Source organism: Oncorhynchus mykiss, chromosome 5 (assembly GCF_057628025.1).
Source record: "Oncorhynchus mykiss isolate SJ-2025 chromosome 5, ASM5762802v1, whole genome shotgun sequence".
NCBI classification, from domain to species: Eukaryota; Metazoa; Chordata; class Actinopteri; order Salmoniformes; family Salmonidae; genus Oncorhynchus; species Oncorhynchus mykiss.
In genome coordinates, this window is record NC_143026.1 from 17,429,590 (window position 1) to 17,533,451 (window position 103,862).

Consider the following 103,862-nt stretch of genomic DNA (forward strand, 5'->3'; position numbering starts at 1 on the left):
CTAATAACCGGAAGGTTTCAAGTTCAAACCCCCGAGCTGACAAGGTCGAGCTGACACAGCTGTCGTTCTACCCCTGAACAGGCAGTTTAACCGTCATTTAGGCCGTCATTGAAAATAAGAATTTGTTCTTAACTGACTTGCCTAGTAAAACAAAAGTTAGCAAGCTAACTTTGATTAAGCAACCAGAAATAACAACAGATTTTATGGTACACAAAAAAAAGCTACATTTAGATATGTATTTTTTTTAATACATCTTATTTCACCTTTATTTAACCAGGTAGGCAATCATACCATGCCCATTTCCATCCTATATCAGAATACTTAGGCATGATCCTGCTTTGTAGTATACCCCTCAGGTCTGACATGGGAACAGATGGAGAAGGGAGGTGGAGGGGTCATTAAACTCAGCCCCATATGTCACTCTCTACTCAGTGGTAACCCTTAGGCCGCCTAGCCTACCACGATCCCTATATAATCCCCTCTGGCCTTACACAAAGGACCCTAAGCTCTGCTACTGCACCCCCAGCTGTACATTCTCTCTTGGCCTTTATGGAGGTCATGCTCCAGCCATTGGATCCCATTTACAAGTAAAATTCATATCATATTGACTGAACAACATTTTCACATCCCCGCTATCTAAATGAAGGGTCAGTTTGTGTGACACCAGTAGTCAAACAGGTCATATGGATCAAATCGGCAAAAAAAGGGATAACCCTTCCTATGCATTGTTCCCCAATGAGAGGTTTGGTTGATTGTGTATTCTTGGTACAAAATCTGAATATTCAGACACACAAATAGCACTACACTGATCTCCAAATTCTAATTGGAATAAAATCCCCATCACATAGCTATCATGTATATATAAAAAATAATTTTCTGAGTCAAGCCATGACATATTCGTAGAATACTGTGTGTAGGCTACGATGTAATGCAAAGTGACATCTCAGTAGTCCTTTGAATATTGAATAACCTAGTATTTTACCAACAGTAAACAACATGGAATAACCTAGTATTTTACCATTCATTTCAAGGACTTACTTATTGGTCCTTACCAATGGTACTCACTTCCATGCACATTCCTTTGTGATTTCTGCTGGGAGAGGGCCCTCTGGTGGTCAGGTGTGTACACTACAATCACATTTGTGATTTCAACTGCACAAACTAAAGGCTAGTCAAATATGCAAACACCTCCTTCAGAGCTGCATAAAATACCAGCACAGAACAATTTAATTTATTTTGTAGGCTAGTAAAATATTAGCAATTCTTCTTCTGCTCACCAATGACAAGAGGACTAGCCGTGGAAATTAGCATACAGCTGTGGTGGTGCCCTAAGGATGAGCAGAAGGGCTCCAGGGTTGAGGTTACGACAGGCAGATTGCACAGCTCCGGTCTCTCCACATGTCCTCCTAGCAGCCGGTGCCTCTTTGCCTTACCTTTGACCCTGTCCCTTTGTGGGTGAGGGGTCGTATTGTTCATGGAGAGAGGGATTTGTCTAGACAGCCTGGCCGAAGGCCAGAAAGGAACAATGAGTGATCAGCGGAACCTCAACCCCCATAACTTCTCGTGGTAACAGACACGCACACACATTATCATGCATACTCTTCTACACACGTGTTGCACATTGATAGATTAACACCTTTTCCATATGCACAAAGTTGGTATTGACATGCTCACAAGCCCATGCCAATGTCCTCACAGGCACCGGTCATGTACGGCACAAATGAGTGTCAAAGAGAGAGAGATGGGTCAGCACACAAGCATTTTAGGATGAATATCGGTAGTCACTAATAAGACATTAATCAATTTTCCCCCAACAAACAAATCATCTAGTCAAACTGGGTTAAGAGAACGTGATAAGGGAGCAAACCAATTCGGTAAAAAAAATTATTCAAAGTACTTAAATAATACTCCATTTATTTCGTTTTAAAATTGTTTCCTTTTAGTTCTACAGACATATAATTTCAAGGAAGTCAGGGACTTGCAGATGAAATAAAATATTAACACTAATTTCTTGTTAATTTAAAATACTGACAGTAAAATAAACAAAAATAAACAGAATAAAATAGTTAAATTACTGAGAACGGGTTGAAACAATGTTTTACTTGACAAAAAAAGAAATGGTATGTGCAACCCTACTTGAGCATCCCTGCCCTAGTTTCATACAGAAAGCAATCCACTAAGCCTAAAGGCATAAGCAATGTCTTACTTTACTGACATTTAACATAAATCATAATGAAGAGCTAGCTAGACAACAAGAATGGGCTTAGAAGTGCTGCATGCAAGAGGTTTGGAATAAAAGCGTATTTTTCAGTGCTATCTGCATACAGTGGAGAAAACTGGCCAGTTAAGAGTCAAGGTGATACTGAAATTTTGATAAAATTATGACGTCTTCATCTAATTTCTACGGCTTTTTGCTCTGGGAGGAGAGTGATTTATTCAAGTTGAACTCAACTCATCAAGAATAAATTCAGAGCTCAAAATAATTTCATAGGTGCTAAGGAAAATAAGTTGTCAAAAGCTTAAATATCACAAGTCTCTAAGGTTAAGTATTTAGTTCCATTAGACTTTGGTTCAGTTCCTGGTGTCGAGTAGGATTTTCCCCTTTCTGTGACCAGCAGGAGTGAATTAAATGCTTCAATATAACCCTCTCATGAGGGAGACCAGGGAGGTTCATGCAGTTCAAATGGATCTGATGTGTCATATTGGACCATTGGTAAAAACTAACCAGGCCTGCAGTACTGCATGAGTACAATAAACACAAGAACCACAGGGAGTCCTGAGGAATCAGGGTTAAAACCATTCATACATTAAATAGGTCTCTCTATAAAGCCCCCAAATGGACACAAACTCACCTGCACTTTGCTTCTTAATATCTATGTAGTAAATTCACATCTATTATTAAAATATCGTTTTTTGTAGAGACAGCAAAAATCTGCCATGCTTTAAGATAAAAGAATATACATGATTCTGAAAGAAAATAGTGCACATTCCAAGGCATTCAGGCCACCTTTGCTTTGCAATGTTCAATGGAAGATACATTTCCTCAGTTGTAAAAAGGGGGTCCCGAGAGGTTAGGAGGAGAGATATCTCATTCACACTGATATACACACAATCCATATAAATGCAACCAGTCAGCCCTGCATGGTCATACATTCACTGACTACCAGAACGACAACTGGGACACTATCAGACTGTTCTCCATAGCAACAGCTTGGCTCAACAGACAGTAGACCTGTCTTACAGTAATAGTAGCGTACATAGCCTGCACTGCCAGAGGACTGCAGCAACTGCCTGAGTACTGTATGTCTGACCACTTGCTACCCAGAGAGGAGAAAGAAGAGAACTGAACAGACCAGTGTTGTGGTTTGTTTCCTTGAATAAGACAAAACAAAAAGTTGATCTAGCTAGCTTAGAACTTGATTCAGTTACTATCTTAAACACATATGCTCCAATCATTGAAAGGAAAATGATCAATAGTACAAATTAAATATATTATATATATATTTTTTTTTACTAATCACGTTCTTTAAGCACAATAGGGTAAACAACATAATCAATGTAGTTTGACCAGTGAGGTTAGAGCCAGTGTTAAAATCTTAACATATACCTAAGTGACATCTCTACTGGAGTACGGAGCAGGTCAGGTCAAGCCACCAAAGCTCTGTCACATGCCGGCGTATCATGCTGCAGACAGTGTACCAGCTGCCGTTAAGTATCGACTGTAAGCCCAATCCAGTCAGTTGGAGAATAGGACACCAGTCTGTAGTGCAGCAGATTTGAGCTACTGATACTGCCCTACCCTCATGCAGCACCTTCAAGTCTTATGTTACAGCTAGCGGACAGACAGAACACAGTGCCTACCTACGTACGGACAACAGTCCTCAAAATCAATGAGGTCCAGGACAGGGAGAATATTGCTATGTGTTTTACTGTAACACCTCTGTATGGTTCAATCTGCACTAGTGTCTTGCCCTCTTGATTATGTATTTTAAATCCATGATCAGGGAATCATCTTTGTTAAAATGGCTTTGATATAAGGTTCTACAGTAGGTTAATAACATCAGAGGAAGTCCATGAGGCTGCGTCTCTAATTACACTATACTCCCTATATAGCTCACTCCATTTGACCAGAGCCCTATGAGGTATAGAGAATAGTGCGCTTTATAGGGAATAAGGTGTCATTTGAGATGCAACCCATGAGTCACAGGTGGTGGCTGTACCACTCAGGAAGGGCCTAGGCCGTGGTAGGGAGAGGCTGGAGGGGGAGGAGAGGGGAGTAAGGAATTCTTCAGTGCACGAGTTGCTCAGAGTAGGTATCTGTGTCTGGTGTCCTCGTCCAAAGTGAGGTCCACTACCTCCGGAGGGGACACCCAGTTGGGCTGGGGGGACACGGTAGTCCAGAGCTGGGAGGATTGCCTCGTGCTGTTGTTGAGCTGCTCCAGTGAGTTGGGCTTCCAGGCAGAGGACAGGCTCTGAATTACCCCACCCCGAGGATGGGCACATCTGTTAAGAGAAAGGGCACAATAACACAACATGGACATTAGAGCAATGTTAGAGAAACATTAGGGTAACAACATTATACTGACGACTTGGTAACGAAAACAGTTTGTTCATTGCAGTGCACCAGTTCCATGACAGTCCCAAGCAACCATTGCCTTTATGAGCTGGTGTTGGTGTTACACAGTAAAACTATATTGACCGTTTTGTTGCGGCAATAAAACATGACTGCATGACCATACCTCTTAAAGTAACATGTTGTAGAACAACACCATATAAGGATTACAGTTTTGTAGTGGTTGTAGCGCAGGTAAATCTGCCCTCGACGTGTGTTCCAAGTTATGCTTTCTGAACTCACCTTGTGTTTTCTTGCACTCCTACTATTTCTACCTCACTGTCTGAGGAGGGGATGTTGATGTGGCCCTTGTGCTGAGGGGGTTCCCTGTGGGCAAGCTCTGCCTCCATGTGACCTGCAACACAAGACATTTTAGAACGTACAGGGACATGTAGAATAGCAGTACACCTCACAGACACAGACATTAACAAAAACAAAAGTCTTTGAAAAATGATTCAATCCACACCTTTTCTGGTAGTTTGATGGACACAAATATCTGGTTTACTCTTCATTGCAGCAGATATATATGTACATTTACATCTATGTCAATTGACCAAGACAAAAAATAAAAGGCAAACAGAAAAAACACATTTGCAGCACCTGAAAGGAAAACACCTGTACTGTAGACAGCCTGTATCATTTCTGCTTCGAACTCCTAAGATCCCCCTTTTCAACCGTGGAGCACAGTACAAAACGTATGTTTTATTCAACTGATCTTCCACCATGTTTTCATCTCTGAGATGTTGGTTCCTAGTACCTAGGCTACAGGTTGCACTAACATTATCCCTGTTAAACAATCTCCTTGCGCCTGTCAAACTGTTAGCGGATTATACAGTAAGTCTTCCCAGAGAGAGTAGACATTTTCAGTGTGATACACCGGGTTTGTAACTGACCTGCTGAGAGAGAGCACAGATCCTGTACTCTTACTGCCCCAGAGTTTGCTGCCATAGCCTGGTCCCTGTGTGTTTTTAGTCTTTCATGTGTTATCACGGTGGTCCGGCGCACTCGCTCCGCAGTCACACTTAAGTTCTCCTGGTTAGAATCAGTGTCTGAAATATCATAGTGGCACACTACGGGAGTCCCGTCTGTAGAAACAGAAAACACTTCATTATTCAAACCACGTCGTCTCTCAGGTTAGCGAACTTCAGTGCTCACAGTAGAAAGTAGCTACCTCCATTAGCAATAATTGCATTGCTAGTATAGCAGCTCATGATAGGATTTCAGCCTTGGTATCTGAGTGGATCGGAGACATACATACCCTCACCCTACAACTTCCAATATCTTAATTGATATTCCCGATTGCTAAATGCCACCTGCCATTCATGATGAATGAAAAAAAAACATTTCAGCTGTAAATATATTTGTTGCCAGACAATTAACAAGTTAGGTTGAATAATAATAATTTAACTAATTGCCCCATAAAGCATTAGCATATAGCAAATATGCCTATATAACTGCTTTGTTTTGCTCAACTGTAAATGTTTGAATACAACATCTAGGCTATGAGCCTTATTCAAAATGTCAAGATGACTGATGTCAAACTGAAGATGTTCATAATTCATAGAATGTGTATAATCTGTGCACAGAGTTAAATGTGTAATTGGTACATTTGATGTGCAACTATAGCCTATTCTGTGTGTTCTATGCATGACCTGATATATATTCTGCAATTAACTCATAAACAGATTACATAATTTATTTTGGGTATCATTTTTAATGCTTTTCAAACAGCCATTCACAAAAAAAAAAAAAAAAAACTACCAACGGATGCAATCATTACAAACAACTAAAAAACGTAAATGTTCTTTATACAGTTCAAAACGTTTAATTATCATGTGTATGCAATAACGCAAGTAAACAATTTAGCAGCAGTTTGACCAGTTATCAAAAACAAAAAAGCTGCTCCAAAAAAATGTGATCAAATGTAACAAATGGTTAACTTAGTTATGTTGTAGAAAAACCCTGGTAGAGTATTGGGGGACACGCATTGGTTGAGTGTCTGCTCTGTTCTACCCTGTAAGACAAGTCAGTTACACATAGCCTAAGCCACATGCCCGAGGGTCATCTAGACCAGGGTTTCCCAACCTCGGTCCTGGGCACCTTGCTGTGTAGTGCTAGGGCAAAAACCTGCACCCAGAGGGACCCCCAGGACCAGGTTGGGGAAACTCTGATCTAGACAGCATACTTTGAGAGCGCAGACAGTGCAGTATGGGAGTCAAGTCAAGAGCAAAATGGGCACCAGTGTTACAGTGGATGCCAGGCACAAGTCTAATACAGCCACAAAGTCATGACCAAACACCCTTTTCTAAAATTGATCTTAAACCTAACCTTAACCCCAACTTTAACCACACTGCTAACCTTTTCCAGGCTGGTCAGGATTAGGAACAACTCCTGTTCCTCATAACTAGTGAAGATAAAAGGAGCTCCAAAAGTATTGGGACAGTGACATGTTTTTGCTTCTGTACTCCAGCACTTTGGATTTGAAATGATGCCTCTGCAGGTTAAAGTACAGACTGTCAGCTTTAATTTGAGGGCATATATCTGTATCGGGTGAACCGTTTACAAAGTCACATTACCTTTTTGTACATGGTCCACTAAAGTTGGGGGACTAAATGTATTGGGACAATTCACTTGTATTAAAGTAGTCAAAGGTTTAGTATTTGGTCACATATTCCTAGCACACAATTACATGAAGCTTGTGACAATACAAACTTGGATGCATTTGCTGATTGTTTGGGTTTCAAATGACTTTGTGCCCAATAGAAATGGTAAATAATGTATTGTGTTATTTTGGAGTCACTTTTATTAGAAATAAGAAGTGTCTAAACATGTCTACATTAATGACAAAAAAGTGCTGTAATTTCTAGACAGTTCAGCCTATACGGATGAAAATACACACATTATAGCTGACAGTCTGCAGTTTAACCTCAGTCATTATAAATCCAAATACAGAGCACCCCCCCCCCCCCCAAAAGAAAAAGTGTCACTGTCCCAATACTTTGAGCTCACTGTAAACCAAGATTCTCTCTTTGGTAAACAATCTTGTGTGTTGTATAGCTTTATTTAACTCTGCATCATTGGAAAAGAGCTTGCAAGTAAACATTTCACTATAAGGGCTACTACACCTGTTGTACTCGGCGCATGTGACAAATACAATATGAATTTAATACCGGTCCCCAATGGAAAATGAAGGTATTTGATGCACTTGTAAAAATCAGGCTCTTTTCAGCAAGCTGCTGACATGATACAATACTGTGGTAAACAAATGGAAGACCATTTACAGTACTGGGATCCAAACAGGACAAGGCGGCAACTAAATATGTCAGATGAACTGTGCATCATGAATTTGAAGGCAGGAGACGAGAGCTGGACCAAGTCCTGTTAACATAAAACCAAAAGGAAGTTGTCACTCACTACAATTCATGAGCATACGAGCAAAGGTTTACCTTGCACACACAGGCTAATCAAATTATTCTTTGACATATACATGAAGGGAAGTTCACATGCAAACAGTAAAACTTTATGCAGATTAAACAGTGTGGAATTGAGAACGGTGTAGCTATATTGTATATGCAGTACAATTTCATGTGCAAATTACAATCCTCCAAAAGACCACGGCCCTATTGAATATGCTTCCAGCTATGTTCCTTTAGCTATGTCCTGGATGTGTAGGTAGTGTTTGAAGTCCTTCTTGTTTTTATAAGTAGCTGGAGAAGGTTATTCAGACTCAAAAAGGCTGCATTGTCACCTGTATGTTATGTAGGCCTATGTAGAAACCAGTAATCATTAACATGCGCTATACTTTTCTGGAGCCCAAACTAATATATATATATATATATATATATATATATATATATATATATATAGTGATAGTGTGAAACCTGGTTTCAGTTTGATAAAAGTCATATCAATACAACTACTATTAAAAAAAAAAAAAAAAAAAAAGGCCAAATTTGCTTTAAGCACAGGCCAGATTGGCAGAAACTATTTTAAGGATATCCACAGACATGAAGCTCTTGATGTGTTAGCTCCTATTCAGCACAAAAGATCCCACACCCACGATATCCACAAAAAAAAAAAAAGTCTCTCTCCACTGCCATCATAGTATTAGGCCTAACCTTTCACAGTCAGTGCACCCACAACAGAAGTTCAGGTCAAATTTAAAAAATATATACTTCTCTACCTACATATAAAAAAGTTGAAACAATGTTCTGATTTGGACATCCAATTTCAAGGAATCGTATGGGGCAGAATTTATTGTGTTAAGAATGTAATGCTCTCTAGAATGTTTACTGTTAGTAAAGCTATGCCACTAAAATAAAAGGCTGTGAAAACATTGACAAGTATTTAAATCAATTACTAACCCAGTGCCCAGCGGATGTGGCCTTTAAGTAAAACGGCACTATAACAACGTTCTTATTCCTAGCATTCTGTATGACAAGGCACATGCCATGAAGCAGCCCCCTGCACAAGTGACTGTCTGGGGTTCTGTAACGCACATTATTGTATGAACTGACACAGTATGTTAGCTGGTAAACATGTATACTCTTGGAATAGGCATACTGAAAGCAATACAATGAGAGCCCTGACTTGACAGTCGGTCGATAAAATATGCATTGTCCGTGTCAATGATGCAATTTTTTCTACAAGTTGCAGTTAAAGTAAATTGGCTCCAGGAACCAATTGGATATTAAAAAACGCATTCAAAAGACTTAGATCTCACAGTGATTCAGCACCCACAGCTGCCATGAGCCAAAGCTCACGGAGGACTTGAGTGTCACAGTCAAGGCCATGCTTACCATGTTAATTATGTAATAACACACATATAAGGGACTTCCAGTAAAATTGGAGAGTTGGTGATTAAACCCCCCCCCAAAAAGTGGAAATCAGATAAGCACATTTGCCATCATCACCGTATGTGTGATGGTAGTGAAACTTTATCCATTTGGAAAATACAGCACTAAACCACTCCACAAGTCCAACAAGGGAATCTAAACGTTCAAGAGGCCGGGGTCTGGAACGTCCAGATTTCCATTTTGGGTAGCCACAGGCACTACATCAGGCAGGATGTTGTTGTTGAGGGGGTCGGGGGCCATGCTGCTCATGGTGACGTTTGCGTTCTCCCGGGCCAACATGTACGCCGCCATTGTCTCCTGCGACTCCGAGGAGGGCAGGAAGGAGCTGGACGGACGCGGCGCCCTGTGGCGGTGCCGATGGTGCCGCCCGGGGGCGTCGCTCGAGTGGATGGACGAGTCGACGCTGTCGTCCGAGTCGAGGCGCGTCAGCTTCTCCATCCAGACGCGGAAGCGCTCTTCTGTCTGCCGCTGCATCACAGCGAAGCGAGTCATGGCCTCCTCCAGCACGCTGCCAATGCTGTTCCTGTCCCACGAGCCACCGCCGTCCAGCAGGCCCTGCATCTGAGCGCTCACTCCGGATCCCTCCGCAGCTTTAAAGACATTGAGGCCAAGCCATAAGAAACACAGTAGCACTTCATGTTCGCTGGTGGACTGTTTGTTTTATTTATAGTTATTAAAAAAATAGAAAAATGACAAGTTTCGTTGACGTGCAGATCGACTTTTTCATGCTGATGGACTACGTTCATGCAGTTGTAGCAGTCAGGTCTGTGTACGGAATGCAGTAATGGTTGATAAAATGGAGTCCTATAGGTCCACTATAGACAGAAATTGGTGTTAAGAGATTTAGTTGCTGTAACTCATTGTAGCAAGTGTACTGAAGATTTACCGTGCATAGTTTGTGATAAGATAAACTTTGTGGTTGTCTAACTTTGTACGCAAATACAGCGTAAGAAATAACCCATATAGACACAGCACCAAGCACCATGGTTTTGACATTTCTCCTTGGACATCAAATGTACAGCTAGACATGACTTATTTGAACTAGCAACAATTTCAAAATGCAATTCACATAAAATATGTCTACCTACGCAGATCTAGACGAGTTATGTAGTTGTGGTAATCAAGGAAAGCGTGAAGGGGGAAAATGTCAGTTACAGCTGACTATTGCCATGTTCACTACAAATTTCTTACAAACTACAATATCCCTGCTTGAGTGCAGGCAGAGCAATGCACCACCAACTCCATGTTATGGCAGTGATTTAACCCAGTCTAAATTAGAACAACGCTACCTCAAACTAATATCAATGTTGTCACCGCAATGCCAAGATGCAATGTCAAAACTAACTTTATCAAACCAGATAGCAACATCATTGAAATACCAATGGAATACCACGTCTTAGAAAGAGGAAATGACTCAATATAAAGTCACAAGTTTAAAGCAATATAGATCATTTTATCTACAGTACTAACTAGTCTTACTGTATTTGAGCCATTGTACTCATTGAAGTTGAGCAACACATCCTTAATGTAAATCAAATCTTTCCCTCCAATTATCAAGAAATCAAGTCACAGGAAGTCAAAAACAAGGGCCACCAATAAAACAATGTACAATTAACACAAAAACACAAGATAAGATTAATTAAGTGTTGTCAAATATATCCTAGCCTATGATTGATTTTTTGCTAACTTCGACAAGATGCTGTGGATAACTAATGCATTTTAAAATGAGGACATCCTAAAATGGACACGACATTCCCAAACACAGCAGGTGAATCAGGTGCCTATTACACTTGAAGCATCTGTTTAACAGTAATCCAGAGCCTTGACTAACAACTACATCAAGACCTACTGCGCTGAAAACAGGCACTGGAGCCTAGGGGAATCTCAAAGGGCCACATTCAAATAATTCAACAGAAGTTCTCAACTGAACCAGCACGATAAGGTGCTACGTGGCAAAGGTATGGTGAATTAATGGAAGGCTCTGGGGATGGAGACATCTCATTCCATTAATCCTCAATCTCTATTTTGACCAAGGACAGGAAGAAGTCAATCACATTACAATGGACAGTGGAGCCGTCGATGTGAATCACAGATTTACTACTATGTTTATGTCACAGCTTTGAGATACTCCTGTATGTTTATCACAAGGTTACTACCACACAGTGAGGTCATATACTGTTGTAAAAAACAGCTCGCTATGGCAGTACAGACTGGAAAAGTAGAAATAAAAAACAATGACCCATTGTAACACTCAGTAAATGGTATCTACATTCCACACAACATGCAAACAATGACCGAGTTTAAAAAGAACACTTCCTACGGGTGGATTACGTGGTGAAGACGTGATGGGTTGTAACCTTCAAAATGCATGGTGAATGGAGACAAATGAACAGTTATTAAAACAATTAACATTCAGTGATGCCTGTGCTAGAAGCCATTGAAGATTAGCAAACATTCATAAACAGAAGCGTCAGTGTGTTTGCATTGGCCGGGGATGCTATGGTTACTCGACATATCTGGTAAACGTATGTGAAATGATTCATGTGAGATGTCTGTTGCAACTGTTTACGAGAAATTGTCAAAATTACCTGTGATGTCTGTAGTAAATTGTGATTATTACCTTGCGGTGCACTAAATGTGGGTTACTTGGAATCCCTGTAGTACATGGGTCTTTCTATAGACTAGGGTCCCAGGATTTCCTATGCTGGAAAACTTGTTACAGCTGTTAAGTAATTGATAAGCCATTTTTTTCATGTCATTACATTAAGGGGGGAAAATACAGTAGCCATTTAACATAAAATTCACGAGTTGATTTAAAACCTGTTTATCCCTTTCTCATGATTGGCATCTTGACGGATGTCCAAAAATCAGGTGACAAAACATTACTTTTCTGTCCTTGCATTTGTGGCAGTGTAAGTTGTCCTGATATCATATATTTTTCATGAATTAGTTCAATTAGACATTGAACCCTGTAGTTGTTCTGTTTCGAGATTCCAGAACTGCAATGTAACTACTTAAAAATGTTGTGTCTCCTTGTGTAATGGGGTGATAACAGTTTATGGGCACACAAATCTCCCAGAAATGTATGTGATTGCAGAATCGAATGCTTCTAACAGAGTCACCGTACCTTGATACTGAAAATCTAAAGCTTGAGTCATTAACGTGGTTCTTCAATAATTATGCATAATACATGTTGGATGCGTATTTGGTGTCGAGCTGTTTAATTATATACTGTGATATTTTCACACATCTGATTCAGGAAGGAATTTTCTGAATGACGAACAGCTGTTGTGAAAGCACGTGATGAAACAGCCCAGGTGCTGGAAAAAGGTGTCCGCAAAAGAAATGCCCAAAATATTTAGGATCTCTCATTCCTTATGCTGGTGAAGACCGTTGTGCCTGGATCTACATTGGATCTAATATACATGGATAATTGATGTTGATAATCTGTCTGTTAGAGAAGGGTCTCATTAGATTTAACAGAAAGTGTCAGAGTAATGAGTATGTTTTTGTGCCTTGGATTGGAAGAGTCTGTTTGCAATTGCGTAGGATAGACAATTGTGCAACACCCAACTCTGTTCATTATTCTGGATATAATGACAAATGATAAGGCCTAATAGGCATCTTCACAATATGATCTGGTAATTAAATAACATGACAAATACATGTTAGTTTCCATGATACACCTGCAATTTTAAGCAATACAATGCACTTGAAGCAGCCTACCTAAACTTGAAGAACAGATATTCAAGTACTAGAATATGCCTACCGTGAAAAATCTGACATCTACTAGAATTTGGTGCTTGAAAAGTCCTTGTAAATGATTGTAGCCAGTTTATAAGTTCTCCTGCTCCCTGATAATGTGTGATTTCCTTTTGGATCCATTTTGTGAGAGATGTGGCCACTTCCGTTTCTTTCCAACCACTTCAATTGAGGGTGTTGCTAGTCTGATGCGGAAAAAACAACGTAAAGTGATTATGACGACGACAAGATCGAATGCTGGCATCAACTTGGCTTTAAATACAAATCCTTCCATTATAAAAGGAACTGGGGTTTTAGCCACTCATGACACAAAATCAGCCTGGCTTTATTATGTGTGCCTGCGTCGGGCCACATAGGACAGAGAAAAACCATACATTCATCCACTTCATTTGCCTAGTTAAATCAAGGTGAATTTATTTGATTTACTTCAATATATATATTTTTTTAATAATAGTCAGACATGTCCACAGTATTCTCACATTTTAGAATGTCATTTTAATATCAATGCCAAATTCTTAGTGGTAATGGCCTAGTTTGACAGTTCTATATTGTGCCCTATATGTTCAATTACATAAATGAAACAATTGTATAACACTGAGATCCTTGAAAAGTACAAAAAAGGGCTTGAAAACATCTCTGAAAGACCTTGAATATGACTTGCCAATGTCTGTATAAACCCTGCTTTAAGAATGTATAGTCCTGTTGTAGTATACATGTAGAGTTATGGGGCAATTGGCATATTCATCCAAGTACATGTGGAACTGAATAAAACTTATTTAAATGTTTATTCCAACGTCACACATTGGCCCCATTATTTATAGAAAGACCCAAATGCATTAAACATGGGATACAGTGTCTCCGGAAAGTAGTCGGACCCCTTTACTTTTTCTACATTTTGTTATGTTAAAGCCTCATTACAAAATTGATTAAAATTGCCCCCCCCCCCCCCTCAATCTACACACAATATCCCATAATGACAAAGCAAAGAGTACTTTTTTTATGATTGAAAATGCATTAAGAATAAAAAGTGAAATCTCACATAAGTATTCAGACCCTTTACTCAGTGCTTTGTTGAAGCACCTTTGGCAGCGATTATAGCATTGAGTGTTCTTGGGTATGATGCTACCAAGCTTGGCACACCTGTATTTGGGGAATTTCTCCAATTCTTCTCTGCAGATCCTCTCAAGCTCTGAAGTTGGATGGGGAGTTGTTGCACAGCTATTTTCAGGTCTCTCTAGAGATGTTCGATCTGGTTCAAGTCCGGGCCCTGGTTGGACCACTCAAGGACATTCAGAGACTTGTCCCGAAGCCACTCCTGTGTTGTCTTGGCTGTGTGTGTAGGGTTGTTGTCCTGTTGGAAGGTAAACCTTGGCCCCAGTCTGGGGTCCTGAGCACTATGGAACAGGTTTTCTTCAAGGATCTCTCTGTACTTTGCGCCGTTCATCTTTCCCTCGATCCTGACTAGTCTCCAAGTCTCTGCCGCTGAAAAAAAAAAAAACATTGCCACAGCATGATGCTGCCACCACGCTTCACCATAGGGATGGTGCTGGGTTTCCTCCAGACGTGACGCTTGGCATTCAGACCAAAGAGTTCAATATTGGTTTCATCAGACCAGATAATCTTGTTGTTCATGGCTTCCGTCTGGCCACTCTACCATAAAGGCCTAATTGGTGGAGTGCTGCAGATGTGTTTGTCCTTCTGGAAGGTTCACCCACACCCACAGAGGGACTCGAGCTCTGTCAGTGACCATCGGGTTCTTCGTCACCTCCCTGACCAAAGCCCTTCCCCCCCAATTGTTCAGCTTGGCCTGATCTTTGAGGTTTTAGTGGTTTCAAACTTCTTACATTTAAGAATGACGGAGGCCACTGCGTTGTTGGAGACCTTCAATCCTGCAGACATTTTTTGGTATACTTCCCCAAATCTGTGCCTCGACACAATCCTGTCTTCTAGCTTAACAAACAATTCCTTTGACCGTTAGGCTTGGTTTTTGCTCTGACATGCACTGTCAACTGTGGGACCTTATATAGACAGGTGTGTGCCTTTTCAAATCATGTCCAATCAATTGAATTGACCGCAGGTGGACTCCAATCAAGTTGCAGAAACATCTTAAGGATGATCAATGGAAACAGGATGCACCTGAGCGCAATCTCGAGTCTCACAGCAAATGGTCTGAATACTTATGTACATAAGGTCTTTGATTATTTTTTTATACATTTGCAAACACTTCAAAAAACCTGCTTTTGCTTTGTCAGTATGGGGTACTGTGTGTAGATAGATGAGGATATATATATGTTTTTAATCCATTTTAGAATAAGGCTGTAACGTAACAAAATGTGGAAAAAGGGAAGGGGTCTGAATACGTTCTGAATGCACCGTATGTGTGGTGAATATTACCCCGTGGGGGTTGGGTTTGGTTAAATGTGTCTGGTGGTGATTGTTACCTGGGATGTCTGTGGTGATTGTTACCTGGGATGTCTGTGGTGATTGTTACCTGGGATGTCTGTGGTGATTGTTACCTGGGATGTCTGTGGTGATTGTTACCTGGGATGTCTGTGGTGATTGTTACCTGGGATGTCTGTGGTGATTGTTACCTGGGATGTCTGTGGTGATTGTTACCTGGGATGTCTGTGGTGATTGTTACCTGGGATGTCTGTGGTGATTGTTACCTGGGATGTCTGTGGTGATTGTTACCTGGGATGTCTGTGGTGATTGTTACCTGGGATGTCTGTGGTGATTGTTACCTGGGATGTCTGTGGTGATTGTTACCTGGGATGTCTGTGGTGATTGTTACCTGGGATGTCTGTGGTGATTGTTACCTGGGATGTCTGTGGTGATTGTTACCTGGGATGTCTGTGGTGATTGTTACCTGGGATGTCTGTGGTGATTGTTACCTGGGATGTCTGTGGTGATTGTTACCTGGGATGTCTGTGGTGATTGTTACCTGGGATGTCTGTGGTGATTATTACCTGGGATGTCTGTGGTGATTGTCTTGCCGCCTGATGTCTCGTCGTCGTCTTCAGAGGAGCTGGTGCTGGAGTCACAGGTGAGGTCGCTGTCGCTCGTACTACTGTCCTGCAGCAGGTTGTATTTCTTCCTTGCCGCCGCCTCACGCTTCTGCCTAAGCAGCCGAATACGCTCCTTGTGCTTTTGGCTCCGGTGACCTTTGACTTTAGCCAGCCGGCCGTTGGTCTGCTTCTCGACGCCTGCTCCTCCCACCACAGCGGGCTGGCAGCGGTTTTTCTTGGCTGCCATTGTGTTGGTTGACATCTCGCTTTCAGAACGTAAACGACGGGACTTTCGCCCACTTGATGCAGATGTTTGACCCCCCGCTGCAAGTCTGGTGTCGGTCCCGGGCTCTGCTGTGGAGCCCCCCTCCACTGTCGTACGTGAGGCGGATCCCTCCTCACCAGAGGAGAGTGTGTCCGAGTCGGCCAGGTGGCCACTGGAGGAGGGCGAGAGCATGCAGGGGTTGGAGGAGTCACTCTCGTAGGCACGGCCCGAGGTGGGCTTGTCGCTGCCGGTGGAGGCGTGCGGAGACTCAGGGGAGTTCCTTCTCAGCTCCATCATGAGGCAGGGCATGGAGAGAAGGCTAGGCTCACCCTCAGTCTGCAGGGGGCTGTCCTCCTCCTTTTCTCCTGGAGGAGAGCTGGTGGTCTCTGTTTTAAGGGGCTCGTCCTGCTCCCCCCTGACAGCAGCAGCTGACCCCCCCTGCACGGGACGCTCTGGGAAGATCTCAGCATTGACAAACTCCTCTGTCTTCTCAGTGTCTGCCATCTTCCTGCTAGTTGAGCGTAGGGCCCCGTGGTCTGACTGTTTTAAAACAGGTGGGCCAGGACAGGAACTCACCTGGAACAACAACATACGATATCATAGAGACTTAACTTTGGTTCAAAAAGACCTACTCTTGCACCCACTATAATATTGATATATCTTTAAGACTAAACACATTAGAAATTAATCATCCTCTTGCAGGATCTTTAAAATGACGCAGCACAACAGACCGATTTATGAAAGGTATAACTCAGTGTTTCCCAACTCTGGTCCTCAAGTACCTCCAACAACACACATTTGTCTTGTAGCCCTAAACAAACATACCTGATTCAACTTATTGAGGGCCTGATGATTAGTTGACAAGTTGAATCAGGCATGTTTTACAGGGTAAACAATAAAAATGTGTACCTTTTAGAGGTAGATGAGGACAGGAGATGGGAACCACTGAAAACGTTTCAATTAAGTACCAGTAGCCTACAACAGTAGCAAAAGGCAATTTAGCACTAATTAATCTGGCTGCATTTACAGCTGTAGTGGGGTGTGTTTACATTTTAGTCATTTGGCATACGTTCTTGTGCAGCGCGACTTACTGGACCAAAGCTCTTAACCACCACGTTATCTGCCGCTCAAAAACCAATAATGAATCAAAAGGGTAACATGGGTTTTTGGTAGCATTCTCACATAAGGAAGGTTATCACCTAGATGCTGGCAACATCTATTCTACTGGTTTAGCTTTGAACCCCCACATGTGGTCAGCTTACAAATATCAGCTGGTTCCAAACATATGTTACCATTGTGTGGAATGTTGGTCACATACCTGTAGGGAGAAGACACCTACAAATAGTGAGCCTCTTCTTTCAAACTGTACAATGAACTCTTCATTGCTCATATTCACAGCATTCCACCAAAATACACCTAAACTTAAGATAGATGGGGCCCAGCTGGTAGACTGTCGTTGAATATATTACCCAAAGTTGTGCTATGGTGCTTTCAAGAAAACTGGGAACTTGGGGGGAAACAGTCTTATCATGACGTCAGAGATATTCAGGTCGGAGCTCTAGAAAGATGCCAGAGTTCACGACTTGGAATTCCGAGTTGGATGACCGTTCAAAAAGTTCCCAGTTGGAGCTGGTTTTTGTCCGAATTCCCAGTTAATTTCAATGCACTGAAGTAGGATATTTCAGAGTACCCCAGTTGTTATGAACGCAGCATTACAACAGTAGTTATGTGGCTATATATAATGATGTCATAACACCACTGTGTGGGCAACAACGAAACTCAAGTCCGGGGTTCTTTGCGCCACACCTTCCAGTAGCCCAGGAAAAGAGCAAGCTCAGACAGAGCTATCAAGTATGAATAACATCACTGACCGTTTTAACACAAAAAAACGAAATGTTGACCTACGTAGCTACCTGGATTGCTAGCTCGACAACATAACAATTAAACGCCACTATCAACTGGCTGGCTAGCAAGCAAAACATATGAAGCTAACGTCAACTACGCTAAACATAAACCAGTATCGCGGAAGCTGGCTTCCTTCATCCTTTACTAGTGTTAGCTATCTAGCTTGATGGTAGCTTACCCGTCTGGCTAGGTAGCTAGCTAACAGGGAAATTATTTAGGCAATCTATGGTGAGGGCTTCGTTGGCTATCGAGCTATGACTAACGACGCTAGTTTACTAAGCAAGTTTCCCATAAAACGAGTTTGAGTTGCTAGGGGGATTTCTAAACATAGTCCACCACCCATGCATGCATTTGTGATACCGCTAGCACGAACTCGATAGGCAGCTAGTTAGCTACCTAAAATGGAAGCGACGTATGCTAACGACGATTCCATTTTAACCCAGCCCAGCAGCTAGCCAGCCAGTTCGCACTGACGGCGTAGCTAATTTGCTAGCTAAACTAGCAACTTACTTGTGTATTACGTTATACGCTTGTTTCTTCAGTGTCCGACTTCTGTGACATCTTCATTAATTTGAACGTATCACGCATGCGAGACATACAACTAATAAAGTAAATGTGGCTTGTAAAGTGAACCTTGGTCCACTAACGGATACCAGCTAGCTACTTATTTCAAAATGTCCCCATCAGCCGTTGTTCACATACAAATGTGTGCGTCACTTCCATGCGTGAGTGACATAGAAAAATAATTAGCGCCTCCGTGAGTCTTGGGAGAGGTATGCCACGTTTAGGACAACTGGGAACTCGGAAAATAAACGAACTTCACTGGTAAAAATCGTTTAACGGTCACTCCGAATTCAAAATCGGAAACTCAGGCATCTTTCTAAAGCTCCGACTTGAAAATCACGTATGACATTATTAGAACTAGTTTTTATAAAATGTATTTAAAAAAAAAAAAAAAAAAACGCCAAAATGAGCTTCAATGCCCTACAACACTCCTTCCATGGACTCCAACTTATTTTAAATGCTAGTAAAACTAAGTGCATGCTCTTCAACCGATTGCTGCCCGCATCTGCCCGCCGACTAGCATCACTACTCTGGACGGTTCTGACTTAGAATATGTGGACTACAAATAACTAGGTGTCTGGTTAGACTGTAAACTCTCCTTCCAGACTCACATTAAGCATCTCCAATCCAAAATTAAATCTAGAATCAGCTTCCTATTTCGCAACAAAGCCTCCTTCACTCATGTTTCCAAACATACCCTCGTAAAACTGACTATCCTACCGATCCTTGACTTTGGCGATGTAATTTACAAAATAGCCTCCAACACTCTACTCAGCAAACTGGATGTAGTCTCACAGTGCCATCCGTTTTGTCAACAAAGCCCCATATACTACCCACCACTGCGACCTGTATGCTCTTGTTGGCTGGCCCTCACTACAATATTCGTTGCCAAACCCACAGGCCCCAGGTCATATAAAATTCTTTGCTGGGTAAGCCCCACCTTATCTCAGTTCATCGGTCACCATAGCAACACCCACCCGTAGCACACGCTCCAGCAGGTATATTTCACTGGTCATCCCCAAAGCCAACACTTCCTTTGGCCACTTTCCTTCCAGTTCTCTGCTGCCAATGACTGGAACGAATTGCACAAATCACTGAAGCTGGAGTCTTATATCTCCCTCTCTAACTTTAAGCATCAGCTGTCAGAGCAACTTAATGTACCTGTACATAGCCAATCTGTAAATAGCACACCCAACTACTTCATCCCCATATTGTTATTTATCCTCTTGCTCTTTTGCACCCCAGTATCTCTACTTGCACATCATCATCTGCACATCTATCACTCCAGTGTTAATGCTAAATTGTAATTATTTTGCCTCTATGGCCTATTTAGGCCCTAGTGGCTCCGACATGGAGTACCACAGGGGGCAGTGTGCATTGTCCAAGCAAACAGGTCCAGCTGCACCCTCCCGAACTTGTCCCACAGGTGCTGCACCACCTGGGGATGTAAGCTCCAGTTCGAAGGTGGCGGGCCGTCCCTCGAGAGCATATGCGCTGCCACATTCAGGATGCCAGGTATGTGAATGTGGCAGGATGACGGTGTCGCTTCGGGTGCAACCGGAGGGAGTTGAACCACCGTTGAAGAGGCTGGAGATGGAGCAGGCCCAGGGGAATCAGCAACGAGGCCGCCGTCAGCAAACCCAACAGGCGTTGGCAGGTCAGGGCAGATACAACACACCCCTGCCGAAAGTGGTCGAGGCAAGATAAGATCGCCTAAACCCTTCTGGTGAGCTCACATGAGGACTAAGTCCAGTTCCATGCCAATAAAGGCCATCCTCTGGGTGGGAGTCAGATTACTTTCTTGTCATTACAGTAATGCCCAGTCTGCCAATGTGGGTCAGGAACATGTCTCTGTCTGACAGGACCTGGGTCCTGGTCGGGGAACAAATCAGCCAATTGTCCAGGTAATTGAGGATCAACAATCCTCGGGGTGTGAGAGGTGCCAGGACAGCGTCCATGCACTTTGTGAAAGTGTGGGGTGCCAAGGAGAGGCCAAAGGGAAGCGAATCGGAGGTACTGCCAATGAGCTGGGTGAACAGGAACATGGAAGTACGCATCCCTCAGGTCCAGCGTCACAAACCTCTGGTTCCTGGACACGGCTTGCAACACGCGGGCTGGGGACAGCACGTGGAACCTCAGTACCTTCTAGTACCCATTGAGGTTGCGGAGGTCCAGAATTGGTCAAAACCCTCCGTCTCTTTTTGGGACCACAAAATAAGTAGAGTAGAACCCATCTAGCCTTTCTGATGTCTCGACCCTGCAGAGGGCACCCTTGTCCAGGAGTGAGGAGATCTCCAGCCGCAGGATTTTCTTCAGGGGGAAGGCCATTGCATACACGAGGTATGCGGATCCCCAGGGGGGAAGCCTCCCTCACACCTGTCACAAAGGGAAGCCATAAGCTCAGGCAAGCCAACAATGCCACGGAGCAGGTGCCGAAGCCCTGGGGGAGCTTATGTTGTGACCCGATTGGAGGAATAGGAACCTGGTGAGGGAAGAATTACCCAGTAACTCTGCAAAAAAATGGGGAAGACCCGTGTGGGAAAAGCAGGCAGACAAAAAAACAGCAACCAGCTAATGGATTTGATTTATTTGTTTTACACCAACTGCAATATTACATAACCGGTTTAATATCCAAGCAGTAAAAACAGCACCATATGATGATGGAGTAACTCCGTTAAGGAACTCCAAAGTTATTGTCTCAACGTAGTGGAAAGCCCACCACGATACTCTTACACTCTGCAGGGGAAAGAACAAGAAAAAAAGCCACAGGGCAGCATGTTAAAGCAATTCACAACACACATATAGAACAAGCCAGTCGGCAAGTTGTGTAAGGTAAATTACAGTTTGTGGCAGCAAGAGCCATAGTTATGGATGCACACGGAGTTGTAGTGTAAAGCTAACGAAACACAAGTATGACAAACCACGGGCGGAAGATACAGATCAACCAAGCGCAGCAGGTGGAGCACTCAAGAGGGGCTGGCCATGTGGCCAACTGCTCCAGGCTGCAAACAGCCAGTGACTTACCAAGCGAACTTCAGAAAGTCTGTACCTGATCAAATCAAATTTATTTATATAGCCCTTCGTACATCAGCTGATATCTCAAAGTGCTGTACAGAAACCCAGCAGAAACCCTAAACAGCAAGCAATGCAGGTGTAGAAGCACGGTGGCTAGGAAAAACTCCCTAGAAAGGCAAAAACCTAGGAAGAAACCTAGAGAGGAACCAGGCTATGAGGGGTGGCCAGTCCTCTTCTGGCTGTGCCGGTTGGAGATTATAACAGAACATGGCCAAGATGTTCAAATGTTCATAAATTACCAGCATGGTCAAATAATAATAATCACAGTAGTTGTCGAGGGTGCAGAAAGTCAGTACCTCAGGTGCTGAACAGTTGAAACTGGAGCAGCAGCACGGCCAGGTGGACTGGGGACAGCAAGGAGTCCTCATGCCAGGTAGTCCTGAGGCATAGGGCTCAGGTCCTCCGAGAGAGAGAAAGAAAGAGAGAAAGAGAGAATTAGAAAGAGCATACTTAAATTCACACAGGACACCGGATAAGACAGGAGAAGTACTCCCGATATAACAAACTGACCCTAGCCCCCCGACACAAACTACTGCAGCATAAATACTGGAGGCTGAGACAGGAGGGGTCAGGAGACACTGTGGCCCCATCCGATGATACCCCTGGACAGGGCCAAACAGGAAGGATATAACCCCACCTACTTTGCCAAAGCACAGACACCACACCACTAGAGGGATATCTTCAACCACCAACTTACCATCCTGAGACAAGGCCGAGTATAGCCCACAAAGATCTCCGCCACGGCACAACCCAAGGGGGGGGGGGGGGGGGGGGGGGCAACCCAGACAGGAAGATCACATCAGTCACTCAACCCACTCAAATGACGCACCCCTCCTAGGGACGGCATGAAAGAGCACCAGTAAGCCGAGTCTGCGTCTCTCACATGGGTAGGCAGACCATTCCATAAAAATGGAGCTCTATAGGAGAAAACCCTGCCTCCAGCTGTTTGCTTAGAAATTCTAGGGACAATTAGGAGGCCTTCGTCTTGTGACCGTTGAGTATGTGTAGGTATGTACGGCAGGACCAAATCAGAGAGATAGGTAGGAGCAAGCCCATGTAATGCTTTGTAGGTTAGCAGTAAAACCTTGAAATCATCCCTTGCCTTAACAGGAAGCCAGTGTAGGGAGGCTAGTACTGTAGTAATATGATCAATTTTTTTGGTTATAGTCAGGATTGTAGCAGCCATATTTAGCACTAACTGAAGTTTATTTAGTGCTTTATCCGGGTCGCCGGAAAGTAGAGCATTGCAGTAGTCTAACCTAGAAGTAACAAAAGCATGGATACATTTTTCTGCATCATCAAGTTTCGGATTTTTGCAATGTTACGTAGATGGAAAAAATCTGTCCTTGAAACAGTCTTGATATGTTCGTCAAAAGAGAGATCAGGGCCTGGAGTAACGCAGAGGTCCTTCACAATTTTATTTGAGACGACTGTGCAACCATTAAGAATAATTGTCAGATTTAACAGAAGATCTTTTTGTTTCTTGGGACCAAGAACAAGCATCTCTGTTTTGTCCGAGTTTAAAAGTAGAAAGTTTGCAGCCATCCACTTCCTTATGTCTGGAACACAGACTTCTAGCAAGGGCAATTTTGGGGCTTCACCATGTTTCATTGAAATGTACTGCTGTGTGTCATCCGCATAGCAGTGAAAGTTAACATGTTTTCAAATGACATCCCCAAGAGGTAAAATATATAGTGAAAAACAATAGTGGTCCTAAAACGGAACCTTGAGGAACACCGAAATTTACAGTTGATTTGTCAGAGGACAAACCATTCACAGAGACAAACTGATATATTTCCGACAGATAAGATCTAAAACAGGCCAGAACATGTCCGTGTAGACCAATTTGGGTTTCCAATCTCTCCAAAAGAATGTGGTGACGGATGGTATCAAAAGCAGCACTAAGGTCTAGGAGCACGAGGACAGATGCAGAGCCTCGGTCTGATGCCATTAAAAGGTCACTTACCACCTTCACAAATGCAGTCTCAGTGCTATGATGGGATCTAAAACCAGACTGAAGCATTTCGTATACATTGTTTGTCTTCAGGAAGGCAGTGAGTTGCTGCGCGTTCCAATTTTCTGGAAGCTTGCTTCAGGGCTCGGGTATTTTCTGTATACCAGGGAGCTAGTTTCTTATGAGAAATGCTTTTTGTTTTTAGGGGTGCAACTGCATCTAGGGTATTGCGCAAGGTTAAATTGAGTTCCTCAGTTAGGTGGTTAACTGATTTTTGTCCTCTGACATCCTTGGATAGGCAGAGGGAGTCTGGAAGGGCATCAAGGAATCTTTGTGTTGTCTGTGAATTTATAGCACGGCTTTTGATGCTCCTTGGTTGGGGTCTGAGCAGATTATTTGTTGCAATTGCAAACGTAATAAAATGGTGATTATGATCAGTTCATTGACTATAACTGCTTTTGAAGTAAGGGATCTAACATTACGTAGCCCTATTTTGAGATGTGAGGTATCACGATCTCTTTCAATAATGGCAGGAATGGAGGAGGTCATTATCCTAGGGAGATTGCTAAGGCAAACACCGCCATGTTTAGTTTTGCCCAACCTAGGTCTCAATGGGGATAGCTAAACTGACTACACTGACTGTGCTAGTGGCAGACTCCACTAAGCTGGCAGGCTGGCTAACAGCCTGCTGCCTGGCCTGCACCTTATTTCATTGTGGAGTTAGAGCCCTGTCCCTGTCTATGTTGGTAGATAAGATGAGAGCACCCCTCCAGCTAGGATGGAGTACGTCATTCTTCAGCAGGCCAGGCTTGGTCCTGTTTGTGGGTGAGTCCCAGAAAGAGGGACACTTTTCGACAAATTCTATCTTTTGGGAGGGGCAGAAAACAGTTTAACCAGCGATTGAGTTGTGAGACTGTTGTAGAGCTCATCACTCCCCCTAACTGGGAGGGGGCCAGAGACAATTACTCGATGCCGACACACCTTTCTAGCTGATTTACACGCTGAAGCTATGTTGCTCTTGGTGACTTCTGACTGTTTCATCCTAACATCGTTGGTGCCGACGTGGATAACAATATCTCTCTCTATACACTCGCCAGTTTTAGCTTTAGCCAGCACCATCTTCAGATTGGCCTTAACATCGGTAGCCCTGCCCCCAGGTAAACAGTGAATGAACGCTGGATGATTAGTTTTAAGTCTAATACTGCGGGCAATGGAGTTGCCAATGATTAGGGTTTTCAATTTGTCAGAGCTAATGGTGGGAAGTTTTGGCGTCTCCGACTCGCTGCTTAATGGGGAAAACCGGTTGAAAGTTTCTGTCGGCTGAATGAGCATTCATACAGCATTTCCCTCCAGAAACCATGATAAAGTTGTCCGGCTGCGGGGACCGTGCGAGGGGATTTGAAGCAGGGCTTGCAGGGCTTGCAGCACAGCTATCCTCGCCGTAAGGCGATCGTTCTCCTGTATATTATGAGTACAGCGACCGCAATTAGAAGGCATCATGTTAATGTTACTACTTGGCTTCGGCTGTTGGAGGTCCTGACGAACCACGTCCAGATAACGCGTTCGGAGTGAAAAAGTTGAATGAAAAAAGGTTGAGTGAGGGAAAAACTAAAAATATAAACGGTAATTAAAAAGTAAAAACCGTGAAGTTGTCAGGTAGCAAAGTAAGGTTGGCAACAAAACGCACAGCAACACGTAAACAAGTCTGCAAGTTGTGACCGGAAATATTGGAGTGATCCAATATAGTGAAACAACATAATCAGTACTACTTGTTGTAGGTGCACACAATCGTGACTTTACATTAAAACGGCGATATGTGAATTCTACCATAGTAGCCGTTATACCTTGGCTAGTAAGAAAGGGTCTAAAGTATTTTTTAAACTAAGCTGTTCTTGCAAATATACGTTTTCTTCCGAATGGAGGGGCAAAAAAGTATCTTATGTCTGTGTTCAGTTTCATATGGTTCTCCAAAAACCAGAGAATATGCCTTTTGCATGCGTGTCGATCTCACAGAAAGCTGCTGAGGGGAGGACAGCACATAATGGCTAGAAGTGAGCAAATGGCATTGCATGGACACCATGTGTGTATTTGATACCATTCCACCAACTCTGCTCCAGCCATTACGACGAACCCCATCCTCCCCAATTAAGGTGCCAACAACCTCCTGTGGTAGGTCTTTGTTTTGGTCGGACTGTGTGATGTGCTACCAGGCCAGCGCATCACACAGAGCGAACAAAACAAAGATCTACACACATCCAAGAGGCATTTCTCACTATGAATATTATGGGTTTTTTGGCTAACAATCTGCAACTTTAGGTATAACGGCCTCAATGGAAGAATTCACTATTTCCGTTTTAGTGTATAGCTAACACCATCTATGATGCACACTGTATTTTGGTTTAAACATATCACTAATTTAAGAAAACTACACTGAGTGTACAAAACATTAAGAATACCTGCTCTTTCCATAACAAACTGACCAGGTAAATGCAGGTGAAAGCTATGATCCCTTATGATGGTAACTTAAATCCACGTCATTCGGTGTAGATGAAAGGTTAAATAAAAATGTTTAAGCCTTGCGAAATGTGTATGCCATTCAGAGGGTGAATGGGCATGGTAAATAAGAATGTGTTCCTAAATGACTTGCAGTTAAAGGTTAAATAAAAAGCAGGGTATGGTAGTAGGTGCCAGGCACACCTGTTTGAGTGTGTCAAGAACTGCAACACTGCTGAGTTTTTCACACTTATTAGTTTCCTGTGTGTATCAGGAATGGTCCACCGCCCAAAGGTCATCCAGCCAACTTGAAACAACTGTGGGAAGCAATGGAGTCAACATGGGTCAGCATCCCTGTGGAATGCTTTTGACACTTTGTAGAGCCATGCCCTGACTAATTGAAGGCTATTCTGAAGGCAAAAATGGGTGCTCCTAATGTTTAGCAAACTCAATGTAAAAGGCACTGTGCACCTAATGTTTTGTACAGTGGAAAAGGCACGGTATGGTCAATCCGTCATCTGCCGTGCAGCATTTACGGTGATACGGCCTTTGCAGACGTCATGGCATTCATACAACTTGCACTTCACAGAGCAGTGGTGTAGAGCTGTTGTCAAGGAATTGAGTTTGCATTTATACAGGACCTCCTGCCCCCACCTACTGTCAAACAATCATGTAAATGCAGAGATATATGGAGCTCTACGCATTGTTACAACATTTGGGATGCACAGTGATATGGAGCTCAATTTGGACCCTGCATGCCCCCGGAAGCTCTGTGATTGCGTCACACCCTCCAAAACGGAGCCTCCAACCACATTTTAGATCTCGTAAGACAAATAAGTTCCCCGTTTAGTTAACACATTTTGAAAAAATATATAGCCCAAGCAGCCCATGACAAGTTGGATGAAAAACATTACGATTTTCATTGACATTTATTATCATTACATATACTTTCTACAATTACAATCCCCCAAATTCATGTGTCATTTTAAAGGCCGCCCTTTAGGCAAGGAGGAATTCATGAAGTCCACCTTCATCTCCAGTTCAGCATCAACTGCAGCCTTAAACAAGGAGAAAACAGTTCAATTCAAATATAATTGACAATGTACAGTAACATCACAATATTCCTGTTGTATTGTAGAATGGCAAAACTCACCAATTCTCGCTTTGCCTCTTCAATTTTCACTTGAGCAAGAGATGGACTCTAGGGAACAACGATATCATTAAGCAGAGCATATCACCAAAATAAAAGGAAAATAAAAATTAAATGTCAGTTAAATAAAACATTTCTTAACTGGGCTCAAATCTCTGTAGGGTTCGAGTTTCTTTGACAAAGGTAGAATTTCTTGTTTCAACGTGTAGACTTGCTGCAAAGGGAAGATCAGAAACTCATTGCAATACATTTCACAGCAAAGCAGAACAGCCAACACTTCCATCATAACATGAGGATACCTCACATAGCTCCATCAGAGCTTGGTGGGAGATTCGATTCTCCATGTGTCTGGATGTTAGCTGGTCCTGAGGATGAGAGAATGAAAATGCATTGCTTATGACAAAAGATTAACATAAATGCATTTCTACCAGTCAAAAAGCCCTAACCACCTGACAATGTTTCCAAGGTTGACTTTTGACTTCCCAGCTCAATAAATCAAAAGCTACCCCAATCCAACATCTCAAAACCGGAAGCAAACCAGAAAGGATATCTTGACCTGTGAAGAAAAAGAGAGTAAACATTAACAGCACATAAGATGACAGAAGTCAAAGGCACTGACCTCTGCCTTCTTGTTTCGGTATGAGAGGTCTTTGGATTTTGCTTTGACAAAGTCCATATTCAACAGTCTTTCTTCTGCTTTGGCACTCTCCACCTCTTGAGCTTTCATTGTTTTCTTGATGTCCCTGTAATCAGATGATTACGTAGATTAATTAACTCTAGAGCTTTACAGATGTGAGCATTTAAAATAATTTAACATTTCAGGTTCATGACTGTGTGATCCTCTTACTCTTGGAAGGTTTTCCGTAGAACAAGAACGGACCCAAGTTTAGTTCTGAGGGCATTAAGCTCCCTATCAAGTCTCCTATCCGTCTTTTCAGATTCCAGAAGCTCATTGGTCAAGTTATTCACTGCTGGCACAAAGCTAAACAAACAGCATGGATGAAAGATTATATTCTTGCAAGTTCATCATGAGAATCCATCTTGTATGGCTTTCTGTGAGTGCCATTGTGTGTACTTCTTTCAATAGGCAGCATTGTACATCAGTGCATTACCTGCTCAGAGAGGTGTCTCGGACACCAAGTACCTTAGCGTTTGCCACCAATGCTGACAGGTAGTCTGATGCAGGTTTTGACAAGCTTCCAGAGGATAAGCCCACTCCTTGTAAAACAACATTCTGGAGATGAACACCTAGAAAGATTGATTTAAAATCAAAGGAACAACATTACAGTGCAAAAAAGAAAGACCCTGTGCACAGCTGTGTCTAGACAACATTACTGTATTGACATGTCAGCCAGAGTGGGGCTTGAAGTTGAAACAGTGACACATAATATTCCCCAAGTGTCTCAATCATTCAGGTTACCACTTAAGATTCATTTAACAGTACATGCAATGTTCACTTTACCATCAGCCTGATACTCAGAAGTTTTCTGTTTCTGATCCTCAATAAGCAGGGAAGTCTCATTGCATCGAACTTCACTTGCTTCTGCAAGCTGGTACAGTATGTCGACAGTCCGTGTGTTAACTTCATATTCTGGAATAGTTTGATCTCCAAAGACTGTGCTGAGCCACTTGCTCACCTGAAAAGTGTAAACAAACACCAAGTTTACAGCTAACTCACTAGCTTGTTAGCATAGATTTACAGCCCTGAGAGATGGTTTAAAAAAACAGAAATGTATCAAAATAAGAGCACAATCAACATCTCTGCTATTAACACTACCTTCTTGTTCTTTTCACACATATCAACGGGCAGCCCAGACAAACAATATAGTAAAAGACTGACTCTCGGCTGAGAGTAGCTTTCTGAAAGTAATGGGAATCCTGACTGAACCGAAACGTTTCCCGCGCACCGTTCATTCAACAGCTTCCGGTTTGAGATGTATTTGATTGGATGTTTGAAATAGACCAGCCAATGAGAAAAAAAAACCCTCTTTATTTAAAACGGAAGTAGTGTTTGGTCTGCCCATGAGTGTTCAAATAGATTGACATAAACAAGATTGTATCCGAGTTTATGATGACAATATTCATATCCAATAATCGAATCTAATAATAAATGCAGTTGATAGCATTAATTAAACAATTATTTCATATGATTTTGCAAATATTTCCGGTTCACAGTATCATTTTTTACCCTGTCCTCCATCTTCTTTACGTGATTTAACCAGTAGGTGTAGTTGGACAAATCCGCGTAGAAACATTAATAGCTATGCTGTCAGTTCGCGTTGCCGCGGCCCTTGTCCGCACCCGGGCTGGATTTGTAAGATTTTTTTGTGTTGTCTGAGTTGTGTTTTTATACTTTTTGAAATAGTTATTCCCGCGTTCATGTTCTAGTCGGAAACTGGAAAACTCTGAAATGTCAGACGTAATAACCGGATGTAGTTATACACATGCCGTGTTCAACGAATCAGCAAGGGTTAGTGCTATCCGGGGTCCTACCTTAATCGTAAACCCGACCCTTTTTTAAATGGTAACTTCAATGGGGGTATGGACGTCCCAAGGATCCCGGATTGCATGGACAAATGAACAAATCGGACATTTCCGAGTTTCCTAGTTCCGATTAGCAAGTGAACACGTCATCTATGTGTTCGAAAATAGGGAAATTACGAGTCCGTGCATGCAGACCGCCATCTTGGACTGTTTACACAAGCTATCTCCACCTAACGTTAGATACATATAATTGTAAAAGTCTATACCGGGTTTGGCCGCAACGTTAATTGTAAATAATAATTTGTTTTTAACTGACTTGCCAAATTAAATAAAGGTTACAAACGTCATTCCTTATGACGAGGTGGGGTTAGTAAACGAGCTCTAATTGTGACAAATATTTTTGAACAGTCATCCAACTCGGAATTCCAAGTCGGAATCTTTCTAGAGCCCCGGCCTTAAGATCACTGATGTCATGTTTTTACCCTTTTCCGGAGTCCCCACTTTTCTTTAAAGCACCCAATTTATTTTTATTTTTTACCTCCGATGACCAGATCAAAATGACAGTAGTTCACCCAAAGGCGTTACACTATAGTTAATGTTGTAATGTTATGTATCTTGTCAGCCAAGTGGCACAACTTAATTGTTTGTTATACATGCTCAGTGCATTTGGTTGATCGTTTGCGAATTAATGATGCCTATAAACATCGCAACTCATCCACTGAGAGTTGACAGTGAGAAGAAGCAAGAGAAATAGGAGGCACAGTTTAATGGCAGGGCAATTTTAAACATGTATGGTAAACTAGTAACACTGTATCATTACTCTATTCAAAATATGAATATATGATGCAGATTTGAGGGTCACTATTTTGCATTTAAAAGATTTCAATTGTAACATGATCTCAACCACTGTCCTTGCAGGTTTCCAAAAATGTTTATGCTGCTGCATGTGTAGGAGCCAGGCACCTGCACACCACAAAGCCATGGATGGCCAAGACGGGTCAGAGTTCTTGACTGATACATGTTGCCAAACTTTGTAGTAGCAAAGTCCCTTGAGAAAGTGGATTGTACTAAGACATTTTTTATAGCTTGGGGGTAGGAACAACCGTTATTGTCTTGAGCAGCCCATGTTGCCATTCAAAATGTATTCTCGGTAAAAGTAGCATCTTTATCTTCATGGCATCTTCTCAGTTTCCCCAAAGTCTGATTACTTGGTTAACTCTCAAATGTCATGCATGTGTACTGCAGGAACAGCAGAGGTCTCGTCCATTCTGGAGGAGAAGATCCTGGGGGCTGACACTAGCGCTGACCTGGAGGAGACTGGTCGCGTGCTGTCCATCGGTGATGGTATTGCCAGAGTGTATGGTCTCAGGAACGTGCAGGCTGAGGAGATGGTGGAGTTCTCCTCCGGGCTTAAGGTGAGGCCGTCAGTGGGGTGTGATGACTTGCAAGCTGATGATGATATATACTGCAGTTGTACCATTGAGCAAGTGCCATGCTCAACAGTGATGTCTGTCAACATGCCTAGTAGATTATTGAATGAAAAGTAAATCCCTGAGGTGGATAGCTGAGAGTTTTCCATTCTGTTTATTTCTTTCTACTATTCTCGCATAACGCTATCCAGTGACGTGTTGTTGTCTGCTGGTCTATTCTACCGAAACTCTGAACTCTTGAGTAACAGTGTTCTCTAATCTCATCCAGGGCATGTCTCTGAACTTGGAGCCTGACAATGTCGGTGTTGTGGTGTTCGGTAATGACAAGCTCATCAAGGAGGGCGATATTGTCAAGAGAACCGGAGCCATCGTGGACGTGCCAGTCGGTGAACAGCTGCTGGGTCGTGTGGTGGACGCTCTGGGAAATGCCATCGACGGCAAGGTCAGGATTTGCCCTGAGGTCTACTCGTAGGTTATGATAAGCAATAGGATTTACAGCGTTAAACTGAGCCTCAGTGTTATGAGGTTGCCATGACCAGCAGGGTGAACCAAAGGCATTGCAGATGAGTGCAATGCATGATGATGCACTCACATAGGATCAGCACATGTGCATGCGTATGCTTCTCACTCCTGCTATGCTGTGTGATGACTGCAGAGAAGATTAGCCTCTTGCTTCTTGCTCTTTGTTGATGTCAGCACTATACTGCAGTTTATGTTGTGCATTACTGCGTCTACTTTTGAGAATATTCTGGGCCTAGATCAGTGTTTTTCAACCTATTGTCTGCTGACATCTGGTGGCCCGCGGGGGTACTGCAGTTTGAATGTTTTATTTATTTTTATAAATAAGTTGGGACTATAATGTTAAAATGTTTATATTACTTATCACAATGCATATGTTTAGCAAAATCCATATGTAATAATAGGCCTTTAATCTGTTAGTTGCTGATTAAATGTATTCCAAATCTGACCGCTAAGATATTTTAAGTAAAAAAAAAGATATCTGCAACTCCGCGGATGGTGGTCCTCAAACTTTTGACAGTGATTTGGTGGTACCCGGAAAGGAAACGGTACCGCTGGCCTAGATAACTGATAGTGATGGGTGTAAAGTAATATTTTCTTTGCTACTGCTTCTTTGTAGGGTCCCCTTGGGTCCAGCATCCGTAGGCGTGTGGGTCTTAAGGCCCCTGGCATTATCCCCCGTATTTCTGTGAGAGAGCCCATGCAGACTGGCATCAAGGCCGTGGACAGCCTGGTGCCCATTGGCCGAGGTCAGCGTGAGCTGATCATCGGTGACAGGCAGACTGGGTAAGTCTATAGCCCTACAGGTGTGAATAGTTTAGTGACTGGCTAGGCTCGGTATTCAATTCCTAGACCATGTGAACTTGAGTTGTATTAGTTGCTAATGGAAAAAATTGGAGGGGAAAAATTAAGGAATGTCTGTCTTATCCACTTATGTCTTATTCCTAAACCAGCAGTTCATCCTGTTATTGAGGACAATGGTCAAGTAAAGACCTGTTAATCAGCTCCTTGTGTTTTTCATGGTAGACATGTCATGTCGACTTACATGTGTAGTGGATGCGGAAATCACCTGTAGCAAATTGGCTGGAGTACATTGGTGACCTCACACCTTCCCTAAGATCTAAAGGCAAGTGTCGCTCAGAGTGACAGACTTGTCACTTGGTGTGTTGGCTAAGACGGTTGGCTTTGAGTTGTGTGTGTTGTGCAGAAGGTTGCTTGTTCGTTCCCCACTTGGAGCAGAACAGAATGCACTGCTGTTACACATGCATGTTTTGTCATTCACTTGAGTTTTTATAAATTATACAATCTTCATTCCAGTGTCTTTCCTTCGTAGCAAAACCGCCATTGCCATCGACACCATTATCAACCAGAAGCGCTTCAACGATGGCACTGATGAGAAGAAGAAGCTGTACTGCATCTACGTCGCCATTGGTCAGAAGAGATCCACCGTGGCCCAGCTAGTGAAGAGGCTGACTGACGCCGACGCCATGAGGTACACCATTGTGGTGTCCGCCACAGCCTCCGATGCCGCTCCCCTGCAGTACCTGGCCCCTTACTCTGGCTGCTCCATGGGAGAGTTCTTCAGAGACAATGGCAAGCACGCGCTCATCATCTACGACGATTTGTCCAAGCAGGTCAGTTCAAGCGATGGGGCTCGGAGGTCGAAATGTGATTAAGGTTGATCTTAAATAACTCTATTCCTCAGTTAATACACTACTTCCAGCAGCCCTATGTGACTCTGACAATGCAGTAAAACACGATGGGGTATAGGGTGGCACTTTATTCTATGCTCAACCTTCATGTGACGCAAACCTTGCTTCCCACCTCTCACAGGCTGTGGCTTACCGTCAGATGTCCCTGCTGCTACGTCGTCCCCCCGGTCGTGAGGCCTACCCCGGGGATGTGTTCTACCTCCATTCTCGTTTGCTAGAGAGAGCAGCCAAGATGAACGAAAACTTCGGAGGCGGCTCCCTCACCGCCTTGCCCGTCATTGAGACCCAGGCCGGTGATGTTTCCGCCTACATTCCAACCAATGTCATCTCCATCACAGACGGACAGGTGTGCTAAAAGATGGATTTCATAATTAATCAGGAGCTGAAAATATAACTCTAACGATCTGATTTAAATGGAGCTACCTCAAACCTATCCTCGCATTTATTCCTGATTTGCCATTTTTGGTAATGGCACTTTGTCATTTTAGGATTGATTGACTGTTTCGGTGTTTACTCTATTGAAACACTGAACCCATGACTCCACTCATGCTTCTTTCCTCTCTCAGATATTCTTGGAGACTGAGTTGTTCTACAAAGGTATTCGACCAGCCATCAACGTAGGTCTGTCTGTGTCACGTGTCGGCTCTGCCGCCCAGACCAAAGCCATGAAGCAGGTGGGCTACTCATTTCTTTCCCCAGTATTTGTCATTTGGCTTTAGGCACCTGCCTTAGAAACTCACACGAAGGGGAAAGCGTCCCACTTTTGACTTCCGAGTGGCGCAGCAGTCTAAGGCACTGCATCTCAGTGCAAGAGGCGTCAATACAGTCACTGGTTTGAATCCAGGCTGTATCATATCCGGCTGTGATTGGGAGTCCCATAGTGCGGCGCACAATTGGCCCAGTGTCGTCCAGGTTTGGCCGGGGTAGACCGTCATTGTAAATAAGAACTTGTTCTTTACTGACTTGCCTAGTTAAATAAAAAAATGACTGATCCTGTTTCCTCCCTGGTAAGGTGGCTGGTACCATGAAGCTGGAGCTGGCCCAGTACCGTGAGGTGGCTGCCTTCGCACAGTTTGGTTCTGACTTGGACGCTGCCACCCAGCAGCTTCTGAACCGTGGTGTTCGCCTTACTGAGCTCCTCAAGCAGGGGCAGTACTGTGAGTATCTCATAGGATGTGATGTTCTAGTCACATTTGTATGATTTTACTCAACTGAAATGTTGATTAATGTGTGCACGGTCCCTGTTAAATAAATTGCTTGTGTAGATGAAACTGAGCTCCAGCTGGTCATCCTTGGTAAAGTTTGCTCTGTTTACTGCTGTGCTTCATTTAGTCCCTTGCCTATGTGACTGACTGCATTCTTTTTGACCTGCAGGCCCCATGGCCATTGAGGAGCAGGTTACAGTCATCTATGCTGGTGTGAGGGGACACTTGGACAAAATGGACCCAACCAAGATCACAAAGTTTGAGAAGGCTTTTCTTCAACATGTTCTCAGCCAGCACCAGGACCTCCTAGCACAAATTAGGTAAATGAAATCAACTACCACCACGTTTTTGCCAGCTTTCGCTTTATGTTCAGTATTGTTATTGGACTCCTTTTGTACGTTATCGTACCATGGCGTGAACATATTTTAACACCTTTTGTTTCTGCTTGCAGAGCTGATGGCAAAATCTCAGAAACCGCAGATGCCCAGCTTAAGCAGATCGTCTTGACCTTCCTGGCAAGCTTTGAGTAGTCTTATTTTTGGTCAACTATTTTGTCAATGTTTGCATAGTGCGGATGTTAAACTTTAAAAACAAATCTGAAAATAAAGTGCCATTTGATATTACTGTACAGATGTCTCCTAACAGAGAATAAAGTCTTTCTACTCCAGGACCCATGGATCTTTTTTCGACTGGCTCTCGTCCTCTCTCTTCCAAAAGTACATTTTGGCCATTTAGCAGACTTACCGTGTCCAAAGTGACTTACAATCAGTGCATTCAACCTGGAAAGGTGATGAAGAGTAGCCTGGCTGATGTGGCCCACGTGACTACACAGAGCTGGTGTCAGCCAGACAAGATGAGGGTCAGGTACCAAGATAATCCAGTAAACACTTCTTCAAATGAGTTGAGCACAAATTAAGTGTTCACTTTCACTTTTTACTGCAAAATGCTGGATATTGCACTGACTCACTTTTTCCCAAGTTGGCCTACTGACTGAAAGGCCCTCAAAAGCATTATTTAAAAAAAACAACCTTTGGCCAGAAAAAGCAAATGTTTGTTTCCCAGACATCAATGATGGATAGTCATATACTAGTGTTTTTAATAAGAATCTCTATCTGGGTTGTGCTTCACAATCACAAAGCATTATCAACAATAACTTTGAAGTCTCATCTGAATTTGGAACTATGTCACCTATGGCATAATGTCAACCGCAGCGCCAATCAGAGGGTGCGTTCGTAAATTCACTCTGGCTATCTACTCCCATTTCAGAGCACTCGTCTGTGTGCCAGAGCGCAGAATAACTGATGAATTTACGAACACACTTAGCGCTCGCTGGCTCTCCAGAGTGAATTTACGAACGCACCCAGAGTTAGGTGTTGGTGTTGCACTCACTGAAGAGAAACACACGAGAAGAGGAAGAAATCAGGTTTTATTTGTTGGACATACCAAGCGGAGCACCATGGCTTCAGGAGGAGAGTAAGTTGGTGTTGCTAACTAATGTTGGTTTGATCTTTTCCTAGATAGAATCCGGTAACCAATAATGTTCGCTTTGTTAGCTGGCTAAAGTTAGCTAGCTTTCGGGTTCTAGTACAAATAACTAGCTAGCTACCTTTTAGGTAATATCGGTATGCGTTTTCTATGGATGTAGCTAGGCATATAACTAGTAGAAGAGAATACATGCAAATAATATTGTTCCAGAGTTATATGGCCGCAAGATTATACCAGTGCCGGTTAGCAAGCTAACCTTAGCCATGTCAAAGATAAAAGCCAGCCATCTACCAAACTGTTAGCTAGCAGCTTAGGTAGATAACGTTAGCTAGCTACGTAGCTAACTGACAGCGACATGAATTTGTGTTTGTCATGTTGTGCCAACATTTGCTAAGTGATGTGTATGTATCTAGCTAATTTGACAGCGAATTTGCTACAATTAGGTAGTCAACTAGCTACCTAAATGAGCAAACTCGTGCTAATGACTGTCCACTAGCTCTCGCAGTTTTTCTTGCTGTGTCATGTGGGGCCTGCACAACACCGTTAGCTAGCTAGATGCACAGCTGAATGATGTAAACGTTTAGCAAAATATTAGCATTTTGTACAGTAAACATCAGTGATGCGCCCTTTTTTTTTCCGTTCAAGAGTAAATATACATCTTATGTAGTTAGTTATATGGTACCTAACAGCTACTACTCCTCTCCTGTAGGATATTGCTGAATTTATATTTAATGTCTTTAAGGAGGCAATTGATTTAGGGGTCCTGCCCATTTCTATGAACAGGCCTAATTTCTTTAATCCACAAACCAAACAAAGATCCTATAATTATAGAACATTGGAGACCAATCACATTAATGAACAATGATGGAAAACTACTTGCATCCATCTTTGCAGAAAGACTTAAAAAGGGTATTGATCAAATCATTGATGATACCCAGTCTGGTTTTATGAAGGGCAGACATATGTAATAATATCCGACTAGTTTTGGACTTGATAGATTACAATGAGCACCTTATGGCTTTATTTTATTTGTAGAATTTACAAGGCTTTTGATACAGTTGAACACTTATTTTTGAGATTATTTTTTTTGGTTTTGGTCAATGTTTTCAATATGACACTTTATAGTAATAGTAACAGCTCTTAAATTATCCCATGGAACCTCTGCGATTTGATATTAGAAGCAGAATTAAATAAGGATGCCCAATTTCTCCTTATTTGTATTGGTCACAAGTTATTGCACTTAATATCAATAAGGATAGTTTTAGGGGTATTCAGATACAAGATAAAGAGAATGTTAACAATTGTTTCAGGACACCACTTTTTTTGTCAAATAAGATCATAATGAAGTCAGGACAGCGATTGAGTGTATTAATGCCTTCTCACATGTATCTGGTTTATCTCTGAATATTAGGAAATGTGAATTATTTGCGTTGAAAACATGTGACTTAAACTCTGTAATATCCATGTAAAAGATGTGATCACATATCTTGGTATTGAAGTTTGCAAAGATCAGAAAGGGCCAACTTAAATGTCTCTCCTATTGTAGAGAAAATTGGAAAAATATTTAACTCCTGGTTAAGTGATCTTTATCTAGATGTTTACTTTCGTCAAAATCTGAAGGTTTGTCCAAATTAGTTTATACCTCCCTTGCCTTGGATGTTCGTCTGTCAGTAACTAAAATGGTTGATCCTAAATTCTTCAACTTCATATGGAGGAATTAACCTTATTAAGAAAAGCTGTAATATGTAGCACCCAAAGTGAGGGAGGGTTGACTGCTCAGGATTTTAAAACCTCAAATATAATCTTTAAGATCAAATGCATACAAAACAATATAAGAAATAAGGATTGCATTTGGAATTTAATCCCTAATTTAATATTACAACAGATTGGTGGTCTAGAGTTCTTACTCAAATGCAGCCTTGATGTGGCTAAGATCCCTATTAAGCTTGCTAACTTTCATAAACAAGTACTTCTAACTTGAAACCTTATGTACAAATAACTTTTCCCCACATAGTAGATATACAAGCTGTGATAATAAAGACATACAAAAGCAAGTCTTTCTTTTTCCAGAACTAGTTTGACAACCGCATTATCTGGGTTAAACAGTTATCAAATAATGATGGACTACCATATGATTATCCAGAATTCATGAGCACACACATTGTTACATTCACTCCTGAGGAGTTTCAAATAGTTACGGTGCTGTTCTTCTTTCAGGAGAATATAACGATACTCAAAGTGCAACTGCTGAGGATTTTGTAGCCTCAATTCAGCTAGAAGGAATTTACATTTTCCACACACACACAGTGCATTCGGAAAATATTCAGCCACCTTCACTTTTTCCACATTGGTACATTACAGCCTGATTCTAAAATGGATTTAATTGTTTTTTCCCTCAATCTACACACAATACCCCATAATAACAAAGCAAAAACATGTTTTTAGAAATGTTTGTAAATGTATTGAAAATAAAAAAACATTTACATAAGTATTCAGACCCTTTACTCAGTACTTTGTTGAAGCACCTTTGGCAGAGATTACTGACTCGAGTCTTGTTGGGTATGACTCAAGCGCTGTCAGGTTGGATGGGGAGCATCGCTGCACAGCTATTTTCAGGTCTCTCCAGAGATGTTAGATCGGGTTCAAGTCCGGGTTCTGACTGGGCCACTCAAGGACATTCAGAGACTTGTCCCGAAGCTGCTCTTGAGTTGTCTAGGCTGTGTGCTTAGGGTCGTTGTCCTGTTGGAAGGCAAACCTTCTCCCCAGTCTGAGGTCCTGAGTGCTCTGGTGCAAGTATTCATCAAGGATCTCTCTGAACTTTGCTCTATCTTTCCCTCGATCCTGCCTAGTCTCCCAGTCCCTGCTGCTGAAAAACATCCCCACATGATGATGCTGCCACAACCATTCTTCACTGTAGGGATGGTGCCAGGTTTCCTCTAGACGTGACGCTTAGCATTCAGGCCAAATAGTTCAATCTTGGTTTCATCAGACGAGAGAATCTTGTTTCTCATGGTCAGAGTCCTTTAGGTGCTTTTTGGCAAACTCCAATCGGGCTCTCATGTGCCTTTTACTGAGGAGTGTCTTCCCATCTGGCCACTCTACCATAAAGGCCTGATGGTTGTCTTTCTGGAAGGTTCTCCCATCCCCACAGAGGAACTCTGGAGCTCTGTCAGAGTGACCATCGAGTTCCTGACCAAGGCCCTTCTCCCCCGATTGCTCAGTTTAGCCTGGCGGCCAGCTCTAGGAAGAGTCTTGGTGGTTCCAAACTTCTTCCATTTCAGAATGATGGAGGCCACAGTGTTCTTGGTGACCTTCAATGCTACAGAAATTGTTTGGTACCCTTCCCCTGATCTGTGCCTTGACACAATCCTGTCTCGGAGCGCTACGGACAATTCCTTCAACCTCATGGCTTGGTTTTTGCTCTGACCTGCATTGTCAACTGTGGGTCCTTTTTATATAGACAGGTATGCCTTTCCAAATCATGTCCAGTCAATTGAATTGACCACAGGTGGACTCCAATCAAGTTGTAGAAACATCTCAAGGATGATCAATGGAAACAGGATGTACCTGAGTTCAATTTCGAGTCTCATAGCAAATGGTTTGAATACTTAATTAAACAAGGTATGTTTTATTGTTAATACATTTCCAAAAATGTCCAAACCTGTTTTCACTTTGTCATTATGGGGTATTGTGTGTAGATGAGGGAAAATATTTTTTTAGCATAACAAAATGTCAAAGGGTCTGAATACTTTCCGAAGGCACTGTGTAATGAAATCTCTGTCAAGATGTTACTATTCCCTCTGCTGGAATATACTGGAATGTAGCCCTAGGATAAGTGAACTGGAACAAAGTCTTGTTGTTGTCTGGGAAATATTGTATATCTAAAAGGTGAAAGAAGTATCATACAAACTCATTCATAGAATCTAAGACCTTTTATTGTACACAGATTAAAAATGGCTATTGATAACAAATGTGCATTCTTTTAGTTGTCCCAGAGACTCTTTTGGGACCGTTCTTATTTCAGAAGATTGTAGTGAGTTAGAAGATTTTCTTTTAAAATAAACTACTATTAATGTAAATTTGAAATACTTTTATTTTGATCCAAATTATATGGACCCCGATTTGAACTTTCATTGTTAATGTTTATTTTTCATGGAAGATTCTTTATCCATAAAATGAAGTGGGCGGAGAACAAACCTGTCTTCACATTGTTTAAGATAGAATTGAAACATTAGTTTGAAATGATCAGTAAGTTTAAAATCAAAAAAGCAATACGTAACATTATACTTTTTGACAAATTGAAAATGTATCTCGACATTTAATACCCCTGTCTGTTTGTTTACTGTTTGTATATTTCTGTTTTTCTATTTGTTTTGTTTTTCATAAAAATAATAATACTCTTCTTTCCTGTTAATTCTGCTAACTAGCTAACAGTGTGGCAAATTACATTTCAAAACCCATCAAAATAGAATGCCCATTCTAGTAGTTAGTTTCACTAGTGTATAATTAGAAACTGAAAGCAACTGGCCAATAGTTATTCTAAGTTTCTATCTCTAGTCAGTAGGGACACTTTACTTTTCACCCAAAGAGACTACAGTTGATTTGAGCTCATTACATCACACTAAGGGTTAAAGGAAACCCTTTTATCGCTTAGCATAACTTTCCTACAGTCAACTAGCTTGTCAGTATGTACTCCCAGGTTTAATGATCAAGTATGTTACATCTTGCCAGCTGATATATTTAGCATCTCTTTGATTTTCCCTCAGATCGAAAAATGATGATCTATCCACAGCGATTTTAAAGCAAAAGACCAGGCCTAACCGGTTGGTTGTGGATGAATCTCTCAATGAGGACAACAGTGTGGTCTCGCTGTCTCAGGTGAGGCATTGGTGAGATGAATGAATGGGACTGGGACATTTTAGTGAACCCCCAGTCTGCACTGAGTGATACATATTTGTTTCACCAGTAACTCATTCATTCCAGTTTTGCGGGCTGTGTTAGACTGTTACATCTTCACTGTGGGAGGTTCTATGTTAAATCAATAGGATTTAGTGTCTGACTGATTTCTCTGTCCCGCCCTAGGCCAAGATGGACGAGTTGCAGCTGTTCAGGGGAGACACAGTGCTGATGAAAGGAAAGAAGAGACGGGAGACGGTCTGCATCGTGCTCTCTGATGACACCTGCTCCGACGAGAAGGTCCGCATGAACAGAGTGGTCCGCAACAACCTAAGAGTCCGCCTGGGAGATGTTATCAGGTGAGATGGAACTGGATAACTTTGGCATCAATGAAGCATCATGTGTAAAACCAGACCTCTGCTCCTCCAATGTACAGTAAAGCCCAGACATAATTCATTATTTTGGTGGTCCCACAGTATTCAGCCATGCCCAGATGTGAAGTACGGGAAGCGGATCCACGTTCTGCCCATTGATGACACTGTGGAGGGGATCACAGGAAACCTGTTTGAGGTCTACCTCAAGCCCTACTTCCTGGAGGCCTACAGGCCCATCAGGAAAGGTAACAGTGATCCAAACTCGGTCCTGTGGCCCCCCCTGCATGTTTTGTTTTTTTGTCCTAGCACCACACAGCTAATTTAAATAATCAAAGCTTGATGATCAGTTGGGTATTTTAATCAGCTATGTAGTGCTAGGGCAAAAACCAAAACATACAACCAGGATGGGCCCAGGACCGAGTTTGGGAAACTGTGATCCAAAGGACAACCTGGGGTGTGTTAAGGCAGGCACAATAAACGTTTTGAAACTGAGGAGGTACTTCCTCCACTTGAACATGACCCTGTACTCCAGAATATGTTCAGGGTCATGTTCATTAAGGCATGATTTCTTAATGGAAAACAAGTATTTTTTTATTTGATAAGTACAGATGGTCCCTCCCTGTTTCACTTCGATTCAGAGTGTTCTTTCGATTTGTGTACGAACAACCCTTGTTTGCCGGCACAGCCAGTGTGTCTCACAATATGATTATGAAAAACGCCAAGGACAGAGGATTAGGCATGTGGGTCAATGCTTAATCTCTGTTTGTAGGGGACATCTTCCTGGTGAGGGGAGGCATGCGAGCTGTGGAGTTCAAGGTAGTGGAGACAGACCCCAACCCCTACTGCATTGTGGCCCCAGACACAGTCATCCACTGTGAGGGGGAGCCCATCAAACGAGAGGTACAGGGACATATTCAGTACCAGCACTGCTGCAGATTTCTATAGAGCAGCAAGTCTCTGTTACTACATCTTCAGTTGGATCTTGTGCATGAGAGCAAGTTAACATCAAAGCTGGAGTTTTCAGAGATGGGATTTTTCTTGATTATTCAGGAATTCCTGATTTTTCTGATCGTAGAAAACAATTTCTTACATTTGTATGCTATCTGTAGCCTTTTGCCCTAGTTTCTTATGCTTTACTAACCACATCTATTTCTGTGTTCAGGATGAAGAGGAGTCTCTGAATGAGGTTGGCTATGATGACATTGGTGGTGTGAGGAAGCAGCTGGCCCAGATTAAGGAGATGGTGGAGCTGCCCCTGAGACACCCAGCACTGTTCAAGGCCATCGGCGTCAAGGTGAGCTAAATACACCTCTCATCCTTCACGTCAAACCTTGTGTACAATTATTAGATACAGTGCCTTGCGAAAGTATTCGGCAACCTTGAACTTTGCGACCTTTTGCCACATTTCAGGCTTCAAACATAAATATATAAAACTGTATTTTGTTTGTGAAGAATCAACAACAAGTGGGACACAATCATGAAGTGGAACGACATTTATTGGATATTTCAAACTTTTTTAACAAATCAAAAACTGAAAAATTGGGCTTGCAAAATTATTCAGCCCCTTTACTTTCAGTGCAGCAAACTCTCTCCAGAAGTTCAGTGAGGATCTCTGAATGATCCAATGTTGACCTAAATGACTAATGATGATAAATACAATCCACCTGTGTGTAATCAAGTCTCCGTATAAATGCACCTGCACTGTGATAGTCTCAGAGGTCCGTTAAAAGCGCAGAGAGCATCATGAAGAACAAGGAACACACCAGGCAGGTCCGAGATACTGTTGTGAAGAAGTTTAAAGCCGGATTTGGATACAAAAAGATTGCCCAAGCTTTAAACATCCCAAGGAGCACAGTGCAAGCGATAATATTGAAATGGAAGGAGTATCAGACCACTGCAAATCTACCAAGACCTGGCCGTCCCTTTAAACTTTCAGCTCATACAAGGAGAAGACTGATCAGAGATGCAGCCAAGAGGCCCATGATCACTCTGGATGAAGTGCAGAGATCTACAGCTGAGGTGGAAGACTCTGTCCATAGGACAACAATCAGTCGTATATTGCACAAATCTGGCCTTTATGGAAGAGTGGCAAGAAGAAAGCCATTTCTTAAAGATATCCATAAAAAGTGTTGTTTAAAGTTTGCCACAAGCCACCTGGGAGACACACCAAACATGTGGAAGAAGGTGCTCTGGTCAGATGAAACCAAAATTGAACTTTTTGGCAACAATGCAAAACTTTATGTTTGGCGTAAAAGCAACACAGCTGAACACACCATCCCCACTGTCAAACATGGTGGTGGCAGCATCATGGTTTGGGCCTGCTTTTCTTCAGCAGGGACAGGGAAGATGGTTAAAATGGATAGGAAGATGGATGGAGCCAAATACAGGACTATTCTGGAAGACCTGATGGAGTCTGCAAAAGACCTGAGACTGGGACGGAGATTTGTCTTCCAACAAGACAATGATCCAAAACATAAAGCAAAATCTACAATGGAATGGTTCAAAAATAAACATATCCAGGTGTTAGAATGGCCAAGTCAAAGTCCAGACCTGAATCCAATCGAGAATCTGTGGGAAGAACTGAAAACTGCTGTTCACAAATGCTCTCCATCCAACCTCACTGAGCTCGAGCTGTTTTGCAAGGAGGAATGGGAAAAAATGTCAGTCTCTCGATGTGCAAAACTGATAGAGACATACCCCAAGCGACTTACAGCTGTAATCGCAGCAAAAGGTGGCGCTACAAAGTATTAACTTAAGGGGGCTGAATAATTTTGCACGCCCAATTTTTCAGTTTTTGATTTGTTAAAAAAGTTTGAAATATCCAATAAATGTCGTTCCACTTCATGATTGTGTCCCACTTGTTGTTGATTCTTCACAAAAAATACAGTTTTATATATTTATGTTTGAAGCCTGAAATGTGGCAAAAGGTGGCAAAGTTCTTTCGCAAGGCACTGTACATGCCTAAAACTGGTTTCTTGTTTTAACCATACATTTTGATTTGGTTTGTTTATGCAGGTGAATGACTTGCTGTTGAATTACATTTTCATGTAAAACATTTTTTATCACTTCTAATTTTCATTCAGCCTCCAAGGGGAATCCTGCTGTACGGACCCCCTGGAACAGGAAAGACTCTGATCGCCCGTGCTGTGGCGAATGAGACTGGAGCCTTCTTTTTCCTTATCAATGGTGAGAGACTGAAGGACAAAAGCTTTTGTTATTTTTCATCAGCATTTCGTTAAATTCCATTTCAATTCAGTCAATGCATGAAGTGGATTGAAATTGCATTAAAAATACTTAAATGTTTTTAGTTGGAATTTCAATGCAACTGACTGAATTTTTAATTTATTGACCCTAAATCTGTTGTTCATTGATGGTCAGAATTACACATTCAGTGTGTTTGTTGTCAGGACGTTTCCGAGTAGTTGAACTTGTGCCTGCTAAATGTTTCAGGGCCTGAGATCATGAGTAAACTGGCCGGAGAGTCTGAGAGTAACCTGAGGAAGGCCTTCGAGGAGGCTGAGAAGAATGCCCCTGCCATCATCTTCATTGATGAGCTGGACGCCATTGCACCAAAAAGAGAAAAGGTGGGTTCACATCTTCTGATACAGTTTCCTTCTCATCCAAAAGACCAATGTTCTTCAAACCTGTCCCAAGTCATGTTCGTTAGGGAGAAAGTTTTGAAACTGAGTGAAACGGGAAGGCACTACCTGAACTCAAGTTTTGCTACAATGTGTCCTACTGAACACAACCCTGGAGGCTCACAGGGTGTGCAGGCTTTTTTTCAAGCCCAGCTCAAACACTTTTAAAAAAAGTTGAATCAGGTGTGGTAGCACAGGGCTAGAACAAAAGCCTGCACGCCCAGTTTGTGATACTGTGATACTAAAATGTTTATTCTCCTGAGCCATTTACTGTGTTCGTATTCGTATCTTTTATTATTTCTGAATGTTGCATTGTTTTTTAAATTTTTTTTATTTATTTTTTGTTGTTGAATTTTTACCCCTTTTTCTCCCCAATTTCGTGGTATCCAATTGTTGTAGTAGCTACTATCTTGTCTCATCGCTACAACTCCCGTACGGGCTCGGGAGAGACGAAGGTTGAAAGTCATGCGTCCTCCGATACACAACCCAACCAGCCGCACTGCTTCTTAACACAGCGCGCATCCAACCCGGAAGCCAGCTGCACCAATGTGTCGGAGGCCACACCGTGCACCTGGCAACCTTGGTTAGCGCGCACTGCGCCCGGCCCGCCACAGGAGTCGCTGGTGCGCGATGAGACAAGGACATCCCTACCGACCAAGCCCTCCCTAACCCGGACGACGCTAGGCCAATTGTGCGTCGCCCCACGGACCTCCCGGTCGCGGCCGGTTACGACAGAGCCTGGGCGCGAACCCAGGGACTCTGATGGCACAGCTGGCGCTGCAGTACCCGGGAGGCCAATGTTGCATTGTTGAGAAGGAACCTGCAAGTAGTAGTGGAGAGTCGCATGTGCGTACCGATAGGATGCATGGGGTGTGAGTAGCTCCGTTTTGTACCGATAAAACTGGTTATATGTAGAAGCCAGACAACAAAGTTTTTAAATCAAGCCTCTAAAAATCGATAGATCAATATATCCCCAAGCAACTGGGAGAGAGTGAGAAGTCAGTTATGTACAACAGCGACCCAATCAGTTGGTTAAGCGAACGCGACGGCACTAATTGAACAAGCCATGGCTTCCCCCAGAGGAAAAGACAAGGAGCAACTTGGAGATGCAAACAATGGTAATAAACAGCTAAAGGATATCCAGGAAAACATAGCTAAAATACTCTCAATGCCCATCAAAACAAACAAACTGCTACAAGCTGTTGTTAAAAAAGTAGTCTATCATGTCATACATGCACATACAAGGCGTGTGCATGAATGAACAAGACTACAAAATTAGCCTTCTGGTAACAAAGTTGCAAACTTTAGATTAATTGGATCAGCAAGAAATCAGAATGAGACCAAACAACAGGAGAATATTGTCCTGCCAGAAGACGAGGAAAAGGGAGACGTTTCCAGCTACCTGGTCAAATTGATAAAAGGAACTTGACGTGAATATATCACCAGAGGATCTGGAACGATAGCATAGGATGGCGTGAAACAGAAGAACGCTAAATACCCTCGCATGGTAATCGTCAAGCTGTGGAACTATCAGACCAAAGTCAACATGCTGACTGCACAGGGGTGAAAGGAGATCAAAATCCATGGCCAGTCCATTCGATTCATCCAGGACCTGTCTGCTAGGCTGAGAAAAAACCTGCACGGATTACATTTCCATCAATCACTGGAAGAAATTGGAATCAAATCTCAATTTAGCTTCCCGGCAGTGCTATGGGTATGGAAGAGAACGCAAAGGATGGAATTCACAAGCACTGATGAAGTCCTAAACAAGCTACAAGAAACCTTTCCCGTTGAAGGAGAGCCACCTGCCCTGAGGAGAGGAAGGATCAGGAAAAAGTGATAAGCACACTAGGCTACATACCTGGTCTAGGCTACATACCTGGTCTTGGGCGTCACATACAATATTCTTTCCCCCTCCCCCAATACCATATTATACTTTGCTCAAGTAACTGCTGTTCTCTAGGAAGTAACGATAGCAGTAGCTGATGCCAATGGGTTACATGGACACTGAAAAGAAAATACAAAAAAGGAAATATAGCATGTATGTCAATAACTATTCTGTGGGTGGGTGGATGTTTGCCTGTGCATATAAACAAAAACATCAACGCAACATGTAAAGTGTTGGTCTCATGTTCCATACGCACAAAAAGCTTCTCAAATTTGGTCCACAAATTTGTTTACATCCATGTTAGTGAGCATTTCTTCTTTGCCAAGATAAACCATGATTTTTACACAGGTGCACCTTGTACTGGGGACAATAAAATCCCACTAAAATGTGAAGTTCTCACACAACACAATGCCACAGATATCTCAAGTTTTGAGGGAGCGTGCAATTGGCATGCTGACTGCAGGTATGACCTCCAGAGCGGTTGGCAGAGAATTTAATGTTAATTTCTTTACCATAAGCCGTCTCCAAACATCAATTGAGAGAATTTGGCAGTAAGTCCAACCGGCTTCACAACCGCAGTATGGTGTCGTGTGGGCAAGCGGTTTGCTGATGTCAATGTTGTGAAGAGTGCACTGCGTGGTGTTATGGTATAGGCAGGCATAAGCTACAAGCAACGAACACAATTGTCTTTTATCGATGGTAATTTGAATGCCCAGAGATACAAGGATGAGATTCTGAGGCCCACTGTTGTGCCATTCACCCGCTTCAGCATGATAATACACACCCATGTCACAAGGATCTGTACACAATTCCTGGAAGCTGAAATTGTCCCAGTTCTCCCATGGCCTGCGTACTCACCAGACATGTCACCCATTAAGCATGTGTGGGATGCTCTGGATCGATGTCCACGACAGCGTGTTCCAGAACCCGCCAATATCCAGCAACTTCGCACAGCTATTGAAGAGGAGTGGGACAACATTCCACAGGTCACAATCAAAAGCCTGATCAACTCTATGCGAAGGAGATGCGTCACGCTGCATGAAGCAAATGGTGCTCACACCAGATACTTCTCATCCACGCCCATACCTGTTTTTTTGAGGTATCTGTGACCAACAGATGCATGTCTATATTACCAGTCATGTGAAATCCATAGATTAGGGCCCAATGAATTTCAATTGACTGATTTCCTTTACATGAACTGTAACTCAGTAAAATCTTTGAAATTATTGCATGTTGTGTTTATTTTTGGTTCAGTAATAATCAAACTCACAGGAACTATTTTAGCAGGTAACCTAAATCATGCATTCAGCTAGTGAGACAGACATGGAAATAAAAACAAATAAAAAGGCATTCAAGGAACCTCCAAAGAGGCTGAAAAACAATCTCTACAGGACACCTGGAGATTATTATTCCCAACTACAAAAGACAAAAAAAATAACAAAAGCTCGAATAGCTTTTTCAAGAAATGCACTCAACATTATACTGGGAGCTAAAATCTATAATATAGTGATATCGGATCATTCTCCTGTATCATGCTTTTACACCAACAGAAAATACACCAACAGAAAATACACTTAGTGACAGAATATGGAGAATGAACAGCGCATCTTCAAGACCCTACATTTTATTATATATGTAAACAAAAAATGACCTTTACAAATGTGGACAAAGAAAAGCAGACCCCCAACATCATTTGGGATGTTTTTAAGGTGTACATTATCAATCTCCTAATTATCAATCTCCTAATCTCATACTCTGCAAAAGTAAAATCTTGAGTTAGAAATGTAAATTTAAAGAAATAAATCTTTGAAAAAGCCCATAATTTCTTTTTTTTTTTTACAAGGTAAAGAAGGAAATACGATTTCTGAATTTTAAGCAGGAATTTACTCCTTGACGAGAGCCAAAACTACAGGTTAAACTCAAAGCATACTATTTAATGGGAAACAAACCTGGTAAACACCTCGCAGCCCTCACAAAATTAATACGCAAAACCAGTTAGTTTAAAAAAAGGATAAGGATACAAACGCTTTAAAATCAGAAACAATGCTATTAATAATTTTAAAAGCTTTATTAAAATAACCTTTGGACTGATCCTATCCTTAGACTCAACAACCTTCACGCAACTATCAGCAGAAAAAATGACTAAAAATGGAAATCATCCAGCAATAAATATATTAGACAATTAAAACATTCACGGAGAAAAGCACCAGGGATGGATGGCTTTCCTATAACATTTTATTTGATATTCTGGGACAAAGTAGCACCCCTATTTATTCAAATGACAACACGCATCACTAAATTCAGTGCTTCTGAGTTCCATGTATCAAACTGTTATTTCAGTTATATTAAAACCAGGAAAATCTTGAGTCTGTAAAATAAAAAAAAATCTTAAACAACGGTATGGCAGAAGTATTACCAGACTTGACACACAAACAGGGTTTGTTAAAAATAGACACTTACAAACAAAGACATGTTTTAGTATAATACAATGTGCTAAGAAACAAGATGGCGATTCATCAATAATGACTATTGATGCCGAAAAGGCTTTCGACGGTCTTGAATGGCCTTTTCTATTAACTTTTTGAAGCATTCAACTTTCCAGCTGATCGTACATTTCGCAAAAATATATACAAATGATACATTATCTGATGAAATTGCTGTAGAAAGGGGTACGAGACAGTACTGTCTCCACCCTCCTGTTTTGGACTGGCAATGGAACCGCTTGCAAAAATAAACAGGACCTAAACATAACAGGTATTAGTAAACATGAGTATAAACTAAACTTATTTAACGACAATCTCCTGATAGACCTGAATAATATTAAACTCAATGCCTCCTTGTTAAAAATATTCTCAGAATATTCTAAGATCTCAGGATATAAAATTTACGTGGAAAAAAAACGGAAAAGGCAATAGGAAAAATAACTGGTGGACCACAAAAAAATATTAAACGTAGGATGCTTAAGTGACAACACATTCTAATATTGAGACTCTTTGCTACAAAACTCGAAATTGAACTCCGGTGCATCCTGTTTCCATTGGTCATCCTTGATGTTTCTACAACTGGATTGGAATCCACCTGTGGTAAATTCAATTGATTGGACATGATTTGGAACGGCGCACACCTGTCTAAATAAGGTCCCACAGTTGACCGTGTATGTCAGAGCAAAAACCAAGCCATGAGATCGAAAGAGTTGTCCGTATCGCTCCGAGACCAGATTGTGTCGAGGTACAGATCTGGGGAAGGGTAGCAAAAAAATGTCTACAGCAACAAGGTCCCCAAGAACACAGTGGCCTCCATAATCCTTACATGGAAGAAGTTTGGAACCACCAAGACTTCCAAGAGCTGTCCGCCTGGCAAAACTTAGCAATTGGGGGAGAAGGGCCTTGGTCAGGAACACGATGGGCACTCCGACAGAGCTCCAGAGTTCCTCTATGGGGATGGGAGAACCTTCCAGAAAGAGGATGTTTTTCAGCGACAGGGATTGGGAGACTAGTCAAGATCGAGGCAAAGATGAACGGAGCAAAGTACAGAGATCCTCGATGAAAACCTGCTCAAGGGTGCTCAAGTCCTCAAACTGGGACGAAGGTTCACCTTCCAACAGGATAACGACCCTAAGCACACAGCCAAGACAACGCAGGAGTCTGAATGTCCTTGAGTGGCCCAGCCAGAGCCCGGACTTGAACATCTCTGAAGAGACCTGAAAATAGTTGTGCAGCGACACTCCCCAGCCAATCTGACAGAGCTTGAGAGGATCTGCAGAGAAGAATGGGAGAAACTCCCCCAAATACAGGTGTGCCAAGCTTGTAGTGTCATACCTAAGAAGACTTTAGGTTGTAATACTTAGGTAAATGTGATCAGTTTACTTCATTTTTTAGTAAAAAATTTAAATGAACCTGTTTTTGCTTTGTCATTATGGGGTATTGTGTGTCGATTGAGGGGAAAACGGTTTAATCTATTTTGGAATATGGCTGTAACGTAACGAAGGGGTCTGAATACTTTCTGACTGCATTGGAGGTTTATAACATCGAATTGTAATACATATAGAATCGCGGGAATCGCAGTACATATTGTATCGGCACCTAAGTATCGTGATATTGCATCATAAGGTCCCTATCAATTCCCAGCCCTACCTGCAAGTCAGCATTTTGTTGGACGGTGTACATCATGTGTGTCCTGTACATGCAACTAATACAACTTAAAACATGGGTCTCTAGGACCAGGGTTGAATGACACTACAGTAAATTCTCTATAAGATGAAACTCTTATACCCTCTACCATAAACTTGACCTCCTTGGGGTCAACAGAAAAAGTAATTAACCTTCTGTATTGTCCTGTGTAGACACACGGTGAGGTGGAGAGGCGTATCGTGTCCCAGCTCCTCACACTCATGGACGGCCTTAAGCAGCGTGCTCACGTCATCGTCATGGCAGCCACCAACAGACCCAACAGCATTGACGCCGCCCTCAGGCGATTTGGTAAGATCCGCCAGTGCACTTGTAGACCTAGGATGTAACAGGTTCGCTTCTTAAATCAAGTTCTTAGTTTTGCCAGAAGTCTCTTGTATTTGACTAATATCTTCATCCTTTTTTTAAATTCTTTGTCATTACTGCTTGTGAATCAGCAGGGTTGGTGGTAACATAGAAATAAATTGGAATTGAATCTATTTATATGCTGGTTAGTGAGGCTGACCTTAACTGTGTGATGTTTCTCCTCAGGGCGTTTTGACAGGGAGGTGGACATTGGGATTCCTGACGCAACAGGCAGACTGGAGATCCTTCAGATCCATACCAAGAACATGAAACTGTCCGACGATGTTGACCTCGAGCAGGTGTGTGTGTATATAACACTACTGTAATTTACAGAGTGAGGTTGTTGTTACGAGAATTTTGTTCTCAATGTTCTTAAACTGAATTTCAATTAAACTACTCAGTCTGCAACCCAGAGTTTGTAAGATTCTGGTTGAATGAAACAGACAGAGTCCCAGCTTGCAATAGTCAGAATGTTTACTCACGAGAGCGCTCTGAAGTCCATTATACACAAAGACATCCATTTTATAACTTACGCACATAAGTCCACACAAACAGTAGATATCCTACGCACATACATACACGCGAACAGTAGGTGAGTTGTATCCTTTTCTCACCACTGTTTATCACTACCCAGCCAACAGTTCCATTCCCCCGAGATTAGAGGAACCTTGAGAAGGACTCCCTGTCCTATCATAAGTTTCTCAGAGTTCTAGCCAGGTCGGGTCAACCACAGCTGAATTGTTCTCTGTATTTTCTTAGGCACACACTGTCTCGCCTATACACTGTCTCGCCTATAAGTCTTAACTTGTCCTATACACACACATTAAATAATTCTAGTCTTATGATTCAAATACATTTCACTCCATTATACAGTGACAGGGTAGAATACTTTTAGTCATTATCTTAACATTACCTTATACATATAAATCATTTAGTTACTTACCATTACCGTAAACATATAAATCACATGAATTTCTATTATATCAGTTGTCAATGAAACATTTTGTGTATGTAAGGTAGAATGAAAAGTTGAGAGTGGGTTTAAGTGAAGTCCCTGCCATGTTGATACTGTATGTGTGACCATGTCTGTCTGTGTCCTCCAGGTTGCCAATCAGACTCACGGCCACGTGGGTGCTGACCTGGCTGCTCTGTGCTCTGAAGCCGCCCTGCAGGCCATCAGGAAGAAGATGGATCTCATCGACCTTGAGGACGAGACCATCGACGCAGAGGTCATGAACTCCCTTGCCGTCACCATGGACGACTTCAGAGTAATGAACTGGATTATTTTCTCCAACACACACAGCACTCAAAGTAGCTTCTACTGTACTGAGAACTTTATTCACCCTTCGGTTTTTCATCACTATGCAAATCTGCTGCATCCAGTATTTGTCTTTTTGCTAATGGTCTGAGGACAGCTGTAACTATTGAGCATTAGAACCAGTCGTAGCAGAGAATCGTTAAGCCAGCTGCACTAACCAGTTGTATGTGGGTTGTGTTTCAGTGGGCTCTGAGCCAGAGCAACCCATCTGCCCTGAGAGAGACTGTGGTGGAGGTGCCCAACATCAGCTGGGAGGACATCGGTGGTCTGGAGGATGTCAAGAGGGAACTCCAGGAGCTTGTACAGGTAGGCCATGTTCTAGTCGTGGGGTATGTTACTGATGAGATGCAGATTTATATACCACAAAATCTAATGTCATTTGTTGATTTTGTATCATTCATTGAAAGAGTGAGGAGTCTGAATGATGAATCCCTTTACAGGTGTTATCATTCTACAGTGGTCCCCTGCAGCGTACGTTCAAACCTGTGATTAGAACGCTTATTTAGAACGTCCAGTTTTGATGACGCAACAGTCAGCATTTGAGCTAGCCACACTTTTTTTCCCTCACAGAAACATTTGTCACAAACAGTCCTTAAAAAGTTATGTCCTGAACGTGACCAGTTTATTGTAATTTTCAGACATTCACAGAAGTAGCGATAGCATACACAATAATCCAAACTGGAAAATGTTGCCTACATTAGTCCTAGTGCTAACTGAGGAAAGACTGAGGAAACCACAATATGAATTAGCTAATAGCAATTACTATTCATAATTCATCACATCACGGGTGAGCTCACGATTGATCTAAATAATTGAGTAAATCACTTTCTAGAAATCGTAAGTAATCAGACCATGGGTAGTTTGTGCGTGCCGCCATGTTTGTTTTTTCTCGTCAACCAAAGATACGAGGACTTTGGTCTGTTTACAGTATGCATCATGAAGAGGGTGTGTCGTCTACGATAATTCACTTCCCTTCATTCACTTCTGGAAGTTTACCCTTCACTTCATAATATCTTTTGTCTGACAGACATTTACTTGACACCCAGAATGCATTGTATGATGTCAACAAACATGGCTCCACACATAGCTGGCAAATAGCTTAGCATTAGCTCATTATAATCAGTAGAACATTCAAAAAGTATTTTACACACATCATAGGTATCCATTACAATCTATGCAATAATCAGAATGCATTATTTATCACCAGTACTTGAAAACATGTGAATAAAACTGTAAATACATTATGCTCCATACATACCTACTGTATGCTACAGTAGAAACAACAACACGATATACAGGATATAAGACACTAACTTTGATAGGAACGCACACGTCTAAAGTTATTATTTGTAAGGAAAACAACAAGCAAGGCAGTGCAAGCACCAAACAGAATTTCCCAATTTGTGCAAGTCTGCACAAATGTCTGCATACTTGATCTGCAGAAACATTGGTGAAGTGCTTGGGCTCTCCTCGAAGAGAGAAGTTTGTCTTGGTCAGTAAAGCCTCAGACATAAATTGTCCTCAACACTGAAATGTGTTACTTCTATGTGAATTAATGAGGAGGTGGAACAGACCACAATTCAAACTGTTGTTAAAAAAATATTACTTGTTAGAAATAATTTTAAATTGTCAAGTGGAAAAATAGCCTTCAGATAATTAGCAGGCAGCGCGTGTTAACTGTCCTGTTGCCAAACAATCCCATTTTGGAACAGTGAGTGCATTCTGACATCACGTGCATAAAACAACTCCTGCCGGGGAGACTGTTAGAGATTATTTGGAACTCACATGAAAAGCTTAATTAATGGTTTGTCTAACCTTCACGATCTTCTTCTCTTCAGTACCCAGTGGAGCACCCAGACAAGTTCTTGAAGTTCGGCATGACCCCATCCAAGGGCGTGCTGTTCTACGGACCCCCAGGTTGCGGTAAGACCCTGCTGGCCAAGGCCATCGCCAACGAGTGCCAGGCCAACTTCATCTCCATCAAAGGGCCCGAGTTGCTCACCATGTGGTTCGGCGAGTCTGAGGCCAATGTCCGAGAGATCTTTGACAAGGTAAGGCTAAACCGATTTATCGAGATCCCTCTAACCTCATATTTACCTGTATTTTATGTTGTAGTTGTATATTTTTTTTAATCAATTGTATGACATCTAATTTGTGTGTTACACATGCACAAAAGATGGTTAATAAATGTGAGACACTTATTTTCTTTTTCCATTGCAAAACGTTTTCTGTTGTGTGCCCCAATGAACCTATATCGTACCCTCCTAAACCCTCGATCTTCCAGGCTCGCCAGGCCGCCCCCTGCGTGCTCTTCTTTGACGAGCTGGACTCCATCGCCAAGGCGCGTGGCGGCAACGCGGGTGATGGTGGCGGAGCAGCCGACCGTGTCATCAACCAGATCCTGACGGAGATGGACGGCATGTCCAGCAAGAAGAACGTCTTCATCATCGGCGCCACCAACAGGTTGGCCATCATCACCTCAAAGAAGAGCACTCTGCTTCACTGTTAATTTGAGTTTAAAAAACATTTCTAGCACTAGGCTTGCTGCTCTACACAATATTTTATGGTTTTACTTGCAATGATGATATGTGGTAGTCTTCCCGACCTCAGTTGATTGCACTTTGTTCTTAGGTGGACAATAAGGTACTGTAAAATGAGATAGAAATGTAGGTTAAGCTAAATGACTAAACTGTGTGCCGTACTAGGCCTGATATCATCGACCCGGCCATCCTGAGGCCCGGCAGACTGGACCAGCTCATCTACATCCCCCTGCCAGATGAGAAGTCCCGCATCAACATCCTCGGAGCCAACCTCAGGAAGTCACCCATCGCCAAGGCAAGCCTATTTATGTGTATCTGACCATGCGCTGACATTGTGCTGACTGAACTGTTTTTCCCACCTCGGTCAGCATGTTCTGATTTGAGGGGTTGGGGCTCATTAAATGTCTTCATTCCAGGCTGGGCTACAAGTAATGGGTAGAAAATGGATTTGTGGGAAAAGTTGTTCATATGTAAATTGCTGTGTGTGTGAAACAAATGTATTTTATAATCCCATTTACTGTTTGATCTTTGTCTGGAAGTACTCCCTCTACCCCTGTATGATTAAAGGATGTGGACCTGGATTTCTTGGCCAAGATGACCAATGGTTTCTCTGGAGCTGACCTGACAGAGATCTGCCAGAGGGCCTGTAAGATGGCCATCAGGGAGTCCATCGAGAACGAGATCAGGAGGGAAAGGGAGAGGCAGACCAACCCCTCAGCCATGGTGAGTTTAGTCACTAATGAATCTATATTTGTTCAATGACGCAGTCTAGACTATAGCTAACTTTGTGCATGTGAAGCCTGGATAATGTAGGATCTGGGCAAATCACCAGCAGATTTAATTTCAGGAAGACACAAAACAACATTTCTGTATTCAATATTAAATGACTGAGTAAATCAACTGGGACATTTATTTGATTTCTATGCATTATGTATACACAGAAAGTTTTTATTTTACAAGGGAGAAGGGATGATGCATTTAACCTTAAACTGATTTACACACATACCGGAGGAAGAGAAGGCGTGATTGTATTTTATAGATAAGTTCTTTAACCCCCCCTTCACCTCTTTCTATCCCTCTTGAACCCACAGGAGGTGGAGGAGGACGACCCTGTCCCAGAGATCCGTAAGGACCATTTTGAGGAGGCCATGCGTTTCGCCCGCCGCTCCGTCAGCGACAACGACATCCGCAAATACGAGATGTTCGCCCAGACGTTACAGCAGAGCAGAGGCTTCGGAAGTTTCCGGTAAGCAAAACGCACATAATACATAGCGGATGATGGTGTTGAATAATACTGTTACCTATCTCCGCTCCCATATATCCTAGATACACCACCACTGGGGATTTTCATTCAACTTTTCTTACAAAATACATCTAACAAGCCATGTGTTTTACATAAGGAATGTACTGACAATGCCAAGCTGGCTCCACCTGATATTTACTGTAATGAGCAAAACAATTCCTGTCCTCGTCTCAGGTTCCCCACTAACTCTGCGCCAGGGGCCGGGCCCAGCCAGGGCTCTGCTGGTGGCAGCGGTGGCACAGTCTTCAACGAGGACAACGACGACGACCTCTATGGTTAAACCACACCATGACCCACAGTGGACCAAAACACAACCACTCTGTGGACCAAAGTTTCCTCATATACATTCTGGCAAATCTGTACAATGCCGCACAATATACACAAAAAAATCCCATTATTTACCAACCTTTCTCATCCCCCTTTAATAGTTAGACAGCATGTTGCAGCTTGTCTGTGTTCTGGCACTGCAGGACTTTTTCAAATCTTGTATGGATTTAAGGAGGGGGGGCAGAAGCCTGTGTGAGTACTTCTGACTTCATATGTGCAACTAATGAAGGATATAAAACTAGCCTGTTATAGAGGGAGGGGAATTGCTTATGACTTGTAATGTATGAATATATAGGGTTTAAAACATTTAAATTGAATTGTACGAAATTAAAACAATAAATTAACTGGTGAATAGTGGGTGTCAGTTTGCAATTTGTACAGATCTTTGAAAAGGGAATAAACTTCAACCATGAAACCAATCAATTAGTTTGAGGAAATATGTATTGCTTGCAATACAATCTTTATTGACAACTTTAGTAGTGGATGAAATAAAATGTAAGCAATTTTAGTGCATATAATAAATGTGCATATTCAAGTGTAACAAACAATGTGAATAGTAGAAGTGTCTTGGACAATGAATATACATAGTTTAATGAGAATAAATGTGTGATTTACAAAAGTGAGTGCAGTTTTTTACAAAACTGGTGTGTGTGTGTGTGTGGGGGGGGGGGGGGGGCGTTTCGTTTGGCTAATTGGAAATAGTGATAATCTGTGTTAGTGCGCTTTTTAGAATTAAATATTTTGAGAAAAATGTAGCCTAATAATAAATAAATATTAAAATATGTAATGTTCTCTGGCATCATACCCAATAATGCTTGGTATGCAATGCAGGCATGTGATGTTTCTGTTTGGGTATGTTTTTCTCCCTCACATAGCACGGGTCGTAATAGTCCCATTCCATTCCGGAGTCCCACACACCGTTGTTGAGACCGTCGCTGTCCGCGGATAAAATCCGGAGCGAGACACCTGGAGAAGCGTTTGCGTAATTAGCTTGGCAGTGATGTAAAAAGTATCCAATTGTCATACATGAGTAAAAGTAATGATACCTTAATAGAAAATGACTAGTAAAAGACACCAAGTAAAATACTTGAGTAAAAGTATTTGGTTTTAAATATACTTAAGCGTCAAAAGTATAAATAATTTAAAATGCTTTAAAATTATGCAAACCGGATGGCACTTTCCCCCCTTATTACAGGGATAGCAAGGGGCACACCAACACTCAGACATAATTTACAAACGAAACGTGTTTAGCGAGTCCGTCTGAGGCAGGGATGACAGGGATGTTCTCTTGATACATTAAGTGCGTGAATTGGACCATCTTCGTGTCGTGTTAAGCGTTCAAAATGTAAGGAGTAGCCTACTTTTGGGTGTCAGGGAAAATGTATGGAGTAGAAAGTACACTTATTTAGAAATGTAGTTAAGTAAAAGTCAAATAGCCCCAAAAACGACTTAAGTAGCACTTTAAAGTATTTGTACACCACTGTAGATAGAAAGCGATGGCCTATCACAGCCTAATGGTGGAGAACATTTGATATTCATACTTCATGTAAATGTAAAACCGCTATGTTCTAGTAGGCCTAATGATGGCTCACCGGCGCTTGCTCCAAAGTCGCTGTCCAATCCAGGGCCCATGGTGGAATAGTTGTCAGATACAACAAAGCATGACATCTCTTGAGGTATGTTACTGGTATATTCACATTCGAAGTCAACCATATCAAACTGGTGTTCTATGTTGTTCAATAGCTCCATGGTGCTGCACCGACGCATGGGCCTCTGGTCAGATGTTACCTGCGTGCGTAAAAACAGTCATTCATCACATGTATCCAAGACAGACTTCAAGGGTTACAAACTAATTTTGGGCTAGAAACCACGAACTAACCGTTGAGTGTGGATTATTTAGCGTAGGCGAGTTGGGTGGTACAAGGTTAGGCCGTTCTACCTCTGAATCACTTGACTGCGGTAGGACAGGGGCGCTTCTGCGCCAGTTCATTTTGTTCCTGCTGTACATTCGTGACCTACGCGTCTGGTCGACCCTGGAGGTGGCCAATATGGTGCTCTGCGTCCTCAGAGACTCCAAGCCACCGCCTGTGGCCCCGTCTGGCCGGATGAATCGGATTCTCTGGTCCACTGCTGCCCTCTCCTTTGACGAAGTTCTTGAAGAGTTCGAGGGCTGTGTCCGAATTGTCTCTGCAACCGAGATGTAAGCCCTTTTCCCATCTTGATTTGGCAACAATGGCGTCTCGGATATTCTGGTCATTCTCTGGCGCATCGACAGAGTAGACTGTAACATACTATCGTAGTCCTCTCGTTGTCTTTTTCTGTTCTTCTTTGAACAAATGTGTAACTTGTAACCCAGAAACAAACAGTTCAACAACAACAGAAGAACCACACACGGTAAGAGTAGAATAATAAGTAGCGTTAAACTGGTAATTGGCAAACCATCGCTCCGATTTGAGGGTGGTGTTGATGGGCCTATTTGCGACATTTCATAACATAGTTTATAGGATCCAATTCCAGAACACAAGATTTGTGAGTTTGTTCAAAATTACTTATCCTAATTGGTTATTTTCTGTGAGCACGCAGGTGTTTTGTGGCACCAATCAATTTCACTATCCTGCGTTTGAACTCTGCACAATGAGTGCTTGGATTTTGTGCTTGGCAAACCCTGTGTCCATGGTCTCTTAGATTTTCTGCTTCAAGATCTATCCAATTTGTTTGTCACCACAATACATCTCTGCATTTAAAGGAGCATATTTTACTCCCAAAATTAACCATTTACCCACAGTCAAATATATAGACATATAGACAATATATATACATATAGTCTATACATATAGACAACCGAATGGAGGCCTACTCGAAAATGTTTGAGACAATCAGTTGTGTTGTGACAAGGTGGTATACAGAATATAGCCCATTTGGTAAAAGACCAAGTTCATATTATGGAAAGAACAGCTCAAATAAGCAAAGAGAAACAACAGCCCATCATTACTTTAAGACATGAAGGTCAGTCAATTATGAAAATTGAAAGAACTTTTAAAGTTTCTTCAAGTGCAGTTTCAGAAACCATTTCAGAACTATGATGAAACTGGCTCTCATGAGGACTGCCACAAGAAAAGAAGACCCAGAGTTAACTCTGCTGCAGAGGATAAATTCATTCGTTACCAGCCTGAGAAATTGCAGCCCAAATAAATGCTTCAGAGTTCAAGTAACAGACACATCTCACCATCAACTGTTCAGAGGAGACTGTGCAAATCAGTCCTTCATGGTTGAATTGCTGCAAAGAAACCACTACTTAAGGACACCAATAAGAAGGGACTTGCTTGGGCCAAGAAATATGAACAATGGACATTAGACCAGTGGAAATCTGTCCTTTGGCCTGATGAGTCCAAATTTGAGATTTTTGGTTCCAACTGCTGTGTCTTTCTGAGATGCAGAGTAGAGTGATATTTGCATGTGTGGTTTGCACTGTGAAGCATGGGGGAGGAGGTGTGGTAACACTGTCAGTGATTTATTTAAAATTCAAGGCACACTTAACCAGCATGACTACCACAGCATTCTGCAGCAATACGCCATCCCATCTGGTTTGCGCTTAGTGAGACTATCATTTGTTTTTCAACAGGACAATGACCCATCACACCTCCAGGCTGTGTAGGGGCTATTTGACCAAGGAGAGTGATGGTGCTGCATCAGATGACCTGGCCTCCACAATCACCTGACCTCAACCCATTTGAGATGAGTTGGGATGAGTTGGACATTAGAGTGAAGGAAAAGCAGCCAACAAGTGCTCAGCATATGTGAGAACTCCTCCAAGACTTTTGGAAACCCTATTACGGGGGCTGAGTCGCTGGCTTACTGGTGCTCTTCCATGCCATCCCTAGGAGGGGTGTGTCACTTGAGTGGGTTGAGTCACTGATGTGATCTTCCTGTCCGGGTTGGCGCCCACCTCTGGTTCATGCCATGGGGGAGATCTTCATGGGCTATACTCGGCCTTGTCTCAGGGTAGTAAGTTGGTAGTTGAAGATATCCCTCTAGTGGTGTGGTGTCTGTGCTTTGGCAAAGTGGGTGGGGTTATATCCTGCCTGTTTGGCCCTGTCCGGGGGTATCGTCGGATGGGGCCACAGTGTCTCCCAACCCATCATGTCTCAGCCTCCAGTATTTATGCTGCAATAGTTTGTGTTGGGGGGCTAGGGTCAGTCTGTTATATATGGAGTATTTATCCTGTCTTATCCAGTGTCCTGTGTGAACTTTAAGTATGCTCCCTCTAATTTTCTATTTTTTTATCTTTCTCTCGGAGGACCTGAGCCCTAGGACCATGCCTCAAAACTACCTGGCCTGATGACTCATTGCTGTCCTCAGTCCCCTTGCTGTCCTCAAGTCCACCTGGTAGTGCTGCTGCTCCAGTTTCAACTTATTATTATCTGACCCTGCTGGTCGTCTATGAACGTTTGAACATCTTGGCCATGTACTGTTATTATCTCCACCTGGCACAGCCAGAAGAGGTCTGGCCACCCCTCAGAGCCTGGTTCCTCTCTAGGTTTCTTCCTAGGTTCCAGACTTTCTAGGGAGTTTTTTCTAGCCACTGTGCTGTTTGAGGTTTTAGGCCCGGTTTCCGTACAGCACTTTATGACATTGGCTGATGTAAAAAGGGCTTTATAAATAAATTGATTGATTCCAGGTGAAGCTGGTTGAGTGAATGCCAAGTGTGTGCAAAGCTGCCATCAAGGCAAAGGGTGGCTACTTTGAAGAATCTAAAATATATTTTGATTTGTTTAACACTTTTGGTTATTACATGATTCCATGCGTTATTTATTTGTTTTCATGCCTTCACTATTCTACAATGTAGAAAATACTAAAAATCAAGAAAAACCCTTGACTTACTAGGTGTTTACAATAGTTTATTTCACATTTTTAATGAGACAAGGGCATCCCTGCCGGCCTAACCCTGATGATGCTGGGCCAACTGGTCGGTATTCAGCCATGGCTAGACTAACTACCATTAAAATATATATGTGGTTAATTGTTAGCTAATTGAGTGACCTCCCTAACAAGAGAGGAACTGCTGATGCACATCCACATGACTAAAATCACACCAGTTGTAATTTACTATTCTTACTCTCAGTAAGTTGAGACTGAGTTCCTAAAAAATACATTTGATTCAATTTTAGCGATAAACATTGTGAAGTTTTGCAGTACAGTACTGCTCAAAACCTACTGCAACCACTGAGGATCTGCAACAGTTTACCACAGTAATCCTTTCTAGCACGATATACACTTATCCCAGAAAGCACACCAGATATACCCTGGCGTTATGTGGCTGAGCGATGAGGAGAAACATATGTTTTTTGCAGAATATTTAGATAAAGCCTGGAATAAAATAAAAAGGGCTACCTATAATTAAATTGTACAAATATTTAGCTTCTATGTGGTAAATGGCACGTGTGTATATAGATGGTGTATAGGCTTGTCTCCCATATGAATCTTCTATGTGGTAAATGACACGTGTGTTTATAGATGGTGTATAGGCTTGTCTCCCATATGAATCTTCTATGTGGTAAATGACACGTGTGTTTATAGATGGTGTATAGGCTTGTCTCCCATATGAATCTTCTCTTTGTTCCAGACTTGGTTCAAATGCCTTCTGTTTATTTTTTTCTGTTTTTATCTGTATGTATGTATGTATATCCTTTTACTGCTCTAGGGATATAATTATTATTTGGATATCCTTTATTTACTATTATGTATAGATTTTTAACTTACATTTCTTCACTCTATGCAATGCGCAATGCAGAGAACACTGGATGAAGAATTGACATTTAATTACCACAGTGAATTATTGTAATGTTTGTTTGTGTCAGTTAATTCCATAAGGGATGGATTGCCAATTGGTGATTTAACACGAAAATGAAATTTCATTAATTCATTCACTTTTTATTTTTGGGTCAACCGCTTGATCTGCACTTGGATGTAGTCAGATAGCTCTCAGGCCTCATTGGTCTTCCATGATTTTGTGGGAGGAGACTTTGTCTTGCTCCAACTTCTGCATCCATATTCAGATTGTTTGTGTTCAGCATTGCCTGTGGCAATATGGACATGCTCTGCATGAATTGTCATTCATGACCGCTGCTGCACATTTTATACGATAATCAAACACCAACCCCATGAGTTAAAATTCTGCTATTTTCATTTATTTAACATGCTTTTCTTTGTGTCCATTTGTCAATTTCCAATAATACATTAACATCTGGTATAAGTTAAAGCACATATATACACAAACATTTCAAATGATTCAGTTGAACATTTGACAGAGGAATCTCTTTTAGAGACAAAGTTATAAATATTTTTGTACACAAGTACACTCTTGTACACAAGTACATATTTGTTATTGTAATAAATCAATGTAAAGGTGCAGTCATATGAAAACCATACAACCATAGCCTACAAGTGGTAGAATCATTTTGTCACGTGACTATCAACTACCTCAGGTTTCTGTAATAAGTCAAATGACTCGATTGGAATACCAAGTTCCTGATATAGGCAAGCAGTATACACAGTAACAGTACCTATTCCCTTTTCATTCAAGAGAAAGTCAGTAGATGTGCCCAGACACTCAGGAGTCCATTTGCCAGTTAAACTGTAAACCTTTCTACTTGTGGCATTGTATCTGTTAAATATGCTTATGAAAAGTGCCTATAATCAAAAAAGCTTCCATCTGACCCTCTCCGGTGCCCTCTGCCATTGTCTCTAAACCGAGCACAGGGAGAAGCTGTGCTGGATTGTCACAGCACCTGGCAAGGCTGTGATTTTATTGGCTCAAACAGTAGGTCGTTAGCACAATAGCATGCTAGGACGTTAGCCCATTAGCACCCAGCGAGGCTGTGTTTGATGATCTCTTTGGACTGGGGAGGGATCCTGTCAGGGAAGGCCACCTGGAATTCCACCACCAGGTCGCCACGTGTGGACGGGGTCTTGGCGTGGGGCAGGCCCTCGCCCCTCAGCCGCCGGATGCCGCCGGGCTTGATGACATCACTGCACGGCAGCGGCATCGTCCTGTTGTCCAGGGTGGGGACGTTGACTGTGCATCCACATAGAGCCTGGAAGGAAACAGAGAGGAAGATCGAATTTGTTAGTTTTCCGGTTCCTTGTTTTATGTTGAGAGCCTTTGGTTACATAATACAGTACATGCAGCAGACGCCATACCAAAATTAGCTGCAGTTGGAACTTCTGAATGAATGTATGAAACTCTTACCTAACCATGGCAATTTTCCAAGTGAATGTGTTATATCACAGAATTGAATGTAGAGCATTTACCCCCTAAAGACAATGCTTTGCACTGTTATGCAATGATAAGTGTTACAAATATCATACCGGTAATCTTCTCTGTATTCTGGCTGTGCGTGTGGGTGTCGGTACTCAACAGAGTGACTGAGTGGGGCCATGGGAAGATGGAGAGGAGCTCTTTGAAGAGGCTGCCATGTCTGTGAACGCTCTCATACTAATCTGAGGAGTGTAGGACGTGGGAGTGAGTGACTGCGAGCCAGAGAGAGAGGGCGAGAGGAAGCTAAAGGCTGGCAGAGGAGTCAGTGAGGGAGCGAAGTGAAAGAAGTGTGAGGGGGCGGCCGACACAGAGGCTATATTTAGCTACAGCTGCTGCTCTCTGCAGGGTGCACTGCACTGTGTGTTCGTGGGGGTCTGTGAGCTGAGCTAAGGACAAGGTTGGAGCAGTGGTGGGTTAGCTGAGGGGGGCTCTGAATAGAACAGTGTTTTATCTATTCTACAGCTACCAATTTGAGCCATTGTCCAAAGTATGGAAGTGGCACACTTCAGCCGTGCCTTGAATCTTCATGTAATCCTACCTAAACTAAAAGTATGGCAGTGCTGTAATTCTGCTAAGACTTACTGTGTTATACACCCAAATAAATGTAGGGTTGACACACAAACACAAACTTACTTCTTTGAGGGTGATCTTGGCTGTATACACAATGTGGGACCCATCCCTCTTGTAGTGGGGGTGTTTCTTGTCCTTGAGAACGAAGGCCACGTCGGCGGGTATGTTGTTGGGCGTCTCATCGCCCTCTCTGGGGAAGGTGATCTTGGTACCTTCCTTCCACCCCTTCTTTACCACCACGTTCAGGACCTTGTCCTCGGTGCGCAGGCTGCGGCCGTCCGGGTTGAGACGGCGCCGAGTGATCTTCATGTGCTTGGTGCAGCCATGGAACACCTCTTCCAGGGTCACCAGGAGGTCGTGCACCACCGCCATGCCTTGCAGACGCCGACGTCCGCGCCGAAGCTTCTCGCCAGTGGGGCCATAGTTACTGTGGTAGCCACCGACGTGGCTGAAGGTGAAGCGGCTGAAGGGGTTGAAGAGCTCCTCCTCGCCGTCGGGCCCGAAGAAGATGTCGAAGTGGTCGGAGCCTTGGAAGAAGGAGGAGAATGTGGCATGGGCGTCACCGTGGTAACTGTACTGATGGGTGTTGTTCTCCTTGCCTGCCATGGACACTCCGCCTCCGTTCTTAAGACCTGAGACACAAAAGGAAAAAAGACAGTTAGTACAGTTTACTCAGGCAGAAGATGTGTGATCTTCCATCTTGTCCAATCTTCTATTCTACTTATCACTCTGAGACAAAGTTCTTACTCATGTATATTTGGTTTAACACTTCTAGAGAGCTTACAAAATGTACATTTGGCAATTTTTTAAGTTTGCAGAAACATTTTCTTGGTGGATGGCTGAATAATTTATCAGCCTGCAGTTGTCTCCACCACACATGGCTGGCTCTCTGGTGGACCAGGTTCTGCAGATTTTTTGCTAGATGCAACAGCAATTGGCAAAGGTACTGCTGCTTACCATCAACCATTCAACAATGCATCTGCCTGTGCTATAGTAACTACTTCTACTCAACTGACAAAGGCAAAGAGCCCTACTAGGCTACTGCTGGTTGAATGACAAGGGAAGGAAGGAAAGGCTCTCACCTTCTTCTCCAAACTGATCATAGATGACTCTCTTCTTGGGGTCGGTCAGAATCTCGTAAGCTTCTGCGATCTCCTTGAACTTGTCTGCGGCGTCAGCGGCGCTGTTCTTGTCGGGGTGAAACTTTAGGGCCATCTTCCTGTATCCCTTCTTGATCTCATCTTCGTTGGAGTCTGTCTCCACGCCCAGGACCTTGTAGAAATCCTTCCCCATAGGCTTGATGGACATAACAGGCACCTCTTGGTCCTTTTGGTTCTCCTGGAGAAACAGGATGAGAGAAGAAACACATTAGATCTCTATAGCCTACAGATGTCAACCCCCTTATAAAAGGACAAATGCCTGACTGAATTACGCCCACCAATAGATTCACTTTGTCCTTTGTCTAAAAGTCAGATTCGAACTGTGCCTCAATGAAAAGATATGAAACCAGAGTTGGATAAGATGTGGTAGAAAGATAACTAATTCCCTGGCCTGTGGGTTCTAAACCGTCCTTATAGTGCTCTCGTTGCCATGCCCATGATAATGCATTGCTAAGCATCCGTCACCTTTATGACACCCAGCAGGTGTGACATTTAACAGTTGATTGAGAATGACCAAGACAAATAGCACAGAGTCACCAATGATTATCAGGAAAGCCTACTGTGCTAGTTTGCACCAATATCAGAAGATGCATACTTGGAAATGTCAGTGTTATGAATACAAATGACCACAATATCAATGTATTATTCAATATTGCATTCAGCCAATGAAAACAGTGTTATGTTAAAACTAGCCCATGGCAAATGCAATTATGTCCATTTCAGTCTTACCAACTAAAATTCAGATATTTATCTGCTCACCTATAATACAGATAATGTGAATATGGGGGGGAGCTCATGTGTATGAGCATGGTGAAGCAGACTGCAGCTCCTACCACAGATCCTGGATGCACCCTGATTGTCTCAACTAGGCTACACTGTCTGCAGGATACTGGGGAACCCATTGCTCCCATACAAGTTGAACAGGCTATAGTTCGAAAAGAGCATTCAATATTTGACATAAATCACTATGCTTAATCTCAAAGACTATTCTCAGCAATTAGCTAAATCTTTGAACTCAGTCTTTTTAACGACACAACCATAAGGCACAATTAATGACTATATGCGTAAAATGAGCATTGATATAATTCATTACAATCAGTAAATTACTGAAATTAATACAATTGTAAAAATATAACTTACCCCTGATGAAGAGCCCGAGCTGTCATTCCTGTTCATAACGCGGACCTTGCACTTGACATTTTTGGTTTTCACTCCAAACTGTGTCCAGATCAGAACCATAGTGTTCTCTTATTGAGGAGCTGTCCGCTGTTCTGTGGTGCTGAACGTTTCTTAGCTGTTTTAGCTGTGCTTGAGCTGTTGGTTGACTGAACCGCTGACTGCAGACTGTGCTATATACCGCCGCCGCAGCCCTTTACTATACACTCACCACCCACGCAGCGTGACTGAGCTTTCCCAAAACCCGCCCATTTTCATACGCACAAGAGGGAATACCGTGCCTACCGATTTCTCCTAGAGACCATTGGTGTTCGCAGCATTATCACGCGGATGTAACAGCCTCCTTCTCCTTCTTGAGGCTCGTTTCCGGAATTCTGAGCAGAAGCTCATGGAACAGTCACGACCAGTGAGGTGAATCCTCAGAGCTGTCGACGGTTGTCGACTGAAGACTGACTGACAGATAGACATCCCTAGAGGCTATTTAATCCCCCTGACATGGACCATTGGATTGAACAATCCCTTGAGGCTATATGATCAGAGAAATTAATCGTTATTGTTTTCTAGTCAAGTACTAATTCATATGACTATATATACTCTGAAGCTCAGTTGGTAGAGGATTGCGCTTGCAACGCCAGGATAGTGGGTTCGATTCCCAGGACCCCGCTTATTTAAAATGTGTGCATGCATGACTGTAAATCCATTCAGATAAAAGTGTCTGCTTACTGGTTTATATTATTATATTTAATAGGGGAACAGGACATACGATACCAGTATGGTGACATCATGCATTCTCAATCTACTTCATAACAACAAAGTGTTTATTTTAGGTTCTGTAGGATGCTCATCAGGTTGTTAGATATCTGGTTAGATTAGATGTGCTTCATATGAACAAAGTATAGAATAGAAATGGACTGATGATCGATTCAAAGAAACCATTTGAGTATCCTGCAAGACTTATTTGGTGTTGTTTTGTCTAGCAGTATGAATTGTATAAGTGGCCATCCAGTACAGTTGAAGTAAGGACCTGTGTTGTTGTGTACAGCAGTTTATGGTTATGGAACAAAAAGTGGACATACATGGCCATGTTTCCTCTTCTATGATGCTCACCACAGCCAATGGGAGAGATGGATTCTCCATCGTTCAGTGGAGTCTCCCATTCACTCCAACAGGAAATGGAGACAAATTTGGTCTGAACATGGGGAGTCAGGAGCGTCACTGGCTCTGGCTGGAGTGGGGCTCTTCTACAGCAGAGAGAGGGATGGTTCTAGAATGCAACGAATTAGGACATTCTGTTCTATTCACAGTATTCTCACTCTCCCATCTGCCCACGGGAACATTGGGACTGGTGGAAATCAGAGCTCGCTGTCTCTCTCGCCTTTTTTTCTCTCCTCGAATAGGAAATCACAGTTATTAATGTGTCGTGTCACACTGAGACTATGGCTGGAGGGGGCGGCAGGGGGGACGGCTCACGTGCCAAAGTGTACCAATAATACACACAGACAAGCATGCAGAATGGGCGCACTCGCATGCGGTCTGTCACACTTCAGTACTTTATTTGAATCTAATTAAGCATTGTCATTGTCACATGCTAGGGGCTGTATTGTCACTGGTCTATTTATGGACTATGGAGCCGACTACAAAAGCTATCACACACAAAAATACATAGTTGTACAATACAGAATTGTTGTACACCTTTATTCTTGTCTATGTGATTTGCCTGAGGGCTGATACACTACATGTCCAAAAGTATGTGGACAACCATTAAAATTAGTGGATTCTGCTATTTCAGCCACACCCGTTGCTGACAGGAGTAGAAAATTGAGCATACAGCTATACAATTTCCATAAACAAACATTGGCTGTAGAATAGCCTTACTGAAGAGCTCAGTGACTTTCAACTTGGCACAGACATAGGAATGCTACCTTTCCAACAAGTCAGTTGGTCACATTTCTGCCATGCTAGAGTTGCCACGGTCAACTGTAAGTGCTGTTATTGTCAAGTGTAAACGTCTAGGAGCAACAACGGCTCAGTCGCGAAGTGGTAGGCCACACAAGCTCAGAGAATGGGACCGCGAGCGCTGAAGATCCTAAAAATTGTCTCTCCTCGGTTGCAACACTATCGAGTTCCAAACTGCCTCTGGATCAACATCAGCACAATAAATGTTTGTTGGGAGCTTCATGAAATGGGTTTCCATGGCAGAGCAGTCTCACACAAGCCTAAGATCACCATGCACAATGCCAAGCATTGGCTGGAGTGGTGTAAAGCTCACCGCATTTGGACTCTAGAGCAGTGGAAACGCGTTCTCTGGAGTGATGAATCATGCTTCACCATCTGGCAGTCAGACAGACGAATCTGAGTTTGGAGGATGCCAGGAAAATGCTATCTGCCTGAATGCATAGTGCCAACTGTAAAGTTTAGTGGAGGAGGAATAATAGTCTGGGGCTGTTTTTCATGGTTTGGGCTAGGACCCTTAGTTCCAGAGATGGGAAATCTTAACGCTACAGCAGACAATGACATTCTAGACAATTCTGTGCTTCCAACTTTGTGGCAACAGTTTGGGGAAGGCCCTTTTCTGTTTCAGCATGACAATGCCCCTGTGCACAAATGAGGTCCATAAAGAAATGGTTTGTCGAGATCGGTGTGGAAGAACTTGACTGGCCTGCACAGAGCCCTCACCTCAACCCCATCGAAACATTTGGGATGAATTGGAACACCGACTGTGAGCCAGGCCTAATCTCCCAACATCAGTGCCCAACCTCACTAATGTTCTTGTCTGAATGGAAGTAAGTCCCCGGCAGCAATGTTCCAACATCTAGTGGAAAGCCTTCCCAGAAGAGTGGAGGCTGTTATAGCAGAAAAGTGGGGACCAACTCCCTATTAATGAAAATGAGTTTGGAATGAAATGTTCGACAAGTAGCTGTCCACATACTTTACTACTGCCTTGCCTCAGTAGTATTTGAACACAATATACACCATGTGGTGTATATTGTGTTCAAATACTACTGAGGCAAGGCACCTGTGAGCAGTTTCAAAGAATCACTATTTTCAGATTCAGTCTCTTATATTTACAGTTCAAAATGTTTAACAATTGTAATCAATATGACTAAATAGTCAAGCATGGGGTTGATGCTCTTCAGGGTTTTTGCTTCCTGTGTAGGCCTCCTCTTGCATAAATGTTTTTTCCCAGTGATTTCAGCTTAATTTGACTTGACCACTGTGGTGCTGAAATCTCAGATTGCTGCTATTTGCCTGTTGTTTACATTAGAGTTGTTGTGGACTGAGTCACTACAGCACTCTTTGCTGTGGCCCCAAAAATTATATGTATCACTCCTATTACATTTTTCTAAAATGTCTAACTTATACAGTGCCTTCAGAAAGTACTCAGACCCCTTCACATTTTCCACATTTTGTTACATTACAGCCTTATTCTAAAATTGATGAAATCATTTTTTTCTCATCAATCTACACACAATACCCCATAATGATAAAGCAAAAACAGTTTTATTTTTAAACATTTAGCAAATTTAAATAAAAAATGTATATATATATATATATATATATATATATATATATATATATATATATATATATATATATATATATATATATATAAAAACAACTGAATTATTACATTTACATAAGTGTTCAAACTTTGCTGTGTGCTTAGGGATGTTGTCCTGTCGGAAGGTGAACCTTCGCCCCAGTCTGAGGCCATGAGCGCTCTGGAGCAGGCTTTCATCAAGTATCTCTCTGTACTTAGCTCTGTTCATCTTTGCCCTGATCCTGACTAGTCTCCCAGTCCCTCCCGCTGAAAAACATCCCCACAGTATGATGCTGCCACCAGGCAAACTCCAAGTGGGCTGTCATGTGTCTTTTACTGATGAGTGGCTTCTGCCTGACCACTCTACCATAAAGGCCTGATTGGTGGAGTGCTGCAGAGATGCTTGTCCTTCTGGAAGCTTCTCCCATCTCCACAGAGGAACTCTAGAGCTCTGTCAGAGTGACCATCAGGTTCTTGGTCACCTCCCTGACCAAGGCCCTTCTCACCTGATTGTTCAGCATCTTCAATGCTGCACACATTTTTTGGTACCCTTCCCCAGACCTGTGCCTCGACACAATCCTGTCTCAGAGCGCTACAGACAACTCCTGTAGCGCTCAATTCCTGTCAACTGTGGGACATTATATAGACAGGTGTGTGCCTTTCCAAATCATGTCCAATCATTTGAATTCACCACAGGTGTTTATTTTTAACCACCGGTTTTTATTTTAAATACATTTTCTAAAAATAAAAAATAAACTGTTTTTGCTTTGTCATTATGTGGTATAGATTGCTGAGGATTTAATTTTTAAAATACATTTTAGAATAAGGCTGTAATGTAACAATGTGGAAAAAGTCAAGGGGTCTGAATACTTTCTAAAGGCACTGTATATCATGACCCATGGCTAATGAGAAACTGAAAGCATGAATATGAATGACAATATCCCATGAGTTAATCGTTCTTCCTCTGATCAAAGTGTTTGACCTATGACAGATTAACAGATTATGGTGGGTGGCAGTGTGTGTGGTAAGTGCGATCCTTCACAGTCCAGTCCACCACCTTCCCCTATGTGGGAGTAGTAGGTGCTGCTGAGTCACATTGTGCTCTCAGCATTCACAAAGGACAGTGCATTCCCAAAGTAAGTGACACTAACCCACCTCATCCCTCTTCGTCCCACTCACACACTGCCTGTCACAGTCTATTCAGTCACTGAAAGGTTACAGAGCCCAGTGTAATTTAGTGTAGATCAGTAGTGTGTTGATCTGAATAGAGCAGGGTTAGACAACTCTAATCCTGAAGTACCTGTTCATCAGTTAATTTCACTGGGTTTGTTTATCCTAGCCTGTAATCTGTAAAGCACTTTGTGACAACTGCTCATGTAAAACATTTAAATAAAAGGGCTTTCTAAAATACATTTGATTTGTAGATTGAGTGCAGAGAGTTTGTCTGGTTTTCCGAATCTAAATCAGTCGCTGAGGTTGGCACACGTGTGAGAAGTTAAAGCAAAAATCCCTGAGGAATTCAATCAGAATCACCCATCGCTAGAGCGATGGTGTGTTTGGAATAGTCCCCAGGGTTGTCACTAGTTACCACAGCCTCAAATTCTAAATCGGTGGACTCCAATCAAGTTGTAGAAACATCACAAGGATGATCAATGGAAACAGGATGCATCTGAGCTCAATATCAAGTCTCATCACAAAGGGTCTGAATACTTATGTAAATAATGTGTTTCTGTTTTTTCTAAAAAAACTTTTTGGCTTTGTCATTATGGGGTATTGTGTGTAGATTGCTGAGGAAAAAATATATATTTTATCCATTTTAGAATGTCTGTAACTTAACAAAATGTGGAAAACAGTCATGTGGTCTGAATACTTTCCAAAGGCACTGTAGTAGAAATTCATGAGAAAAAAGGGCCTCGTTTTTTGGTCTTAATTTAAGGTTAAGCATAAAGTTAGCAGTGTGGTTAAGGTTAGATTTAAAATCAGATTTTAAGAAGAGAAATTGTAGAAATAGGCGATGGTTATGACTATGTGGCTGTGGTTTTAATGAGAGTGGAGGATGTGAGGAAGTGGACTATCAAGAACGTGATTCAGTTCATTTTTAGTTGAGTAATCCTTTTTTTCAATCTCCTCGCCCAACCCCTCATCTTGTTTCTGCTCCATTCCCCTCCCTCTCTCCTGTCTGCTTTTACTCTCACGTGCCTGGGAGTGTGACTGCCACTGCAGCTGGACCGTGTGAACTTGTGTCACGGTTTAACACAGACACACGAGAAAATATATACAGATATACATATGTACCCATGCAAACACACACACAGTATAATTTATGCAGTTACTTCCCACCTGATGTTGGGAGTAGACTGGTGAAACAAAGAAGATCGTGGACACGTTTCAGAGAATATCTCTCACAAATGTGTCTTCTTCACATCCATCACTGTCCTCTCCAATAATATGACTACCTCGGAGTGCAGACGAGGCGAGGTCGTGATGTACAGTACCGGTCTGAAAATAGCCTGGTTTTTCTGGAAGAGAACTTAATGAGAGCGCCCTTTAACAACTCACTGGCTGAACTGCTGTGATGATCTACTGCACTGTAAATTCCTCTCTACATCCAAAGAGAAGAAATGTATTTCTGTCCGGGTGTATCCCCCCTCACCTCTCTACTAATCGAATAAATAGAATAAGTAAATTTGTAACAGAAATTGTTTCATATAAACAGTGCTTATTTTGAGCTTCCAAAAATGACTCCTTCAGACACGGCAGTAGCATCGGCTTCCTTTGGTGAGTGCTGCCCTCTACTGAGCAATACAGTTATTACAAATTAGTGGTGCAGCCTGAATCAAAGCCCATACGTAAAAAGGTGTACTTGCAAAACACGACTATAAATTCTACAATAAAATATTGAGTCCAATGTAAGGATGCTAAACTTGTTGTAGTCCAGAGACTATTAGGCTCATTGCAAAAGTATTTGTAGAATATAGTGAAACTCCAGCCCGGAATCATATTCAGTGTGGATTCCAGGATAGAAAAACTGTGCTTTTCAAAACAGTAGAGGAAGATGAAATTAAATCAAAGGTTTCTTTGACTGTAAGACAATAGCTATTGACATCCTAGCCAATATGTTTTCAATGTCTCTAACTCCAGCGTTGACTTTACTATAATTTGCTAACATTTTCCTATAATTTTTCCATGGGCTACCAGCATTCACGGAGAGATGGGCTATTCACTTTGTGTCCTCAGAAGACACACTACTCTACTGACAGGCTGATATGAGGCTTTATCTCTTCTCTTTTCTCCAGCAGTTTCTCCTCTTTACTGATGTTCTGCTGAACCTCCTGGTGATTTTCTGGTGACCCCTCTTTGTTGTAGCGCCTGTTCTCCTCAGGGTACGTCACGGCCAACAGAGGCAGTCTGTGTATGGCTCTGGATTCAGTGGTGATGAGGAGGAAGGTGAGGGCAGACAGGCAGAAAGGCCAGGTGCATGCTGGTAGCCCAAACTGAAAACAACAGGTGATATGGTAGAAGTAGAGTTAAGAGATTGTATCAAGCATCTCAGAATAATGTTTCTTATTTACCTATCATTTCTGTCTTTTACCTGGCACTCCTACTCTGAGATGCTTGATACGTACGACCCTAGGTATTGTTGATTGTCTACTGGGTGATGTAACAGACTCACTGACACTTCAGAAAATTGCCCTGGTTAGGTAAGAATGTTTCATACATGAATTCAGAAGTACTGCAGCTAATTATGGTATAGGGTCGGCTGCTTGTACTGCATTATGTAACCAAAAGCTCTCAACATAACAGGAATCGGAAGACTAACCAATCAAAAATATTCACTCTTTATAGGCTGAAATTCATTTTTGTTTGACTTATTAGACAAGTACAGCACATTCAAATTAGTGGCAGCAGTACATTAGATGTTGACCAAGAATGAAATAAAAATGTAAGTACTTACTATGGACATCAGATTTGAAATGGCCAAACCCATGTACGCACAGAAAAAGGCTGAAAGTAGAAAAACAACAACTGGCTTCATTGAATGGGTGTTCATGAAGTAGACTGCTTGTCTGACAGCATTGAGTAAGGTGAAGGTGTTGTTTCTGAACCTACCACAGGTAATAGCCAGTAGATGACTCTGCCATGTCAGTGCATAGAACACCCCTCCAATAGCGATGCAGGACAGACAACTGTTGTAGCCCCACAGTCCTGAGTAGATGTCCTCATGAGGAGCAGCCAGAACAAGACCTACATCGAACAGGACATACAATAGAGCTAGGTCCAGATTTCCCTGCCCATGTGATTTGACCATGAAAAGCTCTGGGCCCTAGTACCTAGTTCAACTCCTGGCCCCAATTATAGCCTGTGAATAAAGAATTGCCAATATATGGCTTACATCTACATTATTTTGCGTCACGATGATGCACAACAAATCAGCTTGGGGTATGTTGAATTTAATTTCAAAATTGACTAATGAACACGAAAACAATAGCATACTTCCGATGTTTCTAATTCGGTGTACATAAAAAAAGTCATGTTCACAACTGTTATGCTCCCCAGTTATTCATTGAGACGACATTTAAGACAGTTTTTTAAAGAAGTACAGCTCCTGTTGTGTTCTGTGATGCAATTTATACCACTCTCGGTTATATCTCTAAAGAGCATGTCCATTGGTATTGTTAATGAGTATAGCCATTAAAACCAAACGTGTTTTGTATCCCAATCAGTATTTCCACAGTATGTGCTGGGATTAGAGGTCAGGTGTACACAATTCTCTGAGAGAAAGTCTCTTACCGGACACTACACCAACAATAGAGCCCAGTACAGCGTGCATGCAGATGGTTGGGGAGGAAAGCAGCAGGGCTATGATGAAGATTCCTCCTGTCCAGGGGCAGTCACAGCCGTACACCTGACCCACGCCAACTGGCACCGCCATCAAGAGCTGCACCAGGAAGTAACCAACAAGCAGGCTATCACCAACCACTGATCCTGGGTAAGATCTATTTCCCTTCCTCACTTTGGGTTAGGATTGGGTGTAAGGTAATCTGATCCTAGATCTGTCACTTCTACCTCATGGTAGCTAACACCACAAGCTACCATAATCCTACATCCACTCAATACACTTTTGTTAGAAATCTAATTTCCTGCTCTTGGAAAGTTCAGTGAAATTGTTTCTTTGGACTATATCTGTGAGGATTATGTGTTTGACCTATTTTTGTTTCTTAGTTGTTGAAGTGACAGAATCATCTAGAATATGTTGGAGAGGTTGTTTAGAAAGGTTACAGTGTTGTGACTCAGATGCTGTCCTAATATGGACACCGTACAGGGTACTGTCCTACCTGAGGTATGCTTCGTTCTGCCAAGGTGGTGTTCAGATGGAGGGAGGACTTTGGCTGCACCAGCACCTGGGGAAAGCAGAAACTGAGGGTATTCGGATATTGGGAGGTGTGTGTGTGTGTGTGTGTGTGTGTGTGTGTGTGTGTGTGTGTGTGTGTGTGTGTGTGTGTGTTATGTAAGAGTGTGTGAGTGAATATGTACACTACCGTTCAAAAATGTGGGCTCTTTTACAAATGTCCTTGTTTTTGAAAGAAAATAAAAAATAATATTGTCCATTAAAATAACAAAATTGATCAGAAATGCAGTGTAGACATTGTTAATGTTGTAAATGACTATTGTAGCTGGAAACGGCAGATTTTTTTTTTTTAATGGAATATCTACACAGGCGTGCAGAGGCCCATTATCAGCAACCATCACTCCTGTGTTCCAATGGCACATTGTGTTAGCTAATCCAAGTTTATACATTTATAAAGGCTAATTGATCATTAGAAAATCCTTTTGAAATTATGTTAGCACAGCTGAAAACTGTTGTCCTGATTAAAGAAGCAATAAAACTGTCCTTCTTTAGACTTATCTGGAGCATCAGCATTTGTGGGTTCGATTACAGACTCAAAATGGCTAGAAACAAAGTCCTTTCTTCTGAAACTCGTCAGTCTATTCTTGTTCTGAGAAATGAAGGCTATTCCATGCGAGAAATTGTCAAGAAACTGAAGATCTTGTACAACGCTGTGTACTACTCCCTTCACAGAACTGCGCAAACTGTCTCTAACCAGAATAGAAAGAGTGGGAGGCCCCGGTGCAGAACTGAGCAAGAGGACAAGTACATTGGAGTGTCTAGTTTGAGAAACAGACGCCTCACAAGTCCTCAACTGGCAGCTTCATTAAATAGTACCCGCAAAACACCCGTCTCAACGTCAACAGTGAAGAGGCGACTCCAGGATGCTGGCCTTCAAGGCAGAGTTCCTCTGTCCAGTGTCTGTGTTCTTCTGCCCATCTTAATATTTTATTTTTATTGGCCAGTCTGAGATATGGCTTTTTTGCAACTCTGCCTAGAAAGCCAACATCCTGGAGTCGCCTCTTCACTGTTGACATTGAGACTGGTGTTTTGCAGGTACTATTTAATAAAAGTGCCAGTTGAGGATGTGAGGCATCCGTTTCTCAAACTAGACGCTCTAATGTACTTGCTCAGTGGTGCACCGGGGGCCTCCCACTCTTTCTATTCTGGTTAGAGACAGTTTGTGCTTTTCTGTGGAAGTCGTACGAGATCTTCAGTTTCTTGGCAATTTTTCGCATGGAATAGCCTTCATTTCTCAGAACAAGAATAGACTGACGAGTTTCAGATGATCAATTAGCCTTTTTAAATGATAAACTTGGATTAGCTAACGCCTATGTAGATATTCCATTTTTTAAATTTTTATAAATCTGCCGTTTTCAGCTACAATAGTCATTTACAACATTAACAATGTCTACACTGTATTTCTGATCAATTTGATGTTATTGTAATGGACAATTATTTTTTGATTTTCTTTCAAAACAAGGACATTTGTAAGTGACCCCAAACTTTTGAACGGTAGTGTATCTCTGTGTGTACGTGAGTATATTTTTGGCCTACCTCTGGAAAGTAGGGGTGGTTAGACCCCATGGCAGCCATGTGCAAACACACAAGGATGTTGAATGGTAGAGTGAACACAGGGAGGTCCCATTTGCTGAACACTGAGCCCAGGGCACTGGAGACTATGGGACTGCACAGGAACAGGAAGTGAAGAACACACAACAAGAAGCTTGAAATATGATAATAATCAGGTAGAGGAAAAAAGGAAATGGAGGGTTGGATCATTATTTAGAAGTTAGGGTGTTTCAGTTTAATTCAATTTTAGCGTTGTTTCAGCTGGCTGTGAACACATTGGACAATAGTGCATACAGTGTTTTTAAGGAGACATACAAAACAGGTCTGCTGAAACTTTTGAGGCCTACATGGATATACCTGGCTACCATACTCTGCACTGGAGCCTGCACTGGGGCATTATCTGAGCAGACACCTGCCTACTGCTGCTTTCATACTTCCACTTGACATTGTGTCTTGGATGTTTTTAGACTACTGCCAAACTTTAACTCCACTTGGTTTAGCGTACTTGGATTAACTCTCTTTGACTCTCCCGTGGCCCGGTGTAAGCGCTTGCCTCCCTCCCATCTTCCACCGGCCTGCACTTTAAACTACAGTCGTGGCCAAAAGTTGAGAATGACACAAATATACATTTTCACGAAGTCTGCTGCCTCAGTTTGTATGATGGCAATTTACATATATTCCAGAATGTTATGAAGAGTGATCAGATGAATTGCAATTAATTGCAAAGTCCCTCTTTGCCATGCAAATGAACTGAATCCCCCAAAAACATGTCCACTGCATTTCAGCCCTGCCACAAAAGGACCAGCTGACATGTCAGTGATTCTATCGTTAAAACAGGTGTGATTGTTGACGAGGACAAGGCTGGAGATCACTCTGTCATGCTGATTGAGTTCGAATAACAGACTGGAAGCTTCAAAAGGAAGGTGGTGCTTGGAATCATTGTTCTTCCTCTGTCAACCATGGTTACCTGCAAGGAAACATGTGCCGTCATCATTGCTTTGCACAAAAAGGGCTTCACAGGCATGGATATTGCTGCCAGTAAGATTTCACATAAATCAACCATTTATCGGATCATCAAGAACTTCAAGGAGAGAAGTTCAATTGTTGTGAAGAAGGCTTCAGGGCAACCAAGAAAGTCCAGCAAGTGCCAGCACCGTTTCCTAAAGATGATTCAGCTGCGGTAACGGGGCACCACCAGTACAGAGCTTGCTCAGGAATGGCAGCAGGCAGGAGTGAGTGCATCTGCACGCACAGTGAGGCAAAGACTTTTGGAGGATGGCCTGGTGTCAAGAAGGGCAGCAAAGAAGCCCCTTCTCTCCTTTCTGCAAAAGGTACAGGGATTGGACTGCTGAGGACTGGGGTCAAGTCATTTTGCCTGATGAATCCCCTTTCCGATTGTTTGGGGCATCCGTAAAAAAGCTTGTCCGGAGAAGACAAGGTGAGCGCTACCATCAGTCCTGTGTCATGCCAACAGGAAAGCATCCTGAGACCATTCATGTGTGGGGTTGCTTCTCAGCTAAGGGAGTGGGCTCACTCACAATTTTGCCTAAGAACACAGCCATGAATAAAGAATGGTATAAACACATCCTCAGAGAGCAACTTATCCCAACCATCCAGGAACATTTTTTTCCAGCATGATGGAGCACCTTGCCAAAAGGCAAAAGTGATAACTAAGTGGCTCGGGGAACAAAACATTGATATTTTGGGTCCATGGCCAGGAAACTCCCCAGACCTTAATCCCATTGAGAACTTGTGGTCAATCCTCAAGAGGCGGGTGAACAAACAAAAACCCACAAATTTTGACAAACTACAAGCATTGATTATGCAAGAATGGGCTGCCATCAGTCAGGATGTGGCCCAGAAGTTAGTTGACAGCATACCAGGGTGGATTGCAGAGGTCTTGAAAAAGAAGGGTCAACACTGCAAATATTGACTCTTTGCATCAACTTCATGTAAATGTCAGTAAAAGCCTTTGACACTTATGAAATGCTTGTAATTATACTTCAGTATTCCATAGTAACATCTGACAAAAACATCTAAAGACACTGAGGCAGCAAACTTAATATTTGTGTCATTCTCAAAACTTTTGGCCATGACTGTCCATCCCCCCCAATGTGCTTCTCTCCTGGCTATCATACTGGTAACATGGCCTCCGTTGCGTTACTGTTTTGATTGGCCCCAGCATTTAATGGCATTGAGTACAGGGGCTTGCGAAAGTTTTCAACCCATTGGCATTTTTCCTATTTTGTTGCCTTACAATCTGGAATTAAAATGGATTTTTTTGGGGGTGTGTATCATTTGATTTACACAACATGCCTACCACTTTGAAGATGCAAAGTATTTTTCATTTTGAAACAAACAAGAAATAAGACAAAAAAACAGAATACTTGTGCTTGCATAACTATTCACCCCCCAAAGTCAATACTTTGTTGAGCCACCTTCTGCAGAAATTACAGCTGCAAGTCTCTTGGGGTAGGTCTCGATAAGCTTGGCACATCTAGCCACTGGGATTTTTGCCCATTCTTCAAGGCAAAACTGCTCCAGCTCCTTCAAGCTGGATGGGTTCCGCTGGTGTAGAGCGATCTTTAAGTCATACCACAGATTCTCAAATGGATTGAGGTCTGGGCTTTGACTAGGCCATTATTAGGCATTTAAAAATATGTTTCCTTTTAAACCACTCGAGTGTTGCTTTAGCAGTATGCTTAGGGTCCTTGTCCTGCTGGAAGGTGAACCTCCGTCCCAGTCTAAAATCTCTGGAAGCCTGAAACAGGTTTCCCTCAGAAATGTCCCTGTATTTAGCGCCATCCATCATTCCTTCAATTCTGAACAGTTTCCCAGTCCCTGCCGATGAAAAACATCCCCACAGCATGATGCTGCCACCACCATGCTTCACTGTGGATATTGTGTTCTCGGGTGAGGAGAGGTGTTGGGTTTGCCCCAGACATAGCATTTTCCTTGATTGCCAAAAAGCAACATTTTTGTTTTGTCTGACCAGTGTACATTCTTCCATATGTTTGGGGAGTCTCCCACATGCCTTTTGGCGGACACCAAACGTGTTTGCTTATTTTTTTCTTTAAGCAATGGCTTTTTTCTGGCCACTCTTTCATAAAGCCCAGCTCTGTGGAGTGTACAGCTTAAAGTGGTCCTATGGACAGATACTCCAATCTCCGCTGTGGAGCTTTGCAGCTCCAAGTCATTTTTTTTCATTTCACTTCACCAATTTGGACTATTTTGTGTATGTCCATTACATGAAATCCCCCCCAAAATAAATTTAAATTACAGGTTGTAATGCAACAAAATAGGAAAAACGCCAAGGAGGATGAATACTTTTGCAAGGCACTAAGTTACTGCTCTCTCCTTACTGTTGTAATGCTGGCCAGTTTTGTGCCTTGGTTGTATTTATTGTGGGTGCTAGTGCTGGATGGTTTCTAGTCTGTGGTTGGGTTCTGGCTTACTGCCTATAACTTTGGTGATCCTACAAACTGTGTGATTCAATCTTACTATTACACTGTGTGGATTGACTGATTCTTCGCCAACCTATTTTATTTGTGTGTATTTTAACTGACTTTTTCAAAATGGCATCAACCACTTTTCGCCATTTGGGGAAACTGACTTTTTCCCAGATTGGCGGATACCATCTTCAGAGACTACATTGATCGTTTCATCTCACGTAGGAGCTTCACCTATTTTACACTGTTCTGGGATAATATTGACCAGGCAAATTCCCAATGTGATAACTGTCAGCTTATTGAGGAATATGTATGAGCTGGGCATCCAGAGTAAACAAATTGAGTCATTGCAGTGTATCCTGGATAGGTTCCACTAAAGACCTTTTCTACTCCTCAGCCTAGTCGTTGTGCCACTGCCTCGCCACCGTGACGCCACTCTCCGATTGACTGACCAGGACTACCCTGCTGTCATGACGTTGGCTTTTTGGGGGAGGTTTATGACCCCCATAAATACCTTTTCCCTTTTTCCTCTCTCTACTCTACCGATGTGACTATTGATAATCGCTTTGTTAACATAGAGAGTCTGGGAACATCAAAAGGTGGGAAACGGAACCGTATTTCGGTAATCCAACCAGTTGAAAATATGTGTTGGTACGTGTTGGTATATGTGTTGAATATGATGTCAGATCAGTTGGTGTCTGAGACATTATTACTGATGATAGGACGACAAACTGTATCTTGGAACGTCTACACATTCTAGTTATCATCATATTCACATGGAATTGTGCAATTTAAATGTTTAAATATGAAACTATTTGTGAAAAGATTAAATGTAATTTTAGCTTCTAAATGAGAGAATTGGTTTTCATGAGTGAACTATGCTCAATTCAGTGGCCCCGCCCATGTGAACAGACATTGGTTGTAAACTATGAAACACGGCCCTTTCTCCCAACCCTATATAAGCCCCTTTACAAAAATGTTACTTTCTGTTCAAAGGAAGTGAGGACTTGCGGTCCCTGCGTTAAAAGGACAAGATCACCAACAGAACCAAGCCAACCTGGTTGAACGACAAGAACCTAACAAAATTAGCATCGAATTTCAGCGTGAAGATGACGATCAACACACCGAAAGGATGAATTTCGACTATACCAGCCAGAATATAGCATGAGCTTAAAGTATGGCAACTTGGTATGAACTTTGAACTCTTATTCACTAAAGAAGTGATACCTCCAAGCCAATGCGTTAGCAACCGCAGCTCTAAACATGGGCTAGGAGAGGACAGACAGAGTATCCATTCTACCACGCTCCAGTTAACTACTAGACATTCGTCAGAGGACAAGAGATCCATGCTGGACAACTTCTATCTACGACCAATCTACCAAAGCGCAGCTCAGAGTAAATATTTATTGCATTTTCCTTTTTAAAATGGCCGTTTATTTAGAATGCATAAGATTCTGTATTTACGATAGCATAGCTGCCTACGGCCCGATAGAGAGACAAAAAAAAGTAGCAGCTTACTTCATAAACTGGACAACATCATGATCTGGGCTATGCAGACAAATCCAGACATTCTGGTATTGGCTGAAACTTGGATCTATGGGGAGTTTTTGTTCAGAGATGACAGAGAGGGTAGAGTCGGTGGAGTGGCCATTCTTATTAAAAATTATTTATTTGTCTCCTAACTGAAAACCATTTTCCTTGCCCAAAAATGTTAGCTACCATCTTTAAGGCTTTGAGTGGGGAAAAATGTATCTGTAACTGTTATAGGGGTCTACCGTCTTTAGTCTTATTTCATTAAATCAGAAGTTATTATCCTGGGTGTCTTTGCCCAAGACATTAGTGACCATTGCCCAGTTGTTTGTGTTAAAGATGTGAGAATACAAAAATCTGAAGCCTCATTTCATCACAAAGAGGAACTTGAAAAACTTTAGTGAACAGGCTCTTTTTTAAATAATTTTTTTACATCTCTATTTTAGTGACCTTGATTTGTATTTCAGCTATCTTTGAACCTGAATTAGCTATGAGACATTTAGCAGATGTCTTCAATAATCATGCTCCCTTCAAAACATTAAGGGTTAAAGGTAGATTGAATGCCTGGTACACTCCGGAATTATCAGAAGTCATTCATGAAAGAGATGATGCTTGGGTCAAGGCCAGGAACACAGGCTTTCAGTATCTTGTACCAGCATCTTGCCTGAGATGCAGTGTCTTAGACCACTGCGCCACTACTTCCTCCTCTCTGCCACAACAAATTACTTCAGACACTGGCCTCATTACAGGAAACAAATTACATCATTGATGCATTTAATCACCATTTTATTGAAATAACTTCTAAGCCTATTCACAATGATACTGGTCAGGATGCTGATTGGGGAAACTTGCTGAATGATCAGAGAAATGATAGTCAAAGCTTTTATTTTAGGCTATTTACAGAAAAATAAGTAATGGATGCTTTGCTAGCAATAGACAAGAAATCAACAGGGGCTGACCAATTGGATCCTGCCTACTTAACCTTGCAGCGCCCATCATTGTTGGCTCAATAACCCACATTTATTAAACATGATCTTAATCATCACACCATTTCAAGGCTTCCTTTTCTAGCTAAGATTTCTGAATCCTTGGTAAATGTATACATTTACTCTTTATTTATCTGAGAAATATATTTTGAATGTAAACCAATCTCGGTTTAGGCCTGGGCATAGTGCTATTAGAGCTACAACTTTAGTTGTTAATGATCTTGTCAATGCTTTAGACACTCAAATTAAATGTGCAGCTTTGTTTGTGGACCTGTCTAAAGCGTTTGATACTGTTGCTCATGTTATTGTATTGAATAAGTCGTCTACGAAAGGCCTGAACTCTGACTGTTCATGGTTTCATGATTATATTAGTGCCAGAACTCAGGCCATGGTGATTGATGGGGTTGTCGGAATTTTTTGAAGTACATGAAGGTGTACCACAGGGATCAATTTAGCGACCTGTTCTCTTCACTATTTATATAAACATCATTGGTCAATCTGTTAAAAATGTGACTTTTAAAAAACATTGATGAGCTGGTTAAGAAGCTAAGATTTAAAGTTATTTTTTTCTACAGAAACAGATCGTGCCTTTCTCTAAGCAGTGGGAAGTAAATTATTCAGTCAACCTTTATTCTTGATTATTTTGATATTATTTATGCTGCTACTACTCTTAAACCTTTGGATGCCATCTACCATAGTTCCCTTCATTTTGTTACAGGTGACAGTTTTTATACTCATCACTGTATCAAAACTTCGCTGGACTTCGCTCAAGACCTGTAGAGCTCTACATTACTCCCTTTTTGGCACTACTTCATTAACTTCCGTCTTATCTAACTTTGCTGTTGAAGTGTAGACACCCGAGTTGCCTAACCCGTTCACAGGATTGGTTAACTCTAGGGTCTCCACCGAGCTAAGTAAATCTGCATTTCGTTTTTTTGTTATTCATTTTTACCACTTTCTCCTCCTCAATTGGTAGTTAGTCTTGTCCCATCGCTGCAACACCCATACGGACTCGGGAGAGGCGAAGGTTGGGAGCCGTGCATCCTCCAAAACACGACCCAGCACTGCTTCTTGACACAATGCCCGCTTAACCCGGAAGCCAGCTGCACCAATGTGTCGGAGGAAACACTGTACACCTAGAAACTGTGTCAGCATGCATGCGCCCAGCCAGCCACAGGAGTCGCTAGAGCGCGATGGGACAAGGACATCCCGGCAGGGCCAAACCCTCCTCTAACCTGACAGAGCCTGGACTCGTACCAGGATCTCTAGTGGCACAGCTAGCACTGTGATGCAGTGTCTTAGACCACTGCGCCACTCGGGAGGCCCTGCATTTAATTTTAAAATGCACCATATTGCTGGAACAAAATTCTACATACATTTCACCTTGATTTTCTGGTGTCATTCAGGAAATTTAAAGTATTGATTTAAGATTTATTTGTGGAGGTGATTTGTGATGTTTTATCTATCTATATATCTCTATATAGTGTTGAATTGTGTTTGGTAAATAAAGATAGACATGGTTTTTAAAAAAGTAGTGGTAATATTTAATTCAGTACAGATATGTGTAGGCGGCTTGACTTACAGTACCCTGTCCCATACCCAGGGTAGGTTGTCCAAAAAAAATTGGGCTCCTGGCACAAGCTGCATTTTCAAAACTGGAATGTTTACATGAATTCGGATTATTTCCAGGGATAAACAACACCGGAAATATATGTAGATATCTTTGTTAGAATACTATATTTCCCTTGACGGAGTGATGCTGAATATTTTTTTTTATATATATATTTTTAAATGTCTCAACTTACCCCACTCTCCCCTACATTGATCAAAATACTGAGGACATTCTTACTGTAACATACCATAACATGGACATGAACATATTAGGGAGCAGAAGCCACCAGTACCAGTCCCCTTTGGCCGAGAATACACACATCAGCATTCCAACCAGGGTCCCATTGTAGCCATATAAACCAGCAGATATGGCACCCCTGAAGCACAGAAAACAAACAAATCAGAAAAGACACAGCTATAAAGAAATACAATGATATTGAGAAATGTTAGGTGCAAAAAAGACTAAGTGAGTGGAAGGGAAAGCAAGGTATTGCGAGAAATGATACATCTGGTGTGATTTTCAGACTGAGACAAGCAGACTTCCCCACGCCAACCTCAGTTTGCAGAGCATATTCAAGATTACAACTCCTGAGGGGTATACTACAAACCAGGATCTCTGAGTTAGCAAGCTAACTTTGATAAACATCTGGTTCATTAAGAAATCTATACTTAGATACAGTGCCTTGCGAAAGTATTCGGCCCCCTTGAACTTTGCAACCTTTTGCCACATTTCAGGCTTCAAACATAAAGATATAAAACTGTATTTTTTTGTGACGAATCAACAACAAGTGGGACACAATCATGAAGTGGAACGACATTTATTGGATATTTCAAACTTTTTTAACAAATCAAAAACTGAAAAATTGGGCGTGCAAAATTATTCAGCCCCTTTACTTTCAGTGCAGCAAAATCTCTCCAGAAGTTCAGTGAGGATCTCTGAATGATCCAATGTTGACCTAAATGACTAATGATGATAAATACAATCCACCTGTGTGTAATCAAGTCTCCGTATAAATGCACCTGCACTGTGATAGTCTCAGAGGTCCGTTAAAAGCATGAAGAACAAGGAACACACCAGGCAGGTCCGAGATACTGTTGTGAAGAAGTTTAAAGCCGGATTTGGATACAAAAAGATTTCCCAAGCTTTAAACATCCCAAGGAGCACTGTGCAAGCGATAATATTGAAATGGAAGGAGTATCAGACCACTGCAAATCTACCAAGACCTGGCCGTCCCTCTAAACTTTCAGCTCATACAAGGAGAAGACTGATCAGAGATGCAGCCAAGAGGCCCATGATCACTCTGGATGAACTGCAGAGATCTACAGCTGAGGTGGGAGACTCTGTCCATAGGACAACAATCAGTCGTATATTGCACAAATCTGGCCTTTATGGAAGAGTGGCAAGAAGAAAGCCATTTCTTAAAGATATCCATAAAAAGTGTCGTTTAAAGTTTGCCACAAGCCACCTGGGAGACACACCAAACATGTGGAAGAAGGTGCTCTGGTCAGATGAAACCAAAATTTAACTTTTTGGCAACAATGCAAAACGTTATGTTTGGCGTAAAAGCAACACAGCTGAACACACCATCCCCACTGTCAAACATGGTGGTGGCAGCATCATGGTTTGGGCCTGCTTTTCTTCAGCAGGGACAGGGAAGATGGTTAAAATTGATGGGAAGATGGATGGAGCCAAATACAGGACCATTCTGGAAGAAAACCTGATGGAGTCTGCAAAAGATCTGAGACTGGGACGGAGATTTGTCTTCCAACAAGACAATGATCCAAAACATAAAGCAAAATCTACAATGGAATGGTTCAAAAATAAACATATCCAGGTGTTAGAATGGCCAAGTCAAAGTCCAGACCTGAATCCAATCGAGAATCTGTGGAAAGAACTGAAAACTGCTGTTCACAAATGCTCTCCATCCAACCTCACTAAGCTCGAGCTGTTTTGCAAGGAGGAATGGGAAAAAATGTCAGTCTCTCGATGTGCAAAACTGATAGAGACATACCCCAAGCGACTTACAGCTGTAATCGCAGCAAAAGGTGGCGCTACAAAGTATTAACTTAAGGGGGCTGAATAATTTTGCACGCCCAATTTTTCAGTTTTTGATTTGTTAAAAAAGTTTGAAATATCCAATAAATGTCGTTCCACTTCATGATTGTGTCCAACTTGTTGTTGATTCTTCACAAAAAAATACAGTTTTATATCTTTATGTTTGAAGCCTGAAATGTGGCAAAACGTCGCAAAGTTCAAGGGGGCCGAATACTTTCGCAAGGCACTGTATTTGTTGGTTGTTGTGTTTATTAGACCATGCCCATTTCAAGCTTATCCTTCTAAAAAAGCAAAAGACTAACTAATTGATCCTGCTTTGCAGCATACCCCTCTGGCTGTGTGAGACTTTTGCCAGGGATATTTATATTCGGCCTAATTGGAAGTAGATTACTGGTCTTGCCATAGACTTACATGTTTTGTCTAATCAGGAGTGCAGACAGTGTGGAAGCGAGGGATCCTAGCAGTCCGTTCAGGCCCCACCAGGGGTTCTGCAGCACCAGGCCAAACGTGATGAGCAGCCCACTAAGGGGGTTGTTGACAAACATGACCTGGGCCACCCCACGTAGGACCCAGTCCACCACCTGAACCACCACAATCTGCCCTGCAGCAGAGCAACAGAGAAAGACAGACAGGCAGTCATTGATTGACCATTATATCCAATCTCTGAATCAGTCTCTGATTAGAGGTTAAGGATGAAAACCTGGCTCACGTTCAGTGAGGAGTAAATGTTGGAAACAACGTAAAACAGGGAGGGACTACCTAAACGTGTCTAATAAGAACACAGATTTACATTTCCCTCAGCAAAAGTTTTTGCTACAGTGTGCCTTACTTAGCATGACCCAGCAGTGCAGGGGACTTTAAAAGGCCTGGATTTTTATATATTTACTTTATCATATATTGAACATGTCTTACTTTTTATCCATTCTCCATACACACGCATGTCCCCAGTAAGCAGATTGAGTGCTCTGGAGCGATGGGATGTAAGAGTAGCCCCTTTCTCTACAGACCTCGCCTCCTTCTCCGTCGCTGGGGTCATTAGTGGCTTCAATTCCTGCAGGGCAGCTATAATACTACACAGTAGATAACATTCAATAATTAAATGTATAATTTCAGTATCTGGCCTAGGCCCAGACTGAGGTTCAGAATGTTCCAAAACAATGTTATAAGTTATCTGGATATGCTATCATTACCATATTGTTGATTTACTTACTCCACAGTGGAGTGATAAAAGCTAAACTACAAAAAATTGCAATGTGATACCTTTGGACAGAAATGTTTTTAAGATACTGTGCTGCTATGCCATCTGGTTTGCAGTAAATTATTTGGTTTTGGCTGGATATCTGGAGCATGATAACAGGGGTCCTACCTACCACTCCCACTGCCTGACTTCAAAAATGCTAGCGAATGCTATTCAATAGATACTTCAAATCCACAGTTTGGGTCATTGGCTCTCTGGGTCCATAAACTACATTCAGGGTCAGGAATGTGAAACCCTGAACTAACACACCCAAGTCAAATAAGCAACGAATCATGGTACAATCTAGTCAAGAGTTGGCCAGCCGTGTTCTATGTTTCCATAAGATGAGGAGTCTTTGATCTAGATGGGCAAACCTTTTAACATAGCATTTACCAGATGCATTGATCATGACACAAGTTACACAAAATATCTCTCTCAACTCTATTACCGTCAAAAGACTTATTAGAATCAGCATTCCATATACGTAAAAGCAAATTACGTTTTGAAAAGTCCCATGAACTCCATAAACTAGATTAGCTAGTTAGACAGAAAATAGTAAACACATAAAAAAACCTCCACATACAGCAGCGTTTCCCAAACTCTGAAATGTTTTTGTCCTAGCACGACACAGGTGATTCAAACAAATCAAAGCTTAATGATGAGTTGACCATTTGCATCAGCTGTGTAGTTCTAGGGCAAAAACAAAAATGTGCACCCCTTGGGGTTCCCAGGATTGAGTTTGGAAAATTCTGACATACATAATAGTTATGGGTATGTTGTTTTTAATTATAAATCAGTTGTTACCTGTGATATATGAGCCAGGAATAGAAGTGTCCAGATCTCCATGAACAGCGACGCCTGTAATATCCGTAGTTTACTTTAGAGACAGTCGTGTGTCAACAACTCCTCCCCTCTACCCTCCCTCACACGTGCTAATCACAATTTAAAAATAAAAAAACACACCACCTAACACACACACACACACACACACCACACACACACACACACACACACACACACACACACACACACACACACACACACACACACACACACACACACACACACACACACACACACACACACACACACACAGCTATGTCCTGTTATTCTACGTCGAGGTCAGTTTTATTCCTGCTGGATCTTAAATTAGCAGAATTATTTTTAGGTCCTCAGTCAAAGGTTAAATCAGAGGTTTGACCCCGTTCCCACTCCGTCTGGTGCCCATAACTAATACTGCCCAATTTACTATAAGTTGCATTATCAAATGCTTTGCACATAAAAACCAACCCCTCCTGTTCCAGTATGTAAGGTACAGTAAGGTTATTCAGCACAAAAACAGACATAGTTTAACTAACTTATTCATTCATTACACAACAATAGGAAATGGAAATAGTTCTCCCCAACGCACACCCTGTACGATAATCTAGAGGTAAAACACATAAAACAGCCCAATTATGATATAATTATTATATTATCGGTTCATGCAGTAACATGCATTCTCACCAACTCTGAGTTAGTCAAGGATCTGACAAAAATCATTTTTAAAGCCAATCCATGAGTGAATACAGAAAACCTAGAAATCCAGCAATTTGGTTGGATTTGTTTTTATTTGCGATACCATGCATATAGGAAAATAACATGTAATCTAATTATTCTCACAATCAACTCAGAGACTCTTTGAACAAAATAAATCCAATTACCGTAAGTATTCAACGCCTCAAGAAAGATCCATTAACTCAGCGTCCCACTACTCTTCTGAGTGTCCTGTTTAAATCAGCAGCTCAGGGACTAGTAGCCTACTCACCCGTTCAGATCTTCTAGGAATCTTATTCAATTATATGCCCTGCTTTCCCTCTCTCTCCACTCTCATGCCATTCTCTTTCCCCCTCTCGCTGTCCACTCCCCTCTCGCTGTCCTCTCCCTGTCCTCTCCCCTCTCGCTGTCCTCTCCCCTCACTGTCCTCTCCCCTCACTGTCCTCTGTCCTCTCCCTGTCCCTTGTTTGGCTACATTATCTCCCCTGTCTCTCACCACCTTCTCTCCTTACCTTTACCCTGCATTTGGGAGACTTTCCTTCCAAGCAGCTAATCAGGGATCAGAATCCAGAATTATTCTAAATCACCTCCGGTTTATTACTACCCCAGTGTGGTGGGCTTTCCTTCTTAACACTTTCAACAGCAGATTCCCAAAGAGTTTAACATAATTACAGTATAGAGATGAGAAATTTACCACCATCTTTGGTTAAGGCCGGTCAGGTGTTTTCCTGTACATGTGACCTGAACAATAACATCTCTGGACTCCGGTATAAACAGAACGGTGAATGGATTTTTTTTAGGTCGTGATTATGATTTATTATTGACTTATTAAACAAAACAAATTTCGCTGACTCATTGACATGACTTACTATGAAATTCCTAATACTATGATGTTTTTGCTTTTTGCAGTCAAAAATGTGATTTTTATTTATTATTATTTTTATATATATTTCCACATCTATGAGGTTGGAAAATACTGTGAAATTGTGAAAATTATGATAATGCCGTTTTATTGTAGGAACTGTTTGAAAACACTGCCTGGAATTTCAGCCTGTTTTGGTAGGATGGAGTTTTGGTCTGCCTTGTGACCTGTTAGGTGGTGTGTTAATAGACCAGTAAGAAGTAGTCTGCCAATTACATCCTAGTTTTCAGTTTCCCCTCCCCACTCAGACCACTCCCAGACAGTCCTAGCAACATTTTTGTTGGATAAATTTTTCTTTGCTAAGAATTGATTTATGTTTATTTTTGACCATTTTAATTGAAAACAATCCCACTAAGGTACTTAATTATTACCCATAAATGATTTGATGAATCAAATCAAAGTTTATTTGTCACGTGCGCTGAATACAACAGGTGTAGTAGACCTTACAGTGAAATGCTTACTTACAGGCTCTAACCAATAGTGCAAAAAGGGTATTAGGTGAACAATAGGTAAGTAAAGAAATAAAACAGCAGTAAAAAGACAGGCTATATACAGTAGCGAGGCTATAAAAGTAGCGAGGCTACATACAGACACCGGTTAGTCAGGCTGATTGAGGTAGTATGTTCATGTAGGTATGGTTAAAGTGACTATGCATATATGATGAACAGAGAGTAGCAGTAGCGTAAAAGGGGTTGGTGGGTGGTGCGACACAATGCAGATATCCCGGTTAGCCACTGTGCGGGAGCACTGGTTGGTCGGCCCAATTGAGGTAGCATGTACATGAATGTATAGTTAAAGTGACGATGCATATATGATAAACAGAGAGTAGCAGCAGCATAAAAGAGGGGTTGGGGGGGGCACACAATGCAAATAGTCCGGGTAGCCATTTGATTACCTGTTCAGGAGTCTTATGGCTTGGGAGTAAAAACTGTTGAGAAGCCTTTTTGTTCTAGACTTGGCACTCCGGTACCGCTTGCCATGCTGTAGTGTGGCTACCGTATGCCTGTGCCACATGGTGAATAATACTAGGTTAACAGGTCAACATCCTTGTTTCCTTACTTCTCTAAATATACAACAACGTGGTCAAATAAAAACAAATTTGGCCACATGAACTGAGAGACTGGTCAATGAAATTCTTGAGAAACACATGGACTCTGTTCTTACAGTAAGGCTGATAAGCAATAAAAAAACTTGTTACATTTGTAATTTCAAATTCTCTAGTCGATTACATTAAAGAATCAACATGAATTTCAAATATATACAGTGTATTCGGAAAGTATTCAGACCCCTTGATTTTTTCAAAAAAATGTTTTTACATTAATCTAAAATGGATTCAATAAAACAAAATATTCACTAATCTACACACAATAACCCATAATAACAAAGTGAAAACATGTTTTTAGATTTTTTTTGGGCAAATTTACAAAAAACTAAAACAGAAATACCTTATTTACATAAGTATTCAGACCCTTTGCTATGAGACTCGAAATTGAGATCAGATGTATCCTGTTTTGATTGATCATCCTTGCTTCTACAAATTGATTGGAGTCCACCTGTGGTAAATTCAATTGATTGGACATGATTTGGAAAGGCACACACCTGTCTATATAAGGTCCCACAGTTGACAGTGCATTTCAGAGCAAAAAACTAAGCCATACGGTTGAAGGAATTGTCCGTAGAGTTCCGAGAGGATTGTGTTGAGGCACAGATCTGGGGAAGGGTACCAAAACATTTCTTCAGCATTGAAGGTCCCCAAGATGACGGTGGCCTCAATCATTCTTAAATGGAAGAAGTCTGGAACCACCAAGACTCTTCCTAGAGCTGGCTACCCGGCCACACTGGGCAATCAAGGGAGAAGGGCCTTGGTCAGGGAGGTGACCAACAACCCAATGGTCATTCTGACATAGCTCTAGAGTTCCTCTGTGGAGATGTGAGGGTCATCCACAAGGACAACCATCTCTGCAGCACACAACCAATCAGGCCTTTATGGTAGAGTGTCTAGACGGAAGCCACTTCTCAGTAAAATGCACATACCAGCCCGCTTGGAGTTTGCCAAAAGGCACCTAAAAACTCTCAAATCAAAAATATTTATATAGCCCTTCTGACATCAGCTGATATCTCAAAGTGTTGTACAGAAACCCAGGCTAAAATCCCAAACAGCAAGCAATGCAGGTGTAGAAGCACGGTGGCTAGGAAAAACTCCCTAGAAAGGCCAGAACCTAGGAAGAAACCTAGAGAGGAACCAGGCTATGAGGGGTGGCCAGTCCTCTTCTGGCTGTGTCAGGTGGAGATTATAATAGAACATGGCCAAGATGTTCAAATGTTCATAAATGACCAGCATGGTCAAATAATAATAATCACAGTGGTTGTCGGGGGTGCAACCTCAGGAGTAAATGTCAGTTGGCTTTTCATAGCCGATCATTGAGAGTATCTCTACCGCTCCTGCTGTCCCTAGAGAGTTGAAAACAGCAGGTCTGGGACAGGTAGCACGTCTGGTGAACAGATCAGGGTTCCATAGCCGCAGGAAGAACAGTTGAAACTGGAGCAGCAGCCCAGCCAGGTGGACTGGGGACAGCAAGGAGTCATCATGCCAGATAGTCCTGAGGCATGGTCCTAGGGCTCAGGTCCTCCGAGAGAGAGAGAAAGAAAGAAAGAAAGGGAGAAAAAGGGAATTAGAGAGAGCATACTTAAATTAACACAGGACACCGGATAAGTACTCTAGATATAACAGACTGACCCTAGCCCCCCGACACATAAACTACTGCAGCCTAAATACTGGAGGCTGAGACAGGAGGGGTCAGGAGACACTGTGGCCCCATCCGATGATACCCCTGGACAGGGCCAAACAGGCAGGATATAACCCCACCCACTTTGCCAAAGCACAGCCCCCACACCACTAGAGAGATATCTTCAAACACCAACTTACCATCCTGAAACAAGGCCGAGTATAACCCACAAAGATCTCCGCCACGGCACAACCCAAGGGGCGCCAACCCAGACAGGAAGACCACGTCAGTGACTCAACCCATTCAAATGACGCACCCCTCCTAGGGACGGCATGGAAGATCACCAGTAAGCCAGTGACTCAGCCCCTGGTGTAGGGTTTAGAGGCAGAGAATCCCAGTGGAGATAGGGGAACCGGCCAGGCAGAGACAGCAAGGGCGGTCCGTTGCTCCAGTGCCTTTCTGTTCACCTTCACACTCCTGGGTCAGACTACACTCAATCATAGGACCTACCGAAGAGATGAGTCTTCAATAGAGACTTAAAGGTTGAGACCGAGGCTGCGTCTCTCACATGGGTAAGCAGACCATTCCATAAAAATGGAGCTCTATAGGAGAAAGCCCTGCCTCCAGCTGTTTGCTTAGAAATTCTAACCTTGCACAAGGTTAAATTGAGTTCCTCAGTTAGGTGGTTAACTGATTTTGTCCTTTGACATCCTTGGGTAGGCAGAAGGAGTCTGGAAGGGCATCAAGGAATCTTTGGGTTGTCTGAAAATCTATAGCACGACTTTTTGATGATCCTTGGTTGGCGTCTGAGCAGATTATTTGTTGCGATTGCGAACGTAATAAAACGGTGGTCCGAAAGTCCAGGATTATGAGGGAAAACATTAACATCCACAACATTTATTCCATAGGTCCAGAGTATGACTTTGGCAGTGAGTAGGTCCGGAGACATGTTGGACAAAACCCACTGAGTCGATGATAGCTCCGAAAGCCTTTTGGATTGGGTCTGTGGACATTTTCCATGTGAATTTTAAAGTCACCAAATATTTGAATATTATCTGCTAGGTCTGATAGATATTCAGGGAACTCAGTGAGGAATGCTGTATATGGCCCATGAGGCCTGTAAACAGTAGCTATAAAAAGTGATTGAGTAGTGATTGAGTAGGCTGCATAGATTTCATGACTAGAAGCTCAAAAGACGAAAACATAGTTTTTTTTGTTGGTAAATTGAAATTTGCCATCGTAAATGTTAGCAACACCTCCACCTTTGCGTGGTTAATAGTGTAACCAGGAAGCCTCATTTAACACAGTAAATTCATCAGGCTTAAGCCATGAGAAACAAGATTCTCTGGTCTGATGAAACCAAGATTGAACTCTTTGGCCTGAATGCCAAGCGTCATGTCTGGAGGAAACCTGGCACCAAACCTGGCACCACCATACGGTGAAGCATGGTGGTGGCAGCATCATACTGTGGGATATTTTTCTGCTGCAGGGAGACTAGTCAGGATTGAGGGAAAGATGATCGGAGCAAAGTACAGAGAGATCCTTGATGAAAACCTGCTCCAGAGTGCTCAGGACCTCAGACTGGGGCGAAGGTTCTCATTCCAACAGGAAAACTAGCCTAAGCAATGAGCCAAGACAACGCAGTGGCTTATGAATGTCCTTGAGTAGCCCAGCCAGAACCCAGCTTCATACCCAAGAAGACTCAAGGCTGTAATCGCTGCCAAAGGTGTTTCTTCAAAGTAGAGTAAAGGGTCTGAATACTTAATAAATGACACTGTAAAGTCCATGGAGGATAAGAACACCTCCTCCCAGCTGCCAACTGCACTGAGGATAGGAAACACTGTCACCACCAATAAATCTACGATAATCGATAATTTCAATAAGCAATCTTCCACGACTGGCCATGCTTTCCACCTGGCTACCCCTACCCCGGTCAACATCTCAGCACCCACTGCAGAAACTTGTCCAAACCCCCCCGCTTCTCCTTTACCCAAATCCAGACAGCTGATGTTCTGAAAGAGCTGCAAAATCTGGATCCCTACAAATCAGCTGGACTAGACAATCTGGACCCACTCTTTCTAAAATTATCCGCCGAAATTGTTGCAACCCCTATTACTAGCCCATTCAACCTCTTTTTCATATCGTCTGAGAACCCCAAAGATTGGAAGGCTGGCGCGGTCATCCCCCTCTTCAAAGGGGGAGACACTCTAGACCCAAACTGTTATAGACCTATATCCATCCTGCCCTGTCTTTCTAAAATATTCAAAAGTTATTAACAGATAACTGACCATTTTGAATCTCACCGTACCTTCTCCACTATGCAACCTGGTTTCAGAGCTGGTCATGGGTGCACCTCAGCAACGCTCAAGGTCATAAAAGATATCATAACCGCCATCGATAAAAGACAGTACTGTGCAGCCGTCTTCACCGACCTGGCCAAGGATTTCGACTCTATCAATCACTGCATTCTTATTGGCAGACTCAATAGCCTTGGTTTCTCAAATGACTGCCTCGCCTGGTTCACCAACTATTTCTCAGATAGAGTTCAGTGTGTCAAATCGGAGGGCCTGTTGTCCGGACCTCTGGCAGTCTCTAAGGGGGTACCACAGGGTTCAATTTTCGGGCCGACTCTTTTCTCTGTAGATATCAATGATGTCGCTTTTGCTGCTGGTGATTCTCTGATCCACCTCTACGCAGACAACACCATTCTGTATACATTTGGCCCTTCTTTGGACACCGTGCTAACAAACCTCTAAACGAGCTTCAACAACATACAAAACACTCCTTTCGTGGCCTCCAACTGCTTTTAAATGCTAGTAAAACTAAGTGATTGCTGCCCGCACCCTCCTGCCCGACTAGCATCACTACACTGGATGGTTTTGACCTAGAATATGTGAACAACTACAAATACCTAGGTGTCTGGTTAGACTAAACTCTCCTTCCAGACTCACATTAAGCATCTCGAATCCAAAATTACATCAGCTTCCTATTTTGCAACAAAGTCTCCTTCACTCATACCACCAAACATACCCTCATAAAACTGACTATCCTACCGATCCTTGACTTTGGCGATGTCATTTACAAAATAGCTTATCACAGTGCCATCCGTTTAGTCACCAAAGCCCCATATACTACCCACCACTGCGACCTGTATGCTCTCGTTGGCTGGCCCTCACTACATATCCGTCACCAAACCCACTGGCTCCAGGTCATCTATAAGTCTTTGCTAGGTAAAGCACCACCTTCTCTCAGCTCACTGGTCACCATAGCACGCGCTCCAGCAGGTATATTGCACTGATCATCCCCAAAGCCAACACTTCCTTTGTCCGCCTTTCCTTCCAATTCTCGGCTGCCAATGACTGGAACGAATTGCAAAAATCTCTGAAGCTGAAGTCTTACATCTTCCTCTCTAACTTTAAGCATCAGCTGTCTGAGCAGCTTACCGATCACTGTACCTGTACACAGCCAATCTGTAAATAGCACACCTGACTACCTCATCCCCATATTCCTACTTACCCTCTTGCTCTTTTGAATCGCAGTATCACTACTAGCATATCATCATTATCTGCACATCTGTCACTCCAGTATTAATGCTAAATTGTAATTATTTTCACCTCTAGGGTCTATTTATTGCCTACCTCCATAATGCTTTTATATTTGCACACACAGTACATAGATTTTTTATTTTGTGTTAATGACTGTACGTTTATTTATCTGTAACTGTGTTGTTGTTTTTGTCGCACTGCTTTGCTTTATCTTGGCCAGGTCGCAGTTGTAAATGAGAACTTGTTCTCAACTGGCCTACCTGGTTAAATAAAGGTGATTTTTTTTTGACATTTCAGTTTATTTTTAATACATTTGCAAAAATGTGCGTACATTGATGAACATTTTTATTTTTTAAATACATTTTAGAATAAGACTAATGTAACAAAATTTGGAAAAAGTAAAGGGGTCTGAATACTTTCTGAATTCACAGTAAACACCTACTGTATTGTTAAGACTGAAACTAGGCAGAGGAGTAGAGTTTATTTGGGAATAATTTATGAAGTCAAGCATCTCCATTGGCCTCAGGTGAGGATTGAGGTCCCTGGGCCAAGACCGGTAGCCGGGCTTATGCGACTCACGTGGTACACCTTGAGGGAGAGTTGTGACACACTAATCTGGACAGGAGTCAGTTTGTTGGTGCTATAATCCAGCAACAATTGGCTTGAGCTTTGATTGGTTCTCTCAGATATCATTGCATGATTGCAGTGCACATGTACTTTCACTTCAGGTTTCATTTACCCCCCAAAAATATAAAGTCCAATGTGTTTCCATCGCATTTTAAAGCATATGGATAGTTTTGTTAAGAAAACTGTTGCATTAAATGTGCCTACTCTGGTCTTGTCACATGCACTCTAGCCAAAAGTTCACAGTTACATATATATTTTTTTAACCTTTATTTAAGTAGGCAAGTCAGTTAAGAACAAATTCTTAATTACAATGACAGCCTACCCCGGCCAAACCCTAACCCGGACAACACTGGGCCAATTGTGTGCCGCCCTATGGGACTCCCAATCACGGCCGGATGTGACACAGCCTGGAATTGAACCAGGGTCTGTAGTGATGCCTCTAGCACTGAGATGAAGTGCCTTAGACCACTGCGTCACTCGGGAGCCCAAATATAGTGCGGGTAGGCACTACATTATGAGATTATTTTGGATAAGAGCAAGAATATTTGTACATGTCAAATGGCAGTCAAGTGTCAATCGTCATGTCACCATGACCCACAATACTTACTGGAAAGGAGCATCAAGCTCATCACTGTGCACTTTCACCACCATGTGATTTTCATCATAATTTATTTCATCTGTAGCCTAATAAACTGCATGGTTTCCCAAGTTGTAGTGGGACGACCACACACCAACACCATATCTTCACATGACTCCAAGTTTACTTTAATATGATGGTTATTATGTCAATATATTTGCACATAAATGCATTTCCAGCGCCTTTTCTCACATAATACATTTTACAGACACAAAAAGATCCCACCATTGTTGCATCAAGGGTTGAAGGAAGCGGGTTCTTTTTAGTTATTGCAAAGAGAAACTCGACAGAATAAAGCATTAACATCATGAAGACGGTTTATTTCCAACATGACAGCGGATACAACCTCGCTGGTTCCAAGCTAACTCCATCTGCACACGCTCAAAGGTAGCACACTTGAATACCCTTGCCAACAACCAATGAGGGCCTACCAATAAAGCTATGCGGATCCAATCAGATACATACTTCCAATATCACGCACTAAACATGTGCATACCATTTTAACCATTGCTGTGTTCGACTACCCATACTAACATACTGTATACTACATACTATTAGTTCATTTTAGTATACTGTAAATGAACTGTATTGTACTAGAGCTTCGCCTGTCTACCGGAAGTTGATGTTGCTATGCAACCTTTTGCTATTTTGTTAGCATAACAAACGACTAGCTAAACATTTTAGGATTTCGGTTGTGTTCCTTAATTCAATCTGGAGTGCCAGAGTGCGCTTGTAAATCCAGAGCATTTTCAGATTGTCCATTCATAAATTCTGAGCATTCAGAGAGCACTGGACACTTGCCTGAGGAGTAGGGTTGATCCGAGCCTTCAACTGAAGAACTAACTGGCTAACATTGGCTAGCTACTTCCAGACACTAATGACAGATACCTCACCATTTTACTCGCCCTAGCAGAGCTGGTTGGGCTGTTTTTATGTTATCCAGAGCATTGGTGACTGTAAATGTGCTGCTTGCAACAATTTAATTCCATTTTACATTTACTTACACAGGCCACATTCAACAGGTGTTGAGCATTCGTAAATTCATCAGTTGTTCTGCGCGAGAGCGCTCTGAAATTGGAGTAGATAGCCAGAATGAACCATGTCTATTGAAACGCACCACAACTATACCATTTAGCTAAGAATAATGTGAATAATCAAGTCAATAAACTTTGGGTAGTTAGTTAGATAGCAGATAGTTAATAATACTGCCTGGCAAATTCAATGTATTAGTAGCCAGCTAACGTTAGGTAGCTAGCTACTGCTGTAATGCTATGCGATTCGTAAGGATAGCGTAGCTAACAAATTGTCAGCCAACATAATGTGTAACGTATCTTACTTGAAACACTAACCCTTTATTACATTGCTCGACATTTTCTTCATCATTTTTCATAATTAGTTAAAGCAAAGAATTTATATCCGCTTTCGTCAGACTTTGGCTGCATTCTTTCCGCCATTTTCTTAAAATCTGAAAATGTTGTGAAGGCACGCCCATTTTCTGAAGAAAGGCATTATGGGCCCTAAAAGCACGGAAATAGTGTCCACTGCATGTATATTTTGTATTTTGGCGAATTTAGTATGACATCCAGGAACTTTTGGCATACTAACTAAAGTAAAAAAATCAAACATTATCTCAATGTCAACTGCGTTTGTTTTCAGCAAACTTAACATGTGCAAATGTTTCTGTGGGGAATGGCCCTAGCCCTCACCCTCCGATCCAACAGGTCCCACACGTGCTCAATGCTATTGAGATCTGGGCTCTTCGCTGGCCATGGCAGAACACTGACATCCCTGTCTTGCAGCCTTGTCTCAGGATGGTATGTTGGTGGTTGAAGATATCCCTCTAGTGGTGTGGGGGCTGTGCTTTGGCAAAGTGGGTGGGGTTATATCCTTCCTGTTTGGCCCTGTCCGGGGGTGTCCTCGGAGTGGGCCACAGTGTCTCCTGACCCCTCCTGTCTCAGCCTCCAGTATTTATGCTGCAGTAGTTTATGTGTCGGGGGGCTAGGGTCAGTTTGTTATATCTGGAGTACTTCTCCTGTCCTATTCGGTGTCCTGTGTGAATCTAAGTGTGCGTTCTCTAATTCTCTCCTTCTCTCTTTCTCTCTCTCGGAGGACCTGAGCCCTAGGACCATGCCCCAGGACTACCTGACATGATGACTCCTTGCTGTCCCCAGTCCACCTGGCTGTCCACCTGCTGCTCCAGTTTCAACTGTTCTGCCTTATTATTATTCAACCATGCTGATCATTTATGAACATTTGAACATCTTGGCCATGTTCTGTTATAATCTCCACCCGGCACAGCCAGAAGAGGACTGGCCATCCCACATATGCTCTCTCTAATTCTCTCTTTCTTTCTCTCTCTCGGAGGACCTGAGCCCTAGGACCATGCCCCAGGAATACCTGACATGATGACTCTTTGCTGTCCCCAGTCCACCTGACTGTGCTGCTGCTCCAGTTTCAACTATTCTGCCTTATTATTATTCGACCATGCTGGTCATTTATGAACATTTGAACATCTTGACCATGTTTTGTTATAATCTCCACCCGGCACAGCCAGAAGAGGACTGGCCACCCCACATAGCCTGGTTCCTCTCTAGGTTTCTTCCTAGGTTTTGGCCTTTCTAGGGAGTTTTTCCTAGCCACCGTGCTTCTTCACCTGCATTGCTTGCTGTTTGGGGTTTTAGGCTGGGTTTCTGTACAGCACTTTGAGATATCAGCTGATGTACGAAGGGCTATATAAAATAAATTTGATTGATTGATTGCAGGAAATCACGCACAGAACGAGCAGTATGGCTGGTAGCATTGTCATGCTGGAGTGTCATGTCAGGATGAGCCTGCAGGAAGGGTACCACATGAGGGAGGAGAATGTCTTCCCTGTAACGCACAGCGTTGAGATTGACGGAAATGACAACAAGCTCAGTCCGATGATGCTGTAACACACAGCCCCAGACCATGGCAGACCCTCCACCTCCAAATCGATCCCGCTCCAGAGTACAGGCCTCGGTGTAACGCTCATTCCTTCGACGATAAACGTGAATCCGACCATCACCCCTGGTGAGACAAAACCGCGACTCGTCAGTGAAGAGCACTTTTTGCCAGTCCTGTCTGGTCCAGCAACGGTGGGTTTGTGCCCATAGGCAACGTTGTTGCCAGTGATGTCTGGTGAGGACCTGCCTTACAACAGGCCTACAAGCCCTCAGTTCAGCTTCTCTCAGCCTATTGTGGACAGTCTGAACACTGATGGAGGGATTGTGCGTTCCTGGTGTAACGCAGGTAGTTGTTGTTGCCATCCTGTACCTGTCCCGCAGGTGTGATGTTCGGATGTACCGATCCTGTGCAGGTGTTGTTACACGTGGTCATCTACTGCGAGAACGATCAGCTGTCCGTCCTGTCTCCCTGTAGTGCCGTCTTAGGCGTCTCATAGTACGGACATTTATTATGCAATTTATTGCCCTGGCCACATCTCCAGTCCTCATGCCTCCTTGCAGCATGCCTAAGGCACGTTCACGCAGATGAGCAGGGACCCTGGGCATCTTTCTTTTGGTGTTATTCAGAGTCAGTAGAAAGGCCTCTTTAGTGTCCTAAGTTTTCATAACTGTGACCTTAATTGCCTACTGTCTGTAAGCTGTTAGTGTCTTAGAGACTGTTCCACAGGTGCATGTTCATTAATTGTTTATGGTTCATTGAACAAACATGGAAAACAGTGTTTAAACCCTTTACAATGAAGATCTGTGAAGTTATTTGGATTTTTACAAATTATCTTTGAAAGACAGGGTCCTGAAAAAGGGACATTTCTATTGGCCTACATTTGTCCACTTTATTAATGAGGGTAGCCTGATATTATTTCAATAAAGTGCTCCACATTATCCTATAAGAGTGTAAATATAGAAATTGTGAAGGTAATGAAGCAACTTTGGCTGTAGGACTTGGAGATTGGGATACACTTAAAAAAAAGGGTTCTTGAGAGGTTCTTTGAAGTGATTAATGGTTCTATAGCAATGGAGGCTGCTGAGGGGAGGATGGCTCATAATAATGGTTGGAACGTAGCGAATGGAATGGCATCAAACACATGGAAACCATGTGTTTGATGTATTTGATACCATTCCACCGCTTCCTCTACAGTCATTACCACGAGCCCGTCCTCCCCAATTAAGGTACCACCAACCACCTGTGTTCTATAGTTGGGTTGGGGTCAATTCCGTTTAAATTCAGGAAGTAAACAAATACCTATTCCAAATCTACCTAAATGAAAAGCTTTGAAGAAAATGAGGATATTTATTTCCTGAATTGACTGGAATTTAAATGGAATTGACTCCATTCTTGGTATATAGCATTAGTTCTACTCAAACAAATAACCATTTTCTTGGAGAGGGTTCTTTGCTATCCATATGGATGCAACAACAACAAAAAATTCTAGAGTGTTGTGGAAAAACAAAAAAAAGTTAGAACCATATTGCTCAAAACTTCTATGTTATGCAGCACTATTTCTATTCGAACAGCACTTATTATTGTTTTTTTTCTTCTCTCGCATATAACACAAGCTGACCTAAACTATTTTCATTTGGGGTTGTCTGATTTTGCTGTTCCTTAATCGTCTTGTTGGCTGAGGAAAAATACTTCTCGCAGCACCTCTGCTACATGAATACAGCGGAAACAAACACTGATACTTGAGCATACTTACAGTACAGGCACAAAGAAAAATGCTATAAGGAAATTAATTCACATGAAACAGTGTCAAATGGTATGAAAATGACAGAGCAGAACAGCCAACATTATTTGGAATGTTTAAATCTTGTCCCTCTCCAAATGATTTGTCTCAGCCTCTTGACTAATTTGCAAGCCAGATTAATGAATCAATGTGAATCAATACATTCTTAACCTGTGAGGTTTTGATACTCTGTATAGCATCACCCACCTACTCAAACAAAAAAAGTTAAAAGTTGTCAAGTAGAATAGTTGTAACATCTAGAAAACAAGATAAACCC

General features: G+C 42.2%; 7 protein-coding genes across 14 annotated transcripts; 2 read left to right on the forward strand and 5 right to left on the reverse strand.

The window, feature by feature from the left end:
* Window positions 1–1,897: 1,897 nt before the first annotated feature.
* ark2n (arkadia (rnf111) N-terminal like PKA signaling regulator 2n) lies at window positions 1,898–19,136 on the reverse strand. Of its 5 annotated transcripts, XM_090234026.1 has the most exons (5): window positions 18,916–19,136; window positions 16,197–17,076; window positions 5,506–5,697; window positions 4,856–4,967; window positions 1,898–4,503 (listed from the first exon to the last, which is right to left on the reverse strand). In XM_090234026.1, exons 2-5 carry the CDS (start codon window positions 17,002–17,004, stop codon window positions 4,305–4,307), a joined length of 1,311 nt encoding a protein of 436 aa, XP_090090152.1. In that variant the 5' UTR covers window positions 17,005–17,076; window positions 18,916–19,136; the 3' UTR covers window positions 1,898–4,304. The 5 variants fall into 5 exon arrangements, with proteins under 5 accessions (XP_090090152.1, XP_090090154.1, XP_090090153.1 ...); XM_090234028.1 differs by lacking the exon at window positions 5,506–5,697 and having other exon boundaries at window positions 18,916–19,120; XM_090234027.1 differs by lacking the exons at window positions 1,898–4,503; window positions 4,856–4,967; window positions 5,506–5,697 and adding an exon at window positions 6,307–10,058 and having other exon boundaries at window positions 18,916–19,122.
* An 8,265-nt stretch (window positions 19,137–27,401) lies between these two features.
* On the reverse strand, window positions 27,402–30,075 carry haus1 (HAUS augmin like complex subunit 1). 2 transcript variants are annotated; one of them, XM_021601972.3, is made up of 9 exons: window positions 29,830–30,075; window positions 29,104–29,278; window positions 28,754–28,889; window positions 28,489–28,623; window positions 28,261–28,384; window positions 27,941–28,006; window positions 27,784–27,855; window positions 27,645–27,692; window positions 27,402–27,549 (listed from the first exon to the last, which is right to left on the reverse strand). In XM_021601972.3, the coding sequence occupies exons 1-9, from the start codon at window positions 29,839–29,841 to the stop codon at window positions 27,472–27,474; spliced, it is 846 nt and encodes a 281-aa protein (XP_021457647.1). In that variant the 5' UTR covers window positions 29,842–30,075; the 3' UTR covers window positions 27,402–27,471. The 2 variants fall into 2 exon arrangements, with proteins under 2 accessions (XP_021457647.1, XP_021457646.1); XM_021601971.3 differs by lacking the exon at window positions 29,830–30,075 and adding an exon at window positions 29,419–29,685.
* atp5f1a (ATP synthase F1 subunit alpha) lies at window positions 29,822–35,661 on the forward strand. Its single transcript, XM_021601970.3, has 11 exons — window positions 29,822–29,955; window positions 31,044–31,122; window positions 31,371–31,540; window positions 31,824–31,997; window positions 32,694–32,860; window positions 33,408–33,708; window positions 33,908–34,132; window positions 34,353–34,460; window positions 34,799–34,943; window positions 35,161–35,311; window positions 35,443–35,661. Exons 1-11 carry the CDS (start codon window positions 29,905–29,907, stop codon window positions 35,519–35,521), a joined length of 1,650 nt encoding a protein of 549 aa, XP_021457645.1. The 5' UTR covers window positions 29,822–29,904; the 3' UTR covers window positions 35,522–35,661.
* Window positions 35,662–36,165: 504 nt separating this feature from the next.
* On the forward strand, window positions 36,166–57,646 carry LOC100136246 (valosin containing protein). Of its 2 annotated transcripts, XM_021601254.3 has the most exons (18): window positions 36,166–36,464; window positions 41,243–41,354; window positions 41,559–41,731; window positions 41,849–41,991; window positions 42,516–42,646; window positions 42,909–43,040; window positions 44,830–44,932; window positions 45,197–45,330; window positions 51,615–51,750; window positions 51,991–52,103; window positions 52,908–53,072; window positions 53,306–53,428; window positions 54,961–55,173; window positions 55,407–55,585; window positions 55,828–55,957; window positions 56,230–56,385; window positions 56,754–56,908; window positions 57,140–57,646. In XM_021601254.3, the coding sequence occupies exons 1-18, from the start codon at window positions 36,190–36,192 to the stop codon at window positions 57,243–57,245; spliced, it is 2,679 nt and encodes an 892-aa protein (XP_021456929.2). In that variant the 5' UTR covers window positions 36,166–36,189; the 3' UTR covers window positions 57,246–57,646.
* A 418-nt stretch (window positions 57,647–58,064) lies between these two features.
* Window positions 58,065–59,899, reverse strand: hwa (huluwa). The gene is made up of 3 exons (XM_021601312.3): window positions 59,172–59,899; window positions 58,885–59,080; window positions 58,065–58,258 (listed from the first exon to the last, which is right to left on the reverse strand). Exons 1-3 carry the CDS (start codon window positions 59,775–59,777, stop codon window positions 58,092–58,094), a joined length of 969 nt encoding a protein of 322 aa, XP_021456987.1. The 5' UTR covers window positions 59,778–59,899; the 3' UTR covers window positions 58,065–58,091.
* Window positions 59,900–63,458: 3,559 nt separating this feature from the next.
* LOC110523350 (dnaJ homolog subfamily B member 5) lies at window positions 63,459–71,764 on the reverse strand. The gene is made up of 4 exons (XM_021601973.3): window positions 67,481–71,764; window positions 66,263–66,518; window positions 65,244–65,812; window positions 63,459–64,386 (listed from the first exon to the last, which is right to left on the reverse strand). Exons 1-4 carry the CDS (start codon window positions 67,577–67,579, stop codon window positions 64,153–64,155), a joined length of 1,158 nt encoding a protein of 385 aa, XP_021457648.1. The 5' UTR covers window positions 67,580–71,764; the 3' UTR covers window positions 63,459–64,152.
* Window positions 71,757–90,892, reverse strand: LOC110523351 (urea transporter 2). Of its 2 annotated transcripts, none has more exons than XM_090234032.1 (11): window positions 90,591–90,892; window positions 89,692–89,745; window positions 88,563–88,720; window positions 88,062–88,251; window positions 85,843–85,971; window positions 78,004–78,133; window positions 76,394–76,459; window positions 75,849–75,996; window positions 75,168–75,302; window positions 75,013–75,062; window positions 71,757–74,551 (listed from the first exon to the last, which is right to left on the reverse strand). In XM_090234032.1, the coding sequence occupies exons 3-11, from the start codon at window positions 88,684–88,686 to the stop codon at window positions 74,303–74,305; spliced, it is 1,221 nt and encodes a 406-aa protein (XP_090090158.1). In that variant the 5' UTR covers window positions 88,687–88,720; window positions 89,692–89,745; window positions 90,591–90,892; the 3' UTR covers window positions 71,757–74,302. The 2 variants fall into 2 exon arrangements, with proteins under 2 accessions (XP_090090158.1, XP_036832857.2); XM_036976962.2 differs by having other exon boundaries at window positions 88,563–88,712; window positions 90,591–90,722.
* Between the last annotated feature and the right edge of the window lie 12,970 nt (window positions 90,893–103,862).

Coding starts and splice junctions, on each gene's coding strand:
- ark2n (XM_090234026.1), bottom strand. CDS start 17,004: ATGGCAGACACTGAGAAGACAGAGGAGTTTGTCAATGCTGAGATCTTC. Junction 5,698..16,196: donor AATCACCACAGACATCCCAG/GTAATAATCACC, acceptor CTGTTTCTACAG/ACGGGACTCCCGTAGTGTGC. Junction 4,504..4,855: donor GGAGTGCAAGAAAACACAAG/GTGAGTTCAGAA, acceptor TTCTCTTAACAG/ATGTGCCCATCCTCGGGGTG.
- haus1 (XM_021601971.3), bottom strand. CDS start 29,439: ATGTGTGAAAAGAACAAGAAG. Junction 29,279..29,418: donor TGTGTGAAAAGAACAAGAAG/GTAGTGTTAATA, acceptor TACACTTTTCAG/GTGAGCAAGTGGCTCAGCAC. Junction 27,856..27,940: donor CTCTGATGGAGCTATGTGAG/GTATCCTCATGT, acceptor TTCCCTTTGCAG/CAAGTCTACACGTTGAAACA.
- atp5f1a (XM_021601970.3), top strand. CDS start 29,905: ATGCTGTCAGTTCGCGTTGCCGCGGCCCTTGTCCGCACCCGGGCTGGA. Junction 29,956..31,043: donor TCCGCACCCGGGCTGGATTT/GTAAGATTTTTT, acceptor CTGTCCTTGCAG/GTTTCCAAAAATGTTTATGC. Junction 31,123..31,370: donor GCCATGGATGGCCAAGACGG/GTCAGAGTTCTT, acceptor TGTGTACTGCAG/GAACAGCAGAGGTCTCGTCC.
- LOC100136246 (XM_021601254.3), top strand. CDS start 36,190: ATGTCAACCGCAGCGCCAATCAGAGGGTGCGTTCGTAAATTCACTCTG. Junction 51,751..51,990: donor CGCCGCCCTCAGGCGATTTG/GTAAGATCCGCC, acceptor GTTTCTCCTCAG/GGCGTTTTGACAGGGAGGTG. Junction 53,073..53,305: donor TCACCATGGACGACTTCAGA/GTAATGAACTGG, acceptor GTTGTGTTTCAG/TGGGCTCTGAGCCAGAGCAA.
- hwa (XM_021601312.3), bottom strand. CDS start 59,777: ATGTCGCAAATAGGCCCATCAACACCACCCTCAAATCGGAGCGATGGT. Junction 59,081..59,171: donor TAAATAATCCACACTCAACG/GTTAGTTCGTGG, acceptor TTACGCACGCAG/GTAACATCTGACCAGAGGCC. Junction 58,259..58,884: donor CGACTTTGGAGCAAGCGCCG/GTGAGCCATCAT, acceptor ACGCTTCTCCAG/GTGTCTCGCTCCGGATTTTA.
- LOC110523350 (XM_021601973.3), bottom strand. CDS start 67,579: ATGGTTCTGATCTGGACACAGTTTGGAGTGAAAACCAAAAATGTCAAG. Junction 65,813..66,262: donor TGATCAGTTTGGAGAAGAAG/GTGAGAGCCTTT, acceptor TTTGTGTCTCAG/GTCTTAAGAACGGAGGCGGA. Junction 64,387..65,243: donor CCAAGATCACCCTCAAAGAA/GTAAGTTTGTGT, acceptor GTTTCCTTCCAG/GCTCTATGTGGATGCACAGT.
- LOC110523351 (XM_090234032.1), bottom strand. CDS start 88,686: ATGACCCCAGCGACGGAGAAGGAGGCGAGGTCTGTAGAGAAAGGGGCT. Junction 75,997..76,393: donor CAGAACGAAGCATACCTCAG/GTAGGACAGTAC, acceptor TTCCTGGTGCAG/CTCTTGATGGCGGTGCCAGT. Junction 75,303..75,848: donor TATTGTTGGTGTAGTGTCCG/GTAAGAGACTTT, acceptor TGTTCGATGTAG/GTCTTGTTCTGGCTGCTCCT.